At 46.8% G+C, this 144,179-nt stretch overlaps 1 long non-coding RNA gene across 3 annotated transcripts; it reads right to left on the reverse strand.

Moving 5' to 3' along the window:
- Positions 1-27,419: 27,419 nt before the first annotated feature.
- Positions 27,420-118,561, reverse strand: LOC146860111 (uncharacterized). Of its 3 annotated transcripts, none has more exons than XR_014979095.1 (6): positions 118,450-118,561; positions 118,230-118,336; positions 118,084-118,145; positions 104,028-104,212; positions 57,998-58,292; positions 27,420-28,557 (listed from the first exon to the last, which is right to left on the reverse strand). It is a non-coding gene; the product is annotated as an uncharacterized LOC146860111 (long non-coding RNA). The 3 variants fall into 3 exon arrangements; XR_014979096.1 differs by lacking the exon at positions 27,420-28,557 and adding an exon at positions 49,776-50,357; XR_014979097.1 differs by lacking the exon at positions 118,084-118,145.
- Positions 118,562-144,179: the final 25,618 nt, after the last annotated feature.

The raw sequence follows: 144,179 nt of genomic DNA on the forward strand, positions 1-144,179 counted from the left end.
TCAGGAGTGAACAATGACATCGCCAATGCTTTGTCTCGTTCACAGTGGGGGAGATTATGTGGGCTAGCCAAGGACGTGGACTGGACCCCGACCAGCATGCCGCAGCATTTGTGGTACGTAGGCAACACAGGATGTTGCAGCTGGTTCTAGGTTCGCTGGCGCAATCAACGAAGGTGGCATACTCGGCGGCATGGGCAGAGTTTTTAGGCTCGGAAGGAAAGCGGCGGTCTTCACTGGCGAGTCGGCAGGTAGATGTAATACAGTTTATCCTGTTTGATAGAAAAGGGGCTCACGAGGGTGACGATAGCGGGTAAATTAGCAGGGATCGTGTTCATGGGAAAACTTTTGTGGGGTTACGCGCCGTCGGCGGGGGAAATAGGGACGCACATGTTGGAAGGGTGGGCCTGAGAGCGTGGGCAGGTGGACCGGGCCAGGAATCCCCTGTCATGGGACCTTCTGGAGAGGGTGTTGCAGACTTTGCCAAGGGAATGCAGGGATGACTCGGAGCTTTGCCTGTTTTCCACGTTGATGTCGTGGATGTTTTTCGGGGCTTTTCGGGTTTCAGAGTTGTTGGGTTCCAAATGGCGGAAGGGTTTGTTATGGACCCAGGTTTCCCTCCAGGGGAACAGGGTCTGCCTGTGGCTGAGGAAATCGAAAACAGATCAGAGGGGCGGAGGTCAATGGGTTATCTTTACAGGCAGCCGATTCAGGCTTGACCTGCCCGTACAGGTGGGGGATGAGATGGAGGTCTTTAGCCTCAGACATGCAGTGTTTAGTTTCCAGGCATTCGGATGGATGGGTGGCAAAGGGGACCCAGCTCCTGGCGGTATTGCGGAAGGGTTTAGCCCAGCTGGGGATGGATGGAAAATGTTTTGGGACTCATTCTTTCAGGATTGGGGCGGCGTCAGAAGCAAACAATCGGGGTTGGGGGCGTGGGGACATTCTGAATTTGGGTAGGTGGTCCTCCGACTGTTACCAGCGTTATGTGCGCAGCGCTCCCGCCCCATTGTAGCACGGTTATGTGTTTTCCCTGTGTTCATTCATGTTTTTCTTTTCAGGTTCAGTGATGGGTCCCCTCACCAGGGAAATGCCCATTTGGATCGTGGGTCATACTTTCGTGAAGTAGGCTCAGGTCCAGGCCTGCACCAGCTATTTCGGGGAGTACCTGGGTTTTAACAAATAACTTTTCAATGTTTGTTGGAAAGGGGGAATGCTCTGGAAAGAACTCTTGCAAGTGTTGAATAGGATGTTGGTGGCTGGTAGTTGCCCCGACGTTTTGGTCATTCGCCTCGGCGAAAATGATATGGTGAGGGAGACAGGCTTGGCACTGATGAGGTGTATGAAACGCGATTTGGACGTGATCAAGCGGCAGTGGTCAGGGTGCGCAGTAGTGTGGACGGAATTTGTGCCGCGTAGAGTTTGGAGGGGTGCTGTCAATCCAGGGGCTGTGGACAAGGCAAGGAGAAAGGTTAATGCTGAGATGGTGTGTTTTTGCCGCCAGTTGGGTTTTGCCAGAATTCGACATAGAGACATTAGGTACGACACGCCGGAGTTTTTCAGGGGGAACGGGGTCAATTTGTCCAGGCTAGGCATGGACTTGTATTTGTTGGAGTTGAGGGAAGTACTGGCCAGAATATTGGGGGTGCTTAGAAGCTGAACTTGGGAATTTTCTGGACGGCCGTCAAGGGGTGGGGGTCTGGGTAGGGGTTAAGGGGGCAGGGGTTAGGGCTAGGGGGCAGGGAGGGCAGGAAAACAGGGAGGTGGTGTTTCTGCCTACTCTCCCGCCTTTTCCTGGGTGGCGGGGTTGTTTGGAAGTTGGCAAGTTTGGCTGGAGATTTGCAGTTTCTTGTTAAGTTTGGGGAGTTTGTGAACAGGAGCTGGGAAAGGGTAAACAGGCAGGAAGTTTACATTAGAGGTTCGTTAGTTACAGTTGCATAAAGGCAGGTAGGATTTTAGGTCATGGGAGGTTTGGATTTAGAAATGCTATATTGTAAGATTGTGTAATATTATTGTTATGGAAAGTTATTTATTGTATGTTGCAGGGTGGGGGTTTATGATGTGGGAATTGTAGGGGTGGGGGAACAAGGGGTCAGGTAGTTTATGTATAGAGAGGTTTTAGTTTTGTAAGGCAAAGTGCTAGTTTTAATAAAATTGTGATATGCACCTGTTTCAATAAAGCGGCCTTTTTCACACACAAAATGTGTGTTGTGTGGCTTGCACCCCCGTTTCCCTCCCAAGGAGGGTTTGGGGGGCAGTCGAGCACCGCGAGGTCTGGCCCCCGGCAGATTGGGAGGGGGTGGGGCCCGCCAAGGGCGGCCATTTTGTGGCCTTTGGGCTACATTGGGGGTTGCCCAATTGTAGCCCAAATATAGAAAGGAGCCCGATTTATTTAAGGGGTTTGCGCGCTTTCCCAGCCACCATTTTAGGTTTGGTGACCTGGTGGCTGGGAGCGCTGCATTGTTAGGTTTTTGTCCACGCCCTCCCTCCCTGGGCTTGGGTGTTTTTTGTGGGAGGCAGTCAGAGCAGATTTTTCACTGGAGGTGTTTTGTTGGAACAGGTTCATAAGGGGTTGATATATTGGAGACTTGTCGCTTGAACAGGTGCTGGCAAGGTTGTTTGGAAGTTGGCCATGTTTGGCTGGAGTTTTGTAGTTTCTTGTTAAGTTTGGGGAGTTTGTGAACAGGAGCAGGGAAAGGGTAAACAGGCAGGAAGTTTACATTAGAGGTTCGTTAGTTACAGTTGCATAAAGGCAGGTAGGATTTTAAAGCTACAACATTTTTGTATGTCACCCAAAATCAGCAGAATTACGGACAAATGGCATCCGTTAAAGATATTGTTACGGACAGAAGCCGAAAAGTACGGACTTTCCGTAAAATTTATGGACAGTTGGTCACCCTCGACTCTCTGAGAGGATATTTATGATCGGGAGGTGCTTTATTTACTCCGCTGTCTGGGGTAAGTCTGCTGAGGTGATTCATGGTTTCTGCGTCATGCAATAAAGCAATGTTGTGTGTAGTAATGAAGTCAGAGGAATGGGCGGGTGCACGCTGCAGTTTGAGACAGACTGGCAAAGAAGCGTGGAAGAGGGCATATTGACAGCCTCGCATTCTGAAACCCGCGTCACCCTGCGATTATATATATATGGCTTCATACCAATACCTGCGGGCTACGTAAAAAGGCACATTGGTAAACAAGAACAATTGGAGTGTCTGTAAACAAATACTAGACTCGAAAACAATAGAAGCAGCCAGAGAAAACCTGAAATTTACCTGTCATGCTTGCATATATATGCACCACCACACGCTGTGTGATGACACTTCTGGCGCAGGCTTTCTCGAGTTCAAACAACTTGCTGGGGGAGGTTCACTCACAACTCTGGCTCATTTATAGAAGTGTGAAGCAGTCGCGCAGTGCCTGCGTTTCTCAAAACCTTGTGGTCTCTTTGTAACTCCCTCAAAATATGTCGAGCCTGGCCAATCCATGTGCAGGATTTTTTTTGCAAATCTGTTTAAATTGTAGTACAGGAGTATATCGTACGGCATCATGTTTCACATACATTAAGTCAGAAACGTACACAGGCTGGTAAATCATGCCAACTGTCAAGAGGGGGGGGCCAACCTGGTGTCTGTTAGCGCGCCCACCGCCACCCTCCTGAGATCCAGTCCCTTCACCCTTAGCAGTTCCGATGCCATCGCTTGAGGAGGGGCCAACACCACCACCCATCAGCCATTGAGCCGTACAAGGAAACTAAGCTCGCCTACACAACTGAGGCATCAATAAAGTCAAAAAGGTTACATGCAATACAAAAGGGGAGAACCCATAACAAAGGCAGCGTTTACAGTGATGCGCATGGTGTGCTCCTACCCCCTGCCCGCCCCGACCCCCCCCTCAGAACTCCAGGAGCACCCCTCCAAGTCCCAATGGGCGCTAACATCCCCAAGCGTTCCCAGACGCCTCATCAATGGGCCAGTCATAATGGGGGCTATGCTATCTCGCCAGCGAGGCTGTCTACATTGCGCCGCCGCTTGCGCCATTGCCATCCTGCCTGGCCTCACCCGTGCAGCCTGTGGTACCCTCCCCCACCGAGCCATCCATGTGCAGTATTTTAATGGTAATTCCATGTTACGAACTTTCAGATGAGGTGGCCATTATCAGCACCGAGGAGTATGGGTCTGTCTAAAGTTTGTGAGTTTTTCTACAAGACCCCGGTGTGCCGTCAGGTGACGTTCTCACTGGTGGAACTTTGTGGGTAGTACCCGAGGGAGCGGGTCAAGGAACGCACCGCTCACACCTGCACTTTCAGATTTAAAGCAACACGGCACCTTTTAGTTGAGTGCTATTCGTTCAGATCTCTCCCTCTCCTGCAAAGCTCGTCCCTCCTTACGTGCACCTCTGGTGGTGCTTCCATTAACAGGGGGTGATACTACACAGACTGCTGTGATATCTAAGTGGCCCGCCCTATAAATAAGAGGGCTCGACTTCGGTGCTTCTTCCTGGGAGCCTCTGTTCTCTCTGCACTGAGCTGCACAGGAAGTTTCTCGCCTGTCAGGAGGAATCGGCGCATTGTGCTGGGTGTGACCCCTCTTGGATAAGTGGGATTTAGAGAACATCGCCCGCTCCGCCATGAAGAAGAAGCAGAAGAGATTCCTGCAGATGAAATTTTTGTTTATGGTGGCTTTAGTTTTCTTGACAAACATCGGCCTGTGGTCGCTGTACAAGGATAAGCAGCTGGTGAAGTCAGTGGAACCCGGGGAGCAGGTAAGTCTCAGTGATGCTGCTCCTATAAATGATGAGAGGTGGTGGGTGAAAACTCGAGAACAGCCTGATATCTTTCAAATGGTCCTCGGGAGTTTCTTAGAGCGTGCTGAGGTATTCAGCGGCGAGGGCAGGTTACTTCCTGCAGCTGCGCATCTTGCCCTCACCAAAATGGAAGCTCTTCATTTAGCGTGATTTCAGTGTTTACAGTGGTATTCATTTACTATTAAAATGTAGTATTCATTTTGTATGCATGAAGACTAAGTAGTATGCCCACAAGCCGAAATATGCAAATGAGGGAATACTAGTTCTACTCACCTACCCCTCAAATACATGATGAACACTTCAATTGATTGCTAAAAGAAGACTAGTAGTATTCTAGAAGAATAGTATTTGAAGCTTAGTAGTATTCTGTTAGGGTTTATTTGCAGCTCCTATGCTATTTTCAAGAGCAAAATGAAGGCTAGTCTCAATGATTGTGACCACTGTTTGAAGACTAGTGGTATTCTTTGTGAGCAATATCTGAATACTAACGCCAATAATTGTGAAGACTCAAGTAAGACTAGTAGAATATAAAGTGAATGTTAATTGAACACTAGTCACATTCCCTACGATTAATTTATAGTAATGTGATTGATTTGATTGCTTGCAGAGGGTTTCTCTTATTGATGCCTTACGGGCCCCCTCAGTGGTGGGGGTTATTGTGGAGTACACACAGGACTTTGCTTTTGGAAAGTATCCTTTTAACACTTCAATAGATAAAAAAAAAGAAGAAATACACCAAGGTTAACTAGTTCAATATATAAAATACATCCAAACATACCTCTGAAACCTTCTCTTCATTGAAGCCTCTATCCTTTGAATGCTTTCTTTGACCAATTCCTTTGCTGTGTGCCAATTCCGGTTTGTTGAATACCATAGATATGACTCTCCCTCTCTGTCTCCCTCTCTCTGTCTCCCTTTCTCTGTCTACCCCAGACTCCCTCTGTCTGTCTGTCTCCCTCCGTCTCCCTCCCTCTGTCTGTCTCCCTCCCTCTGTCTGTCTTCTTCCCTCCGTCTGTCTCCCTCCCTCCATCTGTCTCCCTCCCTCCGTCTATCTTCTTCCTTCCGTCTGTCTCCCTCCCTCTGTCTGTCTCCCTCCCTCTGTCTGTCTTCTTCCCTCCGTCTGTCTCCCTCCCTCCGTCTGTCTCCCTCCCTCCGTCTGTCTTCTTCCCTCCGTCTGTCTCCCTCCCTCCGTCTGTCGCCCTCCCTCCGTCTGTCGCCCTCCCTCTGTCTGTCGTCCTCCCTCCGTCTGTCGCCCTCCCTCCGTCTGTCGCCCTCCCTCCGTCTGTTGCCCTCCCTCCGTCTGTCTTCTTCCCTCCGTCTGTCTCCTTCCCTCCATCTGTCTCCTTCCCTCTGTCTGTCTCCTTCCCTCTGTCTGTCTCCCTCCCTCCGTCTGTCTCCCTCCCTCCGTCTGTCTCCCTCCCTCCGACTGTCTCCCTCCCTCCGTCTGTCACCCTCCCTCCGTCTGTCGCCCTCCCTCCGTCTGTCGCCCTCCCTCCGTCTGTCGCCCTCTGTCTCCCTTTTCCTCCCTCTCTCTCTCTCCCTCTCTCGCCCTCTCTCTCCTCCTCCCTCTGTCTCCCCCTCCCGCTGTCTCCCCATCCTGCTGTCTCCCCCTCCCGCTGTCTCCCCCTCCTGCTGTCTCCCCCTCCCGCTGTCTCCCCCTCCCGCTGTCTCTCTCTCCCGCTGTCTCCCCCTCCCGCTGTCTCCCTCTCTCGCTGTCTCCCTCCGTTTCCCTCCCTCCCCCTCCCTCCGTCTCCCTCTGTCTGTCTCCCTCCCTCCGTCTCCTTCCCTCCCTCTGTCTCCCTGCCTCCCTCCCTCTGTCTATCTGTCTGTCTCCCTCCGTCTGTCTGTCTGTCTCTCTCCGTCTGTCTGTCTCCCTCCGTCTGTCTGTCTCCCTCCCTCCGTCTGTCTGTCTGTCTGTCTGTCTCCCTCCGTCTGTCTATCTCCCTCCGTCTGTCTGTCTCCCTCCGTCTGTCTGTCTCCCTCCCTCCGTCTGTCTGTCTCCCTCCCTCCGTCTGTCTGTCTCCTCCCCTCTGCCAGTCAGTTTCCCTCCCTCCCTCAGTCAGTCTCCCTCCCTCAGTCAGTCTACCTCCCTCTGTCAGTCATCCACCCTCCCTCTGTCAGTCACCCTCCCTCTGTCACCCTCCCTCCCTCTGTCAGTCTGTCACCCTCCCTCCCTCTGTCAGTCTGTCACCCTCCCTCCCCCAGTCTGTCACCCACCCTCCCTCCCCCAGTCTGTCACCCACCCTCCCTCAGTCAGTCTGTCACCCACCCTCCCTCAGTCAGTCTGTCACCGACCCTCCGTCTGTCACCCGCCATCTGTCACCCTCCGTCTGTCACCCTCCGTCTGTCACCCTCCGTCTGTCACCCTCCGTCTGTCACCCTCCGTCTGCAATTCATTGAGCACTTTTGGCCAGCTGTCATGTTGTATTTCTTTTTTGAGGAAGGAAATAATTTAATGTATCAAATAGTTTTCATTATTGATATTTTCACACTCTGGTTCAGTTTTATTTTGAATTTCTCCATATTCTTTTTTTACACTTTCATTTTAGTTTGTAAAATATTATATTAAAAACATAGCAAAGGTGGGCACTCCAGCATAAAGTTAAAATGTTTAAAGCAGCCCTTAATTTCCGAGTCGTGAATTTGCTTCCAAATTGAGAATTACAGTTGACTTCACATGGCATAGGTGTTTTCAGGGGCGAATATCGCTGTGCCACATCTGCAGAATATTTTGCCTTGGAAAATGCCAAAAATAAGTGAATGAAAAGTTGAACTTGTGTGATGTTATTCCCCATTCCGTCAAACATTTCTAATGGTCTTTTGGTAATTATGCGTTCTGGTTTTACCAATACTCACCTCTGTCTGTATTTCCAAATGTAAAATTGCGCACTGGATTACCAATGAATTAATTTGTATAGAGGGCCGAACTGTTTCTCACAAAATAGAATATTGGAATGTTGAGAGCTTTATTAAGACATCCGTCGCTACAAACATTGGCATAGCCCTGTTGCTCTCAACTTTCCAATGTTGAAATCTACACCCTCTGACTAACTGTTTCCCCTGTCTCTCCCCAGCCTATGTGGGCTAAGCAAGGGAAAGAGAGAGGCAGAGGTTCTGGACAAGGGCACACAGTGAGTCATCTGTCATCCAGTAGTTCAGTGTCACAGGAGCTGTGGAAGGAGAGGCGGGGTCCTAGTATTGCTTTTGGCAGCACGGTGACTTTCCACATCTGAGACTAGAGTCTGATTTACCACTTATGAGTGTTTTGCTTTTGCTACTTTGTCGGTTAGTCAGAAATGCCACGTTTATTGGAATGTGGGTGTATTAAGGTTTGCGGCCAGAAGACTTTGCCAGTTCTAGGGTGACTGAGATGCCTATTGCCCAATGAGCAGTATTTCACAGCAGTGGGTGCTGATGAGTACTATAATTGTTGACTACAGTGGGCACTTGATTCATGCTGGGCGAGCGACTGGAGGTCAGACCAATATCATGTTTGATGCTAGTGTGTGACATGCCATGTGCTGTCATGAGTGTGATAATGGCCGGCTTTGTGGCATATTTGTTCAGTGTTGAATATGTGTGAAGAGTCCTATTTTGTTGTTTTGGAAGTTTGTTTATGTTATTTCTTAGTGTTTATTATTGTTGTGAGCCACGCCCTAAGTGCAATGTGCATTTCTGCGATGCTACATAACATAACATGTGTATTTGTAAAGAGCATATTCACCCAAGGGTATCTTGGCGCTGAATAACAGATGTTTATTGTTACCAAACTCAATGGTACTCATTTTATCAAACTCAGTGGGATGAAAGTCTGAGTGGACCCATTGGGATTTGAACCAGTGACCATGAGGTTGAACACAGGCCCCTACAGTGGACACATTAGCCCACTAAGCTACCAGACTAACGTTTTCTGTTAGAAAAGTGTGTTAATCGCCACATGCGCTGTAGCATCCTTTACTGTTGGTGGCAGGTTTTGGGGTTTTCTTGGCTGGTTATAGACACCTTCACAGCATAAGCGTGTCCAGATGGGTAGCTGTGCATGTGTGTCTTTACACCAAAATAGCTTTATCATAGAAGGCCCAGCAAATCAGCTTGTTTCATGAGCAGGACCTCTGCAGCCTTCTAAAACCATAGACATGTTCTACCATCGTAGATTTACTCCAAATGCATGAAAAAACTAACTGAACTGAAATTGTGACTTACAGCACGCACATAAAATTTAAATGCAGCGAGACTGCCAAGTGGTGTACACTCAGCCTTAACACTCTAGCCCGCCATTCTCCTCAGCTCCTGAATCTCTCTCGGTGCTGCTGATGAAGAGACTTTGGGAAACCGGGCTATGAAGCTACATTATATTGTGTTTTAAAATGTTAAACCGGAAGTGTTACTTGTTGAAGTTTTGAATGCCTTCTCTTATCTCTTTTTGTGAGATGTCAAGCGAGGGTGGCATTTAATTTTTTATATCTGTTTTTTCTATAAGAAATATCTATATTTTCTTCATTTCTGACATTTGATTATAAAACTGTCTTAAAAGTGAGTCTTTTTCCTATACACTTCTAGATTGTCACACATTTATCTCAAGTAGTACTGTGACTATGCTTGAGCCTGTTTTGAAGAACATTTTGATGCCTTTCACAATGCAGGAAAAACATCCTGAAACTGTGTCTGAGAGCGCCAGCAAGCAGTTGTCTGAAAATCACTGTGGGATAAAAGCAGATTACAATAATACCTCGGAACTCTTTAGTTGGGCGTGGAAAAACCGAAGGGAATGATTTGCCTTCGAAGAGTTGTTGTGTGCTATTAGGGAAAACAAAGCAAACGGGAGACTCATTCACTACCCTACATTATGTCAAACCCTTTCACCAACTATGTGCCCTTCGTTGCCAAAAAGAGGAAGTAGAAGACGGGGGCTTTCCTGTACTGCAAAGTCCGGAATCATCACTTGTCAGCCAAAAACCTTTTTTCCAAACAAGCCGGGCGTGGTAAAGGCGGGAAAAGACACCGTCATATTCTGTGGGGAGAAAAGTCCGCCGAATGCGGCTAAATAGGTTATATTTAATCCTGGAGCGTACAGCTGGAACTAAGAAGGGCTGAACTGCGCTTACCGGTATTTGAAGATCGGTTCCTGTTAGTTCTGTATTCCGCCAAGCCCTGAATGCTGTGACAGAACGATCCGCGGTAGAGCACAACTCAACATCCGGGCGTTGAAAGTAAACTCGGGAGTGAGTCACGTGAATGCACCATTCATGGAGTTAGAAAACATACGACGGTACACGCATACCAGGCAGGAATTTGCCTAATGTAAAATGCGGTAATTCAAAATGTACCGGAAGAAAGACAAAGAAACTATGCGCAATATGTAAAAAATGAAATAAAATAAAATAAAACCAGTCAAATTTGCAACAAGTGTGAATAAAAACGAAATCAAAAGAAATGACCAAAATAGAAATAGAATTAGAATAGAATAGAGCCATATTCAAGTGTATAGAAAGCACAGTCTTCATCATGGCAAATGACCACAGACTTGGTAGTGGGGAACATTAAAAGTCTTATCAAACTTATCAACAATTTAACTAAAATTGATTTATCATAAACCAAATCTAATGGTACATGTATACAAATGTGCCCAACACTTGTGGGCCCATGTGTTTAAAAAAGCATCAGTACATAAATGTATACACCTTATCTATAATGTATCAACACTACCCTAAACCCTAAAACACTACACTACACAAACACCACAACACTACCCTAAACCTAAAACACTACCCCCAGCACGACCCCCCAACCCCCAGTCCGGTCCCCACACTCAAACACTACCCTGCACGACCCCCCAGCACTACCCTAAACCCTAAAACACTACCCTACACTACACAAACACCACAACACTACCCAAAACCCAAAAACACTACCCCCAGCACGACCCCCCTGACCCCCAGTCCGGTCCCACACTCAAACACTACCCTGCACGACCCCCATCACTACCCTAAACCCTAAAACACTACCCCCAGAATGACCCTTCCCCAACCCCCAGTCCAATCCCTACACTCAAACTACCCTGCACGACCCCCCAGCACTACCCTAAACCCTAAAACACTACCCTACCCTACACAAACACCACAACACTACCCTAAACCCTAAAACACTACCCCAGCACTACCCTAAAACACTACCCTACACTGCATAAACACCTCAACACTACCCTAAACCCTAAACTACTACCCCCAGCACATCCCCCCGACCCCCAGTCCGGTCCCTACACTCAAACACTACCCTGCACGACCCCCAGCACTACCCTAAACCCTAAAACACTACCCTATACTACACAAACACCACAACACTACCATAAACCCTAAAACACTTCCCCCAGCACGACCCTTCCCCGACCCCCAGTCCGGTCCCTACACTCAAACTACCCTGCACGACCCCCCAGCACTATCCTAACCCATAAAACACTACCCTACATTACACAAACACTACAACACTACCATAAACCTTAAAACACTACCCCCAGCACGACCCCCCCGACCTCCAGTCCGGTCCCTACACTCAAACACTACCCTGCACAACCCCCCAGCACTACCCTAAACCCTAAAACACTACCCTACACTACCGTACACTACACAAACACCACAACACTACCCTAAACCCTAAAACACTACCCCCAGCATGACCCCACGACCCCCAGTCCGGTCCCTACACTCAAACACTACCCTGCACGATCCCCCAGCACTGCCCTACACCCTAAAACACTACCCTACACTACACAAACACCACAACACTACCCTAAACCCTAAAACATTACCCTCAGCACGACCCTCCCCCGACCCACAGTCCGGTCCCTAAACTCAAACACTACCCTGCACGACCCCCCAGCACTACCCTAAACCCTAAAACACTACCCTACACTACACAAACACCACAACACTACCCTAAACCCTAAAACACAACCCCCAGCACGACCCCGACCCCCGATCTGGTCCCTACACTCAAACGCTGCCCTGCACGACCCCCCAGCACTACCCAAACCCTAAAACACTACCCTACTCTACACAAACACCACAACACTACCCTAAACCCTAAAACACTACCCCCAGCACGACCCTCCCCAGACCTCCAGTCCGGTCCCCACACTCAAACACTACACTGTATGACCCCCGAGCACTACCCTAAAACCTAAAACACTACCCTACACTTCACAAACACCACAACACTACCCTAAGCCCTAAAACACTACCCCCAGCACAACCTTCCCCCGACCCCCAGTCCGGTCCATACACTCAATCACTACCCTGCACGATCCCCCAGCACTACCCTAAACCCTAAAACACTACCCTACACTACACAAACACCACAAAACTACCCTAAACCCTAAAACACAACCCCCAGCACGACCCCGACCCCCGATCTGGTCCCTACACTCAAACACTACCCTGCACGACCCCCCAGCACTACCCTAAACCCTAAAACACTACCCTACTCTACACAAACACCACAACACTACCCTAAACCCTAAAACACTACCCCCAGCACGACCCTCCCCAGACCTCCAGTCCGGTCCCCACACTCAAACACTACACTGTACGACCCCCGAGCACTACCCTAAAACCTAAAACACTACCCTACACTACACAAACACCACAACACTACCCTAAGCCCTAAAACACTACCCCCAGCACGACCTTCCCCCGACCCCCAGTCCGGTCCCTACACTCAATCACTACCCTGCACGATCCCCCAGCACTACCCTAAACCCTAAAACACTACTCTACACTACACAAACACCACAACCCTACCCTAAACCCTAAAACACTACCCTACTCTACACAAACACCACAACACTACCCTAAACCCTAAAACACTACCCCCAGCACGACCCTCCCCAGACCTCCAGTCCGGTCCCCACACTCAAACACTACACTGTACGACCCCCGAGCACTACCCTAAAACCTAAAACACTACCCTACACTACACAAACACCACAACACTACCCTAAGCCCTAAAACACTACCCCCAGCACGACCTTCCCCCGACCCCCAGTCCGGTCCCTACACTCAATCACTACCCTGCACGACCCCCCAGCACTACCCTAAACCCTAAAACACTACCCTACTCTACACAAACACCACAACACTACCCTAAACCCTAAAACACTACCCCCAGCACGACCCTCCCCAGACCTCCAGTCCGGTCCCCACACTCAAACACTACACTGTACGACCCCCGAGCACTACCCTAAAACCTAAAACACTACCCTACACTACACAAACACCACAACACTACCCTAAGCCCTAAAACACTACCCCCAGCACGACCTTTCCCCGACCCCCAGTCCGGTCCCTACACTCAATCACTACCCTGCACGATCCCCCAGCACTACCCTAAACCCTAAAACACTACTCTACACTACACAAACACCACAACCCTACCCTAAACCCTAAAACACTACCCTACACTACACAAACACCACACAATATGGCACCGATCTACCATTCAGCATGCAGCTTGAATAGAATGTTAATAGTAGTCTGGGTAAAGTCCAGTAGTATTCAAATTGTTTGTATTCACTAAATGTTCTGCATTGTAAATGAAGACTATGCGACTACAAATAAGTATTTGCTTACTATTCTGTTAGTGTTCAAGAAGTACCACTCACATATCAGTAGTCTTCATGCACTAGCCTTCCCAAAATGAACACTATTGAATACTAAAATTGGCATAAAATAGTCTTCGAATGCTATAAAAAGACAGGTTAACCACTAAATGTAGTATTCAACTACCTGTATCCCATCGACTTCCTGCATGCACGTGCCGAGGTATTCAGCTGTGATGGAAGTTTACTTCCTTCAGCAGTGCATCTTGGTACCTATGCCCCATCAGCTACCACCTGCATGCATGCTCACAGCTCTATCATATGCATGGGCGTGTAGAAAGAAGAACACATGCGGGGTTCTGGGTATAATGTTGTGGGATAAGCGCACCCCTTGTAGGAATAAGACATGTTTACACCAGGCAATCAGTAGCAGCAGCACAATGACGATTGGGAACTTTCTCTGTGCGGAGAGTGAACTCCAGATTTGAACCCGGAGTTCCATATCATAAAAACATTAAATTAACCACTTGCACGTCTACGAATGACAAAGAAACGCACTCTTTACCATCCAGGGCAAAAAAACACAAGTGTGCGCGCACCTCGCGCAATTTGGGGGTGGGGGGGTGCGGCCGAGAGCAGGCAGCGTTTCCCTTGTGGGAGCAAGCGCGATAATTGCTTACCACATGGTGCCGCTCGCTCCCGCAAGGAAATCGCCATACGTGCACGCGTTTCCATTCAAAGCAATGCAATGCGTGCACGTTTTTGCCTCAAAAAGGGAATCGACGGCTAAAGGTCTTTTTCCTATGTAGGCAAGACCTAAAAAGCAAGTACAAGACAGAAACTACAAGGGTTATGATAAGAGGTAGGGTGGTGGAACAGAGAGGTATGTGGTGGACTCAAGACTAGGCAGCAGTGAGCTCCCTCAAAAAACATTGCACGCTTGGACTTATTCTTTTGCTGGTTAAAATTTGTTTGCAAAGGAGCACATGATCAGCAACTGTTTCCAGAGCTGTGCCAACACCTAATTATTAGCAATCTGTTTGACCCCAGACAGCTTGCTAAGTAGGCAAACATCCTTGGCTCAGCCCTAAGAAGGTACCTAGGAGAGGATTCAGGTTCCCCCGTAGAGTGAAGGAGACCTCAAGGAAGACACAGAAAAGTCCCAGACCAAGGTGAGGGAAAGGGTCCCCATTCTCCTTTTACGAAACAGGGAGGAGGTTCTGGTGGGCTGTAGCCCAGGACTTCCCATTTCAAACTCAATTGCTCTGAGGGTTGCCAGTTAAAGCACAAGCAAGGGGCTCAGTCTGGCCTAAGAAACCATCCACTTGTGGCTCCTCTACAGGGGTGGCTAATGTGGCCTCACGGTTAAGTAGAACATGCCCTAATCTCCCTTAGTTGGCAGATAGACTCAGAGGGTGAGCTGGTGATCCCTGAGGGGGGAGTCAACACTTCCACTAGGTGAAAGTGAAGGAGATATGTGTCACTGCTCTGTGAGACACCAAGCCAGCCAGACCATGGTAGTGGAAAGACTGGTTTCCTCAGAACAGTACATCAGCCAGGAGTGTAGGATAACACAGGGGACAGGACATTGTCCTCCCCATGGCTCTGGAGTATGGTGGGGAGGTGACCTAGAGGAGGGTCATAGTTAGTCCCCAGATGCCCATCGACTGCATGTTGGGAAGTGATTTATCACCAGTGTCAGGTGATCTGGGAGGGGTGGCCATCCAGGAAACCATGTAATCTCAGTTATCAGGAGTTAACACTCCCAAGCAGTGGGTACATAGGCCCAGGTGGAGGGCCAGGGATAGCAAAGGCACATCCCTACCTCCTGTTCAGCCTCAGGATACAGACCCTGGGCTGAGTGGCCAGTCTCAGGCTACCACCCCAGGGCTGGTGGGAAAGAGAGTGGAAGAAATGTTCCTAACACTTGGGGCTGTTGCCTCCCGCTCTGATAAACCTCAAAAGTCAGAGAACCTTGGCTAGCCTAGGCCCTGGATTTTGAAACTGATGGTTGTTAGTGGCCTCTGTTTGTTGCTGTCCTTCTGGGCAGATTTTTTGTAGGGTTGGGGACAGAGGTCTGATTCAAGGAGTGGAATAGGCCACATTACTTTTTTGGCCACGGTGGTACTGTCTGCCTGCTAGGAAGGATCTATGAGCAAGATAAGTTTCTGTGTTTCACAGATGGGTTCCACAGATGAGGAGGACGTTTCCCCATGGGTCAGTCAACTGGCTCTGGAGAGTGCAGAAAGAGAGGTCCAAATGAGTTCAGAAGGGCAAAAAACTAGCCAGTGCCTCTGCATTAGAGGGCCATTGTCTATGTTCCTAGCGCCTTAGCAGGGTAGCCCATCAAGCTCTCACCTGGCTTTTGACTGGAACATTCTCATGTTAAACTCCCCTAAGGTCCTTAAAGGTCTTGTAGGTCCTCTCTGCAGGGTCACCCTTAAACTATTTGTTTTGCTTCACGCTCCTATTTTAAGTTTGTTTTGTTGACCTTAGGACGCTGTGCACTTTACCACTGTCAACCAGTGTTAACATGCTTGTGCTCACTCCCTAAAAAATTGTGAAATTGGCTTATACCTGATTGTGATATTTAATTTACTTATAAGTCCCTTGTAAAGTGGGACCATATACCCAAGGTTTGTAAATTAAATGCTACTAGTGGGCTTGCAGCACGTATTGTGCCACCCACACAAGTAGCCACCCTGTAAAACATGTCTCAGGCCTGTCATTTCAGCCTGCTAGCAGCTAGAAACTGCCAACTGGACTTGGCAAAATGCCTCCTCTGCCAAGCCTAAAACTCCCTTTTTAATACATAAGGACTCCATAATGAAGGCCATAAACAGCCCATGGGGCAGGCTGCATTGCAATTTGAAGTTGGATATGTACGTTTTATATGTCCTGGTAGTGAAAAAGTCCTACATTAATTTTTCATTACTGTGGAGCCTACCTCTCCCATAGGATAGCTTGGGCTACTTTATGACATTTAGTACATGATAACGTTTGATTGGGAGCAGGTAGGAAGGTCATGTTTGGTGTCTGAGGAAGTGTAATTTAAAATCCTCGTTAATGAGAAAGTAGGATTGTAGTTCACAATTCTAAAAATGCCACTTATTGAAAGTTGCAAAAAGAACAATTGTTGGACGAATGCTGAACAATGTCAAACATTCACTCCAGATCTGGGCCTAAATCTATTGTTTTTATGCTCACCATGCCGTTCCAGTTTGAACCCAGCCATATGCAAATCAGTCTTGACCCTGCTTCCCATGGAAACAGTCCAGCCCGAACTGCCAGTCCGGGTCCACTCTGGACCTGAAACAAGCATCCTGGGACTGGTTTGTAGTATTATTCCTAATCAGCCAGGCTAGCTTGACTCCAGTGGCATGGTGAGCATGGGACCCACGTGTGGGCATGCCCGTTCTACTCGGAGTGACAAATTCAAAAAGAAAAATTGATGGACGGAATGCTGAACAATATCAAACATTCACCCGAGTACAGAGATCTGGGCCTAAATCCAGTGTTTCTTTGCTAGACATGCCATTCCAGTTTGGACCCAGGCATATGCAAATCAGTCTATTCCCTGCTTGCCATGGAAACAGTCCAACCCAAACTGCTAGTCTAGGTCCTCCTTGGACCAGAAACATGCATCTTGGGACCGGTTTTGGGGTATCACCCCTCATCATCTTTTTGCCCACTATAAGAAAGTTTCCATTTATGTGCCCTAATCACTTGGTGCCTGCAGCATGTTCCTAGGTCACATGACAAGCAGTAGTTGGCCTTTGTGTATTCCTTACAGACAGTTTGACAATAGAGGGTCTGGGCGTTGGCAGGATGGGCTATCTTTGACTTGATGTGAGCGGAGCTGTCCCCTACCAAACTTGTACTTCAATGGCAGTGGCACAGCTCACACACAAAGGATTTCATACTAGTCTATTGTGCCCCAAGACCAACTGGGACCAGGTAACTGATGCAGGAAATTTCGACACCACTGTAGGGGGAAACTCTAGAAAATTCTCCCACTTAAAAGTCAGCACCAGGTATAAAAAGGGGACACTCAGACCCACTCTTCAGATCCATTTTGGACCTGTGGATGGCTCAGAAGAAGAACTGCTCTGCTGCAAAAAGGACGGCTCTGCTGACATGCTTCTCTCCTACCCTGCTGCCTGAGTAAGAAGAACTTGCACCTTGAACCCAGGTCCACCAGAGTAACTCCAACTGCTACCTGGCTGGGATGATGATCAGGGATAGAAAAGGCTCCAACCATCTTGAACCCTGCACCTGAATTCTGCCTGTTGTCAGCCCTTACTTCCTCAAGTAGTGCCTCCCTAGCCCTGGACCCTTGGATGGGTGGATAAAGGTGCTCTGCCAGCCCAGCTATGGTCTCCATCAAAGCCAATGTGAAGCAATGTTAAGTGACGCGAAGCCCGGCAAAGCTGAGCAATACAAAGGCCCACAAAGCATCACTGCACAGCTACCAGCTTCATCGTAACCTACGTAGATTGATGAATGTCCTGCAAATCTTCGCCACACAGCCACACAGAGCGACGTAAATTCCTACTACACTCTCACCGCACAGCTTTATTGGAACCGATGCCGGATGACGAAAAGCCTGCGCTGTGCTGACCGAACACTAAGGACATATGGTACAACCATCAGTGAGCCAACCTCCGTATGGTGCCCAGCCAGCACCCCATCGGATTCAGCCTAAACTTGTGACTTTGTCCCATTCCAGTATGACCATATAACTGTAGTTGACGATTTGCGCCTTCTGGTGCTACTTTTATCTAAACCTTAAAAATTGCATAGTTCGGGGGGGGGGGAGGAGCCTAGCGCTTGACCAAGATGGCCGCGTGAGCTTAGAGCTCCCGAGACCCTCGCGCCCTCCGTCGACTATCCTGTCTCTAATCCTGACGGTATGCATGGCACCGTGTTGCTGAGTTGTCAGGGAGGCGATTGATACTATCCGCGGTCGGATCGCCCATCGGGAACCGGACTTACGACGGGCGAAAGATTGCGGCCTAACTCCCGGAGATGCCAGGGGCTAGAGTTGGCAGGATGCCCGACTCCTAGTTGATCAACAACGGCCTGGTGAGGTGTGAACTGTCGGACGGAGGCCCTCGCTCTTTCACTTTCGGTTTCGTTCCCTTTGTCTGCCCGGACACTGTAGAGCTCTGGGTGGCTTTATAACCCCAAGGACGCTCGGCGGGCTACTCTGGCAGCACAAGGCGGATCTGCTCACTCCTTATTCCTCTCTTTGAGAGGGAGCGGTCTTCACTGCATTGGACTGCCTGGAGTCCATTATGTCGGGCAAAGCAGAAGGGGATCGGTTGAAGACTAAGTCCACCAGGCGGGGAACGTATTCCCAAGTCAACAGTATGGACCGCTACGCCCTCCTGAAAACATCGCCGAGTGGACCGAGCCAGGCGCCGGATGCCCAGAAGGAGGACTCGCCTGGGACACCGGAGCTATCCCTGCAGGATGTCATGGGCGCGCTTGACGGGATGCAGACCTCGATGGGGAGGCAATTCGAGGCCCTGGCGCATAAGGTGGATGCCATCCTGGTGGATGTCAATTTGATCCGCTCGGACCTGGGCAAGACAAACGAACGAGTTAAGAACCTGGACCACAAGACCACGGGCCTCGCTGATGATGTCGCGGATTTGCAGAACGAGGTCCGGAAGCTGAGGGCCGAGAGTGACCTCGCCGCCCGCCGGCTGGAGGACTTCGAGAGCCGGTCCAGGCGCAATAACGTGCGCGTCATCGGGGTCCCGGAGTCCTCGGATGAGGCTTCGACGGACCTGCTTGTGGAAGATTTGGTCCTCAATCATCTTAAGCCTAAGGGCCTTGGAAAGTTTTTTGCGGTGGAAAGGGCCCATAGGGTGCCGGGCGGGCGGCCCAAGGCGGGTGCCCCGCCGCGGCCGATTGTCGCCCGGCTCTTTCACTTTCGAGATCGGGACGCTATCCTGCAAGCTTCGAGGGTGACGGGCCCAGTCCCCTTCCAGAACGCGTCGGTGAATTTTTATCCGGACTTCACCCAGCATGTGCAGAGACAGAGACAGAGCTTCCTGGGGGTGAAGCGGAGACTACGGGAACTGGACCTGAAGTATGCCATGCTTTTCCCCGCCAGACTACGGGTGGTGCATGAAGATCGGACATTCTTTTTTGACTCTCCTGTTATGGCCGACGAATGGCTGGACGCTTTGCCCCGGCGACGGATCGGGGACGACACAGCCGAGCATGGAGACAGTGGCCGGAATGGACAGGGCTGATATCTCAAAGCCGACCTGACTTGATTTAACCATACTTGAAGATTTGAACAGAGTGCAGTAACTGTGGAGGGTTGCGGGAGGACGAGGGGTGCTCTTTTCCTCCCTTAGGGTACTTTTTGTAGATTTTTGTTTTTGTAGGGCGACAGGCACACTGCAAGTTGGGGGGGCTTTTTAAGCTGCAGCAGGGGTGCAGGGTGGGGGGAGTTTTTGGGATTTTGAGTTTGTTGTTGGGGGGTTTATTTCTGCAAGGCATGATGATTATCCTTAGGGTTGTTCCATGGTGGCGCCTCGGGTGTGGGGTGGGCCTCTTTCCGTTTGAGGATGGGGGGTAGAGGCTTAAGTGTTATAAGCTGGAATGTTAATGGTTTGGGGGATCGCATCAAGAGGGGGATTGTGTTGCAATTTTTGAAACGCTGTCCTGCTGCAGGAGACGCACCTCATAGGCAATACGTGCTATGCCCTGAATAGGAAGGGGTATAAATTCATTGCACACTCGGGATTCTCTTCTGGGTCCAGGGGTGTGGGCATCCTCGTTAGAGCATCGCTGCCTTTTGAGGTGGACTCCACCATTGTTGACGATAGGGGGAGGTTTGTGGCGGTGGCGGGGCGGTGGGAAGGAAGGACTTTGGTTTTGGTTTCAGTTTATGTCCCGCCGGCCCTGCAGGCCTCCACATTTGCTGAACTGGGCAGGGCTTTGCTGACTCTCCCGGGGGGAATGCTGGTAGTGGGGGGGGATTTCAACGCTGTGGGTTCCGGACTGTTGGATAGATACCCGCCCAGGGACACAGGGGGGGCTCAGAAATGGCTTCCAGACTTCCTGGATACATTTGGTCTGATAGATTGCTGGAGGCTCCGGCACCCCACACAGAGTCAATACACGTTTCACTCCGGGGCGCATGGTAGCCTCTCCAGGATTGACTACCTGCTCACTCTGGCCGCACATGCCTCGTTGATATCCGAGGCGAGGCACATGGCACGCGGTATCTCTGATCACTCGCCAGTGTGGATCCGGCTGGAACTAGGTCGGGAGGGAGGAGGGAGGGTGGCCCCCATCAACCCATGGTATTTCCGAGACCCCAAGAACCGCAGCGCCCTGGTAAAGAAGGTAGATAATTACTTTAAGGACAATCTGGGAACCGTGGACTCGGCGGTGTCGCTGTGGGAAGCTTTTAAGACCGTGCTTCGGGGGGAAGCCCTTTCCCTTGTGGTGGCTGCCAAGAATCGGAGGGATGGCGAGGTGCGGCAGGTGGAGGAGGAGATTGCGGCCCTTGAGGGGGATATGGAGGAGGAGGTTACAGAGTCCTCATTGCATGAGCTTTGCCTGAAGCAGGCGGAGTATAGGGACCTGGTGACGAACGCCGCTAAGACCCTCAGCAGGGAACAACAGGGCCGCCTGTATGACGTTGGGGATAAGGCAGGGAAACTCCTGGCATGGCTGGACAGGAAAGAACGGGTCAATAGAGTGGTGCCAGAGTTGATTGGAGAGGGGGGAGAGGCAATCGTGGAACCTGAGGGGATTGTGAAGTGCTTCGCGGAATATTTTCATAGGGTTTATTCCTCTGTGTCGGACAGGCCGCCCGAGGACTCGTCTGATCTCCTCCGAGATATCGAGTTGCCCTGCCTCTCTGACATAGATAGGGACGATTTGGATGGTGACATCACGGTTGACGAGGTGGCGGGGGCGATTCGCGCATTGAACTCGGGTAAGGCCTCTGGACCGAATGGACTGCCGATCGACCTGTACAAACTGTTCCCGGATAGGGTCGCCCCTCATCTGCGCGCCATGTTTTTGGAGGCGCGGGGGGATGGGATCCTTCTGTTGGACCAGCGGCTGGCGTCGATCGTGGTCATACATAAAGAGGGTAAACCCCGAGATAGATGCTCCTCCTATCGGCCCATTTCACTCCTCAACGCTGAGCCGAAAATTCTGGCCAAACTCCTGGCTACCCGTTTGATAAGGGTACTTGGCGATTTGGTCCACCCGGATCAATCTGGCTTTATCCCGCACCGAAATACAGCATTGAACCTTAGGCGTCTTCATGGCGTCATCGCCAGGGCGGGCACGCTGCGTGAACCGGCTGTTGTGGCATCTCTTGATGCCACGATGGCCTTTGACACGGTGGAGTGGGCATATTTATGGGCCGTGCTGGCCAAGTTTGGTTTCGGTCGCGGTTTTGTGAGTTGGGTTCGGTTGCTGTACGAGGGGCCACTAGCGAATGTGGTGGTGAATGGACGGGCATCTACTCCGTTTCAGCTTGGTAGGGGTACCCGGCAGGGCTGCCCCCTGTCGCCTCTGTTGTTCGCCCTCGCCCTTGAACCGTTGGCTGCGTGGATACGTTGGCACCCGGATATACGGGGCCTTCGGTGGTCGTCTGATCATGAGGACCGTATTTCGCTCTATGCCGATGATATCCTGCTGTATCTTGCCTCACCTAAGAAGTCACTTATAGTGGTCTGTGACGTACTCACATCGTTCGGTAGGAACTCGGGGCTTGTGATTAATTGGGGCAAATCGTACTTGTACGTTCTTAGTGGCGAGGTCCCACCGATCCCTAGAACATGTTCGATACAGGTTGCCCAGCAGGGTTTTGTGTATTTGGGGATTTTTATATCCTTGGATCCTGCTGTGCGCTATGAGAGGAATCTGTTCCCCCCCTTGGCACGCTTGAGGCGAGATGTGGAAGGTTGGCGGAGGCTGCCGCTCTCCCTCGTTGGGCGTGCGGCCCTGTTTAAAATGATGTCTCTTCCCCGCTTCCTCTACGCTCTCCAGAACACCCTGGACTGGGTACCGGCCAAATACTTTCGGGAGGTCGAAGGCCTCCAAAGGACGTTGCTGTGGGATGGGCGGCCGCGAATAGCTACTTCAAAGTTGACGCTCCCATGGTACGATGGGGGCATCGCGCTCCCAGACATCCGACGGTACTATTGGGCCACGCAGCTGAGCGCGATCAACCATGGGTTTTATGGCCCTGCCCTCAGCCCTGGGTATGCCATGGATAGGTGGCTGCTGCGCGGCGGCAACTACTACAGGGCGTTGTATTCGCGGTCCTTGGACTCGTCCCTCACGGGGCCCACAGGTGTGGCGGTGCGCGTATGGAAGATGGCGACTGACTCGTTGGGCTGGAAGGATAGGCTAACCCTCGCTACCCCATTGTTTGAATCGGAAAGATTGGGAAGACTCTGGCACACGAAGGGCTTTGATAAGTGGGATCTGATAGGTATATCCAAGGTGGGAGATGTACTGCATAAGGGGAGGGTGAAGTCTTTCGAGGAGTTGCAGACTGAGTTTGAGCTAGGGCCCTCAGAGTATTTCAGGTATATCCAGCTGCGTCACGCCCTCCGATCAGTCCTTGTTGAGGGTGAGAAGGTGCCGGAGTCCTCTCCCCTTGAGGACCGAGTCCTTGATGGTCATATGCCCGAGAGCACGATCTCGCTCATATATAAGAAGTTGATAAACGTCCGGGCAGACTTGCTATTGGGGCTGAGAGAACAGTGGACCAGGGATGATCTTGAGTTGGATAATGAGGACTGGCAGTCAGCGGTTTCTTCGCCTAAGGAGGTTGCGATCCCGTCGCGTCTGAGGCTGGTGCAGCTTAAAATACTGCACCGGGTGTATGTGACGGGGCCAAGGCTGGTTCGCATGGGATTCTCGGAGGACGGCCTGTGCAGAAGGGGATGTGGTATGGTGGGCACTTTCCTGCACATCATTTGGGAATGTGGTGTCATTGTGGAGTTCTGGAGGAGAGTCCATGCAGTTATGGGGGAGGTGACGGGCATTGTGGTACAGCCGGAGGCGCGGTGCTGCCTCCTGAACGTCTGGGGGCCCACTGACCTCGATGAGGCGCAGACCCAATGGGTGACTCTGGGTAACATGGTAGCAAAAAGGGATATCGCGCGGCTATGGGGCTCCTCGGGACCCCCTACACTGACCGCGTGGAAGGAAAACATGGATTGGAGCATGTTTAGGGAGAAGACGGTCTACTGCTCTAGAGGGCGCCCCCGGAAGTGGCATGCCATCTGGGGGCGGTGGAACCAATACAGGGGGGGAATATGTCTTGCCCCGGACCTGGAACCTCCCGAGGAACAGCTTTCCCCCTGACCTACTCTCCGGCACAGCTTGGTTTTAGTAACTGTTCTGGGCCTCTGCTGTTCCCCTTCTTCCTCCGTACACAGTCTTGTACTTAGTAGACGAGTGGGGTCCGGTCTCCCCTGGGGGCCTCCGCCATGGGCTCACAATGTCCTTGCCTTGCTGGGGTTTGTTGTTAGTTTTTTCAGTGTTTATTTAAAATTGAACCTTTTGCATTATTCTTTGAACTGCGTTGGGGACACATCACTGTATCTAACTTGTAATGCTGCCGAACCTTCGGGCTGTCGGCTGAATAGCTGTGTCCTGAATTTTGAAATAAAGGTTTTCCAAAAAAAATAAAAAATAAAAAAATAAAAAAAATTGCATAGTTCCAATTCTACTAATTGGATTTTTATCATTTTGGTCTCAAATAATTTATTACATTTTCCTTTTTTTTTTTTTTAATTGTTGTGGTATTTTTCTTGTGTTGTGTTCAATATATTACTGTTTAAATGCTGGAAAAATACTTGAAACTTTGCCTATAGGCAACGCCTGACTGCTTTTGTGCCAACCTACCAGAAAGTTAAGCACAGGTTAATTTAGTGACTTTTTTGTGGTACACCCTGACAAGGATTGTGCCTTTTGCTTGAGTAGAGTTTCACCCCCCCTCGATCAACAACAAAGTTTCTTATTATATATCTATACACACAAGGGTCTGAAAGGGATATGTGAATGTGAGGGGTATTGGTGAGTCTAGTACCTGCCCTCTTGTTGGTGGTGGTGTTAGTCATATTTTCTGGCCATACTGGAGTGTGGTGGTGGTGTTATTGGCCGTGGTTTTCTTGATGGTGGTATTAGTCATATTGTTATGGTCTTGGTGGAGTGTGAAGGTGGTAGTATTGGCATCGATGTTGGTATTGGTAATGGATTATTGGTTTTGATCATATTGGTAGTAGTATTAGTCAAATTGTTGTGGGCTTTGTGTAATTTGGTGGTGGTATATTTGGCATTGGTGGTGGGATTGATGGAAGTACTGCAGGTGGTATTGTAATTGCATTTATATACCTCTGACAAACCATTGAAACACTAGTAACTTGGTACTTCGGAACCTATGGTTAGTGGTTAAAATGAAGTGGTTAGTTGGTTATTATGTTAGTATTGTGCTCTCCATAAAATATTTCCATGCATTTACTTCAGTTTCTTTTGGGGTAAATTTAATAAATATGAGTAAGATTACATCATTAATAGGGGACTTCTGACATCGTGACTTATTGGTAGGATGGATATTATTGCAAATAGCAATTTACAAAAGCTTTCCCGAAGTACTTTTTTCATATTTTTATTAAATCTTTTTATTGAAGATATCAAAGACAAATGATAAGACCACACATCCCCCCACTTCTCAGAGTCATAGGCCTGTTACCTATTTATCACAAGCAGATATCGCAATAGGTTTTCATACCTTGTCTGTGGAATCCTCCACCACCACTCACCCTAAGTCTCACATCTACCAAATCTAGATTCCTCCTTTACTTAACCAAAACTAAAACACCTTGAAAACAAATCCCTTGTCCCCAACAGGGATACCGAAGACAAAAAACACAGGAAAACAAATATATGTCACCTATCACATCAAACTTCAGACGTACAGGGATAGCGAAGATGAAAAACATAGGAAAACACATCAAATATAATTCACATATCACATTTTGCTTTAGACAGGCAGGTACCACACAGTTCACCATCTGGCTGTTCTCGACTGTCCTTTCCTAAGGACCAAAACACCTTCTGCTCACTCATTCTGGCACATAGTCTTTGTATGTTTGTGACGGCGCTGGGTTGATTCTCAAAAAGTATCTCTGGGGTCCTCCCCTTTGCACTAGAGGTGTCACAGTCTCAGCCTCGATTTCCATCATGTCACAGTGACTGGGGTCCTCTTGGGGTGTTGGGCTTGCGAAACTATCTTCATCCTCTTCTTTTTCTGAATACACTGCCTCGCTCCCCTCCTTTGGGCTTATGTCATCCCCTTCCTGAGGATGTTCTTCTGTTAGAAAACACTTGATTTGTGATATATTCCTTGAGACACTGCCTCTTGCTTGTTGAGCTGTCTCCCTGGCTCCCTTTACCACAGTTTCTGTCCACGGTTGGGGCTCGAAAGGGAGCTGGAATTTTCATCCAGGGTGTGGGTATTTGGTTAGGACTTTGTCCCCTGACTCATACAATCTGTGTCAGGGTCACTGCCTTCTACTGGCATAGTCATTACGGGGTTGCTCCTGGCTGAATAACTGTTGCTGTGGCTCATGACTCTGAACCGACTATCAATAATGGGGAATAGTGTCTGTGACTGTTCATCCCCCGCTGGTAGTGAAGTGTGGTGTAGCTCTGTACTCTCACCAAAACACGTATATTGCATTCTCTATGCCTTTGTTTCTGCCTCTGCTATGCGTATCACTTTCTTTAGGGTATTCACAAACTGTTCTGCCTCCACATTGTCTTGGGGCCACCATAGTATGATGCGTCAGTGTTGCCTGTTACTGGACTGGAGGTACTCCTCTGATCCAGTGCTGTTGAATGGGGGTCCATTATCTGTCCGGATTTCGCCTATCAGTATATGCGCCACCATGATCTTCTGATCTTTGGAATAAAATCCCCCGCAGATGTGGATGGTATCAGATTGGCTTTCAGATATTTGCCATTAGGGAGGCTGCCAAAGTTGGCAGTGACTTTTTGCCACAGTATAATTGGACCTTCCTAAGTGAGCACTGGGGCTAGTGGTTCTGAGAGTCTGGTTGCTTGGTACTCAGTACACTTCTGCACCATTGTCTTGAGAGGATATCGGCCAGGTTGTGTACGCCCAGTCTGTACTCGGCACTGAAGTTATACTCTTGGAACTGCAAGATCCATTTCTTGATTCACAGTGGGGATTTAGAAGCAGATCCTTTAGTGAGAGGAATCAGTGGCTTATGGTTGGTGTAGACCATAAAAGGGTGCACATACAGGTACAAATGGAAATGGCAGCCTCCCCAGTCCACTACAGTGGCCTCTTTCTCCATCTGCAAGTACCTTTGTTCAGTCGGAGCTAGTATCACGGCTTGAGTATGCAACTGGGGCCTATTCTCCTACATCTTGGCATTGTGACAGAATGGCTCCTAACCCTTTGGCAATGGTATCTACCTCCAGTTCTGATGTTCTCTGGGGGCCCAAGAATGCAAGCGTGCTTTTCGCAGACAGCTATGATTTAGTTTTCTGGAACGCTATCTCTTTAGATTCACCCCAGACCCAGGGGTTTTGGCTCTTGGTGAGCTCTGGGAGCAGTGTAGTAAGGTCAGCGAGGGTCTGTATGAAATGGCTACAATAAGTGACCATCCCCAGAGATCTTTGGTCTCAGGACACTGACGTGGAGACTGAAGCCTCTCGTATGTCGCATACTTTTTCTGGGTCAGTAGCAACTCTGGGGCATATTATCAAGAAACAGCGTTAAAATTATCGCCGCTTTAGCGGCTGAAAACTGCCGCTAGATCGGCGATAATGGGCTTGATAATATGCCTGTGAGAATTCCCATAGAAGCCCATGTTCTGGTGTCAACATGGGCTTCTATTGGAATTCTCTGTGGCATATTATCAAGCCCATTATCGCCGCTTTAGCGGTGGTTTTCTGCCGCCAAAGCGGCGATAATTTTAACACCGTGCTTGATAATATGCCCCTCTGTTTTTTATGAATTGGTAGCCAAAGAAAATTATGTCTGCCCGGAAGAATTCACACGTCTCCTTGTAGAGAGTGAGACCATGATCCTGTACCAGAAAGGAGACTGACCGCAGCCTCGTCAGATGGTTCTCGATGGTATGGGCATGCACCAGGACAATGTATCTAACGTTCAGTACAGCAGGGAGTCTCAGGAGTATTACTTTTATGATATTCTGAAAAATGTCAGTGTGCTGGAGATAGCCAAACACAGTCTCTTGTACTGCCATAACCCCACGTACATTCACAAAGTAGTTATGTGGAGTGAGTCGGGGTGCAGGGGTATCTGGTGGTAACCCATTCGCAGGTCCATTTTAGAGAACCATTTTTAACTAGCTAGTTCCTCAATGATATAAACTATAGTAGGGGTCAAATGTCTATCTTGTTGCCCGGTTGGGTATCCTCATTTGGATACATATTCTTACAGCCTCAGGTTGTTTTATTTTTTAGCAACCACAATGGGGGAGACCAGGGGGTGGTACTGTGACTTTCTCAATAATTCTTGCCTCTTCAAGTTGTTTTAACTCCTGTTTGATTTTGTGCGCAGTTGGAATGCCATCGTTTGGTAATGGAGGGCAATGGGATGGATTGATTTGCCTATGTGAAGGCACACAGATTTGTTCTTTAGGGACCCAATTCCGTGAAACAGCAGGGAGAACTCTTGCAGCAACACATATATCTCTGCTGCATGGACAGAGAAGGCAAATTGGAAAAGACCCAGATCCTGCGCTGTTTGGCAGCTGAGAAGGAAACCCGTCCCTTCTTGTGTGACGTAGCCCTTAGCTCTTGTGTTGGAGTCACAATGGCTGAGGTTAGCATGAAAAACTCCTGATATTCGCAGATATATTGTGTTTCCAAATGCGTGGACCCTTATTCTTGTGGGGCGGAGAACTGGTGGTGTTGGCAGTGATTCTTCTTTTTCGGGTTGATGAACCCCCCCACATCTATGAGGGGCATTGCTGGGGCACACTGGAGTCAGAGCTGGCAGCTGGATGTGGCACCCGGGGTGCTCGGAGCCTGGTTTGACTTCATGATTAATGTGCACTGTTCCTTGGTCATCATCATTCATATCACTATCTTCTGAGACTTCTCTTTATTTAAAAAAAAAAAATTATTAGCCAATAAAATCGACATACATTTATATTTCGGTCATTAGAGCAGAAGACACAGCAAAATAATCTGAGAGGGATCAATGCACATTTTTCGTCCCCATGTACTTTCAACTTATTTCAGAGTTATACTCATGTCAGGAGCCAGACATTCAATACAATTATAGCCTTTTGTAGAGGGAAAGAAGAATAAAAAATAAAAATGAACAGAACATAGGAAACATTAGGATATAAATCAAGGCATATTGACATTTAAATTAAAGAATGTAGGAATTATTACAGATACTCGACTAACACCCCCCAGATCTTAACACCTAACCTACATTTCTGAGATCCCTTGAGAGATTGAGAGATTAGAGACTATGTTCTAGATTACATATAGAATAAAGTCTGCCCCTCCACATTTCAAAGGATGGTGGCTCTTTCTCCCTCCATAGTGATGCTATACATAATCTAGCCACTGCCACAGCTATGAATATAAAATATCTGAATTCATACATTCCCTGTGTGGCTAGTGATTCTTCCACCACTCCCAGCATCATCCCAGTAGGTGTAATCCCAATCCGCACCCCTGTCACCTCTGTCAAAAAGATCTCCATCTTATTTATAAATTGTCTTAGATCTAGGCACTCAAAAAACATATGAAGGCTATCAGCTTGGTCTGTTGCACAGCGCGTACATTTACCTTCATTTTGACCCCCCCACCGTGCAGTTTTGGCAGGCATGTAATACAGATCATACATGGTTTTATAATGTTGCCCCTTGAGACTGGAGGAAATCAAAAGCTTCTCAGACAATGCTATTGACTGTTGCAAGACATTCCCTGCCTGGTTTAATCTATTATTCCATTTTAATTTCTGTTTCTCTAGATCATCCCCTTGCAATTCAATAAGATTATAGTATAAGATACCAATCCTCCCATGCTTCCTAATTGTTTCCAACAAGTTACTTTTTATAGCCAGGTTAGGTACATCTACTTTCTTTTGTAAATAGTCCCGAATGTGTAAGTATTTAAAAAAAAATCGGTTTTAGGGAGGTCGAATTCAGATATTACCAAGGCGTATGTTTTGATGTCTGGAGAATCAATTGTCTCCCAAAGTCATTAATCCTTTCCGTCTCCATCTAGCCATAACATTATCAGAGAAGATAAGGGGAGGTAGTGCTAACGATGAGGTGGGTGTATAAAAATTAAACTTACCAAGCTTAAAATATTTCCGAACCTGTATCCATGTTTTATAAACAGCTTGGAGCACCTTAAAACGAGTTTTTTTTATAATAACTAGGCTCCAAATTTAAAAAGAAATTCCTCTCTGTTCTTGAGCCCAATAACATCTGAAAAATATTCGGAAATTCTTCCGCCTTTCCCTCTTTTTCTTTTCCAAGAGAATGCCCATTTGCTGCGACATATATACCCAATAATAAAACAAAAAGTTCGGAACGGCCCACCCCCTCGAGATCGAGGCAGGGTCATGTACCTCATTGCTCTCCTGGGTTTACCTGGCGCCCACAGGAAGCTACCACAGATAGGTTGTAATTTTTGAAGTTGCTTCACCGTAAGTTCCAAGGGGACACACCTAAAATAATACATCACTCTGGGCAGAATACCCATTTTTAAGACATTGCATCTCCCGACTATTGATAAATGTAGGCTTACCATTCTATCCAAGTCCTTTTTAATTTTCCGCACTAGCGGCTCCCAGTCTGATAATACCATTTTATCCAAACACGCATTAATGCGGATCCCCAAGTATGTGGCCTCCTCGGTGATCCTGGGATCGTTGCTACTAACTTGCTCAGTGCAAATTATTTGTGTTTTTGTTGTATTTAATTTAAATCCAGACCGTTCCCCAAATTCAGCTGCTAGTTGTTCAATCTATTTTACCGTTTGAAATGGGTCCGGCGAAATAACCGCAATATCGTCTGCGTATGCTAATGAAGTGTTCTCCAACCCGGGTCTCGCCATTACATTATTTAGCCTATGTTCCAATAGATTTCAAAGCGGATTAATATAAAGGGCAAATAATAAAGGGGAGCAAGAGCATCCCTGTCGGGGACCTCTTGATATAGTAACGAGATTAGACTCCAACCCCAGCGCGCATATTTTTGCCTTGGGTGAATTGTACATGGTCTGTAGAGCTTGTATAACACCTGATCTGAAGCCTTGCCATCGTTGACCATAAAAACTCCCAAGAGACACGGTCAAACGCTTTCTCCGCATCGAGTAGCACCACACCGCACGGGGCTTTGAGTGCATTGGCAGATCCAGTGTGGTGACTACTCGACTAATGTGATTGACCATGCCTCTCCCTGGAATAAAGCCATGCTGCAGAACAGAGACTATGGGAGTTAATACTCGAGAAAGTCTAGTTGCCAAAATTTTTGCGTATATCTTCCCATCGCAGTTTAGAAGCAAAGTGGGTCGGTACGAGCCCGGCAGCAAAGATGACTTGTCTTTTTTTAGGAAAATAACTATGCTCGCTTCATCCCATGACGCATGTCCTTTTTGAGCCTCTCGAAGAACCGCTAATATGTCTACTTGCAATTCAGTTATGAATTTCTTATCAAATTCAAGCTGGATCTTGTCAGGCCTGGCAGCTTTCCCTATTGCTAATGATCTAACCGCCTCTTCTAATTCTTCCAAGGTTAGCGGTTTTTCTAAATATAAACTATCTTCCGCACTTAGTATCTTCATATGAGGGTCTTTGACAAATTCTGTACTTGCGTGCTCTTTTGTATATAATCTATCATAAAAAATACGAAAAACTTCAAGAATCTCTGCCGATGTTTCAACCGTTTTTCTCTCTACTCCTGATTCTCTTAGCTAGGCACTTGCCTGTCATCTCCCCATACTCATAGCATTCTCTTCTAAATGTTTGATATTTACTAGCAATATCTTTAGCCCATTTCTCATTTATCTTCGCCTTATATCGTGCTATGTCAGTTTGTGCCTGAGAGCTATCTACCTTCTCTCTTAGGGTGTGTATTAATGAATATTCTGCCTGTTTAAGATTGTCGTAAAACCCCTGGATAAGTTGTCGCTGCTGTTTTTGATCATACAGTCCAAAGCTCAAAATTTCCTCTCTAAGTGTGGCTTTTAGCGCATCCCACATAATGCAGTTGTTCATTGAATTACGATTATTAACAAGAAATTCTTTTAACCATTGTCATATATGAGTGACAAACTGATAGTTTAACAATAATTTTCGATCAAAGGAGAAACACTCCCGGGTTCGGGCCACTCCTGTCATTTTAATCATTAATAATAGTGGGTAATGGTCCGAGGTGATTCTCGGGAAAACCTGTATTTGTGCTTCCGATAGAAATGTTTTAGTAACAAAAAAAATTATCGAGCCTTGCTATCTTCTGATATAGGCAGGAAAAATGAGTATATCCGGGATCAAAGTGATTTAATCTGGGCCAAGCATCCTCCAACCCATGCTCTTTTAAACTTTGCTGTAATGCCTTATAGACCTTAGGTTTCCGACTAGTATATTTTTCTCCAAAGGGGCCCTTAGTAATTTCTCCCAACGGAATGTTAAGATCCCCACAGAATATCAGAGGAGATGCCCATAAAGCCAATTCAATATTCAAGTATTTTAATATTTGAGCTTCATCATGATTGGATCCATATACCGAGCATATTGTAAACTTTTCACTAGCTACAGCACATTCAACAGTCACCCAAGGCCCATACTTATCCACTAGCTGTTTCCCAACCATTAGGTTGTTATTTTTTTTAGCCAAGATGGCCACCCCTCTCGTGTAGTCTCTTGCGACGTACAGGCCAATAGCTTATATCCTAGTTCTGTGAGTACCTCATATTTAGCCCAAGGGATATGGGTCTCCTGGAGACGTACCACGTCTGGAGACATGTTTTTAATTTCCTGCGTTACCCTTTGTCATTTAGTCCTTTCATTGAGGCCCCGAACATTAAACAAACATATTGACAACAAACTCAACATTTATTTTCTTTAAAAAATACACCACCCTCTCTCCCAACACACCAAATCATTTCTTCTCATTTGCATAGCCTCGTTTATTGGTTTTTTTAACCCCATTTTTGAACCCCTGTGCCCCTCCAGCAACCAGCCTCCCCCCTGCTAGCCCACCCTTCCCCACCCCTTGGTCTCTTCTGCCAGCAGAGACTCCCCCTGCCCACCCAACCATGGAGGCTGCAAGACCCAAGTCTTGGGTGATGGAGAACCCTGTCCCAGCACTGACCGCCCTCCCTCCCCCCGTAATTCCCACCGCGATGTGCTACTAAATCAAAACTCAAAAAATACTCAGCAATTTCTTTACAATGAAAAAGGAAGGAAAAGAAAAGTGAGATATAGGGCGTAGTCCAAAGCCTGTACTCATGCTAAGGCTTACACTATACATACTTATAGAGTTTTTCATTTTTTTGTTTTTTCCACATATTATAAGTGCATTCCAAAAAGTACATCATTAAGAATACCTTTCTAATGTAATTTCAGACTTCAAACTTCAGATTTACGGTACAATATTCTGGAGATACTCTTTGGCTTTTGCTACAGATGTGAAAAACCTAGTGCTATCCTTGTATATGACCTTAAGTTTGGAAGGGTTCAATAGAAATATTTGGGCACCTTTGACTTGAAAGGGGGAAATTAACTGTTGAAGCTGCCACCTCTTTTCCACTGTATGATGGCAATAATCAGGGCGCACAAAGAACTCAAACCCATCACCCCTTCTCTTCCTATCTGGTCTAGCCAGATCATACAGGGCCTGTCTAGATAGAAAGTTAGATAAAGCAATCAAGATAGCTCTAGGTTGAACAGGTTTGCTAGCCTCATAGTTTGTCTTTTGACGAAAAGGAAACCGGTGGGCCCGTTGCACCTCGATGTCCCAAGTCCATTGTGTCAGCTCCTGTAAGGATTCTGTAAGAAGCCCTACCATGAACTTCTGTGGATCGGACCCCTCTCTTCCTTCAGGAATTCGTAGAATTCTTGAGTTGTTTCGCCGGAGTCTGTTTTCCATGTCTTCGAGTTTCCAGGCCATGCCATTTCGCTGTGCTGTTAAGTCCTCTGCTACTGCCTTCTGGATGACCATCTGATCCTCAAGAGTAGAGATCCGATTCTCAGCCTCTACTATACGTTCAGCAAACTCAGAACAAGACTTGGCTACTCGTCGGAGTAAATTTTGCATCTTATCGGCACGCCTCCTGCGTTTTCTGACTCTCTGCCTGGGTTTCCTCTCTGTGTGACATTATTGTCTCGTAGATGACAGCTAAAGAGATTTTTTCCATGCCGCCCAATGAATTTTGTTGATCTCATACCCCCTCTGATGGCCCGGGTTGTATCTCATTTGTTAAGGATGCACCCCCGTCCTCCTTTCTGGGTATTACTGTTATTTTTTTTTTTCGTGTTGTGTCTAATCCAGGTGTCCTAGTCCTGTTCCCCGGGGTCACATCTTAATGTATACTACTAGTCTCACTCCATCCCCCACCAGGGGAGCTGAAGGTCCATCAGACAACTGTATAGATTTATCCCCCGAGTTAGAATGGTCAGAGAGTGAGAAAAAAGGTTCACCCATGTCCATTTCATGTAGATCATGGGATTTACTCTAATATAACTGTTTACTCATAGGTTGTACATCACAGGCTTTTTTGACCATCCCTGGATTGCCACCATCCATTCCTACCGCACTTATGCCATGTTCTCCCCCTTTCAAAATAGGGTTTACAGTACTTTCCCCTCCTGGCCTTTCATGAATTGTTGGGGTATAATTATCCCCCTGTCCTCCTTGCCTTTGTCCATTTACTACTGCCTGCTCATTGCAATCATAGAGCTCAGTGACCCCCTTGCTCACCTCATCCTGGTGAGGATCTACAGCTGGCTCCTTCATCATAGTCGTAGTCCCAGTCTCAGTCCCTTCTAAATTGTAATTCTTGCCTTTCACGCCAGTGAGAAAGATGGCAGGCATTACTTTTTTTCCTGGTCCTGTGGATTGAGTATTCCCAGGTTGTAGGTTACTTCCTGGGTCTACTGTAACTGCTCCCTGTCTTTGTTTCTTTTGGGCGCTTTCTGTCAGCTTCGGCATCGTCGCAGCGGCATCTCCACTGCGCTGCTTGGCTCCTCGGGTGCCTTTTTGGGGCATCTCCTCATCGGCAGCCCCACGCCAGCTCTCAAAGGCGACACACTGGGCTCCTTGTGATAGAGACCGCAGCAGACGCACAAGCGGGATCTGGGGACTGAGCAACGCCGAATACCGGTAACTGAGTATACTCCAGAGCATCAAGGATCTTCGATCGGGTATCTCTTTGTAATTTTACTCTCCCCCAAAGCTCAGCATACATCGCGCTACGGCTGCATCTCGACTCGCATTGATTCAGAGGAGGTTTATGGGGGGGTTGTAGGGAACGGGCAGCTACAGAAGTTCACTCTGCCACAGTAGCGGCCGCCATCTTGCCTCCCCGACATATCTTCTGAGACTTCTGGTGCTGCGTTGACTGCTCGCAACTGCTTCTGGCAAGGTTTCGCTGACTTCTGTCTTCAGCGGCACAAATTCACAAAATTATTTAGCTTGCCACATGCCATGAATCTCTTTCCAGCCGCTGGGCATTTCCATGGGTGTAGTTATGGACCTCCGCACCACTAACATGGATGTGCAGTTGCTGGTGTCTTGCTACGGCTGTGCTTGGGTTTTTGGGGCATCTTTACGGATTGCATTAACTGAAGCAAACCGTTGCAAGGCCGTTTCTCTGTTTGATGCCCTGGGCTTGGACAGCTCTTTCATTCAAACCACTGTAAGTATATCCTTCACTGGAATGTTGGGAGTTTGGAGGATCTGCTCTCGGAGCTTGGACAGTACACAGCCCTGTATGAATTGCACCCAGATCTTGTCGTCTTCATCAGGCAGGGTGCAGGTCCTGGCCAATTCTTTGCTGTGGACAAAGAAAACATCAATGGACTTCTCTGGATGTTGGCGTGCCTGGCAGAGGAGGAGCCGCTCGTAGTCAGGATTTATGAATGGTTCATAGTAGGCTGTAATGGAATTTTTGAGGGTGCCATATGTATTCGATGGTCCTGCCTCTGCGACACCCTTTGCGATCTTGTGGATCTCTTCTACAGCCAAAGTAAATGGAGAAATCTCTTCCTCTTATCAGAGAGGTCAAGGGCAACAGATTATTTCTCCAGCCACATAACCCAGTCTTTCCATTTGGCCACTTAGTGACTGCAAAATGCTCCATTGCCAGGTTGGATGCCATTTGGGCTGTGTAGCCGATGCACATGCGAATAATGGTGGAGGGCCTGATAGTGCCATCACTGGTGCCCAGGCATGGGTGCCCATGCAGGTGGGTGTCTTGGCTTGGTGGTACTTCATGTGCTGCATGCTGGCAAGGTCAGATGGTCATGTGGTGGATATGGCCTGGGTTTCGTAGCACATGTGCCCTTGCAAGCGGATGAGGCTGTGGTTGCTCTGAATGCCTGGACAAGAGCTAGCAAACCCCCCCCCCCCCTTCAGGCCTAGCTGCACATGTTAGTCGTTGCCACTGATCTGAATGTGGGGGCCGTCAGGAGGTGTGCTTTGACAGGCCGCCACCGTTGGAGGAGAGGCCTGTGAGGTGTTGCAGCCATTGTCTACCACCTCTTTGTCATATGGTATGGCTGGGCCATTGTTTTGTCGTGATGCGATGAGGCCGCTTGGGCGGGAAGAGGACAGGCCACATGAGAGTGAGTGCAGGCACCAGCACTTGCTCGAGTTGCAGAAAGCTGTCAGCCGGCTGGAACAAGCTGTTAACTCCAGATTTGCAGCCCTGTGGGCACCACTGCGGGCGTCGGTGGACCATGGAAATAGCGAATAGCGTCGAGCACAGGAGGAGTGTGGCCAGGCCACCTTGCCACCAGTGTAGAATTTGGCTTGGATGGCAGGTGTGCAAACAAGCCAAATTCACTCCGGTGTGCTGTTTTAACCTGCCCCATCTTTGGCCTGGGGAATTTTTATTAACATCTTCAGTCTGCGCGTCTGGCCAAACCATAGCCCTGATGTCTTAGGATGGGGTCATCCAATCCCCCCTGTTGATAGCACAGAAATGTAAGGGACAACTTATGTCTCCCAGCTCTACACGTCTGTCTACAAAGGTGTGTGCCAGACTGCAAGATGAGTGTTTGCGGTTCTGTGGCCTGGGCATGCTTTTGGTCCACTGTCTAACTATGCCTCCCTTTAGGGACTGGCTATAGTCAGGACCCAATTCTAGACTACATGCTGTACTGGTGGCACTGTGGATTCATGTAGCCCAGCATGCATATATATATGATATGGGGTTTCTAAACAGTGCTGAGAGGTTCTTGGCTTCACCTACGCAGACGACACCCAGCTCATCCTCTCCCTCACCAAAGACCCCGCCACCGCAAAACTCAACTCCCAGAAAGGAATGAAAGAAGTCGCAGCCTGGATGACCAACAGCTGCCTAAAACTCAACGCTGAGAAGACAAAAGTCCTCATCCTCTGACCCACCCCTTCAGCATGGGACAACACCTGGTGGCCCACAGCTCTCGGTAGCCCCCACACACCCTCAGGCCACACCAACAACCTCGGCATCATACTCGACTCATCGCTCGCCATGACCCGACAGATTAACACCATCACCTCTTGCTGCTTCAACACCCTCCACATCCACTGCAAGACCTTCAAATGGATCCCCCCCGAGTCAAGGAAGACAGTCACCCACGCACTCATCACCAGCAGACTGGACAATGACAACGTACTCTATGCCGGCATCAACAAATCCCTACTTCGCAAGCTCCAAACAATACAGAGCACCACGGCCAGACTCGTCTTCAGCGTCTCCCAGCATGAACACATCAGCCAGCACCTCCGGAGACTCCACTGGTTCCCCGTGGAGAAGAGAATCACCTACTGAATCCTCATGCACGCCTTCAAATGCCTACACAACAATGTACCCCAGTACCTCAACGACAGAATAAACTTCCATGTACCCAAAAGAAACCTGCGCTCGCACCTGCTGAAACCCCACGCATCCACAAAGCCAGAGCAGGCAGAAGATCGTTTGTTCACATCACAGCCAAGACCTGGAACGAGTTACCGGCAGACATCAGACGCGCCCCTGCTGCAGATCGGAGCTTATAAATTCCCCCTACTTCCACGGACAGAGTAATTCCACAGTCATACGCACATATACTCATCATACGCTAGGGCCCATCACACTAACATTCATTCTATTACTCTATCCACACTGAATATACGAGAGAACTCCTAAATCAATCTGCATCTAAACTGAGGTCAATGCAACCTAATTGATATGTCTCGAGTCATGATTTAAACAATAAGAACACATCTGAGATCCCAATAAATTGACAAAGAAATAACCACCCGACACTGTGATTCAAACAAAAGGTTATTTTTATCTAAATTAGTTCAAATGAAAGTCAATCAATAGCAAAACCATTATTCTCATAGTTACCTATTGTAGCTAAATGTCGTATTTAGGTCAGGACAGGTCTCTCAGTAAAGTCTCCCGAGTCGCTGTCCCCTCAATCAACGTCGATCCTCTCGAGCATAGGTTAGGGAAGAAGTGGCCTTAGACCCTCTCTAGTCTAACAATATTTATAGTAAAACTTACACATTAAAAGTTACAAACAAGCTCTAAACGTCCGTTGAGCCGTTGAGCAGAGCAAGCAGGAAAGGATGTTGACTCGCAACATTTAGAAAAACCTCCGCTCTCAAAAATCTCAAAAATAAAAACACGGAAGAAGGAAACACAAACTAAAAAATGTAACATCCATGAATGCTCTTCCTCGGAATCATAGTGAAGCCACCGCAAGTTTATCAAAGTTCATTGTGGCTTTTATTCTCTCCCAAGGATAACTGGTGACAACTGGCGTCAAGCCCAGAGCTGCCGTCCTCACGGAAACTTTTAATACAGACAGAGGCCGAGGTCAGGATTTCAACCATATTCAGCGAGGCCTCTCTTTGTATTTCATCTACTCAAATGCAGGCTGTAATTGTCAGCCATCTTTGACTAGGCCAGAATGGACAATCTTAATTAAAAGAAACACAAAACAACGTTACTACATCGTAATGATTATACAGTGTTAATTCCCACTAATACCCTTATGTGTATGTAATTATCTAGCCATCTGCGACATAAAGAAGCATTAAAGCGTATTATTTCAAAGCGCAAACACATAACAAATAGCACGTTAGCCACACATATTTTATTAATTTGCTCACCAACTTAGTTCACGTATTAATAAAGCAACACAAATGCATCCCCACGTGTAATTCTTTCATTAGTAAGGTTGATTAGTCAGAAACTTCAACAAAATTAAATCTAGTAATTAATTATTAGTAATTTTAATTATGACATATAAAAATATAAGCTGATGTTCGGGTTTTAACAGAAAACCCTGCTCCAGCAATCCCGCCTTTGGTGATATATATCACCACAAAAAACCAACCCAAAAAAAATAATTTTGTCCCCATTTTTAGAAGAAATTCAAATGTCTTTTTGTATAACATGTATAACATTACACACCAGACTCTCTTTCATCATCTCTTTTCGATTCCAGATACACACTCTCCCTAAATTCTTCTAATTCTATTTCTTGTGGGTCTCTCTTTGACCTCCTTTGTTTCCTTTCAGAATTTTCTCTTATTATTTTCATTTTCCCTCCCCTGTTTTTACAACACAAACACCCTAATCTAAGTATCAATAAAGCAACAATCACACATGTCAATGGAAACAATATCCTACCAAATATGGTACTACCTATCTTAGCAATAAAGTTCTTAACAGCAATCATCTTATTAGCCATTTTAGTCCAGATACTTTCAGCTTCCAGTGGTACTAATTCTTCATGCAAATCAGTAATATTTTTGATATAGATCTTTAGATCTTTGCTTTCGTCAGGAATGTAAGCGCAACAATGTTGAACCTTCAGCATTCCACAAACTCCACCCTCTTTGGCCAATAGAATATCAAGGGCAAGTCGATTTTGCATAGACATGGCGCGTAAGGCAACCATCTCCGTATTCACCAATAGAAACCCTCCAGCGGTGCTTGTCGATAAGCGATCCACCACTGTTGACAGCTTCCGAATTCCATATGCATTTAATGAAATTCCCACTGCTGGAATCAAAGCTCCAAAAATATCTCCCACAATTTCTGACCAAGTTTCTCTCTTAAAGCGTGTTAGTAAATTAATTTGTTCTACATCCTCTACCTTATCTATATGAAAAATCTTTGGAAAGACCAGGCCAACATAACATGTGCCATACCAATGGTCAGGCAACCTGTAATAAGCCTTATTCCCACAAATATAGTACACTCCCGGGAAAACTGGATCTTCTCCTCCCGTGAATCCCCATCCTGTTGCAATAAAGTATGTATCATGACACTCACTAGTCCCAACGAAATAACTATCATATTGGGATTTCCTTCTGGTAAGGCATAGTTTACCCTTCTGTGGTGCATCTAAAGCCAAAGTCGGACTGGCCCCATTTTTCAACTCCTTTCCCATCTCAATGTCCCACACTGTCTCACTCATCTTATATTCTCCTGCCTTTTCATGCATGCTCACTCTCCTTTTCTCTACCATATCCAGGAAAGCTTTTTCTTCTTCCTTCAAATTACAAGTTAAATTGTTTCTAAAAATATAATCTAATGTTAATTCTTCTGTCTCAATAAAAATCTCACCAAAAATGTTAACTTCTTTTGCAGGATTTAGTTTCTTATCCATAGGCAATTGCCCAAAAATATTATCTTTATTAGACATCTCATAATCTATTTTCCCTAGTAAATAAAAAACACTACTTAGCACACTACATGAAATCCCATACGTAGCTGGAAGATGATGATAAGTAACTCCCTCTGAAACGGATGCAGGCAATTGCATACAGACGTAGCAATCCCTTACTTCCATTGAATTTACGTATTCATACAACAATTTTGAAAAAACATTGCTAGAAAAATCATTAATCGATCTATCTTTATGTATGTAAATGTTACTAATTCTAGTTGACACTACTTTCTGTGAACTCTTCCCTATGTTAGTCATATTCTCAGTATGTATTCCAAAAGTGTCTATTGTAACCCTAAAAGTAACTAATAAAGCAAGTACACTCCATAATAGCATTAATAATCCTGTACAGCAGCAGCACATTCTACACCATCTTCTCAAGAAGGTACATCTACTTTGATTATTCTCTGTGTTAGCCATTTTACTACTTTGGCTGTGCCTTTTGACTTAGCCTCTACTACTCCACTACTTAATCTCTAGAATACTAGATTATTTTAATCTGCTAATTTTAGATTTCTTCTTTTGACTCTTCTGCAAGTGACTCCTTCAATTCACTCAATTTGGATTTTCATCACTTTTCACTTCTTCTTCAGTAACGTCAAATTGTATCAGATCTTCAATATCCTGAGCATCTGACTCTTCTCCAATGTCAGTCAAGATAACTTTCAGGACTCCAACAGTTTTCTCCTCCTCAACCACTTCTCGTAAGGTCCCCTCTGGATTTCCTTGACTTTCTGCCTCTTCTTCTTCAGACAGTGCCACATACGTCCATTCCGGTGACCTATACTTCTGGTTAGGCTTTCTGATTCTCTTGATCTCCTCTGGTTCTTTTGACTCCTTTTGTTTCTCAACCTTTGCTTGATTCTGACTCGACACCTCGTTCACCTGTTCAGCTTTTGATGAACTTGCTCGTGTCAGTCTGTACCTCAGCCTCTTTATCTTGTTAGGCCAAAGATCTCCTTTTACACTCCTTTTCGGTCTCACTTCTTTATTATTTCTTTCTCCGATTCAAGTTCTCTTTCTCAGAACTCGACCCTCTGATTTTCCATTCTCACTCTCATCTGATTCTGTCTCATTTGCCTCTTGTTCATCAACAATTCTCTTTTGCTCCACAAACTTCTTCTCCACCGATTGAGATTTCCCTACTACTGTCCCTCCTCGGGTCTCCGACACGCAATCTTCTTGCTGTCTACTTGTCCCTTCACCTAGCTTATCAGGAATGTTCCCTACACCTCCTCGGGGGTCTTCCGCAATCTGTCCCTCTCTATCTCCTTCTGACCCTACTTCTTCAGAAGTAATCTCAGGTGGATCCTCAATCTCCTCATCTGATTCAGGTGTAGTCTCTGTGGAATTGCTCTTTTCTTTCCTTTTTCCTCCTTTATTTTCTCCACTACTTGTTGGAACTTCAGGCACTCTAACAGAATCCGAACTCTCTTCTGAAGCTCTCAATGTTTCTCTTGAAGCTTCTCTTGGTAAGAAAAAAGAATCACCTGACTCTCTTTCCAACTCTTCCCCCCTTTCAGGATTCTTTTTTCTTCTCACTGTTTCAGTGTCTGGATCATCACTGGAATCTGATTCTTCAAAATACTCTTTCCCAGTCCCATCTTTTGGATTTGGAACTCTCAGAGTATGACTCACATGAACCCAGTTCTTCACACCAGCACACTTCACAGCAGTTGTCATAGTCAGAATGACTTGTCTTGGCCTTCCCCACCTCGGAACCAAGCAATTTCTTCTTCTGTGCACTTTTATCCTCACCCAGTCCCCTGGACTCAGATCATGGGCTTGCTTCTTTTCAAGTGTGGTGGCGTCTCCTCCAACCTGGTGAAACACAGAATGAACTACGTCAGCCAGGCCTTTACAGTAATCCAAAATCATGTCATCAGTTATTGTCATCAATTTGTTGACAGGCACGAATGCATGTCTCATTGCTCGTCCCATCAATATTTCATGTGGACTCAACCCTGTAGTTCGATTTGGAGTAGACCTAATAGTCATTAGCACTAGAGGCAAGACATCAGGCCATTTCATTCCAGTGGCTAAACACATCTTACCAATCCTGTTTTTGATTGTGCCGTTCATCTGTTCAACAACACCAGAAGCCTCTGGCCTATATGCACAATGTAGCTTCTGCTGTATGCTCAATGCTTCACAAATCAAACCCATGAGCTCATTGTAGAAGTGTCCCCCTCTGTCTGACTCAATTGTCACTGGGAACCCGTACCTAGGAATCAACTCTCTTAGCAGCAACTTTGCCACTGTTATCCCATCATTTCTCCTAGTCGGATAGGCTTCAACCCACCTTGAAAACAAACAGACTACCACTAGAACATACCTCAATCTATTGACCTGTGGCATTTCAATGAAATCTATTTGCATTCTGGTAAAAGGACCTCCTTCTCTGCCTATTGTTCCTAGGCTCACCACTGTTTTCTTTCCAGTATTGAACTGCTGACAAATCAAACATCTCTGACAGATGCTCTCTGCAATCAGCCTGAACTTTGTATTGTACCAGGTTTGTTTAAAGTACCTAATCATAGCGTCCCTCCCCAGATGTCCCTGGCCATGATACATTCTTGCCATTGTTGACAACATTGAGTTAGGCATAACTGGTCTTCCATCTCTATAGATCCAAACATGATCTTTCTCTCTTGGAGCACAACCTGCCTTGATCCAATCCCTCATTTCCTCATCTCCTGCTTCATCCTGCAACTGTTTCACCTCATCCCATGTTCCCAGGACATTAGTAAACATTACAGAACAAAAAGACATTTCCCTTTCTCGTCCCTTGTTAATCGAATGATCATTCTTTGCACAATACAGTGCTATGTCATTTGCAAAACGATTACCAAGAGTAACAAAATCATCTCCTTGTCCATGAGCAGCACATTTTACAACTGCTAGTTCTTTAGGCAGCTGTATCGCTTCAAGCAACTTTCCAATCACTTCAGCATTCTTTATAGGAGTCCCACTCGATGTCAAGAAACCTCTCTGAAGCCAAAGTTGGCCAAAATCATGAACCACTCCAAATCCATACTGACTATCAGTCATCACAGTCACTCTCAAATTCTTCCCAATCTTGCAAGCTTTCGTCAATGCCACCAATTCAGCCACTTGAGCAGACCTTACTCCTTTCAAAGACGAAGCTTCCATAACCTCTGAAACCTTGCACACCGCATATGCTGCACTCAGCACACACTCATCAGTTCTCAGACATGATCCATCCACAAACAACACATGATCACTCTCTGGCAGGGGCAGATCTTTTATGTCTGGTCTCGGTTTTGTACAGTCATCAAGCACATCCAAGCAATCATGATCAACATCATCTCTTACACTCACATTTTCAGCATCTGGCAAGAGTGTTGCTGGATTCACATTCACACATCTCTCAAGAGTCACATTTGATGCTCCCAGAATGATTTTCTCATATTTAGTCAGCCGACTATGTGACATATATTGAGTCCTGCTTCTTGTCAAACGAATTGCCACATCATGAGGTACGAATACCCGTACAGGATATCCCATTATTATACCCTCACTCTGTTCCAAGCTTCTGCATGTAGCAGCTACTGCTTTCAGGCAACCTGGCAAACCCACAGCTACTGGGTCAAGTGTTGATGAGAAGTACGCAATTGGTCTTCTCAGACGTCCATGTTTCTGTATCAACACTGAAAGTGCACAACCATTTCTCTCACTACAGAACAATTCAAACTCTTTCTCATAATCTGGCATTCCCAAAGCAGGAGCTTCACACATTCTGCTCTTCAATTCTTCAAATGCTGCCATTTGTTCTGCATTCAGTTCCAATGGGTCTTTCACTTCACTTTTGGTCAATTTAATCAGTGGCTTTGCTATCAGGGAGAAATTACTTATCCACTGACGACAATAACCCACCATTCCCAGAAACATTCTCACTTCTCTCTGGGTCATTGGGGCTCTCATTCCTCTGATAATTTTGATCCTGTCATTGGTCACTTTTCTCAGACCTTTTTCAATATTGTGTCCAAGATAATGTACTTCTTTCTTGCAAAACTGCAATTTGGCTGGAGATACATTTAACCCTCCATCTGCCAGATGATTCAGTAAAGCTATGGTATCTACTTCACAAGCTTCACGTGTCTTCGACGCCACAAGTAGGTCATCGATATACTGTACTAGTACTGAACTTTCAGGCATGATCAGACTTTCCAAAGACTTTTTTAACAACTGATTGAATATTGATGGACTCTCTGTATACCCCTGTGGGATACGGCATCATGCCAAAATACGCTGTCCAAACCGAAATGCAAAAATCGGCTGGCTGTCATGATGCAATGGAATTGAAAAGAAAGCATGACGCAAATCAATCACCGTATACCATTCAGCATCATGAGGAATCTGATACAGAATCACTGACGGATTTGGCACAATGGGACAACATGCTACCACAATTTTGTTAATCTTTCTCAAATCTTGTACAATCCTGAACTTCCCATTAGGTTTCTTCAGCCCCATTATCGGTGAATTACATGGGCTACTCAGTAACTCTCTCAAAACACCCTGTTGAATCATTTTGTCAATTATAGGGGTTATTCCCTCAATTATCTCTGGTGTCAATCTGTACTGTGGGATATTAGGGTAAGTGATTCCCTCTTTCACTGAAATCTTCACTGGATCTACATTATTCATCAATCCCACATCTTCTCCAGTAAAATCCCAAACCGCTGCTTTTACTGTATTCCTCAACTCTTGAGGCAAGTCATCTGGATTAAATACAGCATATGTCCCAACAATCTCACTTTCTCTATTATCTAGAGTCATCCTGTACAAGACATCCTCATCTGGTGTCTCAAAAGCTATTCCATCCGGAGTACAAAAAATTGTGCAATTCATTTTACACAATAAGTCCCTACCTAACAAGTTCACTGGACTACTGTCGCAGACCACAAATCTGTGCATATCTGAAAATTTCCCTATTCTTACCCTTACTGGTTCAGTAAATCGAGTCTTAATCTGTGTATTAGCTACACCAACCACTTGGATTGCTTCGTCCGAGAGAGGAAGATTTCTTATATCTGCTGACCTGACAGTTGATCTTGTCGCTCCTGTGTCTACCAAAAAAGTAACACTTTCCCCATTTATTTTCCCATCTACAAATGGTCCTGCCTGGTCTATTTCTAGAGTTGCACCAAGTATGCACTCTTTCTCCTCTCTTCGGCACCGTCAGTAGTCCCCTTCAGACTCACTCCCCTCATTCTTTAACCAGTACTGCTGTACCAGGTTAGTACGTCTCGGTTTGTTTACCTGCTCATCATTGTAGAATCCTGAGTCCTGGTTATATTTCTGGGACCCTCTATTCTGTGGCAAGGGCGGTTTTGGCTCTTGACTCTGCTGTCTGACAACCTTCTGCTGTTGCTGCTGATGATTACACCCCTCGTTCTGCACCTGTTGATTCAATGATTTATTCTCATTACTCACTAATGGTGGATTCGTACACTCGGATCTCCAATGCCCCAATTGTCCACAGTTGTGACATGGGAACTTCTTTTTGGCCTCCTCTAAATTCCCCTTTCCTTTTCCTGTACCATATCTGGGCCTATTTCCTGGATTATTTGCTTGTTCCACCATCTGTGCTTCCTGTCTTTCTGCAACTTTCACCTGTGCCCACATTGCTTTCTCTTTCAGCTTTCTTTGTTTTGCCTCCATCTCATCACTGAAGTACTTCGCATGTCTCAGGATTTCATCAATCTTTTTACTCTGCCAATCAACTGTGTGCTCTCGAATCCTTTCACTGATTTCAGGTCTCAAGCCATATACAAATCTGTATACAAAATGACTCAAATCCTTATCACCCAGGTGTTCATCTCCACTAAACTGTTTAAAAGCCAGTATCAGCCTTTCATAAAAAGCATGAACTGATTCTTTTGCTTCCTGATGTGTCCGATCTATCTTAACCCAGTCTGTTTCTTTAGGGGGTACCTTATTCTTCAGGAACACAATAACCTGCTCGTACTTCTTCATCACCTCCGGGTCTGGTGCTCCTGTTTTCTGATCTCTTGGATACTCCTTAGCAGGCCAATCTACAACTATTTTACACTCTGCCCACAAGTCTGCTGGAACAATTATATCAAACAGACTATTCAGGTCAATCCACAGCACTTTTGACAATTTCACAAACCTATCTACCTGCCTATACCACTCAACGGGCTTTTCTCTCAATCGAGGGAAATCATTCGTAAATGACAAAATATCCTGTCTAGTCCATGGGACATGTACATATCCTCCTCCAGGAATCTCTCTCATAGGATAGGCATCCACTGTTTTTTCCTTTTCTCTAACGGGAAATGCTGAGTAAGTCCTGTCCACTGAATCTTCCCTTTTCTTGTACCACCTATCCTTCCATTTTTCCACATCACCCCATTTTCGCAATAAGGAAATCATTTCTTTAATCTGCCCTGTTCTTCCAACATCATTTAGATTCTCAATGTCCTTTTCAGAAAAATCCACCCTGTAAGGCTTCTGCAAAGCTTTCACCTTATCCATATCAAATCCCATTTCACTCGCTATTCCTTTCAACCTGTCATGTGTACTTTTAGCCCTCCAGGTAATACTCTTGCACATGAATAACAACTCTCCATCATGATGATTTTTCAACATCTCTGTAGGAATTGTTCCTGCTATGAGTTCCTCCAGTTCTATACTCAACCTGGCTACATCCACTGCCTGTGAATCTTTATCCTTCTTTTGGAGAACTTTCAACCAATCATTCAAATCCTCAGCCGTTATTTCTGTAGATCTTTTCACTGTACTCACTCGTTCTGCCATCCTCTTTGGTTCCAAAATTGATCTTTCTAAACAACCAGTATTCAATCCTGAATTAGGCTGTACATCTGACCCTCCACCACATGTGTCATGTCTCGGCTGTCTCAAATTATTTTCTTCCATCCTCATTCCTGACTCTCCCGAAGAATTAACCAAACCACTTCCTACGTAGGGAACCGTCAAACCATTTTCACCCATTCTTTGCTTATCAAATAAAGGCATAACCGGACCTATGGTTACAGGCACTGTAACAGCCTCTAGATTATTGGTTAATTCTCTGATCTTTTCTGTCAACTCAGATGTTGTTCTTGCTAACTCTCTTGTTTTCTCATCCCTGATTGCACTCTCTCTCTCTCTCGCTCTCCCTCTCTCTCTCTTTCCGTGAAAGAGCTACCACTTTTCAAATCAGGTGTCGCAACTTCTGTTTTAATGATCTGCAAAGTATCTCTTATTGGAGTAGCAACTGGTGTTCTCACTTCTGGTTCTGGTCTATATGGAGGTGGTCTCTTGTAAATCATGTCATCCAAGACTTCATCCTCATAATCATTAGCCCCATACCTGCTCAATTCTGCATCAGGTACCTTTTCTACATTTTTCCTCCCTTCTGCTTCCTCAACAGTTCTCATAGGATATAATTCCTCTGACATACTAGCATCTCGCCATCTCCTCATTCGATCATGATGAGTTTCACGATCATATTTCCTCCCAAAAATATACCTATAATTGCCTCCACTCCTCTGCTTTTCTCGCTCATGCACCTCATCTTCCCATTCCACTAATGCCTCAAACTGTGTCGGCCTTGGTCTAGGCTCTAGACACATCATCTTTTCCCGTAAATTTCTCAACACGGCCAAATCAAATGAACCATGTTCCGGGAACGCTAAAACACCATCTTCTTTAGTGTACTTAGCCCAATTGTCTAACCAAATACAGGTATGATACCCATATTTCGCAACCATGAAGGATGCAGGAGTTCTTGTCGGAGGTAGCAGTTCGCCTTCCCTAGTTATTATGTCCTTATCCTTGTCGAACCATTTTTTAATTTTACCGAACAAGGATTTCTTTTTCTTTTCCTCCGTTTGGTAATACATTTTTGCGTTTACCACAACCCTCTAGTCCTTTTCCGCAACTGTACGATCTTTTGTCCAATAACAGCGCGACTCACACCAACGCACCAATCCTGGAGCGTCTACGTCACCCTGTACTCCTTCCAATCCCTGCGCGGCTCACACCAACGCACCAATCACAGCACAAGCACTGTTCTATTCCACTGCCCAATCACAGCGCGGTCTTGTCTGACGTCAGTAGTCGCTGCAGTCGCTTCTACTCTGTCTCCTGTCACTCGTCTACCCCTCCTTTACAAAGCCTTCTCAGTAGACTTCGTTTCAGATTCTACAAAATCTATTAGTTACAACATATAAACATCTCCATTATCTGCTCCGCTAACCACAGAATAGTAAAGGAAAGTCTTTCTCACAAGAATCCCGCTTCCCTCTAGAACAGCGCTTACCTCTGCTCTACCACGGAATTATTTCTTTCGTTGACACAGTAGCACATCCCTCTACTCTGCCCTTCTATCATGCATTCTATAACTGTTTCCTCTAGGAATGCTCCAATGAGTCTCACAATTAACTAAATGCTCATACATTCACGCACTTTCACACCAGAAAATGTAGCACATCCTCACAGAATCCTGCCTTTCCCGAGAACAGCAAACAGTCTGTCCTACTACAGAATTATAACACACGTTAACCAAGCAGCGCTTACCTCTGCCCAGTCCTTCAATCAAGCTCAGAGAATACCTATTACTTCTCCAGCGATAAGCTTTAACGGCAAACCTTACGGATCCCTGGGACTTAAGACCAGAGTTTCACAGATAACCTTCGCTACCATACACACTCCTCTTATACAGAAAATATGTCTCTAATAGTAACACACGGCGATGTCACTGATTCCAAACCCAGACAATGCGACGCGCAACTTCAATTGTCACACGCTCTTCCCTGCATACGTACAGGGCCAACAATCCCGTCTTTCCCGAGAGCAGCACTCACTTCCCTCTGCCCTACTACGGAACCGTCACCAGCTCCCTACGTTCCAGAAGCCGTACACACTACATAGAACTCAATACGACGACTTTAACATATACTGTTAGTACATATATCAACATCAATCAATAAACCAATAAATCCAAAAGCCTATGTACAAGCAATCTATCTGATCAAGACAATAATCAAAACCATCATACTGCTACCAGGAAACTGCTGCAGATCGGAGCTTATAAATTCCCCCTACTTCCACGGACAGAGTAATTCCACAGTCATACGCACATACACTCATCATACGCTAGGGCCCATCACACTAACATTCATTCTATTACTCTATCCACACTGAATATATGAGAGAACTCCTAAATCAATCTGCATCTAAACTGAGGTCAATGCAACCTAATTGATATGTCTCGAGTCATGATTTAAACAATAAGAACACATCTGAGATCCCAATAAATTGACAAAGAAATAACCACCCGACACTGTGATTCAAACAAAAGGTTAGTTTTATCTACATTAGTTCAAATGAAAGTCAATCAATAGCAAAATCATTATTCTCATAGTTACCTATTCTAGCTAAATGTCGTATTTAGGTCAGGACAGGTCTCTCAGTAAAGTCTCCTGAGTCGCCGTCCCCTCAATCAGCGTCAATCCTCTCGAGCATAGGTTCGGGAAGAAGTGGCCTTAGACCCTCTCTAGTCTAACAATATTTATAGTAAAACTTACACATTAAAAGTTACAAACAAGCTCTAAACGTCCGTTGAGCCGTTGAGCAGAGCAAGCAGGAAAGGATGTTGACTCGCAACATTTAGAAAAACCTCCGCTCTCGAAAATCTCAAAAATAAAAACACGGAAGAAGGAAACACAAACTAAAAAATGTAACATCCATGAATGCTCTTCCTCGGAATCATAGTGAAGCCACCGCAAGTTTATCAAAGTTCATTGTGGCTTTTATTCTCTCCCAAGGATAACTGGTGACAACTGGCGTCAAGCCCAGAGCTGCCGTCCTCACGGAAACTTTTAATACAGACAGAGGCCGAGGTCAGGATTTCAACCATATTCAGCGAGGCCTCTCTTCGTATTTCATCTACTCAAATGCAGGCTGTAATTGTCGGCCATCTTTGACTAGGCCAGAATGGACAATCTTAATTAAAATAAACAAAAAACAACGTTACTACATCGTAATGATTATACAGTGTTAATTCCCACTAATACCCTTATGTGTATGTAATTATCTAGCCATCTGCGACATAAAGAAGCATTAAAGCGTATTATTTCAAAGCGCAAACATATAACAAATAGCACTTTAGCCACACATATTTTATTAATTTGCTCACCAACTTAGTTCACGTATTAATAAAGCAACACAAATGCATCCCCACGTGTAATTCTTTCATTAGTAAGGTTGATTAGTCAGAAACTTCAACAAAATTAATATCTAGTAATTAATTATTAGTAATTTTAATTATGACATATAAAAATATAAGCTGATGTTCGGGTTTTAACAGAAAACCCTGCCCCAGCACCCCTTCCCTGAACACCTTCAGGAAGACTCTCAAAACCTGGCTCTCTGGCTGAACGGAGCCGCGTACCCCCCTCCTCAGCGCCTTGAGACCCTCACGGGTGAGTAGTGCGCTTATAATTCCCTGATTGATTAACGTGTTGCTTACAATAAAAACAATCCCTCTAAACTTCATAAAGACTGCAAACCAATTGCAGGAAGGACATCGGTTTATGTGGGTATCCCAGACAAAAATACCAAGGCTCCCCTCACCTTTAACTAAAGAACCCTGGGGCATATTATCAAGAAACGGCGTTAAAATTATCGCCGCTTTAGCAGCAGAAAACTGCAGCTAAATTAGTGACAATGGGCTTGATAATATGCCGCAGAGAATTCCCATAGAAGCCTATGTTCTGGTGTCAACATGGGCTTCTATGTGAATTCTCTGCAGCATATTATCAAGCCCATTATTGCCGCTTTAGCGGCAGATTTCTGTCTCTAAAGCGGCGATAATTTTAATGCAGTGCTTGATAATATGCCCCACTATCCCTTGCTAAGAAACAAACTGTGTAGTAAAGCTAAATTGGTATGGGTTGCACAATTTTTATTACACTATCTCATTTATTCTCTAGAGTCATTGCTGCCACACCTGAATGACTCTTAATTTTCTTAAGCAGTGAGTTAATTTGATGACACTGACTGATGGTTTGGTATATTCTCCACTTATGCGTTTTCATACTGTTAATTGCACAACACTGTCACAATGTAATACCAATGGCAAACAAATGTGTTGCTCCGGGCCAACAAGAAGTTTATTTTTCTTCTTCCAATGCATTCTCGGAAAGCAGTGGTTCAGACACTCTAGGTTGGACCAGGCCAATGCTCTTTATCTTGGGCTTCTGGAAGGCTTCATCGGCAGGTTGCAAGTGGTCCAGAACAGTGCAGCTTGCCTAATTGTGTAAACTTCCTTGGTGGGCTTGAGTTTCTGGTTTTCCTAGATCTCTCCACTGGCAACCAATTCAAAAGATGATTCTTTTTAAGTCTTTGGTTCTAGTTCATATGGCCCTTTTTCTTCTATCTCTTTGCAAGATTTGAGTTGTATCGCCTTGTCAGAACACTTCAGTCAGCCATGGCTGCCCGGGCAGTAGTGCCATGGGCTAGGCGGTCAAGAAAGGGGACCGCTCAATCTCTTTTCTTTGTCAGCTAAGGCTTGGAATCCGCTACCTCTGGAACCTCTGTCCCTTGGGTCCAAATTGTTATTCCAGAAATAGCTCAAGACATGGCTTTTCTCACTGTCCTAAAGCTGTGGCAGAGGATGATTGAACTTCATATTCTTTAGCACTGGTCACTCTTTGGAGTAACTGCTTGCTCTACAAAACACCTTCATTTATTCATTCATTCATTCATTCATTCATTCATTCATTCATTCATACCAATAAGTACCAAACAACAATCACATAAGATAACATAATAGTTGATCTCTGAAAGTTTGACTACAAATTCCAGCTCCGAATTGCACCAAGCAAAGCATCCAGATTTCCTCTGTGAGGATTGGGAGTTCCCCCTTATAAATTTTGATAACATGGTGCCAAACAGGGTGTGAGAAGCTGGCCTGGTATATGATGTACACTTATGTAAGTGGACACCCTGCATCAGTCCAGACAACCCTTATGGTGGTTTAAAAGGTCTTCGACAACCTTAGAAAGCTCTCTTAGTTGTAGCTGTGGACAGCAGCCTTCAGGCATAGTCCAGAAGAAGTGTAAAGCAGCTTGTTATACCAGAATGCAATCTGATAGTATAGATTAAGATGCCACCCTGCATGACTTTTCCTGTCCTTGTAAATACGGCCCCTTTAGACGCAGCACTTTGCGTGAAAGGGGTGTTCCATGGGTGTTGCTGTGGCTGTTCCCATGCAACACTCATGGATCCAGACACATTTCCAGATTTACGAGGAATCGTTAATCTGGAAATGTGTGTGAATGCTACAGCTCCCCAGGGGAGGTGTAGGGAGGTGCAACGAGGAGAAATGTTTTAATTTCTCCTCTTTTTTTCCTCTTTCAATGCGTGCTGCATTCTTCAGCACGCATTGAAAGTGGAAAATGCCTGTAGTGATTGTTTTTGTGCAGGAAGGCACCCCTTCCTGCACAAAAACAATCTCCCCATGACGCAGGCATCCTTGCACCATGGTGCAAGGGTGCCTCTCGCCAGCGCATGGCAGCTGTTTGTGCGCCAGCGCAAGGGAGAGCACAGGAATACGACATATCATTGTAAATATGTTGCATTCCTGTGCTCTGAGAGTGGCTCATTGCGGTGCAGCTTGCGGAATGCACTAAGTCACTTTCTCGTAAATCTGCCCCACAGTAAATTGCACGAAATACACAATGGAACCTAGAGGGGGGTCAAAACATATACTAAGAAAGTGGTATAAGAACCATGACTCAGCTGGGCTGTTACTGCGGGGGGAAACCCATTATATTTCCCTCTATGCAGATGATCTACTGCTTTTCCTGGCTGACGCGGAGGGGGCCTTACAGGGTGCCAAGGCGTTACTGAGGGACTTCGGACACTTGTCGGGCTTGAAGGTCAACTGGGGCAAGACTTGTGTATACCCTGTTACACAGTGGGAGGAGACCCCCCCCGCCCTCGGGGCTATCCGCTGTGAAGCTCGCTGTCTGCCGTACCTGGGAGTGCATATCTACAGCACCCAGCAAGATCTGTTGGAGGGGAATGTAGGGAGGGCGATTAGAGGTCTAGCGGGCAGTATTAGATTCTGGAGCACCCTGCCTCTTTCGGTAGCTGGGAGGGTAGCGCTACTAAAGATGGTGGCGCTCCCGCGACTGTTGTATTTTTTCCGTACGCTCCCTATTTGGGTGCCGGTGTCGTTCTTCCGCAGGCTCACAGCCATGACCACGGGCTTTATCTGGGGATCTGGCAGACGGCGGGTGGCGCTGGCCACACTACGACGGCCCAGAGCAGAGGGAGGGCTTGCTGTGCCTGACTTCGAGTGGTATTATTTGGCGGCCCAGCTGCATTGGCTAACGCAGGCGGTGGCAAGGGAGTTTAGAGGTCCCGAAGACCCGCAGGGCAGGGTGATCCCGCGGCATGTCCTTTCTTTTATTGTCTTCCAGCAGCGACTCGAGCTGTCGCAGCTGACGCTTGAGGAGTGAACGCTCCGGTTGTGTTGGAACCGCAGCTTGCGGAGGGTCGGCACTGTTCACCCCTACGCCCCGGAGATCCCATTGGGTATGTGCACGGCCCTCCCCCACGGCGGGGACTGGTCGGGGCTGGCTCAGTGGGAAGACCTAGGGATACAGATGGTGGGGGACCTGTACCTCAATGGAGCGCTCCAGCCATTCCAGGGACTGCAGGATTCCTTCGGGATCCCGAGGGGAGACTATCTACTCCACGCGGCCCTGGTGGCAGCCCTACAAAAGCACTGGAACACGGGACTCTCTGAACCGCAGACGGCTGCCGGCTGTCAGTATGTGGTCATGGCGGCGGGCACGGTCAAGGCCATTACATGCCTCTATCAGAGAATGGCGATGGAACACCTAGCCCCTTTGAGTGCGCTGAAGGATAAATGGAAATTGGACATCGGGAAGCCCATCCCGGACTTGACGTGGCCCAGGTTACAGAGATGGGCCTGGAAGAGCACACGTAATGCCAGGTTTCAATTGGTGCAGTACTTTGTCTTGCATAGGGCTTATTTGACGCCAGCTAAATTATTTCAATATTTTGGGGGTCCCGCTCCGCAGTGCCCTCACTGTGGGGAGGAGGGGGCCGACTTTAAGCACATGTTTTGGTCCTGTGGCGTCCTCAGCGGTTATTGGGGGGAGGTCATTGATTGCTTGACCCAAGTAACGGGGCGGGAATTGGGGGTGGAAATGGGAGTTTGGCTGCTGCTGTGGTTTCCCCACACACCGCGCACGAAAGTCACGAGCAAGTTTTGCGACCTAGGGCTGGTGGTGGCTAAAAGAGAAATTACCCTGCACTGGAAATCGAGAACTGGCCCCAGCTTTGAGAGGTGGAGAACTACCTTCACAAAATGGGCGGGTAGCGAGAGTACACTTAGGCTGCAGCTAGCGCTGCGGGGAAATGATGAAAAGGCATTAGCCATGGCACATGCATGGGAAGCGCTAGTGGTAGACCTCCGGGGGTGGGGCGCAGAAGCAGAGGAGGGTATCGAAGCACAGGAGCAGCATGCAGCAGCGTAGCGGTGGAGAGGCAGCTGACGGGTCACACGTGGGGGCGGGAGGGCTTCTCTTCTCCTTGCTGCTTGGTGCCTGATCATGGGGGTGGAGAGTGGCTCGCGGCCGCTCCCACGGCCAATCACGAGACAGACTTATCACGGTACCTGCGACTATGGCACACTGACATGCGGGTGGGGGGAGGGAGTATTTGTATTTGGGGAGTGTTGGGGGGCAGTGCGTTGGTAGTTGGAAGTGGTCTGCACTGTACTATGCAATGGAGTGTATTACTGGGAGAAGACCAATGATATGCTGGTCATTGCAGATGGCTATTGTACTTGAATTATGCAATAAAAATTGTTTTTGCAAAAAAAATAAGAACCATGACTCAGATCAAGACAAGTTCGAGAGGACGTAGAAGCACTGGGGACCCAAGGAACCACCCAAGGTGAATAAGTAGGGACCCCACTGAGAGCGTGTGCAGTGTGGGAACATGACAGTGTGCTCCGTACAACTCTACGTGTAATTCACAGTTGGATTTTTAAAGATTAGGGACCCTTCCCATTGGACCCCGAAGAAACCCTGCAGAAGACAGAAGGTTGGAGAGCCACCCCAACCGTGGATACCCTAGTACCCATGTTACCTACACCAGGGAAGTTGGGTGCAAACGTGTGAAGTGGTGTCAGAAACCGCAGTTGTTTCCAATGGAGGACTTCAGGAAAGTGCCGCTCATGGAAGAGGAGAAAGTGTCTGGTGGAATCCGAAGGTGGATTCTTGATGAGAGGTACCTGCATGCAGAGGGGACAGAGTCTATGTCACTCAGGAGTGACCAGGAGACTTGGAAGACGAAGGCCCTCCAATGTCGGGTGTTGCAGAATGAATGACGAGGACCTTGACTCTGCAGCTGTGAGGACCAGGCGACGCTGAGGAGGACCAGGAGCTGTGCACAAGCTGTCCCACGAAGGATGTCGAGTGCTGAGGGGTCGCTGTCTGACGGCAGCACCAACAAACCTTGGAAGAGGCAAGTAACGGAGGAATCAACGAAGGAGCAACGTCAGGACCAGCAAGGACCATGGGACTCACCAAAGGCAGGGGAGTCAGGGCAGGCCCCGAGCAATCAAGGGAGCCCAAAAGAAACAGGTGTGACCCTCAAGTAGACCTGCAGGCCGGAGGCACTGGAGTCGCGAGAAGACTGCAAGCAGCTCACAAAACGATGCTGGCCACGATGTACAAGATGCAGTGTGGCTGAAGATTCTGGTCACAGTAAGGTGCTCGAGGCGGGGGCTACTTGGAGCCCGAAGATCTTCTTGGAAGGAAGCCAACAAGTCTTTGCACTGCAAGTTGGATGCAGTTCACAGGGGTTCGGTTATTGCAACCCCCATGAGGGAAACTGGCCTCAAACTTGGTGAGAGGGCAGGGCAGGCCTCGGAATCTATGGAAAACCACCACCTGTGTTGCAGACCCAGAGAGTCCGGAGGAGCTCAGAATCTGCAGACTGGTCGACTTAGTTGCGGTGCCTGCGAATGCAGGGGAATGACTCCTTCACTCCAAGGGAGATTTCTTCCTGTGTCTTTGATGTTTCACAGGCCTTGGAAGGTTCCTGTATGATGCACAGGCACAGACGATGCAGCAGACTGGAAGGGAGACTAAGTCACAACCAAACGAAGTCCAGCGAACTCCAGAGCTCCCAGACAGTAAAAGTGGTGTCTGATCTGGTTCTTATCCCACGACAAATCTAGGGACCTACACCCAGGTAAGCCCTTAAGTATCCCAGGGAAAGGGTTGTGAAGATTCAGGGGACACTCCCAGGGAGGGTCTGGACAGAGGGGAGGTTACTCCCATGTCCTTTGCCCAGTTTCACACTAGAGCAGGAGCCAACGCCTCCCAAGACTGGTTTGAACTTGACTACGCAGGGGGACACCAAATGTGCCCCACATAAAGACTGAATGGCGCTGGCAAGCGCACCCACCCTGCCCCAATACACTAAATCCTGTCTGGGAGGTGGTCACACCTCCCTGTAACAGGATACCTATTGTTCTGCCTTCCCCTGCTCGACCCTGACTCCGCAGTAGGAGGGCAGAATCGTGTCTCTGGTCGGCAGCAACTATTTTGTGTTGTCCAGGTCTGGAAGACTGGTACCAGGGACATGGAGAGCCTAACGGAGGGCTCTTCCAGTGCATGGTATCATACCTCCCACACTGTTTAAGGTGTTGGAGTATGATTCGAACATGTTTGATACCAAACATGATATGATTAGTTGCAGCCAGTTTCGAGATGGTCATCGCGTAATTACACGGTGCCCGTCTATCTTGTATATGGCTGCTTCACTAACAACTTGGGAGAATGGACTCCGTAGGCTGGTGGGGTGTCCTGCTCATGCAGGGACACCCTCTCGCTTAGAACCAAGCACCATGCCTTCAGGATTGCAAAGGCCTGTTAGAGGGGTGACATATGTTTTAAGTGCAGTGACCCTAACTATAGTAAACCTATATCTTTAGTAAGTGGTGCTATCACCAGCTTGAACAGGCTGCAATGGCAGGCCTGTAGTTCCATTTTGAAGGCTCATGGGTGGCATAATAAATGCTTCGGCCCATGGGACGCCTCGGGGGTACCTATGCCCTGGGTTCCCTAGTAGCATATACTAGAGTCTTATCAGGGTACCCCCGTATCCAATCTGGGATGTAACTAAGTACTGACCACAACAATTTAGGGAGAAAGGGAGAAATCAGATAGACTGGGTCCTAATTAGCAGGATCCCAGTCAGACTAGTCAAAATACAGCTTAGCACAAGGCAAAAAGTGGGGGTGACCATAGAAGTAGATCTACTTTCCTACACAGGGCAAATCACACCACTATTTTCACATAAATCTCATAAAAAGCCATAGGTTTTGAAAGGGCGTTTTGTGAAATATTCCATTACTTTCACTGTCTTCCAAATAAGCCAGGCCATGATGATTCCCAGTCCCAGGCAATTTGTGAAAAAAGGTGGTAATAATAGAAGGTAAAAACAGTTTGACAATCTGATATTTGTAATTCTTAAAAGAAAAATGCAATTTTATTACATTTGTAGTAAAAGCTTCATAAACAAGGAGGTACCTGCTGGTCTCAAGCTCAAATCCCAGCAAGGTCAGCTCATTCTTCCATCCTTTCGAGGTTCGTAAACAAAGTACCATTACATTGGGTAACTGGAACACCTGTTAAATTTGGTGCTTAGAAGCTACAGTTTGTGGAGTGACTTTTTTTTAGAAAGTTTTATCCATCATCTTCTGGAATCTGGCCATCGGTGAAGGAAGCTGATATTGCTTCAATCTGAAATAATATATTTTTATTGGATAACGTATACTTCACCCGAATTGCTTTTAGGTGCACAATCTTGGGGTAGATAGGTGACCTGTGAAAAATGCAGAAAATAATTTGTCCAAGATCACAATATTTGTCCAGATTTTAACCTAGTTCTTCTTACTCCGAGGTTACAGTGTAGAAGCTTGATGTCAATACCACTACCATCCCAAGATATGCCCTCCTTAACCCTTACATGCTGAACATTTTGAAAGACACAAAAAGGGCTACAATAAGTGAATTGTATGTTTTTAAATGCTTTCCTCTTGATATCAAAGTTTTGTAATTCACAACAATTGTAAAATATGATATTTCAACATTGCTCAGCAATGTCTGTATGTTCTTGAAGTTAAGAGGAGCTATAACGTATTTGGTCAAACACACACATGCAGTAGTGTACACACAATTCTTAATTGTCCAATTAATTAAAATCATTACAATAAAACTACACAATTCATAAAACAGTAGTAGAGCACAATATTTTTCAAGTGCACTCAGTGTTTTCATTTTTTCTTGATGAGCATAATCTCTACAAGTGCAGATCAATCATGCAGTCATGGAAGTATGTCAGGCAGACCAGCCCTGCAAATCCTTCTGAGGGTTTCCTGGCTTGTATGATCTGTATCCTTGTTCACTATGTAGGGGGGAGTAGTTGTGTGTGTGTGTGTGCGTGCATGTGTGTGTGTGTAAAGAGACTGTCAAGAAATAAGGAAGGCTGGAGATGAGAAGACATACACAGAGTACAGCAGGGAAGAGATGAGGGCGATCTCATAGGAAACTAGACTGAAGAAAGGGATGAGACAAATGAGACAAGGCAGAGGCACATGAAGTTCTGAGGGAATACAGAATAAGAGGAGATGAGAGGGCTGTCACCCTAATCTGCCCTCAGCAAATTTTGCAAGCGAGATGACTTACCTTGAAGGGAAAATATATATATATTTTTTTCACTTCCATATACATATAAACTGTACAGTTACTCGAATTAAAATAGAATAGGGACGCGCCAAAGACAGAGTTCTGTAGACCGTAAAATGTACATAGTATCGTACAGTTTGGTCAGATTGTATTATAGAATGGACATTTGGTGCAAATTGTTTTTTCGAAGAAGACAGAACTGACACTCACTTCCCTACCTATGCTCTGACCACCCTTGCTACCCTCAGCTCCCACTAACCTTCTCTTCTCATCCCACTGTCTTAGGTTCTTCATCAAAGACCTGTAGAGACTTGTGATCCCCAGAACACCGCTGCATACTATGGAAGGGACTGGCTCTTTTGACTTTGTAGAGGTGATACACTATTACTGCATGCGTGTGCCCTGAACTGGCCAAAAAACAACATGCTAGCTCGGCACATTAGTACAGTAATAAAAAATAATAATAGCAGTTAATGTAGCTTTCTTCTGAATAAGGGCTAGCAAGCGCCTAGATGCTGGAGAGTTTGTGGAGAGTTAATGTGAGAGAACCCTGCAGTTCCAGGAGTTCAGCAGCCAAAGGGTGACCACTGGCCAACTAGTTATTTATTTATTTATTTATTACAGTTTGACATTGCACAAATTCAACCCAAGGACATTAGAGACCTTTACATGAGAATCAGATTATTTTACACGTTTCCAGGCAAAGGGCGATTAATAGCCTAACTTAGAGTTTGTCCGATGGGTACTCCATCACAAATGTGGCAGATATCCTGTCTCCTCCATCACAAGTGCATTAGGATATGATCCACTTGTAATAAGGGGGGGAGATGCTCTGTCCCGTTTATGATTGAGTAGCCATCCGCCAAACTCTAAATCAGACCCTGCCGAGGGTTTGATCTGAAGCCAGGACTCGAGCCTGCTTCCAAAGTCGGCAGCTGTGGTCTTTTGGCCACATTTCCTGCTTATAATGGCCAAAGAGAACAGAGATACGAGTCAAGGATAGGAAGCCTGCGCAACTATTCGAGGACAATTCATCCAGCAGTCTTTGCAGTGAATGTTACCTCTCTCCTGACTAATTCTGATTGATTGTAGCCCATGCTACGTTATCAGTGACGAGAAGCGGACGTGCAAAGGGACTCTTGCATCCAGGATCGGCGCTAAAAGCACTCTTCACAGGTGAGTGGTTGGATTGTTTGACACCATCAAGCACGTCCTCTCCATCCTTTATCTCCTCTTTGAAGGTGCTGATGGGGTTTCCTGTTAGTGGTGGGTGGGGCACTGTTAGAAATGGCGATTTCTGGTTGGCTAGGGCTTGCGCCAAAGCCAGACAGAAACCACCACTCTAGTCAGGGCTGGGGAGTTACACGCCAAAGATAACCCCTGCTCACCCCCTTGGTAGCTTGGCACGAGCAGTCAGGCTTATCCCTGAGGCGATGTGTAAAGCGTTTGCGCGCGCACCCAGCAACAACACCCAAGGCCCACCACAAAGGAAACTCCACACAAGGTATTCTATAAAAATAGCCTTTGTATTATACACAACACATTAGATAAAAACACACACTCTACAATGTGCCAACAGGCACGGGCAGAATTTACAAGGGATTATATGTACAGGGGACAGGGCCACATGGACCACTGTCAGGAATTAGCACTCTTAGAACATAACACAAATTACCAAGTGTACATGTAGAACATAACCAGTATCTACTGGCGCAATAATGACCTCAGCGTCATCACACTAGCATCAGGTATAAAACCTATCCTGCATCCATCACAGGGGCATAAACCACATTATGCAATTTCTCGCAAGTCTAACGCATTAGACCTAGCCACCTAAGTATACCTACACTAGGGGCGTACATAACACAGGGAAGTACATTCTCCCTACCATCAACCTAAACAAGGTAAAACAACCTCCTAGGCAGAAATCCTATCCAGAGGGATGAAATACAGGGAGCGCAAAATATACTATACACAGTACATTTCCTAACCCCAAAAGCATGAACACAGGGTGCGCAAAACATACTACACCGTACATTTCCTAGCACCAAAAGCATGAGCACAGGGTGCGCAAAACATACTACACCGTACATTTCCTAGCACCAAAAGCATGAACACAGGGTGCGCAAAACATACTACACCGTACATTTCCTAGCACCCAAATCATGTCAGAGTCCAGGTTGCGCCAGAACCTAAACGTAGCAGCTGCCCACTACTTGCTGGGCAGCTGGGGACAAAGCAGGGCCTAAACGCTGCAGCTGGCACTAAGTGCTGCGCAGCTGGGGAAGGCAAATAGCGGCAGGGGCTCTCATTAGCCCTTCAAAACAAACTGCGCCCATCCTTGGAGCCCTTTAGACTCTAGAAACAGCATGCCCCCATAGCCCTGGTCACCGAGGCTCAAAGACAATTATGCCCCATCGTTGGAGCCTCTCTGGGCTCTAAAAACAAGTAGGCCCGTTGGAGCCATGCCGGCTCGAGAAACAGTCGTGCCCACAAGGGGGCGGGGGGCCGCCTAAACACATCATGCCCACGTTGGAGCCACATAGGCTCTAGAGATAACCTGCGCCAATCAAAGAAAAAGAACTTGCCCCCGTAATCGTAGGAGCGAAGGGGCGCTCAAGCAAACATGCCTGCCTCGGTGGAGCGGCCCGCTGCCAGACGGGGCCGCTCTGACACTGCCTCCCCCCCCACCCGGACTCTCTCGCACTCACCGGCTGGGGGAGGCGGAGGCAGGAATCGGTCTCCGGGGACTCCGGAGCGGCGCCTCACATGCTGGGCTCTCTCCTCGCCCGGTCCCTCTGGTGGGACCGGGACTTCTCTGTACTGGCGGGGCTCTCTCACCTCATGAGAGCCCCGTCCCTGGATGCGCCGGCCTTCGCCCGGTCCCCCATCTCGGGACCGGGACTTCACTGGTGGAGCCTGCGAGGCTCCGGGGCAAATGGCGGCACTTCCTATTCCGTCCCGCGGCCCCGCCCACAACCAGGCGGGCCGCGGGCGGCAGCGGCAAACTTTGGCAGCACAGAGGGGTAGGCTCCCTCGGTTAGGACATCGTACAGCGGGGTGGGCACCCGCTTATTCAAATATCAAAATAGGCGGCCATGACGCGGGGTGGGCACCCGCTTAAAATTAACGCAAAGGCAGCGGGGTGGGCACCCGCGAGGCCAGCATTACGGGGGAATCCCTACGTCGGGATTCCCTCGGCGGAGATCGCAGCCCAGCGCTGCCAAGGCCCACATGTTCCTCCTTCCTGGGGGAAAAGATAGCGCTTTCCGGGCGCTTGGTCAATAAAGTCCTGGAGGCATAAAGAAATGGAGCAAAAAGCTCCCAGCAAAGAGGTCTTTGGAAAGTATGGGGCAATGGCAAAGAATGGTCCCAGAAGTCCTCCAGCGTCCATGGCATCCAGGGGCTGGGCAGGGCCCAGGGAGGCAAGCCTTCCCCTGGGCCCCAGCAGCAGCACGCCCCTGGTAGATTCAAGTGCAGAACAAGAACATTTTGTAAGGGGACACAGCCCCTTTTTATACACCAAATCCCTTTGTTCTGGGTTCAGGGTGAGGGGGAAAACCAGTCGCAGCTGGTTGGGGAGCACCCTTGATGTGCTCAGCCCCTCACTCTATTCACTGGCAGGGCTAGGGTCGTCAGTCGCACCACAGGGGGTGCAGCCAGCATTGTGTGGGGAAAACCCTGCCCTATTCAGGACCCAGGTGTACTCCTCCCCAGCCACCAGCATGCTAATCTCACACTCACCACTGGGGCAGACCCAACCAGACTCCTGGAGCCAGGCTCACCAGCCAGCTCCAGCCAATCACACGCCAGACACACTGCACACAGAAGTGCCCACTTCTAGAAGTGGCACTTCCACACTAGGTACATGCACGCCGCACACATCATCGCGCAGCATTCAATCCCACGAGTCCGTACATACCAAACTCGGGCCTGCACACCCCACGCATCAGGAACTACTAGGGACACATACATTCCCCATGCATTCCTATGGGAGGGCAGGCCTATCTCACCACATGCACTCAGAGCGCGCACGCACTTTACCCTGGGACACAGGGAAAGTGCGCAGAAAACAAAAATCACCACACCACGTCACCAATAAAAAGCAAAAAGTTCAGGGGTGAACCTGCCAGAAGGGCCAAGTCCAACACAACCCCCTTCCAGCCAAAACGCAGGGCAGACCAATCACCACCGTGATGGACTTCCCTGCTTGGGGCGATAGAACACGGATGCAGGCCCGCACTGCAGGGACACTCTCCGGTTCTACGCCATTCTCAATCAACATGGTTCCATCTGAAAAAAAACAACCGAAAAGAACTCAGGCCCAACTAGGCTACCCCACTGGTACTACCTAGTTTTCCACGGCCAGGACCAGGCCCTAGGCCACCCAGATACCACTGGTCCTTGCCAAACCCAGAGTGGGGGGTAGTAACCCCTGGCATACAAGCCATTCTCCACTCTCCCTCTCAGTGTAGTTCCCAACTACCACTGATCCTTCAACCTAGGGTCCGCACCCTCAGGCTGACCAGAGGTCACGGGCAAGAATGCCCCACCCTACCTCTACTTCTGGGGTTCCGCACCCTCCCAGGGAAGCACCCACCAGAACACAACTCTCCCACCAGTTCAGGACCTCTCTCCACCAACTGGTCTACCACCTGGGATCCAAGGGGTCAGAGGCGAGGACTCCCTCCCTCTGCACCCCCTTCCACTGTAGAGCAGGGTCTCTTCACCTAAGATGAGCCCCACCTGCCCTCAGGACTACAGCCGCCCTTACATCCAGATCCGGAAACACCGACTACTGGCTCCCCAACCGAGGGATGTACCCTTTGGTCAGATGCCTGGCGAACCAGGACTTAACGAGGGTGACCCATAACTAATGGGTCGTGGCGACAGTCTGCCTGGCGCTGATCTCACTACCTCCTGTCCATCTGACAGTGCGTGCAGACCCCCCAGGACAGAAGTGGCGACACCACGGTCACTCAGTGTCGACACAGCCCTCCCGGCTGGTCCCTGACCTACTGGTTCCCACTGGGGAATCCCTCCCCCTCTCACCCCTCCCTCTGGACTTCCGCACCCTCCCAACTGGAGCGGTACCGCCAGACACCAGGACTACTGGAGCTCTGATTACAGACGCTCCACGCCCTCTAGACACTGGGAGATCCTCCTCAAGTGACCTATTGGTACAGCCTAGGCCCCCGACCTGATGTTCCCTAAAGAAACCATCCAGGCCTGGACACTGGGTTTCGGGCACCTGGAGACACGCAGTCCCACCCACTCCTTCTCCGCAGTGACAGGCCGTGAGCCCCTACACCGAGACCTAGCTGGGCTACTCTGAACCTCTTCCACCACGCTGGGCTGGAAGACACCTCAGCCACTACTTTTGGAATCACTCCCCAATGCAAGTTCCCTATCCCAGAGAACTCACACCCAATCAACCAGCAAGCTCCTTATTTCAGAGAACTCACACCATTCATCCACACTCACACCCCCCAGACTAGTAAGACAGTTTCTACCGCCCCTGATTTCTCAACCTGACCACCACGTGACACAGGTACTATTACTCTGGGACTGGGAATGGGAATACATGCACTGGACACACATCTGCTGCCACCACTGGATCCCACCCTTACTGGTGAATCCAGAACACATTGCACTTAGGGGGATGATCTACCCTCCCGAGCTAGGGACACCTAACTCACAGTGCACAAGAAAGACATTTCCAAAGAAATGACATTTAAAAACAAACTTAGAACAATAATCCCTATACCATGTGATTTATCTAAATGCAGAGTTTTGTAGTGCGGCCAGTTGCCGCTGCGGTACAGCGCAAACGCAAGTCCAAATCCCACCGCTGATCACCAATGTTAGAAATGGCGATTTCTGGTTGGCTAGGGCTTGCGCCAAAGCCAGACAGAAACCACCACTCTAGTCAGGGCTGGGGAGTTACACGCCAAAGATAACCCCTGCTCACCCCCTTGGTAGCTTGGCACGAGCAGTCAGGCTTATCCCTGAGGCGATGTGTAAAGCGTTTGCGCGCGCACCCAGCAACAACACCCAAGGCCCACCACAAAGGAAACTCCACACAAGGTATTCTATAAAAATAGCCTTTGTATTATACACAACACATTAGATAAAAACACACACTCTACAATGTGCCAACAGGCACGGGCAGAATTTACAAGGGATTATATGTACAGGGGACAGGGCCACATGGACCACTGTCAGGAATTAGCACTCTTAGAACATAACACAAATTACCAAGTGTACATGTAGAACATAACCAGTATCTACTGGCGCAATAATGACCTCAGCGTCATCACACTAGCATCAGGTATAAAACCTATCCTGCATCCATCACAGGGGCATAAACCACATTATGCAATTTCTCGCAAGTCTAACGCATTAGACCTAGCCACCTAAGTATACCTACACTAGGGGCGTACATAACACAGGGAAGTACATTCTCCCTACCATCAACCTAAACAAGGTAAAACAACCTCCTAGGCAGAAATCCTATCCAGAGGGATGAAATACAGGGAGCGCAAAATATACTATACACAGTACATTTCCTAACCCCAAAAGCATGAACACAGGTTGCGCAAAACATACTACACCGTACATTTCCTAGCACCAAAAGCATGAACACAGGGTGCGCAAAACATACTACACCGTACATTTCCTAGCACCAAAAGCATGAACACAGGGTGCGCAAAACATACTACACCGTACATTTCCTAGCACCCAAATCACATCAGAGTCCAGGTTGCGCCAGAACCTAAACGTAGCAGCTGCCCACTACTTGCTGGGCAGCTGGGGACAAAGCAGGGCCTAAACGCTGCAGCTGGCACTAAGTGCTGCGCAGCTGGGGAAGGCAAATAGCGGCAGGGGCTCTCATTAGCCCTTCAAAACAAACTGCGCCCATCCTTGGAGCCCTTTAGACTCTAGAAACAGCATGCCCCCATAGCGCTGGAGCCACCGAGGCTCAAAGACAATTATGCCCCATTGTTGGAGCCTCTCTGGGCTCTAAAAACAAGTAGGCCCATTGGAGCCATGCCGGCTCGAGAAACAGTCGTGCCCACAAGGGGGCGGGGGGCCGCCTAAACACATCATGCCCACGTTGGAGCCACATAGGCTCTAGAGATAACCTGCGCCAATCAAAGAAAAAGAACTTGCCCCCGTAATCGTAGGAGCGAAGGGGCGCTCAAGCAAACATGCCTGCCTCGGTGGAGCGGCCCGCTGCCAGACGGGGCCGCTCTGACACTGCCTCCCCCCCCACCCGGACTCTCTCGCACTCACCGGCTGGGGGAGGCGGAGGCAGGAATCGGTCTCCGGGGACTCCGGAGCGGCGCCTCACATGCTGGGCTCTCTCCTCGCCCGGTCCCTCTGGTGGGACCGGGACTTCTCTGTACTGGCGGGGCTCTCTCACCTCATGAGAGCCCCGTCCCTGGATGCGCCGGCCTTCGCCCGGTCCCCCATCTCGGGACCGGGACTTCACTGGTGGAGCCTGCGAGGCTCCGGGGCAAATGGCGGCACTTCCTATTCCGTCCCGCGGCCCCGCCCACAACCAGGCGGGCCGCGGGCGGCAGCGGCAAACTTTGGCAGCACAGAGGGGTAGGCTCCCTCGGTTAGGACATCGTACAGCGGGGTGGGCACCCGCTTATTCAAATATCAAAATAGGCGGCCATGACGCGGGGTGGGCACCCGCTTAAAATTAACGCAAAGGCAGCGGGGTGGGCACCCGCGAGGCCAGCATTACGGGGGAATCCCTACGTCGGGATTCCCTCGGCGGAGATCGCAGCCCAGCGCTGCCAAGGCCCACATGTTCCTCCTTCCTGGGGGAAAAGATAGCGCTTTCCGGGCGCTAGGTCAATAAAGTCCTGGAGGCATAAAGAAATGGAGCAAAAAGCTCCCAGCAAAGAGGTCTTTGGAAAGTATGGGGCAATGGCAAAGAATGGTCCCAGAAGTCCTCCAGCGTCCATGGCATCCAGGGGCTGGGCAGGGCCCAGGGAGGCAAGCCTTCCCCTGGGCCCCAGCAGCAGCACGCCCCTGGTAGATTCAAGTGCAGAACAAGAACATTTTGTAAGGGGACACAGCCCCTTTTTATACACCAAATCCCTTTGTTCTGGGTTCAGGGTGAGGGGGAAAACCAGTCGCAGCTGGTTGGGGAGCACCCTTGATGTGCTCAGCCCCTCACTCTATTCACTGGCAGGGCTAGGGTCGTCAGTCGCACCACAGGGGGTGCAGCCAGCATTGTGTGGGGAAAACCCTGCCCTATTCAGGACCCAGGTGTACTCCTCCCCAGCCACCAGCATGCTAATCTCACACTCACCACTGGGGCAGACCCAACCAGACTCCTGGAGCCAGGCTCACCAGCCAGCTCCAGCCAATCACACGCCAGACACACTGCACACAGAAGTGCCCACTTCTAGAAGTGGCACTTCCACACTAGGTACATGCACGCCGCACACATCATCGCGCAGCATTCAATCCCACGAGTCCGTACATACCAAACTCGGGCCTGCACACCCCACGCATCAGGAACTACTAGGGACACATACATTCCCCATGCATTCCTATGGGAGGGCAGGCCTATCTCACCACATGCACTCAGAGCGCGCACGCACTTTACCCTGGGACACAGGGAAAGTGCGCAGAAACCAAAAATCACCACACCACGTCACCAATAAAAAGCAAAAAGTTCAGGGGTGAACCTGCCAGAAGGGCCAAGTCCAACACAACCCCCTTCCAGCCAAAACGCAGGGCAGACCAATCACCACCGTGATGGACTTCCCTGCTTGGGGCGATAGAACACGGATGCAGGCCCGCACTGCAGGGACACTCTCCGGTTCTACGCCATTCTCAATCAACATGGTTCCATCTGAAAAAAAACAACCGAAAAGAACTCAGGCCCAACTAGGCTACCCCACTGGTACTACCTAGTTTTCCACGGCCAGGACCAGGCCCTAGGCCACCCAGATACCACTGGTCCTTGCCAAACCCAGAGTGGGGGGTAGTAACCCCTGGCATACAAGCCATTCTCCACTCTCCCTCTCAGTGTAGTTCCCAACTACCACTGATCCTTCAACCTAGGGTCCGCACCCTCAGGCTGACCAGAGGTCACGGGCAAGAATGCCCCACCCTACCTCTACTTCTGGGGTTCCGCACCCTCCCAGGGAAGCACCCACCAGAACACAACTCTCCCACCAGTTCAGGACCTCTCTCCACCAACTGGTCTACCACCTGGGATCCAAGGGGTCAGAGGCGAGGACTCCCTCCCTCTGCACCCCCTTCCACTGTAGAGCAGGGTCTCTTCACCTAAGATGAGCCCCACCTGCCCTCAGGACTACAGCCGCCCTTACATCCAGATCCGGAAACACCGACTACTGGCTCCCCAACCGAGGGATGTACCCTTTGGTCAGATGCCTGGCGAACCAGGACTTAACGAGGGTGACCCATAACTAATGGGTCGTGTGACAGTCTGCCTGGCGCTGATCTCACTACCTCCTGTCCATCTGACAGTGCGTGCAGACCCCCCAGGACAGAAGTGGCGACACCACGGTCACTCAGTGTCGACACAGCCCTCCCGGCTGGTCCCTGACCTACTGGTTCCCACTGGGGAATCCCTCCCCCTCTCACCCCTCCCTCTGGACTTCCGCACCCTCCCAACTGGAGCGGTACCGCCAGACACCAGGACTACTGGAGCTCTGATTACAGACGCTCCACGCCCTCTAGACACTGGGAGATCCTCCTCAAGTGACCTATTGGTACAGCCTAGGCCCCCGACCTGATGTTCCCTAAAGAAACCATCCAGGCCCGGACACTGGGTTTCGGGCACCTGGAGACACGCAGTCCCACCCACTCCTTCTCCGCAGAGACAGGCCGTGAGCCCCTACACCGAGACCTAGCTGGGCTACTCTGAACCTCTTCCACCACGCTGGGCTGGAAGACACCTCAGCCACTACTTTTGGAATCACTCCCCAATGCAAGTTCCCTATCCCAGAGAACTCACACCCAATCAACCAGCAAGCTCCTTATTTCAGAGAACTCACATCATTCATCCACACTCACACCCCCCAGACTAGTAAGACAGTTTCTACCGCCCCTGATTTCTCAACCTGACCACCACGTGACACAGGTACTATTACTCTGGGACTGGGAATGGGAATACATGCACTGGACACACATCTGCTGCCACCACTGGATCCCACCCTTACTGGTGAATCCAGAACACATTGCACTTAGGGGGTTGATCTACCCTCCCGAGCTAGGGACACCTAACTCACAGTGCACAAGAAAGACATTTCCAAAGAAATGACATTTAAAAACAAACTTAGAACAATAATCCCTATACCATGTGATTTATCTAAATGCAGAGTTTTGTAGTGCGGCCAGTTGCCGCTGCGGTACAGCGCAAACGCAAGTCCAAATCCCACCGCTGATCACCAATGTTAGAAATGGCGATTTCTGGTTGGCTAGGGCTTGCGGCAAAGCCAGACAGAAACCACCACTCTAGTCAGGGCTGGGGAGTTACACGCCAAAGATAACCCCTGCTCACCCCCTTGGTAGCTTGGCACGAGCAGTCAGGCTTATCCCTGAGGCGATGTGTAAAGCGTTTGCGCGCGCACCCAGCAACAACACCCAAGGCCCACCACAAAGGAAACTCCACACAAGGTATTCTATAAAAATAGCCTTTGTATTATACACAACACATTAGATAAAAACACACACTCTACAATGTGCCAACAGGCACGGGCAGAATTTACAAGGGATTATATGTACAGGGGACAGGGCCACATGGACCACTGTCAGGAATTAGCACTCTTAGAACATAACACAAATTACCAAGTGTACATGTAGAACATAACCAGTATCTACTGGCGCAATAATGACCTCAGCTTCATCACACTAGCATCAGGTATAAAACCTATCCTGCATCCATCACAGGGGCATAAACCACATTATGCAATTTCTCGCAGGTCTAACGCATTAGACCTAGCCACCTAAGTATACCTACACTAGGGGCGTACATAACACAGGGAAGTACATTCTCCCTACCATCAACCTAAACAAGGTAAAACAACCTCCTAGGCAGAAATCCTATCCAGAGGGATGAAATACAGGGAGCGCAAAATATACTATACACAGTACATTTCCTAACCCCAAAAGCATGAACACAGGTTGCGCAAAACATACTACACCGTACATTTCCTAGCACCAAAAGCATGAACACAGGGTGCGCAAAACATACTACACCGTACATTTCCTAGCACCAAAAGCATGAAAACAGGGTGCGCAAAACATACTACACCGTACATTTCCTAGCACCCAAATCACATCAGAGTCCAGGTTGCGCCAGAACCTAAACGTAGCAGCTGCCCACTACTTGCTGGGCAGCTGGGGACAAAGCAGGGCCTAAATGCTGCAGCTGGCACTAAGTGCTGCGCAGCTGGGGAAGGCAAATAGCGGCAGGGGCTCTCATTAGCCCTTCAAAACAAACTGCGCCCATCCTTGGAGCCCTTTAGACTCTAGAAACAGCATGCCCCCATAGCGCTGGAGCCACCGAGGCTCAAAGACAATTATGCCCCATTGTTGGAGCCTCTCTGGGCTCTAAAAACAAGTAGGCCCGTTGGAGCCATGCCGGCTCGAGAAACAGTCGTGCCCACAAGGGGGCGGGGGGCCGCCTAAACACATCATGCCCACGTTGGAGCCACATAGGCTCTAGAGATAACCTGCGCCAATCAAAGAAAAAGAACTTGCCCCCGTAATCGTAGGAGCGAAGGGGCGCTCAAGCAAACATGCCTGCCTCGGTGGAGCGGCCCGCTGCCAGACGGGGCCGCTCTGACACTGCCTCCCCCCCCACCCGGACTCTCTCGCACTCACCGGCTGGGGGAGGCGGAGGCAGGAATCGGTCTCCGGGGACTCCGGAGCGGCGCCTCACATGCTGGGCTCTCTCCTCGCCCGGTCCCTCTGGTGGGACCGGGACTTCTCTGTACTGGCGGGGCTCTCTCACCTCATGAGAGCCCCGTCCCTGGATGCGCCGGCCTTCGCCCGGTCCCCCATCTCGGGACCGGGACTTCACTGGTGGAGCCTGCGAGGCTCCGGGGCAAATGGCGGCACTTCCTATTCCGTCCCGCGGCCCCGCCCACAACCAGGCGGGCCGCGGGCGGCAGCGGCAAACTTTGGCAGCACAGAGGGGTAGGCTCCCTCGGTTAGGACATCGTACAGCGGGGTGGGCACCCGCTTATTCAAATATCAAAATAGGCGGCCATGACGCGGGGTGGGCACCCACTTAAAATTAACGCAAAGGCAGCGGGGTGGGCACCCGCGAGGCCAGCATTACGGGGGAATCCCTACGTCGGGATTCCCTCGGCGGAGATCGCAGCCCAGCGCTGCCAAGGCCCACATGTTCCTCCTTCCTGGGGGAAAAGATAGCGCTTTCCAGGCGCTAGGTCAATAAAGTCCTGGAGGCATAAAGAAATGGAGCAAAAAGCTCCCAGCAAAGAGGTCTTTGGAAAGTATGGGGCGATGGCAAAGAATGGTCCCAGAAGTCCTCCAGCGTCCATGGCATCCAGGGGCTGGGCAGGGCCCAGGGAGGCAAGCCTTCCCCTGGGCCCCAGCAGCAGCACGCCCCTGGTAGATTCAAGTGCAGAACAAGAACATTTTGTAAGGGGACACAGCCCCTTTTTATACACCAAATCCCTTTGTTCTGGGTTCAGGGTGAGGGGGAAAACCAGTCGCAGCTGGTTGGGGAGCACCCTTGATGTGCTCAGCCCCTCACTCTATTCACTGGCAGGGCTAGGGTCGTCAGTCGCACCACAGGGGGTGCAGCCAGCATTGTGTGGGGAAAACCCTGCCCTATTCAGGACCCAGGTGTACTCCTCCCCAGCCAGCAGCATGCTAATCTCACACTCACCACTGGGGCAGACCCAACCAGACTCCTGGAGCCAGGCTCACCAGCCAGCTCCAGCCAATCACACGCCAGACACACTGCACACAGAAGTGCCCACTTCTAGAAGTGGCACTTCCACACTAGGTACATGCACGCCGCACACATCATCGCGCAGCATTCAATCCCACGAGTCCGTACATACCAAACTCGGGCCTGCACACCCCACGCATCAGGAACTACTAGGGACACATACATTCCCCATGCATTCCTATGGGAGGGCAGGCCTATCTCACCACATGCACTCAGAGCGCGCACGCACTTTACCCTGGGACACAGGGAAAGTGCGCAGAAACCAAAAATCACCACACCACGTAACCAATAAAAAGCAAAAAGTTCAGGGGTGAACCTGCCAGAAGGGCCAAGTCCAACAGGCACCGTTCAATTGTGCTTTTCCTTCAGCATGACATGGGTTTGTACCTGGTTAGGGCATCTCTGGTTCTCTTAGTAGTTCGGCACTTACAAATGCCCTTGCATTATTGCCTCCTCTGTGCACATCTGTAAGAGGTCCTTCCGCGTCAAAACATTGGGCAAAAGAATAATTCCTGTCTAAAAGGAAGAACAGTTTTGGGCGATCCTTTTACCGTGACAACTTGCCAAGATGAGCCTACATATATATCTATTTTTGTGAGTTGAACTTAGTGAAGGTAAGGTATGTGGGTGGAAAGGTTTTATTTTTCTCCCAGTCTCTCCTATGATCTTATACGCCAAGGCAGAAATAGTGAAAGGCAGGAAAATAATGGCAAGCAAAGAACAGAGGGGTTAAGATAATCGAAACTTTCAATTAAACAAAACATGATTGTAGGAAACTGGCTCTCTAAAATAGTGTACTCAAAAGAAGTACTAAAGTAAAGAGAGTCCAGAGAATCCCCAAATGGTACACAGAGGTAAAACCAGATAATACGAATGCACGTTTTGTGGTAGTGTGGAGGAGAAGTTCGGGAGCGTTCCGGATTGGGCAGGAGCGGAGTGCTAAGGGTCTTGGAAACTGGTGCGCAAAGATGAAGGGGGCCACTTGAAAATACACTGCACAGATGGACTTACAGGTAAGTCCGGTGGGTGTTCTTGGCAGAAGAAGGTCACAAGGGTCTATGGACCATGGGACCAGAGCTGGTCAGTCAGTGCTGGGGCCGGTGAGGCAAGGTGCAGAGCGAACAGGTCAGCCAGGCGTCAGGTGTCTGACCTGTCAGGAGCGGGCAACTTGAAAAAGAGATTTTGGGACAGCCGGAACACTCAGGAAGTGTGTCTTGGATTTCTCGATGTCCCATGATGGGTGTGTGCTTTTGGTGATTCTTCTTGTTTTTACCATTTGGGGTCCAGGACCCTGGGTATCGGTATGCCGCAGCGCCAGTAGGTACTGGTGCCTCCAAACTTGGTGGAGAGGCCACCTCTGGAGCTGTTGTACCTCTTTTTGCTTCAGTTCTGTATCATTTGGGGAGAGGAGTTGGCCTAACAGCTAGGGCGGTCGACCTTGAATCTAGGGAACCAGGTTCGAGTCTCAGCAAGGGCGCGCAACATCCTGTGATTCTGGACAAATCGCTTAATCTCCCCATGCCTAACAAAAATGAATGTGTCCTCATGTAACGCAACTGGTGCTCGTGTAAAGCAATTTGATACCCGGTACCCTCGGGTCAAGTTCGCACTATATAAAACTCTATAAAAAACAAATGTCATCAGGAAGCAGCAAGTTGACACACCGGACATCACGGGATTGGTGCCTGCAGTGTGCAGGGAAGTGATACCTTCGCTCCAAGTGAGCATCTAAGTGATTTATCGAAGGTTGTAGGTGCTCCGGGGTTCTTGGAATCCTTGCAGGTTCATGACATCTCGGCAGGCAGCAATTGTCTAGTCCTTGGAGCACCTGGCATGATTTGGCGCCTTTTTCTTCTGAAGCAGGGCTTCATTTCTCGTGCAGCAGGTCCTCTTTGTCCTGGTCTTCTTTTATCCGATGAATCTGAGGTTTAGGCTACCTAAATACTGAATTTGGGGGTGTTACAAGAGGAGACAGGTAGAAGCCAATAGGCTACTTACCTTTAGGGTGTGTACAACCTCTAGTGACCACTTCCTGGGGGAAGAGGCACTACCCTAGTCCTGATTGGAGGTTTTATCACCATCTCAAGATACTGGAATTTCAGGAGAGGGGTTCACCTCGCCTGCCCTGCCCTTGAGGTGGTTCAGGCTGAGGGGAGACAATCCTCCTCATCTAACCAATTTTCCGACCATTCTTCTTGCCAAAAGTGAAGCAGGAAAGGGAGCTTGGCCTCCTCCACTATCTGGAGGTTCCTGGGTTAGATTTCAAAGGCACCATTGCCTTTGAAGCCTCCCACCTGGGAAGGCCAACCTGCCCTGGAGATGTGAAACACCCCCATCCAGAGTATGTATTGTTTCTGTCCTCTGAGAGCACTGGCTGCCAACCCTCAGGTCAGAAACATGTCCGTGGTGGCAGACTGGTGAAAACCGGCCAGAGGCCCTACTGGTGTTTGGTTAGGTTTCAGGGGACCCTCTAGCATCAGTGACGATTTATTAAAACAAGATGTTTAGTACCAAACATCTTAGAAATCAGTGGAGCCATCATGGAGCTAGAAAACTCATATCGACAAGTATCTAGCTCATGCACTCTTTATCACTTCCCTGTTCACTTACAACATCACAGAATGCATTGGACATTGTAGGGACATATCTACTCATGCTGATATGCCCACACATAGGATATAGTGCACCCTGTCTTAGGGGTAAAGGCCTGCAGTTGGGGTCACTTACCTATATCGTATGGAGTGTAATAGTTGCATGGCACCCAGGGCTGGGTGCCATGCCAACTCTTCGGCTTTTCATGCACCAAGACACGCAGCCTGCAATGGCAGAGTGCATACTCATAGCCATGGTGAGGGAACCCTGGAGAGGCACAACCAGTGCTGCAGCCCCAGAAGACCCTCTTCATTATCCATGCCCTAGGTACCAGGGGTACCGCTTACTAGGGACTTATAGGAGCAGATGAAGGTGTGCCAAGCATGGTACAGTGTTTTGGGTACGAGATCTGTCACTAGGAACCTGGTTAGCAGGGATTCAATGCACTTACATTTCGAAATTACATCAGGCAAAAAGAGGCACTTTCCTACAAAGGTATCACGTAGTAGGATTTAAAACTGGATAATCCTGAAATTGTAGCAATGATGTGTTTGTTGGCAAAAAACATACTTGTCACTCAGATTAATTAGAATACATTGTTCTGTGACAGAGCACCTGTTTTTGGCATTTCCAGTTAATTCCTTACCCGGGAGCCCTTATCTGAGCCTAATGAGAGTTCTTGATGCTTAATTTTCTGTTTGACAACTGGTAGACTTCCTTTTTGGTGGTATCAGAAGAAGAACCTTTATGTCTTGAGATTGGACTTTCCATGACCTATAATACTGGATCTGTAGTGGAGAAATGCTTTTTACTATGTTTGTACCTTTCACCATCTTCTTGTACATCCTACCTGATCGTTTTCCATACTTCGACCTTCTTTCACAGAATTGTCATCAAAATGTATGGTCTCTACCTAGATGGACTACTGCAATGAAGTCTGTGTGGGGCTAACTGAGAAGGCAATTTCTAGACTCTAAAGGTCCCAGGTTGATGCTTTCAGGCCTCTGTTTTTCTTGTTCCGGTTTGTTTGTATTACCTTGACCTCAAATTTGTTGAAGTGGCTACCTGTGGAACAGTCCATCCAGTTTAAAGCTATGTTAACCACCCGCATCCCTTCTGTGCCACTGGTAAGCCTCGTATTTCTCACAAGCTGATGCACTATGTTTGTAGCTGGCTTTAACAATCGGGCAAACAACATTAGTTGGAGTTCCCTAATTGGCTCAAGAGCCCTTCAGTGTCCTTTCAGGCTGCAGAGGTCTGGAGATCATGGTAAGATTTACCCATGAGGCAGTGGTGTAATGTAAAATGATGCCCCCCCCCCCCCTGCAGAATGTGAAATGGTCACCCAGTGTCTCTCAAATGTTATTAATATTCATTAGCCTGGGGCAGAATGGGGCCCCTCGAAGGATCTGGGGACCACTGAAGGATTGAAGGCCCACCCTGCGCCGCAGGGGCTCCAGTGGCCAACGTTAGGCCACTGTCGTGAGCCAAATTCTCCGAGTGAACGCGTGTTCTACAAAATTAATACAATAACACCACAGTACCCTTTCCTACGTCTCTCTTGTGCTCATTGTTATCTCTGAAGAAATTAGTGATATTTTTAACTGGTCAAGACATGTGGCCATAGCCACAGTTTAGGTGAAACAAAGGACATAGCTGCAAAGGGCTTATTTGCAAGCCTATTATGCCACCTCTTAGTCACTTTTTTTTGACGCATCAGCGGCGCAGTGTGCATGCCCATTTACAAGGCCATGTAAAGTCACCCTGTGTAACTTGTCATGGCCTTGTAAATATGGGCCCCTTTCATGCATTACCCGGCGTGAAAGGGGCTTTCCATGGGTGTCGTTGTGGGTGTTCCCACGCAACATCCATGGAACTTTACAAATTCCCAGATTTATAAAGTGCTGTAATCCTGGGAATGCGTCAGAATCCTAACCCTCCCTAGGGGAGATGTAGTACTCCAGCAACGAGGAGAAATACTTTAATTTCTCCTCGTTTTTTGCCCTTTCTATGTGTGATACATTTTGCAGCACACATAAAAGCAGCAAAATGCCATTAATGATTGTTGTTGTGCAGGAAGGTGTCCTTTCCTGTCAACAACAATCATCATTGCACCATGGCGCTGCGCCGGGGAGAAGGACAGGTATGCGCTGCATCTTGTAGATACGGCGCTTCCTGCAGTTTTATTTTACCGCACAGCAACGCAGCAGGAAGGCTTGCTGCAATGCTTTGCGTCAAAATATAGTGAATGAGGCTCAAAATGCTTTACTATTAACCCCTTCCCCGCTCATGACGGAACCGCTCCGTCATGAGCCACGGTTGGCGTGTGCTCATGACGGAACGTTTCCGTCATGACACGACCGTTGGCGGCCGCTCCGCCCACACGGCGCTGTTTCCCCGCCTGTGCGGGGGGACAACGCAACTGGGCGGAGTCATGACGGAACCGTTCCGTCATGAGCACAGCTCAACTGTGGCTCATGACGGAGCGGCTCCGTCATGAGCACCGGGCCACCGCGCTGCCCCCCCGCACCCCCCGGCGCCGCGGCGGAATTCCCGCCGCGGCGAAGGGGTTAACATAGTGTGATGACTTGTCATGACGTCTTCACAGATAAAACAGATAATCTTATTTGTTTTTTTTTTAAACAAGTTTACCTGTGGAGGGCTATACAGTAAAAACAACTTAAAAGGACCACTGGCAAGCGTTGTGAGAAAGAAGAAACATTCAGTCATAGCGGGAAGAAAGAGAGGCTTCCTTGGGAGTGGACTGTGCTAAGTAATCTACATAACCCAGGGGACCAGCAAGTCATTCAAACACAGAGAGGGTTTGTAGGGAAAATACTGTATTAATGGTGTTTATCAGTCTACTCTATCTGATGTGTCTCCAAAGAAAGCTTTTCATTTTCAATTAAAAGTCTGCAATTGGTGCATTTTAGTCATGTATAGTAACTGTCTACACACGTTTTTCTGTAACCTTGAGAAGTCTGTGGGCCAAAATAATACCAAAAAAACCTCTAAATGTTCCAAAAGGCTTACTTGCCAGATTGAACATTGATTAAGATGGAAATGCCCTATAAAGACAACATAGACTCTCTGAACAGCAAAAGAAATCCTGTATGTCTACCTTCTCACTTATAGGACAGCTGCAACAGTGACACCCTACCATAAGAGCAGGGGCCGCTCCTCCGCAAAGGAGAAGCGCCCACCCCCCCGCTAAAAGAGTAAAAATAAAATGAGAATAAAAGCATTTTATTTTTGCCTGTCTACCAGTTCATGATGCGAGTCTTCAGTGGGCGGGGCCAACAATCCTGTTTGACAGGCATAGAGGGGAGAGGAATGGTGAGCACGTTTGCCGACCAGACACACCTGGGCACTTAAGTTTTCTCCAACCCAGCTGTGTTGCACAATCAGGTTGGAAAAACAGTTCAGGCTCCCAGGCACTGTCCGAGAGGCAAATAAAGCCGCTCAGACCAATCCTGAGAGAAGCGCAGGGATTTTGCGTCTAGGAGCCTGCGTAGCCGGAGTCCAGAATCGGAGGAAAGAAGCAAGGCAGCGGCCGTCGGAGTGGCAGGTAAGTGTCATTTTAAACTTTACTAATAGTGCCTTTAGTTTTACTTGTATTATCCCCTGCCCCGCCCACCACTTATGCAGCCGTCACTGCATAAGAGACAATTTTACACTGATTGCATTCATGCTGATAGCACTTCTCGGTTTAGCGGTTATCACAAATCCACAACTAGGTAGTCTTGCTAATACGTTGGTGATGACCATTCGAGGTCACAAGACACCTCTGAGCACCAGAAAAATATAGGCCGAATGGCAAACCAAAATACAAGAGTTTAACACAAAATAACACCAAAGTTGTAGTGTTCCCCCTGCCTCTAAGCATATCAATCCATCAGTAAGACACACATTGAATAGGCCTGTGGATGAGGCACCAAATTCCTAAAAGCACCACACTGATCTTCTTTAACCTAGCCCTAGATCCCAGAATAATACATTTGTTGCAAAGGATTTAAAGGCTATTTTAACACACTCACTCAACCCTGCCTTCACTTCACTCAAAGATCTCCACTTACAAGCGTATCGAACCCACCCGTTCAGTGACCTGGTGAAGGTCCAACGATGAATATATATGTATATATATATATATATATATATATATATATATATATATATATATATATATATATATTCTTCTTTTTTTTTTTTACCTACCGGCGGTCACCAGTAGGTAGTTAGGACCTCGTTTCTATTCAAAAAGCGTTTTTTCTTTTGCCAATATCTTTAGCACCGGTTGACGAATCTTCGCAAAATTTTCAAAACTAATGGGGCTCTCCGGTCAGCTCCTGTCTTGAAAGTTTCAGGGTGCTTCGTCAAGTGGGGGACGAGAAGAAAGGGGGTCCCAAATCGCATTTTCCCCATGTTTATTTCCATAGGAAATTTTAGACACGGCCAAAGCCCGAACTGCTGAAATGAATTACACCAAATTTGGCAATAATAATAATAATAATCCACATTTGTAAAGCGTGAACAATCACCCATAAGGGTCTCTAGGCGCTGGGGGCCGTCGGGAAGATTAAGCAAGCTATTGCCCAGAGTCACATGGTGCTGGGCTAATCTGCTGCTAGTGCCGGAGATGGAACCGTGATCCCCAGATTCCGGAGTCAGTCGCCCTGGCCGCGGTGCCACACCTCTTCCCCCTGGTAGCCCATGGTTCATAAAGAGACCTTTTCTTTAAATTGTGTAAATCCGTTTAGTAGTTGTTGGTAAATTTTAAAAAGAAACATATCGATATCTGAGCACCGAGGAGGGTTCGCGAACCCTCCCAGGCACAAGCTTCACTCTAATTGGCTGCCAACACTGCAAACCAGGAAGTGTTGGCAGCCACCTTGTGACTCGGTAGAACCGAGTCACAAGAAAACAGTGAAATATAGGTTAAAAACAAGAAGAGTGGCAGGGTAGAAACACCCTAACCCCCCCTAGGCCTGCTCAGGGGGCCCTAGAAGGACCCCCAGGCCAAATAAGAAGAATTTTTTTTATGGCCCCCCATCCCCCGGGGCCGGCCTTTGCGTGTTTTAAAAAAAAATATATATTACTGGGGCGGGGGGCCAAGTGGCTCCCCTCCCTGGCCACTTCTGTCCCATGGGACCCCATCCCCCAGGGCCTGGCCTCTAGTTGGGGACTGTGGGGTGAGCCCCAATGCCCCCATGGTCCCTGTCGGCTCCCCGCATCCTGCGGGAGCTGGCATTGCTTTTCCACATGGGGAGCTGCTGACATGCAGCTCCCCGTGTGGAAAAGCAATCTGGTTTGGATTTTGATAGAGAGAGCAGGTTTCCTGCTCTCTCTTCCAAAATCCAAACCAGTGTTTGCTATGACAGGGCGGGAGCCGCACAGCTCCTGCCCTGCCATAGCAAACAGCAGTGTCCCGGGGGTGTGCACCCCAGGACACTGCAGGAGCCGGTCCTGGGGAGTGACGGTCCCCAGGGCCATCACAGACTCCAGGAGGGGGCCGCGCGACCCTCCCTCCCAACCAATGCACAGGGAAGGTGCTCCCCGGGGCGTGTGGGGGGGGCTTGAGCCCCCCCACACAGGTATATTTTAAAATAATAAATGAAAGCCCCAGGGGTGGCCTTGAAGGCACCCCAAACATTAAAAAAACAAGCCCGGGGGTGGCGGTCCCCGGGGCTGTGGGGGGCGTGTGCCCACTGCAAATATTTTATGAAAGCCCCAGGTGTGGCGGTCCCTGGGGCTGTGGGGGCCCCCCTGGGCCCCCGCAATTTAATTTCAGCATGCCGCAGGACCTGGCCCACCCGGGGGCTTAATTAATTAATTTTCTTGGCTGGATTCGCGCACCCAGCGCAAATTCGGGCGATTTTTCTTTTTTTTTTAATGGTTTTTTGGGCCCTGGGGGTCCTTGTGGGACCCCCTGAGCAGGCCTAGGGGGTCAGGGTGTTTCTACTCTTCCCCCTTTTCTTGTTTTTTTGCGTTTCTTTTTCTGTTTTCTTGTGCCTCAATTACCAAGGAACAAGATGGCTGCCAACACTTCCTGGTTTGGAGTGTTGACAGCCAATTCCAATTAGAATAAAGCTCATGATCGGGAGGGTGCGCGGATCCACTGCGCCTCTAAATATCGAAACTTTTATTTTTGGATTTTCTCAGCAACTACTGAACGGATTTACACCATTCAAAAAAAGGTATCTTTCTGAACCAAGGGCTACCTTATTGCCAAATTTGGTATAATTCCGTTCAGCAGTTTCGGCTGTAATCGTGTCTAAAGTTTCCTATGGGAATTAACATGGAGAAAACACGTTTTGGGACCCCCCTTTTTTCTCAGCCCCCGCTTGCCGAAACACCCCAAAACTTTCAAGATAGGAGCTGACCGGAACGGGCCATAAGTTTGAAACTTTCGCGAAGATTCGTCAACCGGCGCCAAAGTTATTTGGAAAACAAAAAATGCTTTTCCTATGGAAATTAGGTCCTAACTATAACAACCTACTGGGAACCGCCAGTAGGTAATATATATATTAGATAGATAGATAGATAGATAGATAGATAGATAGATAGATAGATAGATAGATAGATAGATAGATTAGTTTTATTTTTCACACCATATCAGGAAAAGTTTACTGTCTGAGAAAGTGTGAAGCAGGCACCGATTCACCTGGGTGCATTATGCTCACTTGTCTCGGGTACAGGCAAGATAGACACTGTCACAAATAACTGGGTCTCCCCTCTTCTTGTGATCTCTAACAATAAATAGAGCCTGGATTGAACATTTCCTGACCTTGACTTATGTCCTTTGCGTACAACTTAAACCTGCATGTCATACTTTTTAAATACACACACCCTGCCCTATGGGCCTTTAGGGCCTCTTGTATGTGTGACTTCTATGTATTAAAAGAATGCTTTAGACCTGGCAAAAGGTTCATTTTGCCAGGTCGAAACAGGTCGAAATAGCACATTTCATATTGAACTACAGGCTGCAATGGCAAGCCTGAGACATGTTTTAGAGTGCTACGTTAGTGAGTAGCACAATGAGTGCTGCAGGCTGACTGGTAGCATTTAATTCACAGGCCCTAGGTACATGTAGTACCATTTTCTAGGGACTTACAAGTAAATTTAATGTGCCAATCAGGTGTGAGTTAATATTACCAAGGGTAGAAGCACCTCAGCATTGGATAGCAGTAGTAAAGTGCACAGAGTACTAAAGCCAACAAAAACAAATAAAGCAACACAGGATGGGTGAATGCAAAATGTTTAGGGGAATATCGCACCAAGGATGTCAGGTCTAACAAGGGGGATATCTCAGAGGCACAGTCTACATACTTCAGCAAACATGAACACAAACTCAATTTGTAATTATGTTAAATTAGCATTTATAAATGGGAGACCTCATGATATGGAAATTTGGGATGGAAATGACTCCTGCATAATATACAGACATATTTGCCCTGAGTGCTCAATTGCATGGGAAACTAGTATCCTGATGCTTATTTGGCCCTGGCATCATGCTACACTAGTGTGAGTGAACAGACCGAGGCCTTTGTAATGTAATGTAATGTAATTACACCGAGGCCTTTCTATTGGTAATGCAAATTCCAGAACCTGTGCTGTGACCTGGAGTGAATTACAATGAGTGACCTCATAATAGGCATTGGGCTACTGTTTTTGCTCTGGCAGAATTACATAAAGTGATGATGGTAGTCTACCATCATTTCTGAATCAATAGTGTAACCAGATCTTTTCCTCTGTGCAGGGAGAGGCAAGTCTACTGGCTCTTCTAATGTAAAGTTCAGCTGTTATGTTAAACTTAGACTGACACTGACATCTTGTGTGCTTTTTGAATGCTAGGATGTTCAGTGAGTATGTAGCACATTTGGGAGTAGGACTCTGTGCATTGTGTGATTCTGAATACAGAGGTCAGTGGTAACCATTTTTGAATCCCCTGCTTTAGCTTAGCACAATATGGAGGGTCAGGACTGCTTCACCAGTAGTGGAAGCGAGTTGCATGAATTCCTGTAGCTGAAGGGTGGAGATTCCACACACTGAAGTGAAGGAGGATGGAGACAAGGCTACTGTTAGGAATTCAATGAGGTTCCTGTTGGTAAAGGATTCCTGAATAGTTCTTCCTGAGCACTGCCATTTGTTTGATGGTAGAGGTGAGGGGTGGAACTATACTTTCTGTTGTTTCCAGCTGAGGACAGTTCCAGCCAGGTTCTTTCTCTGATTACTGCTTCTGGAACACAGATGTCAGGTTGATGAGACATGGTCATTGACTCAGTTAGCAAAGGAGCTTCTACATAATCTGGAAAGTAACAAGGAGAACTTTGTGTGCACCAAAGTATGTTCTTAGATCACATTGAATCTGGTAGAAAGGTTGTGCAATGGCAACTGTCCCACTTTATTTAAACACTCTTTTAGGAATACCTCCAAGTTGTATAGCAAATCAGTAAAGGAACACAACAGAATCTAATAGGGGTGCAAATAAAATATATCTCCACCTTGAACATGCACAGCTAATTAAGCAACTGACATGGGCTTATGCGAAAGCTGTAAGGAAAACCAAAAGCAATCATATGACTGAAAATGGTCCAAATTAAATGTAACAATAGCTTTAAAAGATTCAAAGAATTCTTGGTACTACACCAACCAAATAGAACAAAGCCAGACTATAGAATTGGGTAAAAACCTTCAGCTAAATTATTGAGAAAATGATTCTACATTGCTGTATCTTACTATGGAAGAGGGATTTAAAATAATTCAAATTGAAAGAAACGCTGACATAAGGCCTTGAGGTTTAGTGGAAATGCTTGAAAGGACCATTAAAAACGGTAGGTCAGGTAGAGCACCTGGACCGAATGGCCGCCAGCTAGCACTAATTAATTAAGAGATTTCTTTTGTTTGCAATGTTTCAGCTCATTGTTTGATAGTAGCCTTACGACAGCAATGATCACCAATTTCACTGGCCCCTGTCTAGAGGCTATTTTTTAAATAACCCATGTAGATTCCAGCTATTAGTTACTGCTATAAGGCGTACTTTTACAAGTTATGACCCTGTTTACATTTGGTTCAATATAAGGTATCCTGGCTAAAATTGAAAAAGCACGGGCTCACGGGCCGTAGGGGGGCGAAACATGTGTTGGCTGTGCCTCAAAACAACATTGTCTAGTAATACTAATAAGCACAGAAGACTCCAAATAAAACTTGGAGAAACAACGAGTTCTCAACCTCATTTTTACTAGTTCTAGGGTGACGCCAGTAACTGAATATGGACATGATTGAACCTTTATAAATACCAGTACTTGTCCAGGTATCTCCTCCACTACTGAATAAATGAGTAAGGGGCTTTCCATTTCCAAGGACAAGTGACACCAGATTTATCCTAATTTGCCAACAGCGGGACAATCAACTGAACCTATTACCCCTATTAGCCTTCTGTTGACAGGGTGAACAGTTTTGCTGATATCAGGAGGACAGTGAGTGATTTTAAAAAGTGCTTGCATGCTAGCAATCGGAAGAAGAAGGAGAAACTAGTAAGAAATTTCAAGGCAGCATTGCAGACCAGAGGTGGTAGACGAGCGTTCCAGGAGGAGTTAAATCCCTGGCACCTTACCCTCCATATGCAGAGTGGGGCTATGATTTACAGTACTTCTCACTCTATCGAGAAGATTAGATCACATCACATAACACTGGTCCTGATGAAATGCCAAAAAACCGCTTCACGGCTACTTGAGGCATGAAACCTGTTGACCCATTGCAAATACCATAGCCTAATAGCTGGCCTATGAGTGACCAATTCCCCGCTTACTTGCAGGGACTAGGACCATTATATCATGAGTTTCCTTCACTTTCTATTAAGCTCAACATCATTAGGGGGCATATGTATCAAACGATTTTTTACTCGCAAACGCTGCGATTCGCAAAATAACAGCGTTTGCGATTAAAAAATCGGTAATCGGGATGTATGAGCCAAATCCCATCGCAAAATTAAGGAATTGCTAATTTAGAGATTTCTTAATTTTGCGTAAGCATTTAAGAAATTGCAAATTACGATTTCTTAAATGATATGTAAGTAGCACCCAAGATGTGCAAATTATCCTTAAGAAATCGCAAATTACCACCAACTTCCAGTTGGTGGTAATTTGCGATTTCCTTTCAAAATGCACTTTTTTGATTTTTACAAAGTGCCACGTGGCGCTCATACATGCCCTTAGGGCATGTATGTGCGCCATATGCACACACATGCTCATTTCAGGGGTGCATCAGGGTGTCATCATGACACCCTTGCACCTTTGAAATTATTCTCAAATTGCGATTGGCAAATTGCGAATCGCTATTTGAGAATTACTTCCCATTCATTCCTATGGGTCTCCTGGCCCATAGAAATGAATGGGCAGGTATTCCTTAATTGCGATTTCGCAATTTGCTAATCGCAATTAAAGAATTTTAAGAAATCGCAAAAGTTTTGCAATTTTTTAAATACATCACGTTTTGCAATTCTCAAATAGCGATTCTTTAAAAATCGCTATTTGAGAATCGCAAATGGTGATGTTGATACATATGCCCCTCAGTGCTTAAATAGTTTGGCTGCAAGCAGGATCCATTACATCACTTCCCTTTGTCCATAACATCAACACCTGGGTGGAAGCATCACACTTCCAGCCGATGCGTCATTTTTTTTATGCTACCAGTTAATGCTTCAAATTAACGCAAGGCCTGACAAGTGACCATGTGGTTATTTGCACGCGTCAACTGGGAAGCGTCATTTTATGCTGACGCAATAGCTGTAAAAACCATGCTTCAGGCACATGCATCTTTTTGTTTTTACGCAATAGGGTAAATGCGTGTATTTGGGTGAACTAGGATGTGCTATACATAATGTACAGGGATTGCAGTGTTGGGTGTGAATAGTGGATTTGACCTGTTTACTGTCTTTCCATGTGTTTACTATGTGTGTTGAGAGTGGACATATGTGTGAATTTATGTTGTTAATGGATCACTCTATGCATAGTGTCCAAACACTCTGGTAGCACAAGGACACCCATTACAAGAGGTACCACGTGTGATAAGTTAGTCTTAGCAACCATTGACATTGCATTCTCTTCCCCAGGGATGTGACAAACTAGCACTTCCATGGGGTCAGCGCATCCACATCTATGACAGCGCAGCCTACTGCCAACCAGAGCTGTGCCCCACAGTAGCCGGATCTTGTGGCTTAGTGGATTAATACGTCCACTCTAGGAGCCTGTGTTTGACCTCATGATCGCAGATTCAAATCCCGGCAGGTCCACTCAGCCTTTCATCCTTCTGAGGTCGATACAATAAGTACCATTGAGTTGGGTAACAATAAACCTTGTTATTCAGTGCCTAGTTCCCCTTGGGTGAACATGCGCTGAACAAATACACATGGTATGTTATGGCGGCAACAGGCTGTGGGGAAAATTGGGAGGGTTACATCTTCCCTTACAGGCAAGTGTAGCGATTGAAGGAACCCATCTGGAAGGGGATGTCTGAAAGGTGAGATTAATCAAAAATGGACGGACCCAATGGTGTTGGTACGATCACTGGCAAGCAGTGCTTGGGAACCCACTAGGTGAGTAAAAGGCCCCTCACACACCAACCTAGTTGGTGTCATGCTTCATCATAGGGGCCCCAACCGGGTGGCCGAGCGCCTCCCGGTTGTGCTTCAACGCCTGACTACAGCGGAGCTGGTGTGGTGTGGTAATGTGATGTTGTGAAAAATTAAAAATACCTCTGAGAATCCTTGCCGGGGGAAATTTATTGGTGGCGGCTCAGGATATATTAAAATTAAAAATATGTGGAGCAACTATGAAAGAGATTTAATTTCGTAGTTGGCTATGTGCTTGGTCTACATGTTTCAGCCCACTTTAGAATGTGCGGGGCTTTCTTCAGGACCAGGAAGTGCAGTGAGTGGCAAAACAGGGCCACGTGAATAGTGAAAAAATAAAAAGGGTAATTTACCTACACACTCTCTAAGGTGTGTGGAAGCGATATCAGCTCAGTGGCAGACACCGCAGCGAAAAACACTATGGCTGAGTATTGATCGCTGATCAGGAAGGGGAGGAGTGCGCTCCTCCTGACACAGATTTTGGTCAGAGAGCAGCACCCGCTAGGCACCTACTGTGGTCTCCCGGCTCCTGGATGTATGAAAGGTGCCATATGATTGTTAGAGTATAGGCCATTCATATTCCAGGGCCATACCTCACACAAAAGTGAAAGTGTCATCATTGGTGACCAACATGACTCTCACTCATGCTTATGGTGCTATCCTAGATCACTATGCATGCCTTGGCATGACCTCGTACATATTGCTGACAGTAAGGCTGCGTAAATCATACCATAACTATACTCTGCATCAAGGTGGTGTTGCTTGTGCATAGCAGTGGGTGTTCACATGAATGCTGTTGCACTGGCAAAGGATAGTATGTAGCATCCGTATGTGTGATATGAGATCACCGAATGGATTTCATATGTGGATTCATTTATTAATGTAGCATATGTAGACAGTAGGTTTGGGACTGTGTTCCCAAGCACATACTATGAGGAACACTTCACAGTCAGCATACTACGAGTGGACTCTACTATCATCCATAAGTATGCAGCCATACAAATGGCTAGCTGTAGGAGAGACATACGCAGTCATAGCACACGATCTACTTTACAACACCATGTTAATTGTGATTGGCAATAGAGGACCGTTATGCTTTAAGGGACACAGTCCTGCACAAAAGCAAACAATCTATGCAATTTCCTCCTTCTATGTGTCCTGTGGAATGCAGGACACATAGTGATTGGACATAACAAAGAGACATGTGAAAATGTATCCTCATTTCACCTTCCCTTGAGAGGCACACTATTTGCACACAGTCCCAGGGTCCCTGAACATTGAAAGAGTGGAAATGTGTGAGATATTTATTGTTGTTGCATGGGAAAGGTACACATCCTTAACATGGGGTGAATGAATGCTGCACTTTGCTGTGACTTGCCTTACTGTATAACTATGAGGCCATGCAATGGAATGCAGACAGGGTTTGCATTGCCTCATTGATATAAGTTGTAGCGCTACTCCACCAGAGCATCATGGCCAGTTGTGCTCCATCAGCGCAGTTCACTTGTACATGTGACCCACAGTGGCATAGGCGGACATGTGTGACTTGCCAGATTGTGTTGCACATATGCCATGTAGCATAGTGCAAGTATGTAGGCCCACACCAACTATGTATGCTCTGTGTTATTCAGCCCCAGAATAATATGTCAACATATTCCAATATCATTGACTGTCATTGTGGTCTGTCTTGTGCTTGAGAATGACTTACTAACCAGTAGGCCATTCCCATAAAACCCATTCTGGAAGTGCTCATTGATGGTGGAATGCCAGAAGATGAATGAGTCATGAGCACTGCCTGGGTACTTTGCGAGTACATTGATGAAGAGGCCCAGATGGTCTACAATTGCCTGCAGGCTCATCGAATAGGTGTGCCTCTTATTGCGGTACAGGTGTGATGTAGCCGCTGGAGTGTCATGCATTTCCCCAGCATATGTGAAAATCCTGCAATGGCATAAAACAAAGCCTTGCTTGTTTTCCTGTTGTTGCTGCATTGTGTTGGGAAAGAAGAGGTCCTGGGGTGTGAGGCTTAAGATGGCATCCAAGATGGAGGGGAGAAATTTAGAGAAGAATGCCTGGGGTACTCCTGCCACTTGGTTGTGGTGGGTTGATAAGTCACAGATGCCAGCATGTGGAGTGCAGCCAGTAGCTTGGCCTGCAGAGGGAGGTTGGTGCAGTGCTGCGATGTTGACTGCAGCCTTGGTGCAATCTGATGCACAAGGTGGACAATGGACTCCCTCCAATTGCCTCCTGCTCTCTGAGGTCAGTGAGGTTGATACTCTGGTGGTATGTCAGCTCCCTTCTCCTGGGCTTCCTCTCTGGTGATGGTGACGGTGGTGGTGGTGGTGATGGTGCTGTTGGTGGTGGACTGCTTGGTGCTTCAAGCTGCAGTAGGAGTAGGTCCATAGTGCTATAGAGCTTGCCAGAGTGGTTTGGGTTTATTCTGCTTTCACCAAAGGGCTTGTGTAATTTTTACGCCTGCTTTTCTGGAGCTTTAAAACTTTGCAGCTATCGAGACTCTGCGCCAGTTTTTCCTAAGTAGAGTGTTTCCTAAAAATCTTGTTAATACAGCTGCATCAGTTTTACAAGGCTTTTTCAGGAGAAACGCCTGTCTTGCATATTATTAGCGATAAATGACGCAACAGGATCTGGTGCTAAAAAAAGTAGGCGCTGGAAGTGAAAAAGTGACGCTAAACCCTTCTAGCGTCATTTTGTAAATATGACACCGAAAAAAAGTGCTGCAGTGTCAAAAAAAATACTCTACAACGACGCTGGCTCCTTGTAAATATGCCCTTAGTTGGATAATCTCTTTTCTCTGCTCCCCATCACAGTGATTCCTAGCCTCTCATAGGAGGGTCTATGCTATATTAATTTATGCTCAATGGTAAGTAATTTTTGCCCTCCCTTTGTTCATATTAGACTGTATGCTTTGAAAGGGGAGATTTATACGTAATTGTTTTCTATGCTCACTTTCATTTTCTTGTTCTGTATCAAGTTATTTTATCATGTGACAAATAATAAATAAATAAAGGCTGCAAAGAAGGAGAGATTAAAGTAGAGATGAACAACTTTTGTCAGTTTTGCTACGTTTATGAGAACTGCTGAAAATAGATAGGGACTTGTCATAGCGGCAAAATTAAACATGTAAATGTACTTATAGAGCACACTGTCACCAGACGGCCACCTTGCGGTGTCGCCTTTTGCGGTTTCCTGGCGCTGATACTCATACCGCTGTGGAACCCCTCCTGGCTTTCCCTGTGAAGTGTCCACTCTTGGGCACCCCCAGGGTGAAGCCAGGCATCCTTAGCACTGTTGGGGCCGGTGTGGAGGCTAAGCAAGCTATTGCCCAGAGTTGCAGCGTGGGGCCTGTGATTAGAATAGGCACAAGTTGAGAATAGACAGGTCCGAGGAAATTGAGCCTGAGCCCTGCCGAGGCGGGGATTGAACCTTGGTCCCTGGCCAGAACTCTGCTTCAGGGTCTGCTGCTCTAACCATTGAGCCACACTCATCCACTAAGTCTTTTGTACAAGATAGGGTCAAAACTGTGCAGAATTATATTTTAATTAATGGGAAATTGTATTATGGAAGCTGATTCTTTGGAAACTGGTTTATTGTTTTGTGGCATTATATGGAGCTTAATACTCATCCACATTGAAGATAAAACGTTTTTGGGGGGTTACATAAGGCTAAGGAGAATGGTTTGTGGCTCAATACACATCCACAGTGAAGATAAAGAGTTTGAGAATGTATCAATTGTACAGAGCATTCATATGACTTGACCTACTCTCTATTTTATCATCTGTAGGATTGTGTGAAGGGTATGAATGATCATTTTAATGAGGATCAAATTTGTATTTCCCTTTGGAGAATCAAATCTAGGTGATTGTTTGTTAACTCCAAATCAAGGTGATGATTTATTCAATGATGCTCGTATTAAAATTATGATGGTTTTAATTAACTATAAAACAAAGATTAATTGATTTGATTTGTCAGGCAGGTGCACAGGTGTCACTATTCATTGTACATGCTTTAGATACTCCTGCTTGGAATCAACCCCATTGCCACCTGCCCATGCTGTTTCTCAGGAGCAGCCTGAAAATAACATTTGTAAAAGAATCATCCCAAACAGGTTCTGCATTCTTAGACAGTGGATCTACATTATTTGTCTGAAACAATGTGTATAATAGTGGGATCCAAATCACCACACTTAATTCCAGTCCCAGGTCCTTTTTGCCCAAAGAAGGGACTGCTCCACAGTGTACTCGAAGAACAGCTGTGCAGCCAGGGCTGCTGTACAACCAGGATCACCAAAGATCAGGGTACCTCACCTGAGGACTGTGTTTTCTGCTAAAGGAGCGGCCAAACTCCCTGATGTGCCTAGAAGCTTACCAGACTGCCTGTTGAGAGAGGAAAGGAACATGCCTGGCCCTGCAAGAGTAGAAATCAACTGTGTTCCTGGTGTGTGGAACATCTAGGAAAAGACATCTATGCAAAAGGGTGAAGTCAAGACCAACCCGTGCCATGATGACCCCCTCCCCTCCTTCCTGGTCTCTCTGTGTGTTTCAAGGACGAGCCACATTAAGACTGTTACAGAGCACGTACCACCATGATGCCCAGCTATTTGCAGAGAGCTAGAAAGGCTGGTGTTGCCGCTACTGACATAAGGAAGAGTAAAGATGCATTGCCACCAGAACGGTAAGCACAGATTTGCCCAGATTGCACAACTTATGGAAGTTCCTCACCACAGGTGATTTGGCCTGGGGGCTGCAAATGCTAAATCTGAACGCCCCTTTCTGCAACAAGTTTGGAATGCCACCACTGCCAAAGATGTGGGATGCTGCACAGATCTGCCTCGCCGATTGTCTCCAGCCAATATTGTCCAGAGACAAAGCAATTGTCGTCGCCCCCACAGGAGTGACCCACAGTTGTGTGGAGGGAGTAGGAACAGCATCTGCTGCACTGTTGCAGCTGCACTGATAACCAAAGAGGTAAAAGATATTGAACTAAGTTGTATTTGACCTGTGAGAGAATTCAATGATATCTGCACTTGTGCCTGATCTATGGTTAAACTGCAACATGTTGGGGATGACTGTTGACATACAATCCTGACTCTAGTGTGGGGAAAGGACACCAGCAATAAGGGGTGTAGCATAGCTGCTATCGTTACAGATTGCTATGTGTGACATTTTAATAATTTCTGTGTAATTATGAGTGACATTTCAACGACTATGAGTGACACTTTCTCGCAAGCAAAATCAAGCAATGAAGATGAGGGAATCATATAAATATCATAAATTACACCCATTTGAGCATAGCTGCTAATGTTTCAGATTGCTTATGTGTGACATTTTCATTTTCATGGAGAGTCATTCAAAGACTAAATGTGTGACACTTATAGTGGCACTTTCTTGCGACCAAAATCATGCAATAAAGTCCATGGAAACAGACAAATATCAAATATCACACTCATTTGAGCAACAAGAAAGTTGAACTCTACAGCAGGTGCTTTTACAGCTATTATTAAATTTCTAAATAATCAGCTTTCTCCACCCCAACCGCAGCTCCAGTTAGCAGCTGAACCACATGTAACAAAAAGATCTCTGTGACAAAAGCAGCAACCCACTGAGTTATCCACATGCAATACAATTCTGTGATATCCTGGTAGACTTTCTTTTCAGGAGGGATATTAACCCTGTAGGCTACTTAATGGTGAGAGTGAAAACTGCCAGTAGACAAAACTCTGACCTCTTTACTGTGGGAACAATAATCACCTGACTTCTCTCTGACATAGCAAGTCTCACTGTGCAGGGAAAATAAAGGCTGCTGCTACATAGTGCCACTTTCAAGCAAGGATATTAAACCGTTTGCACTAATAAATCAGAAAAGCAGCTAGTTTAGACAAAACTCCCACCTAAGATGGTCCTGCATTTACAGCACAGACAGACAACTTTAGTGTGCTCATGGTGCTATGCCGTGCTGAATCCCCCTCCCCATTCTCGAGACAAACATTTTATTTGTCAGCATGGACAGTGGGTTATTAAATTAACACGAGACTTACCCGAGTCTCTTTATAGTCAGAAAGCTCCACTGAAAGGAGCTCCTGCTGTGGTACAGCGAAGAACGCTAGCCTCTTCTTCAGAGTCAGAGGGCGATCTGTGCGCCACTTACTCAGCCTATGCCACCTGCTCTCACTGTGAGACTCACACCAGCATAGTGAGTGATGGAGTCCAGGGTACAAGAACACAGCAACAGCACATGTCGAAGTCAGGAGGAAGTGAGCAGGTGGTTGATTCTCGAACACAGGCTTTCTCCTTTAACTCTGGGCCATGCATCAGGGTAATTCCTGGGTGCCTTGGGGCCTGGCTGGCAGGCAGGCAGGCAATTCATCATCCTATCACAGTGTGCACTGACTGGACACGCCTCCCCTAACTATCAGTGTGTCCACGTGGGAGCTGACCGTGTTAGAAGCTGCTTCCGATGCACACCCGTTCACTCCGCTAACAACACCCAGGTCCGGAGGCTCTCGGCAGCTCCCAGCAGTTGAGTTCCTAGCAGTTCAGCAACAGACCTCTGGCAACCCGCCAGCAGCCCGCTACCTGCAACCCACTACTGCTGCTTGCGGTTTAAGGTCCTAGACCGCCGGCAGACCAGTAAGGAACCAGGAGTGAGGCGGGTGAGAAGCGGTGCGAGGAGTGTTGAGGGAGGGGAATCGAGATGTGGTGTCTTGCTCAGTCCAGCCCAGAGACCTGCAGACCCAGCAACCCCAGCGTGGACCCCAGCCCCACTCCTGACCCACGTGAGGAGGCGGGCAAGCCAGTGAGTCTGCAGGCTGAACAGCTGGGGGGGCTCCTGTGATCCTTTCTTCTAGGGGGCCGGCCGGCGAGCAAAGAACTTAGGTAAATTGAGACTGATTAAATAGAGCTTATCGGCGAGTGCAGCTGCTATCAGTCTGTGGGGCGCGAAGGGAGGCCCCAGGAGCGCTGCGGAGACAGCCAGGTTAGTCCCGGGTGAAGCCTGTGGCAGCCTTAGGGACCCCACTCGCCATCACCATCCCTGGTTTGTTGGGTCATTGCTCTGTGACTTGCCTCGAGGCCATTAGGCAACTTTAGGCAACTGTTTAGCTTTTGGCATAGCCCAATAGCATAAGAGTGCTAGAGAAATAATACCAGGACCCAAAAAGGGGCCACGGGAGAACCTCTCCGGCAACAACACAGACAGCCAGCTGGCAGCCATAAGGAAGGATAAAGGAATCCAGAAATGTACCGCCATGGCCATTTGCCAGATTATCTCCCTATTGCCCACCTTCCTCTATAATACTCAGCAGGAGGAGGAGGCGAAGGTAATCTGAAACAGGGAAGACCGGGGGGAGCATCAGCACCACATGAGGCAGAAACATCGCTGGTATTGAACTGTTGATCTGTTGCCAGAATTTAAGCCCCGTGCAAGAAAGAAGAGAAAAGTAAAAGTAGAAAAAGCAAAGAAGGGGTGCAAAATGGGAGCAGGACGTAGTAACCCCACAGTTCCAGTTCCTCGGACTAAGGCCGCAGTGGACGACAGCATCAACTAACATAACCTCCCTTGCCGACAGGGAAGGTCTGAGGCCATCGAGAGTACTTGGGAGGTACAATAAACACACCTCTTGCAAGGCAGAAAAGGAAGTGTGGCCGATATAGGCATTAGTATTCGCATCCTGAACCAGGAGGCAAGACCTGGGAAAAGAACGCCTCTCAGATCAGCACGCACATGGGACCCCAGTGTAAAGCACAGGAGAACTGAAGTGAGGGAAAGGAAAAGGAAGAAAAGAGATATGAAAGTACACAGAATGCGCTTAGGCTGAAGCAGAGGCGAACTCCCGCTGGTGCAGCAGAAAAGAAAGGGCCACGGTTCAAAGCAGAAGATGAAACTCAATCTTCATTTAAATCTCAATTACAGTGAAGAGTCTCAGACAGAAGTCCCCAGCCCCCACGCTAACACCATTGCAGAATAATATGTTCGCAACATGGCCCAGAATTCCGAAAATCCCATCCAAATTCATTTTTAGGTCTCGCCTGAGCCAGCGCTTTAGCGCTGCCCTCGCGAGAGCTTTTGTAAACGGGGGATTTGAAAGTGCAAACTAGTGCTTTCAGGCCGCCAACTACAGTGCATGTGCGCCGGGCGCCCGCACCATTTGGCAGCCTGCGTGATCATTTCGTGGCCGCTTTGATGTACTCAGTGAGCCGCGCTGCCACTGAGAACGTCAAAGCGGCCGCGAAAGTGCACACCATTTGCCACCCCCACTTCCTGCTTCCTGTACTGCAGTAGGCATAGTACATTTATTATTTTGTTTCCCATTTACCAGTTTTATTTTCTTAACAAATGATTATCATTTATTTATATTGATTTTTTTTATTAATCACAGGGAGAAAGGGAGACTCAAACCGTCTCGTAGCCCGCATCAATGCTGTACGGACCCAAGATGATGCCGGTGAATGCTGACCTCTGCTTCAGCATTATGATTGTTGTTGGGGGTCTGCATAGCTTGGGTTACCAGTTTCTTGTGTTTAAGATGTTCCTAAGCGGTGCGCTGCAGTCGTGTGTATTCACTAGTAACTGCATTACTCGGCTTGTTTAAAGGGGTTGTAGTCCCAGACTAAAACGTTCACTGAGGTGACAAAGCTGCTGACTTGCAGAAGTTGGACGGGGTTTGCCCTAAGAGACCTGTGTTAGAGCAGCGTCATACTGAAAGAGCTCTTCGAGCATCCATTGCTTACAGCCCGTAGTAAATTTCAGAACACTTGCAAACTTCTCTGTTTGTCTGAAGGTTTAAGACACTGGAATACCCTGGCCAAATTGTTGGACCCTACTTTCGTATCAAATTCTCGATGCAATCAGAAATTACATTTTGCTTCTTTCATCCAGTAGGTGGCGAAGTGTCGAGTTGAGTTTTTTCATTATTTTACCTTCCATAAGTGTAAATTTTATTATGTACACAAACATTTACGTTTTTGTTGTTGTTGATTTTTTTATCCTCTAAAATAATGGGACCTCCATTACCCCCCTTAAGCCACCCCTCTCCCCCCCGCACCCACCATATCAGTGGTGGAATTAGATGTAAAATATATTTATACAAAAACGAAGTAGGCTGGAAATATAGTCCTAACATTTTCCAAGTGTTTTTTCACAGCTTCCTTGTTTTCAATGGTAAATTAAGGCGAGAATAGAAAACAATGAATCAGTGTATAAAGTAGTTTCTCTGGTTGTAGAGACTTTCTGCAGGTCTGAGCACTCCACTTATTCAGTGAAGGGGCTGGCACTCAAGATAAAGCACGTTATTTCTACCCATACAATGAATCTGCTGCACTGAAAAGCGCACGAAGAATAAACTGCAGCGCAGGAACCAAGCTGTACTATTGGTGTACATGTGCAATGCACATGTTTGCTAGCCACATTAATCAATTGTGTTAAGGCTACATATACAAGCATAATTTGCCAATATCATATATCCTTGTGCACAACCCTGTGTGCACAGCACTTTTTTCAGTTTTCTTCCAAGGCACCATGCTTTCAGAGCTCCCCAGCACAGAGTGGTTCCTTGGCTCCCCTGCACCGCACCATGCGTATTCAGCCTCCCCCTCACCTCCCCCATCAACAAGCATTGGCATAGCCAATAGGTCTCGCTTTTGGGACCTTATAAGTATTTAGTTATGCAGCACAATATCCTTGGTGCAATAACATCAACTATTGCATAGCTAAAAACTTATAAGGTCCCAAATGCGAGACCTAATGGCTATGCCAATGCTTGTTATTAAAGATGAAGGCGCAGCTCTGTACCCTACAAGGGAGGAGGTAAACTGAGTTTCTCCCACACTGCAACCCCCCCTTAACGCCCAGTCCAGTGGGATCAACCAGGCGTTTCACAATTTAGGGTGAAAAGGGCCTTAGCATGCAAAGTACCCCACTTGTACAATCCGAACAGCAAATCGAGAGACAGCTAAAAACACAAGACAGAAACTCAAAACCAATTGATACTGTAACACAAGCGGAGGAGGCCCAGCTGACTGACTGGTGCATATTTCTAACAAATTTCAGTGGGCACAACTCTATCGCTGACATACAGCGAGATTACCCATCAATAACACAACAACACACTTCGCCTGAAAAAGGACACCTTACCTCAAAAGTGGGAACTCCTAAAGACATCGGAAAAGGGAACTCGGTAAACCAAGCTCAAGAACAGGGCATACCACCTAGCCTGTCACATACAATGACCACTGAGATCCCAGACAAAAATGACTCGGTATTTATCAACAAACTCAAGCCCCAGCTGACCCCTCAAATTTTGATCATCACCCCCCATCTAAACATTGGGACATGGGGGCAACTGCTTAAAACATTAGATTCCACTGCTAAAGCACTTCAATACCAATCAAATAAGTTTGACATTCAAATATGTCTACTTTAAATATTAGCCAGGTACATCACAACCATAGACTTGAGTTTCGGAAGGCTCAACACAACCATAAGAAGCCTACTGCAAGAAGCTCAAAAGCCACAAATGTATTCAGGCTTCCACTTCCTCTCGACTAATGAAAACAACAAAGACTGAATGTGCTCCATACTTATGTCAAAACTGACTGCACTACCCTCAATAGTAGGCGATCTACTACAGGATGTCGAAATGACCAGGCCAGGCCCAGAATAGAAATCCCACCAATACAACAAAACCTAGGGCCTTGCACACCACGGGCATTCAAACATATTCAGCGTCAAATTGCTTTGATCAACCAAAAAACCACACCCTTGGAGAAATTTTATTTCCCGGAAAAATATCGTGGTTGTAAATGCAGAGATTCACCAGGCACCTGAAAACATGGAAACCCACAAACACTAACAGCAACGACCTCACGAGGCAAGAAGAAAAGAACACCTCGGATCTGAAAACAGTATTCAAATTCCCTGCCATCCCGGACACCAAGCACCCACATCCACCAGTTCAACTATCTAAATGAAACAAGCAGCGGCTTAAGAAACAGAACAAAAAACAAACCAAATTGCTGCGAGAAACAAGACAGGCAACGACAATAGATACTTGCTTTTGCATAATTCAACAGAAAACACTTACAAGGCAAAACTCAAATTCACCCCCAGCGATCACAGAGCTCAGTGCCACCACTGAGACTGGTAAAAGGTAAAATCACCCGAGGAACAACTAACCTGATGTGGAGCCCAACAAATATTTCGCCTAACAAATCGGCCCAGAAAGATTGACAACTGTGAAAATAGAACAAGCAACAAGCTTCAGCCTGGGCACAGGCTGGGTGATGCTCCAAAGAAAGCATGGGGACGACCGTTCACAGCAAGGCCCAGACCGCCCCCCTAGGTTGCAAGCGACCAAGTAGCAGTGAAAGATGAAAAATTATCTGCACACAGGAAATAAAAAGTAACAACAGAAAGCCTCAGGCCGCAATCATCGAACTAAATCAAAAGGAGACCACTCCAAGTATAACCACAACAACTAATAATGAAAGATAACCCCTGGCACTTCTCAACACGTGTTTGAACAAGACGCTCAGGCACGGACAACAATATGGCGCCCTAACTATGTTTCACAAGGAAAGGAAGATACCCTGAATCAAGGCAATATAACACAAGCATTGGCATAGCCAATAGGTCTCGCCTTTGTGACCTTATAAGTGTTTAGTCATGCAACGCTTAATGTTGTTTCACCAAGAATATTGTGCTGCATAACTAAATACTTATAAGGTCCCAAAAGCGAAACCTATTGGCTATGCCAATGCTTGTTATGCCTTTATGCTTGTATTTGTATCTGTGTGATATAAGGAATAAGTCTCTAACTTTCTAGTATAGGGCGTGATATTTAGTGGTTTTAAGAGGTGAGCCTACAGAAGCAAAATAGTTTGTTTTGGCAGGTGAGGGCGACTTCGTGGGCAAGTGAGCCCACTGACGTCTATGGGAGGAATTTCGTCAATCTGGAAAAGGGAAAACGTTACTGTGTGGCAAACGCTGAGGGAGCGGCCCATGAGAATTGACAGCGAGACGGGAAACATCTAGAAAGTGTGACGACAACATTGAAAGTAGGCAAGAGGAAAGAAGCGAAAGGATAGGCAGTGACAGAGATAAAAGAGAAGATGCAGTGACAGACATGGGAGACGTTACATTGAGAAATGAGTCACGTCCACTGCAAGGATTATTCTTATCAGCAAACGCCTGATGAGAGCAGTGTGATGGCTAGACCTGGATGCCTGCATGTCTATTCACTTATTTAGGGAACATTTATTGCTTACTCAACACACAACGTCATCCCAAAGAATGTCTATGGTTTTGTGGGGTATGGAAGCATTTCTAGGGATCTCAGCACGCCCCTTGGGCTACAGAAGTGGGGTCTGACATGTAAGGTGTAAGTGTAAGTGGTCGTAGCGTTGTGTGCAACGAACGGTGCAAGGGTGGGCACAACAGCACGTGGACACTGGAGTCTTGCATCCACTGGCAAAACTATTCTCCAGGTCTTGCTTGATATTGGGCATCATCTACTGCTGATTCCATAAGGCAACTGCCTCATCTATCCTTATGGGAGCAATATCCCAGCGTGCATTGTCACTTGGCTGTGTAGAGTGGTATGAAATAGAACTCTTGGATGGAGTCAGTGACGTGGAACAGACACACACACACAGGCACACACAAGCACACACACACATACACACAGGCGCACACGCACAAGCACACACAGGCACACACACAAGCACACACTCGGATACACACACAAGCACACACAAGCAGACACAGGAACACACACAAGCACGCACATGGATACACATACAAGACCATTCACAAACACAGGCACACACAAGCGTACCTACAGACACACACACACAGGTGCACACACACACTGGGGTGGGGTAGTGAGCAAAAGAACGATGGATTTAACCCATGTCTCTTGACTGGGGTGATTCTTTGATTCATTCAGCATTCTGTCCATCATTTGTTACCGCAGCAGATTCCTACACATGGCATAGCAGTGTGCTCTCATGCTGGTGTGTTTGCAGGTGGTGGTGGTGGACAGGATCCGAACAGCAACAGAACTACTGCTAAACCCATCCCTAAGCAGTGCCTATTGGACATAGTGTTGCGTCCCAAAACAGGAATGATGCAGTATACGTTCCCCCAGTTAGCACTTCTTCTAGCGATGCAACAAATTGCAATGGGATGGGCTGGGTTTAAGGGGCCAGCATTGTATACCGCAGACTGGGCGTTGGCCGAGGAGACCCATATTAGGCTCTTACTGAAAAATGACGAAGGTGCCTGAAGACTTAGAGTAGACTCAAATTGGAAAGCAGGGGCTGCAGGGGAAAAAGGGGGGACAAATAGATCTACCGAATAAGGGGCATGTGACTTGAACTGAACTATGGCTATGATGTAGTGGGGTGAGCAATGGCAGGGATTAGATGGAATGGAGGAACATGCTGGGAAGACTAACCAAGATAAAGCAAGCAAGCTGAAGCGGTTTGAAAAGACATGTTGCAGAGGCTTTATTGTTTGGTGTACATGCATGTATGTTACTATACAAAATCTGAAATAAAGAATATTTTTTTTTTGAATGGATGTTATCACAGCCGACTGACATAAGTGTTGTTTGCATAAAAATGATACACTCTAGTGGGCCTGCTTCAGGACCCGTAACCACTGAATGTTACCACAGATGACTGTAATCAGTGCAGCCCACATAACCATACAGCTCATCAGGCCTGATATAGCGCCCATACCAGACCAGTACCTCTGTGCTATATTCTTAGTAAATCTAACATCAATCCACCTCAGCCAGCTTTTCAATACTTGCAGAGCAGAGGATCTAACTGCCACCGTCAGCAGAGAAAGTGGATTCAAAAATGTAAAGAATCTATAAACATAATAATACGGAACTTCCAGAGTAATTATGTCTGCTAGATAACTACAATCATAATTTGTGGTCCATCTCTCATACTTTCTCCCCCTCCAACACCCCGCTAAACGCTGAATAGAGTCAATTCCCACGTAGAATCGCAACAAATACAACACAATACCAAAACACTTCCCACATAGGATCACAACACTCTTCAAATAAAAAACTCCCCGCAGAGCAGCTTGCCATGCATCCAAGAGGGTTTACAATGCGCAACATGTCCCAGGAGATTAAGCTAAACAGTGGAAAACGCATTGTTTTCTTTCCAGAGAAATACCAATGTTATCATTCTAAAAAGGCATACAACTTGTGATTCTGTTAAATCAGCAAAGTCTTTTAGAAAGAAATGCATACCAAAACAAAGCAAGCCTGTGGTCCCTTTTTTCATGGAATATTGCAGCCTATTAGCAAGTGTAGGCCGATGCGAAGGAGGGAGCACAAAGTTTAATGTAGCTCATCCCTGCCCACCAGTTCACCATGACAGGCTATACAAATAAAACCAGAAGCATAGCTCCCATTCGTTCCACAGGTTCTGGGGCCCCGGGGGCCAGAGGCCTGAGGGGCCCACTGACCCCTGATTATTGCTGTTTTTCAGTGGGGCATGTCCTTCCTTGCGCTATGGTCCATGAACACTGGATACACCACTGTGTAAAACACCCGACTCCGGACAGGAAGGAAAAGCTGGGATTTTAAGCACTGAAAGTAAAGCGCTATTTTGCTGTAAGCCTCGCATGGTGATTGCACCATATCCGATGCTTTGGCATGTAAGAATGTCTTATATTGAAACCGTCTCTGTTTGCCAGCAGGTTCAGAGGGGTACGCAGGGCTCCTGCTCGGCAAGAGAGCGTCAGAGGAAAGCTAGGTCGAGACATTTCCAACTGCTTTACCAACATTCTCGCAGCAGCCTCGGATTACACACTGTACTACAAGAGGGAAAACCAGCGCGCGCCTCGCTCCTCACTTACTGAAAACCGTGACATGAAGAAACGGTTCACAACATCTCTTTCCTTCTTTCATTTAGTTGCTTCCCTGTGAAATGGATCCAAAAAAGAACCAGCGCTGAAAGTAAAAAATAAAAAAAACGAGCTGGGAGAGGAGGAGGCAGCAGGGGGAGGGGAGAAAGGAGGGGGCCTGCGGCTGTTTCCCTTGTGGGAGCGAGCAAGAACCATATGTTAAAGCTCGCTCCCGCAAGAGAATAGCCAAACGTGCACGCGTTGCATTCAAAGCAATGCAATGCGCGCATGTTTTTGTCAGAAAAACTGAATCGATTGCAAAAGGTCTTTTTGCCTATGCAGCACATGTGTGCTGTGTAGGCGAGACCTAACAACTATTGGCTGCACACTCAAAGCTCTGCAATCTGGAGTCCAAAGACATTGCATTGATTCACTTTGTCCCGTCGGACAACTTAATTAACAAAGAAGCGGCAGCAGTAACATGGACCTCCTGTGCAGCAGTGCATGCCATCTGCAAAAATCAAAATATACTTGAAGAATGGGGAATTCTGATCTTGCGTCCAAAAAAAGTCCGCTATCCAGCAGTCAGGGCAATCACTGACTTTAAAATCCCAATGGGCAGGGAGGAAGATTGAAAGGCCCCCCATTGTGTGGCCCTTTGTGTGTACTCTGGTTGCTGGGGAATAGAAACCACAGTATCCTACTATGATTGTCTCCTTCTCTCACCATGATTCCTGGATGCACAGAATATCAAGCGAGGTTAAAAAGATCATTGTTTCTGGGTCGGTTAATAGGTTTTTGAGGCCTGCAACAATCCAAGAGACTACAGATATTGTTGAGTTCTTTGTCTCATTGAATAAGAAGGGTCATTTGCTTAAAACGCAAGCAAATCCCTACTTGCTCGCTCAGGTTGAATCCCTGCGCAGCCAGTACAAAAAAGAAATCTGGAAGCCAAATGAGACCATGAGGAACTGCTCCAAACCGCACTGTTTACGGCATGTAGGTACAAGAATGCAAGACGTTTCTGGATGATTATAAATAGTCTGAGCAGTGGCTCATCCTCCCTTGCTACAAATGGGAACAACGTCACCGCAGAAAAATGGAAAAAGCACGTTACCACTTTATACAAAGCTACATCTATAAAGACCAATGAAGTGCCAGCCATAAACAAACAAAATCCTTCAAAGCTGTCGTCAATACCAAGTGTGGCCACAAACCATCAATATACAGTAACCTTTGATGCTAGGAGAATAGCAACAGCAATTCGAAACAGTAGAGGAGATAGTGCACCAGGCCCCAACAGCATCCCAGCGTCAGTTTACAAACATGACATCGACTTTTGGTCGGGCATACTGAAAATGTACTCCAGAGATGCACAGTGCCAGCATCCTGGCAAGGCTCAATTCTTCATCCTTTTTACAAAAAGGCCCCACCTCGCTCCCAGACAGTTACAGCTATACAGCACTACTGGACATTGGGGCAAAATATTTTGCCTCTTTACTACTGAAGGATTTACAAGATTGGGCAACGAAAAAACAACCTGTTTTCCCTCAACTAAACTGGGTTTAGAACACAGGCAGGCACCATACATAAGCTGATAGCCATAAGGATACTAGTTACCAGACAATTACAGAAAAAAGAGGAGCTGTACTGCTGTTTTATAGACTATAGTAAAGCCTTTGACCGAGCCAGCCGCCGCTTACTGTGGCCCAAACTTACAGCCTGGAAAATCCCAGAGCCATTACTACAAGGCATCAGTTTGCTCTACTCCAAAACATGGGCCAGAGTAAAACTAGGACGACACACCGCGGTTTTAGAAAAAATCAGCGTGGAACAAGGGGGCAAACAGAGGTGCGTATTAGCACTCACCCTTTTTAGCTTGTACATGAGCGATTTGGTTCCTGCATTAAACCAAGTAAACAGTCATGCTACTAAACTAGCTAACCAACACATCTCTTCCATGCTTAACGTGGATGACGTCGTCCTGCTCAGCCAAACGCTGGTAGGGCTTCAAAGACTGCTAGATGCATTAGATATGCATGAGATGAAAATTAACTACGAAAAAAACAATATTATCTTCGGCCGGAAAAAAACCCAGCAGCATTGGTATCTTGACAACCATCGCCTGACCAGCGTGAACAAATACAAATATTTGGGCTGCTGGTTAGACAACAAAGGAGGTCACTTACTGGATCTGAACTAATTAAAATCAAAACTTGCTATGTTGCAATATGCCTTTCGAAATATTGTCAAGAGCACCAACCAGCTCTCTTTGAGGCACTGCTGAAAATAGTCTCTGCCAAATAAGCGGCCCCAACATTGCCATATGGGTCAGAGGCTTACCCAGGGAAACGGGGAGCCTTCTTAAACAGGGCACAGATCGCAGTGTTCAGGTCTCTATTTCAATTACGAGGTAATACCCAGCAAGCTCAGATCAGGGTGGAATTTGCATTACAGGGCCAGCTGTTTTGCCAAGCAAGGATCATTGAAAAACCTTATCTGTCTCAAAGTTGCGTGTCCCTACCGCGCAAACCACTCAAATGCCTGGTCACATGCCCTCTCTGAAGCATTGGTGCAAACAGGCTCAATGGAGCTGTGGAATTTAAAATTATCACACTTTCACTTTAAAACTGGCACTGCCCTGAATAGAAAATCTAAAATGACATCTCTCAAATCTGACCAAAGAGCATTTGCCAAAAGAGGACATGGTCCTTAGAAGTTACGATAGAAAAGGCCCACAAAAATACATCAACAAACTATTCTCCTCCTATTATAAAATGAAATACCTGCAGCATCGAATGGGATCTTTTTCATCTTTAGATCTGTCGCCACCATGGGCGGTTAAACTGGAGTTTGAAAACATGTCAAACGTGTGGTCTATTTCAGGAGTCAATATCTCACTTGCTCCACATATGTCGTATACTCCTTATACTCCTGGAAGACTGCAGAAGATTGCTCCGGCATCTGTGGACTAAAGAGGGGACACGGACATTACTATCTGCTGTTACCTTCCTACTGAAAAACGATTAGCTGCAGGTAATTACCAAACTGGTAAAATTCTTGGGGGCATATTATCAAGGACGGCGTTAATAATTATCGCCGCTTTAGCGGCAGAAAACTGCCGCTAAAGCTTCGATAATGGGCTTGGTAATATGCGACAGAGAATTCCAATAGAAGTCCATGTTCTGGTGTGCACATGGGCTTCTATTTGAATTCTCCAGGGCATATTATCAAGCCCATTATCGAGTTTTCTGCCGCTTAACCGGCGATAATTTTAACGCCGTCCTTGATAATATGCCCCTTGGAGAGTATCGATACGCAATTAACAATCAACCCAATAGCCCAAAATGAAGAAGGGGAGGTACCTTGAATCCCAATAGCCTCAAAGACTTCCTTCAAATAGATATTTAGTGTTGCTTCTTAAAGTACTGTTTTTTACCCAAGCTGACTGGACAGTAATAGCAAGCTATGCATGGCAAAATTTTAACTAAAGATTATTTTATCAAGTTATTCGTTGTTTGGTGAAGTGCATTTTAAATTTTCAACTGTACCACCATTGAGGAAGCATGCTGATAATCTATGGGTTATCTGTCAAATGACGACTTTTTTTAAAATTGTGACATCGTCTATCATTTTAATTCTATTTGGCACTAACGCACTTTGGAAGACTTCATTGTCTAAATAAAGTATTTTGTATTGTATCATATTGGGACCTGATGCAACCCGGGGAACAGTAACAGAAAGCAGGTTTGGCGGCGCTTGTTTAAAGTGCTTCTTTGGCATAATAAAGAAAGCCTTCTATAGCCATTTGGATAGGAAGGTAGGTGCCTCTCCCAGAGTGGAGTTAGAGACGAGCAGCAAGCTTGTCTTCGAGCCCATTGTCCGGGCAATGATCCTCCCGTAGAGAGAAAGTGCGGGAAGTGTGTGAATGCGCCGCCCTTGCCCCTGATAACATTTCTATGATGAAAGCAATATGCTGTAGTGACTTTCCACTACCTGGAAGTGCTGCACTTTGCAAATCACATGACCGCAGTATAAAATTTCAATTTACCAGAGGAGCGATTTTAACCCCGTGATAAGGATCTGTGCCTGCGACTTTATTCTAACTGTAGCCGCCCGCTGACTAGTCGTGCTGCAGCGTCATGAACGTGATGTCATTAATCATTCTGCTGCGCGTCTGGTGAATTTCTGTTACATTGTAGCAGCTTAAAGCTGCAGACTCTCCCCCAAGCCTTGCCCGAAGTAGCATGCACGGCACGCTGCCACTACAGACGAGACAAGCTTCAGTTTCAATAGTCAGTAAGATGCATCATGATTACATAGGCCGCTGACGAGTCGCTATTATGCGTGACTTTGCATATCAGTGCGGTGAGCGGACCACGACACTGAAATGCATTAGTCTAACGCCTGATTCATGGTACTTGGCAGGGCTGGGTAGTGACTTATTGTTAAGTGTAAATTGGATTACAACCCTCTATTGCATACTTATTGAACTAAGTTGTATTGAGTTCTATTCACATTAGTTATAAGCTCTTGTTCGCCACCCTAACTCCTTGAGATGCATCGGACCATTCTTCCTCGCTACCTTTAGAGTCAAGTGCAGGATTGTACTTAGCCAAATCTTCAGAGCCATAGCAGGGCGGACCTCAGGACACCGAAACCACCAACGTTGGGGCCCAGAAGCCACTGTTTGCCTATGGGCCAAAACTGGGTCTGACAGGAAAACTGCACTATTGACAGGTCTTACTGTGGCAGAGATCATGGTCAGGTATCTATAGTAGATTAAATGAAAGGATCAAGATAAAATGGAAACTTATATTAGTAATCTCTAGAATAGAGGACGGGGAGCATGTCCTTATGTCAAAGATAATGACCCTGACACAGACATTAGTTAACTTTTTGTGATGTGGTTGGATCTAACCACTAACTTACTTAGGGGCATATCAACAAGGGCTTTATCTCTGCTTTTTTGGCTGTAAAAGCCAAAAAAGGAGAGATAAAACTAGCGCCCTATCAACAACAGGGTGCTAACATGCAAATTCGCATGTTAGCACCCTTTTACTCTACGCTTCCCCTTGCATCTCTAATGAGATGCAAAGGGGGCGTTCCAGAGTAAAATAATAGGAGAAATGTCGCTAAGCGACATTTCTCCTATTATCAAGAATGTCGCTAACCCTGTTAGAGACAAAAAAAGCAGCGCTAACCACGGTTAATGCTGCTTTTTTACGTCTGGTATTTTTCTGACTTAGCCATGATATCCTATGGAAGGAGGATATCATGGCTAAGTTTGCCTGTCCCTATCAACAAGCTAACGTGAGATTATCGCTGGGTTTCCAGCGATAATCTCACGTTAGCCTGTTAGCGTGAGGATTTTTATCGCTATTGAGATAAGCGTTGCTAATAGCACGCTAGCTCAGCGATAAAAATTCACGCTAGCCGGCGATAATTATCCTAGCGCTAAGTGCGCTTAGAGATAATTATCGCCGGTTGTTGTTGATATGCCCCTTATTTACTTACTTACTTAATCACATGATGACCTTCAGGTGTCTCTCTGAATGATGTTCTGTTTAAAGAAATTCAAGATTTCAATGCATTATCCCGCATGCTGTTTATCCTTCCTATACACATACAGGGAAGACAACTGCTCTTGGGACCACTGCTTATACATTGGTATCAGATCAGTTTTACAATCTTTCGAAGTGCTGGCCATGGTGCATTGTCTATTCTTTCTATCGCTGTTGAAAGTTACTCAGTTGAGCAAATTATAATTTACAATTTAATTTTCCCTTTGTGCCTGTGGGAATACTTTTTTTTTTTTTTTACAATTTATTCTTATCGGTTTCACTTTTTATAGTCTGTTCTATATAACTGCTTAGAATGGAATTTAATTTTTCTTAATGCACTGAATTTTGGATTGCATTAGCTTAAATTATCTTAAAGGGAACAGACAAGAGAAGAGAGAGAGAGAGATGACACAGGGATAAAATACGGAAGGAAACAGGTGGAGAGGAGCTGAGAGGCAGCAGTGACAAATAAGTGAGATGGAAGGAGATGGAAGGAATGAAAGATGAGAGGGAGAGATATGTAGCAATGAGAGGAGAAGAGATGGCAAAAATAGATATGATACATGGAAAAGATAAAAGGGTAGAGATGGGAAGTGTTGGAACTGTCACTTTGTGGTTGGCTGAGGCGATGCACTAGCCAGGCAGAACCTACCACTCCCATCAGGGGTAGGTGATAACACTCCCTGTATAACCAGCGCTCACCCTTGGGTAACTTGGCACTGAGCATTCAGGCTTATCACAGATGAAATGTGTAAAGCATTGGCACAGAACTCTCACACAATACATACACTGAGTGTCACAAAACAAGACTTAACACTTGCATTATGTAAATAAAGTTTGTATTCAACACACATTAATTAACACAACATAAACATCATGTATTTATGGGTATAAATCACATTGGGAAATATCACCGACAGTATTAGGCCCAACCATGTTAAAATGACATCAATAGTATGCAAAACCAAAGGGGATGATGGACGGAGTGTTGAATAATAATCCACATTTGTAAAGTGCAAACAATCACCCGTAAGGGTCTCTAGGCGCTGGGAGCCGTCAGGAAGATTAAGCAAGCTATTGCCCAGAGTCACATGGTGCTGGGCTAATCTGCTGCCGGCGCCAGGGATCGAACCATGATCCCCAGATTCCGGAGTCAGTCGCCCTGGCTGCGGCGCCACACACACATTGCAAGCACTCACCCACAGTCAACTGATCTGGGTTTAATCCATTATCATTCTTTAGCTCACTCTGCCACCCCAGTTCAGACATGGCCATATGCAAATCAGTCAGACCCTATGCCTCATGGGAACAGTCTTGCCCGAACTGCCAAGCCATGTCTTCCTTGGACCCAAAACAAGCATCCTGGGACCGGTTGCTGGCTAATCAGCCGTCATCAGCCAGGCTAGCTTGAATCCAGTGGCAATGTGAGCAAGGGACACATGTCTGGGCATACCCTGCCAACTTAGGGCGAACAAAGCAAAACCAAAGGGGATGATGGACGGAGTGTTGAACATTGCAAGCACTCACCCCCAGTTAACTGATCTGTGTTTAATCCATCATCATTCTTTAGCTCACTCCGCCACCCCAGCTCAGACATGGCCATATGCAAATCAGTCTGACCCCGTGCCTCATGGGAACAGTACAGCCCGAACTGCCAAGCCATGTCTTCCCTGGACCGGAAACAAGCATCCTGGGACCGGTTTCTGGCTAATCAGCCGTCATCAGCCAGGTTAGGTTGAATCCAGTGGCAAAGTGAGCAATGGACCCACATCTAGGCATACCCTGCTAACTTAGGGCAAATCAGTCTGACCCTGTGCCTCATGGGAGGGCCTGGCTTGGCAGTTCCAGCTGGAATGTTCCCAAGAGGCACAGGGTCAAGACTGATTTGCACATGGCTGGGTTCAAACTGGAATGGCATGGTGAGCAAAAAAACGATGTATTTAGGCCCAGATCTCTGTACTGGGGTGAATGTATGACATTGTTCTGCATTCTGTCCATTAACTGTTGTTTTTGCATTTGTCACCCCGAGTGAGACGGGTATGCCCAGACGTGGGTCCCGTGCTCTCCATGCCACTGGAATCAAGCTATCCTGGCTGAAGAGGGGTGAAACCCCGAAACCGGTCCTTGGATGCTTGTTTCTAGTCCAGGGAGGACCTGGCTTGGCAGTTTGGGCTGGACTGTTCCCATGACACACAGGGTCAAGACTGATTTGCATATGTCTGGGTTCAAACTGGAATGGCATGGTGAGCAAAAAAACGATGGATGTAGGCCCAAATCTCTGTCCCGGGGTGAATGTATGACATTGTTCTGAGTTCTGTCCATCAACTGTTGTTTTTGCATTTTTTTATCAATAGTATGCACACTTGGGAAAGAGCCTACTTTACCCCCAGCAACCCTATGCGGTGTGAAACGTTGTCAGAATTAGACCCACCCTAGCAATTTTTACAGTTCAATTCCACAATGTTATAGGGTGCATCCCAAATCACAACAATATCAAAAATGTGCGCACACACATATTTCGAGCACTTTTAAATAACTTCGTGGGCCAAGGCTGCACAATGTCAAACGTAGTATTCTTTTGGCAAAGAATCAACATGTAAAGCAACACCGCTGTGCAGTGTAATTCATAACAGGAGGTTCTCATGCAATCACTACCACACACTCTCAGCACCTCTGCACAGTGCAACAGATATCAGGCATGTGTGTATGGAGCACCCTCGCACCCACTCACACCGTAATGCAGTGCAACTGATATCCGACAGGTCAGTTGATAGTACAAATGCAGACCCCATGGCCCAAGCCCTCCTCCACCTTACAGCTAACCCTGACTACCCTACGCCCACGGTTGGAGATTTAAAAAAACTCCATCCATTACTAGGCCGATTGCAGTCAGAGTCACACTAAGTCAGGGTCTCAGGGAAGAAGGTGGGGGTAGGTAGCAGGATTAATTAGATGGAAGTCGACAAATGGGGGTTTACCACCACTCTGGAAGTTCACCCATGGTATGCAGAGCTGAAGATGGCTGAAGGCAATAGTCATTCAATCAAAGGGTCCCACAATTGGCCTTCCAGCACCAGCCCAGTTCTGCAAAGCACGGGGTTCACACAGTCTTTTGATCCACTTCCGAATGCTCTTGGAAGCGTTCCTCAGCCTAGTCAATTACTCTCATTACCCAGGCCTGACCCGAGCAATGCTATCTGGCAACACAAAATCCTCAGGCCGGTTGAGGAGAGGGCAGTTGATTTGCCAACTGAAGGCACAAAAGGAACAATTGATGTATGGGGGATAAAGCAGAGGAGCCTCTCGGATGAAGAAGGCACCCCATCAGACATATGTTGATCAATGTAGCGCCCAGACAATCTGGGCATAATAGAACACACATCCACTCCTACACACCATCCCTGAAATGAGGCACAACGTCTGGTGTGCATTGATACGAGATGCACCAGACAGTTCTGGTCACACACAACAAAGAGTTGTAAATTCTGTACCTCCCTGGAAATAAGGCACAACGTCCGGTGCATGCTGATGCAGGTGCACCAAACAAAACTGGTCACACAAAACAAAGAGTTGCCAATTCGTATCTCTCTGGAAATGAGGCACCACGTCTTGTGCGCGTTGATACGGGTGGCACCAGACAATACCGGTTCCACACAACAAAGAGTTGCCAATTTCCAACCTTCCTGGAAATGAAACACAACATCTGGTGCACGTTGATATGGGTTGCATCAGAAAATTCTGGTCACACACACACAGGAGCAAATTCAGCAGTGCCGCATAAGGTAGAATGAGGCACTCTACGGGTATGCCCTCCCTCTGAGAATCGTAACCTGTGAATCAGACACTGCATAAAATGAGCATGCGGTCAGCGTGTCGCATCAGAGAGAAGCAGCACAATCCACAAAGCAGGACACGTGAGGTCTTGCAACCGGTGAATCTGTTCACCACCAAAAAGATGCTTATACGTGTTCAGGCCCCCATGATGAAAGACCCACACTCCTTAGATGCGAGCAATACTTTTGGGGCTCCACAGAAGTTAATCCAGTCTCCAGGCACAGTACTTAGTTCCACGCTCAAGCTGCGCTACCCATCCGGATTCAGTGGACGATGTGGGAACTTAAGAGGACACCACTTTCCAGATGTCACACGTAGACATTGTGGGTCGCTCGCAGGAGGTATTTGATGTCCCTGAAACCTCCACAAGAGAACAGAGGGGAAAGCCAACCAGCCAGTGGAGAGCACACTTCAGAGAGCCACACAGCACCAGGTAGTCAGCCCATGCCAGCCAGTATTCAGGAAGGGTGAACGGTCCCTTCCAACTGCAGTAATCCTCCTTGCGCACAACATATTGATCTAGCAGTGTGCACCACGGATTTCCAGGATGTCTGGTCCCACGTTCCTAATAGTGTTTCTCTACCCTGCTGAAATCAGGCACCAGAAGGTATACTATAGTGTGCCTTTTAAGTTGGGGATGGTTCAGAGGATTTCCTTTGAACCATATGTCTCTCTTAAATTTCAGTCCTGTCTGCCACGAGGCTGTGAAAAGCAGATCTTAATCTTTAGTGGAGCCATGATCTGGCTTCCCAGGGCCTAAGTGTCAAAACCTCTCCATCTAATCTATCCAGCCAGGCCCTTAAATGGCAGAGGTCTGTCATTCCAGTTGCATGCCCAATGTTTATAGCTGTCACTGGGGAATGCACAGATGTGCTGCCCCAGCCAGAGTGTGGATTGCAGTCAAGCTAAAAGGCACACAAAGAGTTTTAGCACAGACAAATGCCCACTTCTAGAACTGGCATTTCTAAGCTATTAATGACAATTCCACCTTTACCACAGGAGAGGGTTTGTCATAGTAAATCCAGTGATAGGAAACATTTTTATGCTGCTCCACTGTAAGCAACTATCGCAGCTTGGAGTCATTTCAACCATTCCCCCATGTTAACCTATGGAAAGAGCAAAGCTCATAGGTAGCGAAAACACACATGGGTTTTCTTCACTACCTGGGCAGGGAATACACGTGTACCTGGCCTGCCTTTCACCTACCACTTGCTACACCCCTCAAGACTTATACTAGGGGTGCTCTATGGGTAGTGAAAGGTCCCCTCAGGATTGGCCAGTGCTTTAGAAAGGCCAACCTGAGCATAAGTGAAATTGCGAATACACAGGCATGCAATGGCAGGCTTGGCATGTGTTTAAAGGCTTCATAGGTGCAAGTGCTTAAACACAGGCCTGCAATGGCAGGCTTGAGACATGTTCAAAAACATCAGGTAAGCACCACTTTCTAATGTGTAATGCGCACACTTCCACACTGCATCCACAGTGAGAAAGTGCCCAGAGCCCTGAGGCCACTAAAATAGAATCAGCAAAACCCCGGAGTTGTCCCATGGGAAGAAGAGACCTCCTAGTTAGGGATAACTCACATAGGTGTTCTTCACTACCTGGGCATGGAACACCTCTGTGTATCTGCCCTGCCTTTCACCCACCACTTGCTCTGCCCCTCAGGATTGACCCTTGGGGTACTTTAGTGTTAGTGGAAGGCCCACTCAGGGTTGGCTAACGAGTTAGGAATGGCAAAATGAACATAAGTGCAACTGTGCCCCCATAGGCCTGCAATGGTAGGCTTGGTACATGTTTAAAAGGCTGTTCTGGTGGGTGGCACAATCAGTGCTGCATCCCACTATTAGCCAGTGCAGTACCTCCCCTGGGTATGTTGCGTTCCTTTTTGCGGGGCACTTACAGGTGCAACACCTGAACTAATCAAGTAAGCACCACTTCCTAGCATGTGTAGGAAGGGCACATGTACTTTCGCACTGCCTTACAGTGGAAAAATGCACAAAGTCCAAAGGCCACAAAAAGAAGATTAGCAAAAATCTGGATAAAAAAAGGAAAACATTTTAGGGAATTCCCCTATAAAGGGCCATGTCAACAGGAAGAATATGTGAAAGGAGAGAAAAAGAGTGCAGGCAGGAAAGAGATGAGAGATAGGAGGAGTGGAGAGAAGACATGCAAAAGATGCGAGCACAGAGGCTTGAGTTTGCAAGCCATAAAATAGGTGGGAAAAGAGAAGAGACTGGAGAAGGATGTTTGGGGATCAAGATCAGAGAGGGCAGAGCCATAGGAGGCGAAGAGAGAGGAAAGAGACAAGGCAATACAAGATAGGAAATACATTTTAAAGTACAGATAGGAAATACATTTGAAAGTACAAGTGATGATAATTTTCTTTGGGTTCAGTGCCTACATGTAAGATATTTATACAGGGTAAACACAAGAGAGGAAAGAGATAGGGGGGGAGATGAGACAGCAAAGAGACAGGAGAACACAAAAGAGTGAAGAACCTGAAGGATATACAAGATGTAAGAGACAAAAGGAAATGAGATGAGAGAAGAAAGAGAAATGGGACTAGAGAGAAGAAAGATGTTGGAGGATATGAGACCGGAAAAAGACAGCAGGAGATGAAAGAAGAAAGACACAGGGAACAAGACCAGAAATGGAAGAGATAGCAGAAAAACCTAGTGAGATGAGAGAGGAAAGGTATAAAACAAAAGACGAAAGACAAGAAAGCAATCAATCAATCATCGCATTTATATAGCGCGCTACTCACCCGGAGGGTCTCAAGGCGCTGGGGGGGGTACGCTACTGCTCGAACAGCCAGGTCTTGAGTTGCTTCCTGAAGGTGAGGTGGTCCTGGGTCAGGCGGAGGTGGGTGGGGAGGGAGTTCCATGTCTTGGTGGCGAGGTAGGAGAAGGACCGTCCCCCTGTGCTGGCTCTTCGGATGCGGGGGACGGCGGCGAGGGCGTGGCTGGTCGATCGAAGCCGGCGTTTGGGAGCGTAGAAGTTGAGGCGGCTGTTGAGGTATCCTGGGCCTTGGTTGTGTAGGGCTTTGTGTGTGTGGGTGAGGAGACGGAAGGTGATTCTCTTGCTGACCGGGAGCCAGTGCATGTCTCTCAGGTGTCCGGAGATGTGGCTGCGACGGGGGATGTCCAGGATGAGTCGCGCTGAGGCGTTCTGGGTCCGCTGGAGTCTCTTTTGGAGTTTGGCGGTGGTTCCGGCGTAGAGGGAGTTGCCGTAGTCCAGACGGCTGGTGACGAGGGCCTGGGTGACCGTCTTCCTGGTCTCGGTGGGGATCCACCGGAAGATCTTACGTAGCATGCGCAGTATGTTGAAGCACGACGAGGAGACGACGTTGACTTGTCTGGTCATGGAGAGGGAGGAGTCCAGGATGAAGCCCAGGTTGCGTGCGTGGTCTGTTGGTTTGGGTGTGCTGCCTAGGGCGGGGGGCCACCAGGAGTCGTCCCACGCGGCGGGTGAGGATCCCAGGATGAGGACTTCCGTCTTGTCTGAGTTCAGTTTCAGGCGGCTGTTCTTCATCCATTCGGCTACCTCTTTCATCCCTTCGTGAAGGTTGGCTCTGGCGGTGGCGGGGTCGTTGGTGAGGGAGAGGATCAGCTGGGTGTCGTCGGCGTAGGAGATGATGTTGAGGTTGTGCTGGCGTGCGATGTCTGCGAGGGGGTTCATGTAGACGTTGAAGAGGGTTGGACTGAGCGAGGAGCCTTGAGGGACGCCGCAGATGACTTCGGTGGCTTCAGATCTGAACGGAGGGAGACGGACTCTCTGCGTCCTTCTGGCGAGGAAGGAGATGATCCACTCCAGTGCCTTCTCCTGGACTCCGATATTGCTGAGGCGTTGTTCTAGGGTACGGTGGCAGACAGTGTCGAAGGCCGCGGAGAGGTCGAGGAGGATGAGGGCCGCTGTTTCTCCGTTGTCGAGTAGCGCTCGGATGTCATCGGTGGCTGCGATCAGGGCGGTCTTGGTGCTGTGGTTGGCTCGGAAGCCAGACTGCGAGGGGCCGAGGGATCCGTTCGTTTCGAGGAAGGCGGCCAGTTGCTTGTTGATGGTCTTCTCGATGACTTTTGCTGGAAACGGGAGCAGCGAGATGGGGCGGTAGTTCTTGAGGTCGGTTGGGTCGGCCAATGGCTTCTTGAGTAGGGCGCTGAGTTCGGCGTGCTTCCAGCTCTCCGGGAAGGTGGCGGTGTCGAAGGAGGTGTTGATGATGTCCCGCAGGTAGGGTGCGATGACAGCGTCGGCCTTGTTGAAGACGTGGTGAGGGCAGGGGTCGGTCGGAGTGGATGGAATTCATCGTGCGGACGGTGTCTTCGGTGCTGATCTGACTCCAGGCGCGGAGGGTGGTGGTGGGGGGGCGGTGGTTCGGTCGTGGAGTTCGTCGGTAGAGAGCTGAAGCTGTTGTGTATGTCCGCGATCTTGTTGTGGAAGTAGGAGGCGAGGGAGTTGCAGAGGTCTTGCGAAAGGGTGATGTCGTTGTTTCCGGCATTGGGGTTGGAGAGCTCTTTGACGATGTTGAAGAGTTCCTTGCTGTTGTGTGCGTTGTTGTCCAGTCGTTCCTTGAATGCAGTTTTCTTGGTGGCGTGGATGAGTTGGTGGTGTTTTCGGGTGGCGAGCTTGAGGGCAGTCATGTTGTCCGGTGTTGGGTCTCTGCGCCAGGTTCTCTCGAGGGCTCGGCAGTTCTTCTTGGAGCTCTTGAGTTCGTCGGTGAACCATGGGGCTTTCTTGCTACCGGGTCTGCTGGGCGGGGTCCTCAGGGGGGCGAGCTCGTCTGCGCAGTCGCTGATCCACTTCGTGAGGTTGGTGGCCGCCTGGCTAGGGTTCGTTGTGATGGTGGGAGGGTTCATGTTCAGGGAGGTCGTGAGCTCGTCGGCTGTGATCTTGTTCCAGCTCCTGCGTGCAACCTGTTGCTGGTGGTGGTGGATCGTGGTCCTACCGAAGCTGAAGTGGACGCAGCTGTGGTCCGTCCAATGGAGTCCGGTGGCGTGGCTGAAGGCGATGTCCTTGCTGGATGAGAAGACGGGGTCGAGTGTGTGTCCGGCGTAGTGGGTGGGGGTGGTCACCAGTTGCTTGAGTCCCAGGTTGGCGAGGTTGTCCAGCAGGGTGGTGGTGTTGCGGTCGTTGTTGTTCTCCAGGTGGAAGTTGAGGTCCCCTAGGAGGATGTAGTCAGCGGAGCATAGGGCGTGCGGGCTGATGAAGTCGGCGATGTCTTCGCAGAATTGTGTGCGGGGTCCCGGGGGTCTGTAGATGAGGGTGCCTCTGAGGGTGGTCTTGGGGTTGATGTGGACCTGGAAGTGAAGGTGTTCGGCGGTTGTCAGGGTGTCGTCGGTGTTGGTCGTGATGCGGATCGTGTTCCTGTGGACGATGGCGATGCCTCCTCCGGTGTGGTTGATGCGGTCCTTTCGGATGATCTTGTAGCCGTCTGGGATGGCGATGGCGATGTCGGGCGCTGAAGAGGCGTTCATCCAGGTTTCCGTGAGGAAGGCGACGTCTGGTGACGTTGTGTCGAGCAGGTTCCAGAGCTCGACGGCGTGTCTGTGGACGGAGCGGGTGTTGAGCAGGATGCACTTCAGGTGGCTGCTGCTGTTGCTCGTCTTGGTCTTGGTTGGTGCAGGTGGAGTGCAGGTGAACTTGCAGGAGTTGCAGCAGAAGGGTCCTTGGGTGCATCTCGGGGTGGCTCGGTAGCAACCCGTGATTCTTCCGGCGTTGAGTGCGTAGAGATCGGTGGCGTCGTAAGTCCGGCGGGTGGGCTGGGGTCTGCGGGGGCCAGGGGTCCTGGCACTGGGCGCGGTCCAGGCGCGGACGGGCGCAGACGGGCTTACCTTTGGCGCACCTTCGGCACTCAGTCGGTGCTCCCGCTGCGCGCGTCCGCTGCGCGGTCGCTGAGGGGGCGACATAAGAAGGGAGCCGGGAGGGCGGGTCAGCTGGGAGGTGGGGTCGCGTCCACTAATGGACTGGCGAGGGGGCGGGGCCGCAGGCAGGAAGCGGCGGGAAAACGGTATCGGGTTGAGCGGGCGGCCCTGCGGCGGCTGGGGCGCCGCTCTCGGCGTCGGTGAAGAACTAGCACAGCAAGGGGCCCTGGAGCAGGATCGCGGAGGAGCGAGGGGGCAACCAGGCCAGAGGCGCAGAGAAGCTTAGAAAGGGAATTGTAAGACTTTCCTCTTACAGTGGTGTAACAGTGCAGTTGAGACCAAATGATTGATTGTTTGAGAGACTTCTGCAGTCTGTGCCAGACGAAGGGTACACATAGTGAACTCTGTCTACCCATCATGCACCTACAACGATAGGCCTTCCTGAAGTTGAGAAGTAGACTATTTTCAGCAACAACAGGGAAGGAGAAATATATGGAATAAACCAACTCCTGCCAAACATTATAAGGATATTCCAAGTAATTGATGAGCTCCATGACGATAAAGCAGAATGAGGTCGAAGGCCAAGTTCCTTTATAAGGTTATTGATCTCTGAGATCACTTGTAATTTATAGTACCTCTCATACAGGAGCTGTACTTCTGTAATGCATTTATTCACCATCAACCACAAGCATGAGGCTCCCTCGCCTGCTCATGCTTTACTGTCGCCCACAGCCCTTCAGAATCCCACCACACCAAGATTCCAAAAAGCACTATGGCAATCCCACTAAGCATGATGGCCAGCCATCAAGTAATGATACAAGGCAGTGTAAGCAGAGCACTCCTAGTTTTCTAATTTACCCCTAGGTTTAATCTGAATGATATAGGTGCTGCAGCGTAATGCCCGCTGTCTATCAGGCATATAACAACTAGATACAGTGATTCAATCAACTAATGATTGACGCTGCGCACTGTGCTGATTGTAACTTAGTTACTAACAATTAGTCTCAATTCACAAAAATTTACAAAAGATTATAAGTCAAAGAACATCCAACACAATTACTCGTTTGAACATATATTTTCGACATATATGTGAACAACAACTTCAAAAAATAACATTGTTAATGTGTCAACATTTTTACAGAGAATGGTAGACTGCCATATACAATATAATGTTTAAACATGCCACATAATGTTTCATGAGATCACAACGAAATGCTTGTGATGAGCCCAATGCATTTCGGGACTTGGTGGTCCCTTCGTCAGGGGCGTTCTGTGAAAGAAATATATATTGTTATACTCAGTGCAACGCATTATTACCCTATTTACACAAGAAGGATACATGGTGGCATATTACTTAATTCACATAGTACACAAAATGCAACCGTGGATCAGTTTTTCTGTTCAAAAAAACCACGAGTCTTACCAAAGGAATACCATCACCCAATAGTGCAAGTATAAAAAATAAACATGGCCAGTGGCTCCCGAGTGAAACATCTAATGAGATACAGAAATAAAGTAATGAAAGAAATACTAAGTCGTTACTCCAGGCATGCGACAAATCTGCTGAATGAATAATAATGCGGGCTCACCTCAAATGTTATGTGGGTGTGGCCTTAATGAAAATAGAACGATGTAAGCAGGTTGACTGATGCTGAAAACCAAAAGGTGACTCCATCAAAACGAGTGCTTGAATTCACTCTGACACTTGTAAATAGTGTAAAACAACATAACTTACCCACCAAGACGGGCGATAATATCAATACTAAAAAGAGTGATATGGGGTCTGAATATTTTTAATGGCGTCTAAACCAGACGAGAATACTTCGTCTTCATGGAGACGTGCTGCAAACATAATGATAAAAAATGAGAAATAATGTCTATTAGCTACCGCTTCTTTGGCTAGGTATAAAAAACTGTGGCATGAGTTATAATTAGATGCGAAGGATTCTACTTACTATAGAGACGCGACGGGGTGCAACCAGCTATAACAAATGATGTCCTCTCTTCGCGGCGAAAGTTTTTCAACTAACGAAAACCGCGCCAAATTTAAACCCATGACAATAACTGAGTCAATGAAGAGCTCATGGTCATAGAAAGGGGACTATCCAGTAGCGCCATGATGTGTAACGATGCAATGTGTTTTGCTTGCCAAGAGCAAGGTGTAATAAATTGCTCTAAGTGTCCTGATAAAGACATTCATTTAAACGATATGTATGTAAACTAACATTCAAAGAAATGAATGACAATGAAATGTAATATCAAAATATGTCCGCACGTCTAAGTGATTCAATGTATCAACAATGATTGTATCTACCGAGCGTTCGTAATAGTAAAAAAACTTCACATGTAGCCAAGTAAAAAAGAGAGGTAGTGACGTATTGTCCATGTAACAGACAAAATGAAATGAACTAAAAATGATGTGGGCGAGAGCGTTCACTTTAACCAGAAATACATAAGATAATGCAGAGTGGACTGGATTTATGAGAAAAGCAGCCGGAAACATCAATGCACAACGAACAGATAATCCTTATCAGTGAATCATCAACACCGCAGTCAATTGTGGCCACTTAAAGTATATCAATAAAGTTATAAAACAAAAATACAAAGTATAAACAACACAATAAAGTAAAAGAGTTAAAAAGAAAGGAGAGGAGAGCCAGAACGAACATCTGAATGGTTAGAAAAATGTAAGTGAATGTTAATTAAAAGAATATTAGTTAAAAAAATTAAAAAGACTTAGGGCCTCATGTAGGTAAATAAATTTTACCGGTTCTTAAATACCGAGCCGTACCGAATCGGTAAATTAGAATCGGTAAGTTATATGTAGGTAAAAATTCGGTAACAGTTACCGATTCGGTAACATTCGGTAAATACGAATCGGAATTCACCGATTCGGTAAATACCGAGGTGATAATTACCGAATCGGAAAATACCGAGGTGGTATCTACCGATTCGGAAAATACCGAGGTGGTATCTACCGAATCGGAAAATACCGAATCGGTATGTACGGATTCGGTAAATAACATCACATGACTTGACGAAACAGCTAATCCTGTGCAACGACAGCCCACCCAACCAGGAACTGCCCACACCCAGGCAGGTGTACACAATTAGCCGACGTGGCCACACCCAGGCAGGTGTACATAATTAGCCGACCCTGGAGAGGCTTGGAGTGCAGAGGAGAGGCAGGGAGCAGTTGCATGTGCGAGCGGGAAACGAACAGCATGTCCAGCCAGAGAACACAGAAAGACGGAGGGGAAAGGAGGAGGAAGCTCAAATTCAGCCCCAAGGAACTCCAGGTGCTGGTGGAGGAGGTGGTGAAGCAGCACCAGAAGCTGTTTGGGAGGCAATCCCTGCAAGTGCCTGAGGCCGAAAAGCGCAACATATGGCTGGCCATCCAGGCGCAGGTCAATGCTGTGGGAGTGACCCACAGGGACATTGAGGTCCTCAAAAAGCGCTGGTATGACCTGAGGATTGTGACCAAGAGGAAGATGGGCGACATCCAGAAGGAGGCCAGCCAGACCGGAGGTGGAACCAACAGGGCACCTGCCCTCACCGAACTGGAGGAGCTGGTGGCGGCCACAATCGAGCAAGAGAGCGTCGTGGGTCTTGGGGACGCCGACAGCTCTGCCAGAGCCGCAACACACCAAGGTAAGACGAAAGCACAGCAATGTAGCCTCCCCTACCCCTATCCCACATCCCCCATTGTGAAACGAGAATCACACTGCAGTCCACACGTGTCAGTGCAGACAGGCAATGCATTCCGGGAGATGTAGTCAGGGCAACACTAACCATGACGTAAATGTCACAGGGCAACAAGGCATGTCACACACTCGAGGCACAAGGAGACAGAGGACAGATTGGAATGTGAAATGATTTATTGTGACGCTTGCAATGCAGCCCTTCGGGGACACTGAGCCAATGTTGTTTTTCTGTCCACAGATGTGACATCATGCAGTACAGGGCATGCTGCAGGGGAGACGGCACACCGGCCACAAAAATCACCTCTAGCCAGCACGAGTTCAGACCAGGGAGCAGGCCCACTGGCAGCCGCACCACCAACACAGCCAGCCTCGCCGCACACAGAGCCAGCATCACCTCACCGAGAGCCAGCATCACCACAACCACAGCCAGCATCGCCACTCATGTTCGAATCACCGGCCACATCTCCGCTTGCAGGTGTGAGAATGAGGAGGCGTCCAGCAGCCAGGCTACGAGCCTTCGACACCTCGTCAGACGACAGCATGGGCCCAGAAGACCGCACCGGGCACCAGGAAGGGAGCCATCCCACTGTGCCCCACACCTCACAGGCAGCACAGACGGGAGCAAGAGGGCGCCACAGGTCGCGTGTCCAGAGTCCACCAGCACCCACTGACGGCCATGGTGTCTTCTTGGGGCTCGAGGGCCAAATGTTGAAGCAACAGCGCCTGCAATCAAAGGCAGTTATGTCAGTCCAGAGGCACATGCGGGTGATGAAGACAAGCTTAGTCAACATGGACACAAACATTGGCGGCATGGCTGCGGGCATTCGGGACATGTCCCAGTCAATCCAGCAGTTGTGCAGCAAATTAGATGCTGACATCGAAGCACGGCGCCGGGAACGCCAGAGAAGGGACACTACCAGCAGGGCACTCAACCGTCTGGCAACTGCGACTTCCCTACTTTGCCGGCGCTCTGTGACGATGCAGGAGGGCCTAACACAGTGCTGCAGCGACCTGTCTCGGGGGATGGTGCAGGTGACAAGTGCACTAGGGGTGCTATTGACTAGTCAGGCGTCGACAACTGCTGCAGGGGATGCTGCGGAGAGCATCGACACCAGCAGCAGCATCACACCCCCCGTCCCCGAAGCACGCAGGAGCAGCAGGCGGCTTGGGGTTGGCTCTAGTGAGGATGCACAGGCCGTGCAATCCACCACTGCAGCGCGTATGCGCAAACATTGATGTGGCCCTGCTTAGCCACTTCCCATTGGGTGACGTAACCCTGGACATACTCCTTGTATAGATGGTATATTGCCAGATTGGCCTGTTCATGTGTTCATGGCGTGGTGCCACATTAAACTACGTCATGACTTCTCACAACTCGCTGTGTCCCCTCACTTACTCAGAAATAGTTGCATGTGATCTCTGCCCGTCTCTCTCTCCCATCGATTGCAGTTGGCACTCTAGCTGCGCTGCCCTCTGGCTGGCCTGACTCATCCTCGTTGTCCTCAAAATATGTTAGTTCCACATCTGTACCTTTTTTCGTGGCAAGGTTGTGCAGCATTGCACAAGTGGCAATAATCTTGCAGCAGGTGATGGGTTTGTACTGGCGTGCGCCTCCGCTCTTGTGGAGGCAGCGGAACCTGCTCTTCAGTAGTCCAAACGTGCGCTCCACCACATTGCGTGTTGTTTTGTGGGCCACGTTGTATCGTCTCTCACTCTGGGTTGCTGGGTGTAGGTAGGGAGTGAGGATGAATGAACGGCATGCATATGCACTGTCGCCTGGATGAGTAAAAGGGAACCATCAGTTACATGCCTCTATACACTCTGATTTGCAGGTTGCAAGGGGCGTCACTGTTACTTACCCAGCAGGTATCCCTCTCCGAATTCGCCGGCACTCAGTCGTGTGTAGATCCCACTATTCTGGAAGATGTAAGAGTCGTGGGTGCTCCCAGGAAACTTTGCAACAATATCTGTGATGATGTTCCCTGCATCACAGATCACCTGCACATTGATGGAGTGGGTGGACTTCCTGTTCCTGTAGATGTGCTCTGTATCAGCTGGTGGACAGATTGGGATGTGTGTACCATCAATACAGCCGATGACATGGGGGAACTGTGCCATGTGATAAAAGTCTGTTTTTGTTTTCTGCAGTGCAGCCTGTGTGTTTGGGAAGCTGATGTAGTGGTGCATTCTCTGCATCATGGCATCCAGGAACTTCCTGAAGAAACGGGACAGGCAACTCTGGGATACACCACCCACCGCAGCTATCACCACCTGATAACTGCCGGATGCCAGTAGATGTAGGCTGCAGAGCACCTGCACATGTGGTGGTATGGCGTGCGCCCTTCTTGTTGGCTGGTCCAGGAGTGGGTGCAGGTCCCTTATCAGGTCCATGATGGTTTCGGGGTGTAGCCTGTACCTCTCATGTATCTCTGCATCAGTCAGCTGTAATAGTGTGATGCGCTGTCTGTAGATTTGTTCCTCCCGTCGCCACACCCTCAGTCCTGCTGCCTGTAGACGTAGGCGCCTTGCAATGACGTACATGGCGGCCATGTTGTCCACGCTGTTGCATTTTGGGATTGCTTATGTGCATTGTTGATGGTTACCACCTGCTTTCAATCCGTGTTAATTACCGACTCTTATTTACCGATTTTCCTGGATTTCTTAATTACCGACTGCTCCTACATGTCATTTTAAATTTTTACCACTTCATATTTACCACTTCATATTTACCGATTCGTTAATTATGTATTCGGTAACTATGAATCGGTATTTTAGAATTCGGTAACTATGAATCGGTATTTACCGCCTCATATTTACCGAAAAGTGGTTTTTGGACTCCTACATCTCACTTGTCTGAATACCGGTCGGTAACGGCATATTTACCGAAAATCGGCCGTTACCGACCGGTATTTCGCTACCTACATGAGGCCCTTAATGTGGTAAATGATAAAAGCAAACAAAAAGTGGTTAAAACAATCCACGGGTTTATAGAGAGATCAGTCACAGGAGTAATGAGAAATAACGTTCATGCAAATTGCAATGACATTTCTATGGCAAAGACAAATCATGATAATGCAAGAATTTCTACGCTTGAATCAAAAAGTTACAAAAATCTATGAAAGATGTGGTTATAGAAAACATGAAAGGTCTAAACGATCATTGAGACCACTGGGGGCCAGTGTCTGAAGTCTCTGAATCCAAAAGAGCTCTCTACGTAAGAGTACTTTTGCGATGTCCACACCAGGTTTCACATCCATGGATTCTATGATTTGAAAACGTAGTTGAGAAATCAAGTGTTTAGCTTCCAGCCAATGCATGGCTAGACTTGAGGTGCTGTGCTTATTCCTGATTCTGGATTTATGCTCAGTAATCCGTGTTTTTATTTTCCTTTCAGTCTTACCTACATAGGCCTTGCCACAAGGGCATTTTATGCAATAAATGACATGAGTTGTGTTACAGTCGCTGTTGTGTTGCAAAGGGATGTTTAAGCAAGACATAGGATGAGTTAAAGTGTTCCCAGTGATGACATTATTGCAATGAATGCATGAATGACATTTACGGGTGCCATGATAGATAGTGGATTTGTCCGTGATTTTAGAAAATTTCAATAAGTTCCGCAGATTTTTGCCTCTTTTGTATGCAAATATCGGTTTTTCAAGATACAGTTGTTGGAAATCCTGTTCTTGTTGTAATAATTCCCACCGTGTTAGGATGATGTTCTTGATTTTGGAAGAGGATGTTGAAAAGTTACTGACGAATACCAATCTGGTTGGAGAAATCTTAGGTTTCTGTTTGAATAAATCTGTCCTCGGGATGGACATAGCTCGTGTGAGACATGTTTGTAGTACCTCTTCAGGGTATCCTCTTACAGAAAATTTCTCAACAGTTGTTTGGAGTTGGAGAGTACTGTTGTCAGGGTCAGAACAAATTCGGCGTATTCTAGTGAATTGTGACATTGGCAAATTGTTAATAAGATGACGTGGATGGAAACTTGTGAAGGATAATAGACTATTGCGATCGGTAGGTTTGTGGAAAACAGTAGTGTGAAATTGGTTCGTTGATGTTTTGGTGACTTGTACATCCAGATAATGAATGGAATCCTGATGAATGTTATAGGTCAGCTGAATGTGGGTATGTTGGCTATTAAGTGTCTCTATCATGGAGATAAAAGACTGTTTTGAGTCGCCCCAAATTAAAAAGATGTCATCTATGAAGCGACAGTAGAGACGTATTTTTGACCACCACTCTGGGTTGGAAATGATGTGTTCCAATTCGTATTGAGCCATATAGATGTTTGCATAGGCTGGTGCTCCTGAAAAGCCCATTGAAGTACCATTCAGTTGGGCATAAAATTTGTCATGATATTGAAAATAGCTGTTATGTAAACAGAACTTTAGAAGTTGCAAAATCAAGACCTTCTCAATGTTCACGTCTTCCATTTGAAATAATGCCCATTCTACCGCTTCAAGGCCAGCCGCATGAGGAATGGAGGTGTAAAGCGCTGTGACATCAATGGTGCATAAATATATGGAGTCCAAAGGTCCGATTATGGTTTGTTGGAGTAGTTGTAAAAAATGAGTGGTATCCTTGATGTAGGTTTGCCAAGCTTGTACAAACTTCTGAAGAAAATAATCCAAAAATTTGCCGATAGGGTCAAAAATAGATTTACAACCAGAGACTATTGGGCGGAACGGAGGGTCTTGAGGATCCTTATGTATTTTAGGGGTCATGTACAAATAGGGCCGTTGTGGGTTAGTAGACAGTAGAAAAAGACGTGTATTGTTGTCAATCCATGTTTGTTCAAGAGCATCATTGAGAATAGACTTGAGTAACTCCAAAAGCTGAGTTGTGGGATCACTTGCCAGTTGTAAATAAGTGTTGGTATCAGAAATATGTGTCAAGACTTTGGAATTGTAATATTCTGTATCCATCAACACTATTGCCCCACCTTTATCTGCCGGCTGAATTATGATCGACGGATTCTGTGATAGTTTGGACAAAATTAAACGTTCATGTTTAGACAAGTTGTTGTGATGTTTTGGTTTGTAATTAAGTTTTTCCAAATCTTTGTTAACCAATGTCTCAAAACTATCCAAAGTTTTATGAGTTATTGGTGGCATAAAGGTACTCTTAGGTTTGAATGGATGATGCGTGGAGATCTCATCCTGTGTAGTGTCAATTTCAACTTCATTGAAAAAGTGTTTCAGACGAATGATGCGCATGAATCTATAGAATTCACCTTGTGTTTGCAAATGGTTAGTATGTGTCGTTGGAACAAACGAAAGGCCACGTCCCAAAAGAGATTTTTCTTGGTGGGAAAGATTGTATGATGATATATTAATAACTAAGTCACCGTTTTGCTGCTTCGCAGCGCTTTGCCGCTGCTTTCCTTTCCCTCTCCTGGTTTTTCTTGGGGGATAGATTTGGACATCTCTTTTGTAGACGGTGGACGTCCCTGGTCCGCTGCCTGTGACAAAAAAGTAGATGTAGACGATGTTGAAGCTGTAGACGTTATACCGGTTGATGCTTGATCCCCTGATGTAGTGGAACCCGACGGGCGAGCTGAATGTAATGTAGATGCCGGTGTGCGGCTAGTAGTGGTCTCTTTCTCTGACGCTAAACTTTCATCTGAAGTTGTGGGAGTCTTCTTGGTGTCAAATCTCTTGCGAGTGTATATCTCTGCCCACGTATAAACCTCATTAAGTTTATAGTCAATAGTATCGCGTCTATACTTGCGTAGTTTGCCTTCTTGAAGTTCCCTCTCATATCCATCTAATTTCTGGTTGAGAATCTCCAGATGTAGTCTCCAAGAATCCGCTTCCATACGAAACTCTAATTCTGTTTTCAAGGAGGTGATTTCATCTTCTAAGTCTTTAATCGTTTTGACAGTTCTTCAATTATTAAGAGAATGAGATCCAGTGAGCACTTATTAAGGATTGAATACCACTTCTCCATAAAGCCTGTGTTCAGATGGAAACGAAACACATTGCATCGTTACACATCATGGCGCTACTGGATAGTCCCCTTTCTATGACCATGAGCTCTTCATTGACTCAGTTATTGTCATGGGTTTAAATTTGGCGTGGTTTTCGTTAGTTGAAAAACTTTCGCCGCGAAGAGAGGACATCATTTGTTATAGCTGGTTGCACCCCGTCGCGTCTCTATAGTAAGTAGAATCCTTCGCATCTAATTATAACTCATGCCACAGTTTTTTATACCTAGCCAAAGAAGCGGTAGCTAATAGACATTATTTCTCATTTTTTATCATTATGTTTGCAGCACGTCTCCATGAAGACGAAGTATTCTCGTCTGGTTTAGACGCCATTAAAAATATTCAGACGCCATATCACTCTTTTTAGTATTGATATTATCGCCCGTCTTGGTGGGTAAGTTATGTTGTTTTACACTATTTACAAGTGTCAGAGTGAATTCAAGCACTCGTTTTGATGGAGTCACCTTTTGGTTTTCAGCATCAGTCAACCTGCTTACATCGTTCTATTTTCATTAAGGCCACACCCACATAACATTTGAGGTGAGCCCGCATTATTATTCATTCAGCAGATTTGTCGCATGCCTGGAGTAACGACTTAGTATTTCTTTCATTACTTTATTTCTGTATCTCATTAGATGTTTCACTCGGGAGCCACTGGCCATGTTTATTTTTTACTTGCACTATTGGGTGATGGTATTCCTTTGGTAAGACTCGTGGTTTTTTTGAACAGAAAAACTGATCCACGGTTGCATTTTGTGTACTATGTGAATTAAGTAATATGCCACCATGTATCCTTCTTGTGTAAATAGGGTAATAATGCGTTGCACTGAGTATAACAATATATATTTCTTTCACAGAACGCCCCTGACGAAGGGACCACCAAGTCCCGAAATGCATTGGGCTCATCACAAGCATTTCGTTGTGATCTCATGAAACATTATGTGGCATGTTTAAACATTATATTGTATATGGCAGTCTACCATTCTCTGTAAAAATGTTGACACATTAACAATGTTATTTTTTGAAGTTGTTGTTCACATATATGTCGAAAATATATGTTCAAACGAGTAATTGTGTTGGATGTTCTTTGACTTATAATCTTTTGTAAATTTTTGTGAATTGAGACTAATTGTTAGTAACTAAGTTACAATCAGCACAGTGCGCAGCGTCAATCATTAGTTGATTGAATCACTGTATCTAGTTGTTATATGCCTGATAGACAGCGGGCATTACGCTGCAGCACCTATATCATTCAGATTAAACCTAGGGGTAAATTAGAAAACTAGGAGTGCTCTGCTTACACTGCCTTGTATCATTATTTTTCTGTCTCAGCAGTAGCACCCAACAGTTCAATATGTCTTTTGATGCAATCACGAGTATAACGGATAATAGAGCCAACACTAAAGCATATACCTCAGATGAGGCTTCACAAATCTATTCACTCATACAAGAAGTGAAGATTACGGATTCACATGGTGGCTCAATTACACAACAATTACGTCAACTGGAATTCATTACCAGGAGACAGCTTAACCAGAGACTTCATGCTTCTACGCTTGTTCAATACCACAAAGCAAAGAGAATTCCACGTGGATTACGCTTGGCCATTAAACCGATGTTATTTCGTTTCCATCTGAACACAGGCTTTATGGAGAAGTGGTATTCAATCCTTAATAAGTGCTCACTGGATCTCATTCTCTTAATAATTGAAGAACTGTCAAAAACGATTAAAGACTTAGAAGATGAAATCACCTCCTTGAAAACAGAATTAGAGTTTCGTATGGAAGCGGATTCTTGGAGACTACATCTGGAGATTCTCAACCAGAAATTAGATGGATATGAGAGGGAACTTCAAGAAGGCAAACTACGCAAGTATAGACGTGATACTATTGACTATAAACTTAATGAGGTTTATACGTGGGCAGAGATATACACTCGCAAGAGATTTGACACCAAGAAGACTCCCACAACTTCAGATGAAAGTTTAGCGTCAGAGAAAGAGACCACTACTAGCCGCACACCGGCATCTACATTACATTCAGCTCGCCCGTCGGGTTCCACTACATCAGGGGATCAAGCATCAACCGGTATAACGTCTACAGCTTCAACATCGTCTACATCTACTTTTTTGTCACAGGCAGCGGACCAGGGACGTCCACCGTCTACAAAAGAGATGTCCAAATCTATCCCCCAAGAAAAACCAGGAGAGGGAAAGGAAAGCAGCGGCAAAGCGCTGCGAAGCGGCAAAACGGTGACTTAGTTATTAATATATCATCATACAATCTTTCCCACCAAGAAAAATCTCTTTTGGGACGTGGCCTTTCGTTTGTTCCAACGACACATACTAACCATTTGCAAACACAAGGTGAATTCTATAGATTCATGCGCATCATTCGTCTGAAACACTTTTTCAATGAAGTTGAAATTGACACTACACAGGATGAGATCTCCACGCATCATCCATTCAAACCTAAGAGTACCTTTATGCCACCAATAACTCATAAAACTTTGGATAGTTTTGAGACATTGGTTAACAAAGATTTGGAAAAACTTAATTACAAACCAAAACATCACAACAACTTGTCTAAACATGAACGTTTAATTTTGTCCAAACTATCACAGAATCCGTCGATCATAATTCAGCCGGCAGATAAAGGTGGGGCAATAGTGTTGATGGATACAGAATATTACAATTCCAAAGTCTTGACACATATTTCTGATACCAACACTTATTTACAACTGGCAAGTGATCCCACAACTCAGCTTTTGGAGTTACTCAAGTCTATTCTCAATGATGCTCTTGAACAAACATGGATTGACAACAATACACGTCTTTTTCTACTGTCTACTAACCCACAACGGCCCTATTTGTACATGATCCCTAAAATACATAAGGATCCTCAAGACCCTCCGTTCCGCCCAATAGTCTCTGGTTGTAAATCTATTTTTGACCCTATCGGCAAATTTTTGGATTATTTTCTTCAGAAGTTTGTACAAGCTTGGCAAACCTACATCAAGGATACCACTCATTTTTTACAACTACTCCAACAAACCATAATCGGACCTTTGGACTCCATATATTTATGCACCATTGATGTCACAGCGCTTTACACCTCCATTCCTCATGCGGCTGGCCTTGAAGCGGTAGAATGGGCATTATTTCAAATGGAAGACGTGAACATTGAGAAGGTCTTGATTTTGCAACTTCTAAAGTTCTGTTTACATAACAGCTATTTTCAATATCATGACAAATTTTATGCCCAACTGAATGGTACTTCAATGGGCTTTTCAGGAGCACCAGCCTATGCAAACATCTATATGGCTCAATACGAATTGGAACACATCATTTCCAACCCAGAGTGGTGGTCAAAAATACGTCTCTACTGTCGCTTCATAGATGACATCTTTTTAATTTGGGGCGACTCAAAACAGTCTTTTATCTCCATGATAGAGACACTTAATAGCCAACATACCCACATTCAGCTGACCTATAACATTCATCAGGATTCCATTCATTATCTGGATGTACAAGTCACCAAAACATCAACGAACCAATTTCACACTACTGTTTTCCACAAACCTACCGATCGCAATAGTCTATTATCCTTCACAAGTTTCCATCCACGTCATCTTATTAACAATTTGCCAATGTCACAATTCACTAGAATACGCCTAATTTGTTCTGACCCTGACAACAGTACTCTCCAACTCCAAACAACTGTTGAGAAATTTTCTGTAAGAGGATACCCTGAAGAGGTACTACAAACATGTCTCACACGAGCTATGTCCATCCCGAGGACAGATTTATTCAAACAGAAACCTAAGATTTCTCCAACCAGATTGGTATTCGTCAGTAACTTTTCAACATCCTCTTCCAAAATCAAGAACATCATCCTAACACGGTGGGAATTATTACAACAAGAACAGGATTTCCAACAACTGTATCTTGAAAAACCGATATTTGCATACAAAAGAGGCAAAAATCTGCGGAACTTATTGAAATTTTCTAAAATCACGGACAAATCCACTATCTATCATGGCACCCGTAAATGTCATTCATGCATTCATTGCAATAATGTCATCACTGGGAACACTTTAACTCATCCTATGTCTGGCTTAAACATCCCTTTGCAACACAACAGCGACTGTAACACAACTCATGTCATTTATTGCATAAAATGCCCTTGTGGCAAGGCCTATGTAGGTAAGACTGAAAGGAAAATAAAAACACGGATTACTGAGCATAAATCCAGAATCAGGAATAAGCACAGCACCTCAAGTCTAGCCATGCATTGGCTGGAAGCTAAACACTTGATTTCTCAACTACGTTTTCAAATCATAGAATCCATGGATGTGAAACCTGGTGTGGACATCGCAAAAGTACTCTTACGTAGAGAGCTCTTTTGGATTCAGAGACTTCAGACACTGGCCCCCAGTGGTCTCAATGATCGTTTAGACCTTTCATGTTTTCTATAACCACATCTTTCATAGATTTTTGTAACTTTTTGATTCAAGCGTAGAAATTCTTGCATTATCATGATTTGTCTTTGCCATAGAAATGTCATTGCAATTTGCATGAACGTTATTTCTCATTACTCCTGTGACTGATCTCTCTATAAACCCGTGGATTGTTTTAACCACTTTTTGTTTGCTTTTATCATTTACCACATTAAGTCTTTTTAATTTTTTTAACTAATATTCTTTTAATTAACATTCACTTACATTTTTCTAACCATTCAGATGTTCGTTCTGGCTCTCCTCTCCTTTCTTTTTAACTCTTTTACTTTATTGTGTTGTTTATACTTTGTATTTTTGTTTTATAACTTTATTGATATACTTTAAGTGGCCACAATTGACTGCGGTGTTGATGATTCACTGATAAGGATTATCTGTTCGTTGTGCATTGATGTTTCCGGCTGCTTTTCTCATAAATCCAGTCCACTCTGCATTATCTTATGTATTTCTGGTTAAAGTGAACGCTCTCGCCCACATCATTTTTAGTTCATTTCATTTTGTCTGTTACATGGACAATACGTCACTACCTCTCTTTTTTACTTGGCTACATGTGAAGTTTTTTTACTATTACGAACGCTCGGTAGATACAATCATTGTTGATACATTGAATCACTTAGACGTGCGGACATATTTTGATATTACATTTCATTGTCATTCATTTCTTTGAATGTTAGTTTACATACATATCGTTTAAATGAATGTCTTTATCAGGACACTTAGAGCAATTTATTACACCTTGCTCTTGGCAAGCAAAACACATTGCATCGTTACACATCATGGCGCTACTGGATAGTCCCCTTTCTATGACCATGAGCTCTTCATTGACTCAGTTATTGTCATGGGTTTAAATTTGGCGCGGTTTTCGTTAGTTGAAAAACTTTCGCCGCGAAGAGAGGACATCATTTGTTATAGCTGGTTGCACCCAGTCGCGTCTCTATAGTAAGTAGAATCCTTCGCATCTAATTATAACTCATGCCACAGTTTTTTATACCTAGCCAAAGAAGCGGTAGCTAATAGACATTATTTCTCATTTTTTATCATTATGTTTGCAGCACGTCTCCATGAAGACGAAGTATTCTCGTCTGGTTTAGACGCCATTAAAAATATTCAGACGCCATATCACTCTTTTTAGTATTGATATTATCGCCCGTCTTGGTGGGTAAGTTATGTTGTTTTACACTATTTACAAGTGTCAGAGTGAATTCAAGCACTCGTTTTGATGGAGTCACCTTTTGGTTTTCAGCATCAGTCAACCTGCTTACATCGTTCTATTTTCATTAAGGCCACACCCACATAACATTTGAGGTGAGCCCGCATTATTATTCATTCAGCAGATTTGTCGCATGCCTGGAGTAACGACTTAGTATTTCTTTCATTACTTTATTTCTGTATCTCATTAGATGTTTCACTCGGGAGCCACTGGCCATGTTTATTTTTTACTTGCACTATTGGGTGATGGTATTCCTTTGGTAAGACTCGTGGTTTTTTTGAACAGAAAAACTGATCCACGGTTGCATTTTGTGTACTATGTGAATTAAGTAATATGCCACCATGTATCCTTCTTGTGTAAATAGGGTAATAATGCGTTGCACTGAGTATAACAATATATATTTCTTTCACAGAACGCCCCTGACGAAGGGACCACCAAGTCCCGAAATGCATTGGGCTCATCACAAGCATTTCGTTGTGATCTCATGAAACATTATGTGGCATGTTTAAACATTATATTGTATATGGCAGTCTACCATTCTCTGTAAAAATGTTGACACATTAACAATGTTATTTTTTGAAGTTGTTGTTCACATATATGTCGAAAATATATGTTCAAACGAGTAATTGTGTTGGATGTTCTTTGACTTATAATCTTTTGTAAATTTTTGTGAATTGAGACTAATTGTTAGTAACTAAGTTACAATCAGCACAGTGCGCAGCGTCAATCATTAGTTGATTGAATCACTGTATCCAGCCATCAAGTAATACATATTTCCTTTCTTCACTATAAACAATCATAGCATTAAACTACATTGGAAGAATTAAACTACACAAATCATAATACAAATAATACATAACAATCGATTTCATACTATAAACTAAACAAAACTATATGATCCAAAGAATCCTCCTTAAACTAAATAACCTAATATTAATCAACATCAAATGTACTACTGTAAATCTCTTTATAATGAACACATTTCATTACATAATCAGAGAACTTAACCAGCATGCGATGTTGTCTGCTCGGTTGTTTGATTGTACTCCAACCACCTTCAGCACCCACTCCCTCTTGTCTAATGTCTTTTTCTCCTTTTACACATCCTTCCATAACTTCTCCTCCCCATTTAATCTCTGCATCCTCCATCATCATGAATCCACCATTTCACCATTGCCTTCCCATTTCCTGCTGCATTGATTGCCCCTCTAGCAATACAATGCCATTGTTATTTTGTTAAATCTTTGCCCATTCCTCAAAACAATACGCCAAGCAGGAACTTCTTGCACTTCCATGGGATTGGAAAACTACTTTGCTCCATCTCCTCTTCTTCCAAATGTATTCTTCATGGAACCCCACTTCTATTTTCCCTTTACTCGCACCTACTCTGTCTTCTTTCAATGTTCCTCTCTTCCTCAACCATTGACTTCGCTTCTCTTCCTCTCATTCTGTTGAAAGGTGTCTCTGTGGTATCGAACATCCACACCAAATTCTCCACCACCCTTATTACATTCTTTCCACCACTCACCAACATCTGTATAGTTCCCTTGACCATGCGATTCACCCACTCTACAATACCAATTCCTTGTGGAATATACAATGAACTGCGTACATGTTTTATTCCGTGTTTTTTCAAAGAACGTTGCATAACAATGGATGCAAGTTGTGTCCCATTGTCCGTTACCAATATTCCAGGATACCCTTCTCTAATGAACATATGTTCCAATATTCTAACAGCATTTTCTGTTGTATATTCAACATGAATTCTCCATTATCCACCTTGATAAAATATCCACCATGACCATTTTAAACATTCCACACTCGCACAAATAATTAATGGAGCCTATAAAATCCAAATCTACTTTCATCCACATACTACTTGTCTCACTCAGTCACCCTTGTGCTTCCAGTCCCACCGTCAAACTTTTCTCACTCTCTCTACACAACATGCACTCTTCAATCCAGTCCTTTACTTCACTATCCATTTGGGCCACCAAGATTTCTCCTTTAAATGTCTTTGACTGTCCGAGATGGCAATAATGCACTAGCGTGATCAACTTTTTTCTTACCCCTTCCGGAGGCACATATTTCTCCCCTCTCAATACCAAGGCATCAGTCTCCTCACCACTCAGCTATTCCTATACCTTAACATAACCTCTCAAAGCAGGTTTTACATCTCTCTCTTGCCTCTACCCCTCTCGGATACTCCTCACCAAATCCTTAGAAAATTCCATCCTTTTGTGCAGCTGCTTCCCACTACTCAAGCACGATTGACTCAAATTCTCCTTCCAACTTGTTCTCCACATTTGCTATCACAAAGACCATCTCTTTCTCCATCCTACTCTCATCTGCAACACTCAATGGCAACCTGGATAAAAAATCTGCCTGCACGTTTTTCCATCCGGTCAAATACTCTAGTTCATATCGATACTCTTGCAATCTTCATGCAAACCGTGCCAACTCAATCAAAATGGTATCCGCTCCTCCCAGTCTCAATACCCTAACAGCTTATGATCAGTCCCCAATGTAAGATACAATCCTCATAAATATGTGCATATATGTTCAACACTCCATGCGGCTGCCTAGACCTCTCTTTCAATTACTGATTAGTTTGGTTCCGTGTGACTACGAGACCTTGATGCAAAAGTCACAGATTTGTCCACTCCACCCTTTATCTGTGATAAAACCACACTAATCCAGTGAGAACTGGCATCAACGGTCAAAAACCTTTTATTCTTTGGTTCAAACGGGGTTAACATTTCTACATAGGCTATCTCATTTTTTTTTTTTTACAAATGCACGCTCATGTTTCTCATGTTTCTCTTGCTACTCAAATTACAACCCTTTTATCATTAACTCACTTAAAACCTCGTTTTTTTCCACAAAATTATCCACAAATTTCGCATAGTATTCCATTAACCCCATGAATCAATGCAGTTGATCTTTCCCTTTAGGGGTAGGAGCTGCTTGCATGGATTTCACTAAGTCTTCCTTGGGCTTAACACCATGTTCATAAATGGTATATCCTAAATACTCTATTTCTTTAATTAAGAACTGACATATTTTCCCTTACGCAGTGTCAATCCAGCTTCACTCAAGACTTTCAAAACTTTAACCAAAGCGTTGTTGTGATTGTCTTCTGAGCCTCCACTATTAAAAGATCATCCAGAAAGAAACGAACATTAGTGACAACGTCAAGCAATTTGGAGATCATATGTTGAAAAACACTTGAGACCGATGCCAGCCCAAAAGAAGGGCCATATGTAGGAAGCCAAATACCGGTCGGTAACGGCCGATTTTCGGTAAATATCCCGTTACCGACCGGTATTTAGGCTTTTGCTATGTAGGGGGCATATTTCAGGATTTGGTAATTTACCGAATCGGTAAAATTACCGATTCGGTAAAATTACCGATTCGGTAAATACCGAATCCTGATATGATATGTATGGGGAGTGTCTCGTCGGTGTGTGGATTCGTTATTTACCACCAACTAAAAGTTGATGGTAAATGACGAATACCTGTAAAAAAGCATTATTGTGCTATTTGAAATGTGCAATGTGGCAGACATACATGCCCTTAGGGCATGTATGTGCGCCACATGTGCACACATGCACGAATCAGGGGAGCAACAGGGTGTCAATGTGACACCCTGCCACCCATGAAAATGCCTCCCTTATTACCGATTCGGTATTTACCGTATCGGTAATGGCAACTGGCTTCCCATTCATTCCTATGGGCCTCCAGGCCCATAGGAATGAATGGGAAGCCAGTTGCCATTACCGATTCGGTAAATACCGATTCTTAAATACCGATATTTACCGAATCGGTAATAATTTACCTACATTACATTTACCGATTCATAAATACCGAATCAGTAAAATTCGGTATTTAAGAATCGGTAAATGTAATTTACCTACATATGGCCCGAAGTCTCTTAAATTGAAATACTCCCTCCGTGGTAATAAATGCTGTGTAGCCTTTGGACTTGGGATGTAGTTTGATTTAGTGGTAGGTTGACTTTAACTGCAGTCTAGTGAAGCATTTCACATTGTTCAGCATTAACACCATTTCCAAAATATTTGGAAGAGGAAAGCTATCCATCAAGATACATTGATATAAAGACCTTAATTCCATGCAGGATCTCAATCTACCATCTCCTTTTTAAGTCTCGCCTGAGCCAGCGCATGCGTTGAACTGAGAGACATTTAGTAAGTGGTTTTTCAAAGTGCTACCACATGCTTTTGCTGGCCTCAAGCGTGTGGTTACGGGCGCGTGCACGTGCGCAGCTGCCATCTGGCTTTCCTCAGTCATGGGTCATTAAGTGTATCTCTCGCGGGAACCCTCACAGCCTGCGATCGCGATCACTTTCACTTTCGCGGCCGCGTCACTTTAATTTTGTTTTGTTTGCCTTGTTTTTATTTAGGTGCCTTTGTGGGCTTTCCCTCAGTTCATGCATCAGCATGGCTCCCACTTCACAGATGACGCGCTTCATGCTTTGGAGGCATTTACATTTTGTAAACTGTAGCGACTACAATACTTGTTTTCCTTTCAATAATTGTATAGATACGTGCAATTACCTAATTTCCAGTTGTTTAGTGCTTGAGCCCTGTCCCGCTTAGTTTTGTTTCTCAACCCCCACACTGCTTTCTTTTGTTGCTCAACCCCTGGGTCTGCTTTGTTTGTTTAATTAGCCCTCTGTCGTTTATTACTTGCCCCGGGGCACTCTCCCTTCCATCCCTCCAGGAAGGCACAAGATACTGCTGAAACATGCGATTACGTAGTTTCTAGTTGTTTATTTCTTGAGCCCTGTCCCTCTTTGTTTTTTATTTCTCATTTTGCAGTTGTAGGCACACTCTCTAGCCTCATGGTAACTGCATATAGCCATGGAGGACTAAACACAGAGAACGTTGCCCAAGCAAACCAAGGCTAGGTAAACAAATACTTCGGTCTTTAAAAAATGTTGTCTCCTACTCCATTTGTCATGGTCACACAAGTAGATAACTTATTTTTTGAATTACCTAATGCGGATTCCCGCCACACTCTTCCTTAGCTTCCCAGGCAGGAAGTATAGTCTCGCTTCATACCCCGGCTCGTGCCTGTATTTCTATGGTCCAGTTTCCTACATGAAGGATCAGCAGGCTTTCCCCGCCCCCTCGACTATTTTGTGTAAAATCTAAATGTAGTGCAAACCAACGCATCTAATGCTTAAAGTCTCCATTTCAAAAACCTTAACTTTGTGATGGTTTTAATCGCTTCTCAATTGAAAATTCGAATGTGTTAATTTAAATAATTGTATTTTTTTGTTAATTTGTTGTAATATTCCAGAATATGGATTCAATATGAAAACTATGCAGTAGGTCTGTGCAAGAAGGTGCTGTGACCTCTCATACCCCTCCTGTAAACCACCGTAATCCAGGCTTGGCATTTTATGCATCCACGCTTGTTTTTTAATGGTGTATTTTATATTTGGCCACTTTGGGAGTCTGTGTGCCTTTAATACTTATTGCCACAACACTGTTAATCATCTCTATGGGCCTTATCTTACATAGTTTAAATTTAGGGCAGGTTCCTTTCTTAAACCTGCCCGTAATTCTTTTCCCTCTGCCTGTATACCACACAATGTGGGGTTACAGATATGGTCTTAACATTACATACTCTATTTCACAGGGCTGTAAGCCAACGCCATAACTCTAACATGGTTCTCTAGCTTCTTGCTCCGCAGCTCTGGTTATTACGCCACATCCTTGTGCTTTAGGGAAATTGCTAGTGCCATATTGTGTGCCTATGCTCCCATTTATAGTATGTTATACATTATTAACAAGCATTGGCATAGCCAATAGGTCTCGCCTTTGGGACCTTATAAGTGTTTAGCCATGCAACAGTTGTTGTTGCACCAAGGATATTGTGCTGCATAACTAAATACTTATAAGGTCCCAAAGGTGAGACCTATTGGCTATGCCAATGCTTGTTTGTAATTGCCACTGGAGAAAGTCACTCTGAAGCTTCCACTGTTTCAATGATACCCTCTCTTTGCATTTCTTCCAACATTTATTTACTTCCCCACGTACCACAAAAGGAATTCTCCTGACCCCATGTCTAACAGGTTTTGCGCCCTCTTTTGGTCTTATCTCATATACATAACCCTTCAACATGCGTATCTTATCCTTGAATACATGTGAACATTTCTCCAATATTACTTTCAGTCCCTCATGGTTTTGTACAGCCAATACCTGTTCATTTGACCTGGGGTCTAAAATAATATATAAATCATATTGCTGTACCCAGCCTAATATTGCAGGGCCACCTCGTGAAACAAGAACTTTCCCTACGATCCTCCTTCCCTTGAATTTAAAATCCAACTTCATACATCCTACTATGTGTATGCTCTCTCCACTATACCCTTTGGGTTGGATATCACTCTGTTGCAGTTTTGTACTGAGCCATTTTGCCTCAAGTACTTCTCTAGGAACAATGGTGTACATTGATCCTAGACCGACGCTTAAGTCTATTTGTACCCCATTCACTGTACATTTGGTCTTGGTCTATGCATTCTCACTCCTTCTTTGTCCTCAATGTAAAGTAATATATACTGAGTGCTCTCATCCTCCTAAACACATTCCACCTATTCCTAGTTACATTCGTACACACTCTTGCTAGGTGACGCTTCCTCCCACACTTCCGACAATCTTTGTCATGTATGAAACAACCTTTAAAGTCTGAGCATGCCCCATACTTCCACATCTGTAGCACCCTCTAAATCCTGTTTTACATCAGCTATTCAACTTCTCCTTTGCCTTCTTCCACTCCCTGTTTTCATTTGATATTTCCCTTTGTAGAACCTTCTTTTGTATTCATCACATTAATTCCTTCTTCCTGTTTAGTTTCCAACTGTTGCATTTCCTTCATACACATATCTGACTCCTCCACAATTTTTGCAATCGCAACTGTCTCCTAGAACTTTGGATTTCTCGCAGCCCACAACCTATCTTGCATTCTCTTATTTTTGCATTGCACCATTAATTGCTATCTGATCATCTGATTAGTCATTGTACCAAAATCACACTTAATAGCTAACTCTCTCTACCTTGATACCAATTGATCTACTGGTTCATGTGCCTTTTGTGGTTGAGTATAAAATGTATGCTGTTGCTAAACTATGTTCACTTGTTTCACATAGTATTACTTTAATCTCCTCTTTGCTTCAATATAAGTATTTTCCATTGCCTCCCCACCTGCACCCATTACTTCTGGCAAAAATGTAAAAACATGCTGTCGCTCCTTACCTAATACATAGAGCAACAACGTTATTTTTTCTAGATGTTGAGTATCTTAGTCCTTCTATAGACCCTAAATCATTTTTTTTAAATTCCAAATCACACACTTCCCATTCTATTGAAGGTGACACTGCTTGAGGTAAAAACATTGGAGGAGGAGCTACTGTCTGATTGCTAGCCATGGCCCTCTTTAAATGTACACAAATCATACAATATTACCCTGTAATGAAGTATCCTTATGAGTCCCTCTTCAGTGTTTACTTTCTATATTACATCCATTGATCCTTTGTATGAGTTTTTAACACAAAACTCCCCATTCCATAGAAAAAATCATCCATCTGGTGCTCAGTATAATCTCTCTTTTATATCTGCACACATGCTGCTCTTCCTTAGTCCTTCCTTAGTGTTTAGTACACAAACTCCTCTTTCACGAGCTATAAAACTGCACCTCCATTCACCAATAGATCTCCCTTCATCGTTCTGCCTCGAAGGAACCTGACTCCTCTGCTCCACATAAGTGTTTGATACACTGCCACCTTCATGCTGTAAATGGTATGCCTGCTAGAAACACTGTTGAGCTGTGTTGGTGGTGTCGTGCTCTCAGGCAAAGCTGACTGGAAAGCTGGATCACGCGCTGAGAGACCTCATTGCCTGTCAAGCTGTCTTTCACAGATGAGATAGCCCACAGCACGCGCTGCTCTAGCTGTCTCAGCCTGAACATGCCTCACAAACGATGTTCATGATACCGTTATTCCTATATCCACCCGATGGGGGTGTTCACATTTGGAAAATTGCATAGTCTTAATGACATGTGGCCTGGTGCTGAGCTCAAGGCAGTGCTTTGAAATCAATAACAGTACTTACATGCCGCTATTAGAGAGCGCAGACAGCACGGCCGATACCATGTCACTGGTTATTTCTCTTGGCGCAACATGCTCCCAGCTGTGGTGACCTGGAGCAGGGCACCCGTGTAGGACTCTTGTCGCAATGGACCACGTGGACACAAGGTAGTGGGCTTAACCAGAAAGACCCCGAGCGGTCTTCCGTAACTTTATTTATACCCTCGAGGCGAGCCCGCCTCGAGGGGTGGGGGATGCGTGTATAGAGTTTTACATTGTAGTGGAGAGGCCAAGTGGCTCTCTCCATCCCTCCAACATTTTAGACAATGTCAATCATTAAAGTTCTCTCTTAAGGCGAGGAGCACATAAAGTCTCTGAGTCTCTGGCTTGGAACGGGATTACCTCGCAACCGGGAGCCTGCTCCTCTGCTGGAACCACCTCTGTCCTCCAGGCTCCGGGAAACGGACTCTTCTCCTTGAGCTCGATTTTCATGGTGGCAGCCTGCAGTTTGCTCCGGTTCGCCTTGTTGTCCGCCTTCACTTCGCCTCGGGGATCCCCCCTCCGGGGTGACCGACCAGTCTGGAAATCGTCGTCCTCCATCCCTGCTTCTTCGCTGTCCTGTTCTGCAGCTGGTTCCCCGTCAATCTTTTTGAAGTATGACGCATTCCTCGTCACTCTCACATCGCCTCGTCTAGCCGTGACCATTGTTCCTTTTGTTGCCAGCACAGTCCACACCTCTGGTTCGAAGGGTGTACGGAATTTCCAGCCAAGGTGCCGATCTTTGACTACCACCCAGTCTCCAGCCACTAAGTGGTGTTCTTGGGCTCTGCGGTATTCGCTGGCTTTGTTGTTCGTCTTCTTCCGTCGCTCTTGCACCGCTTCATCGTCATGTGCCGGTGGACTCCAGGACGGATCGGTCGGTATCCCGTCCCGCGGGGCTTCTTTGAACAGGAGATGGGCCGGTGCACATTTCGTCGTGCACCGGCACTCGATATGCGTCGAGGAACTTGGTTAAGGCTATCTCCGCATCTTGTCCTTGTTCCACTGCAATGCACAGGGCTCTGTTCAGGGTGCGCATCAGCCTCTCTACGTCCCCATTCGCCTGCGGCCACAGAGGGGTTATCCGCCGGTGTTTGATCGCTCGCCTCGCCAGGTATTCTCTGAACTCTTGGCCGTGGAAGGGCGGCCCATTGTCTGATCGGATCACCTTAGGGTTCCCTAGCAAAGCGAAAGTCCTTTCCAGAGCCATCCGTATGTGTTGGAACGACGTGGACTCCACCACTTCTACCACCGGGAATTTTGTGTAGGCATCCACGAGTACTAGCATCTGTCTTCCGTCCGGAAAGCTGCCGAAGTCCACACTCACGTTGGCCCATGGGTGATGACATGGCTCTTCGGTAATGACCGGTGCCGCTGGTGGGTCACCTCCTGTGATCGTGCATGCCCGGCACCGCCGCACCAGCTCTTCCACCTTTGTGTCCATGGCTGGAAACCAGACCTTGTTCCTGAGACGCGCCTTGGTCTTTGCCATGCCCTGATGACCTTCGTGCGCCAGTTGCAGGAAACGTCCTTGCAATGCTGGTGGGACAACCAGAAGATGACCTCTTAGGACTGCGCCACACTCCCCAATGCTCAGCTCGTGACGAACTTGCCACAGCTGCTGCTGCGCGTGCTTCTCTTCTTCTGTGAGTGCCTGGTTACCCTCCAGAAACCTCTTCTAGTCGTGGGAGGCCAGGGCTTTCTTGACTTTGATCAGGGGCTCGTCACTGTCTGTGGATTGGCCAACTTCTTCCAGGGTCACCGCATCAGGGCAAGCATCACGGCCTATCATCTGTATGTAGGCATCTGAATATTTCACGTCCGCGGGGACAAACGCCGGGGGGAGGTCCTCCGGGTGCCGGGATAAGTAGTCCGCCGGATTGTGTGCCCCCGGGCGGAAGAGCACTGTGAACCTGTATTGTTGCAGCTGTACTGCCCACCGTTCAATGCGGGGAGGTGCGAGCCGGGTGGTGCCTCCAAACAGTGGGACCAAAGGCTTATGGTCCGTGATGACGTTGAAGTCCTGTCCAAATAAATACAAGTGAAAGTGTTGGCATGCCCACTTTATCGCTAAGGCCTCTCTTTCAATTTGTGCGTACCTCGTCTCTGTATCGGAGAGCGCCCGGCTGGCATAGGCAACCGGTTTCCATGTGCCTCTCTCGTGTTCCTGTAACAGTACGGCTCCCAGGCCCACCGGACTTGCGTCCACAACAAGTTCAGTGGGCCTTCCGGGGCGGAAGTACGCCATGACAGTTTTATCTTGCAGAGCCGCCTTGATCCTTACGAACGCTGCGTTGGCCTCCATCGTTCACATCCAGGGCTGGTCACTGCGCATGAGGACGTGAAGGGGTTCAGACAGGGCGGCCAGGTTAGGGATGAACCTCCCACAGCACGTTGCCATCCCGAGGAAGCTCCTCACTTCGGTGGGGGACTTGGGGATACTTGCCGACCGTAGGGCAAGCGACTTCTTCGGATCCACCTTAAGATCTTCTCTCGTGAACGTGTAGCCAAAGAAGTCGATTGACTCTTGGTAGAATACACATTTTTCTTTGTGTAGCGTAAGGCCGTGGTCTTTGAGCCGTTGGAGTGTCGCTCTCAACTGGGCATGGTGATCTTCTAGTGTACATGAAAAGACTAGGATATCGTCGCTTAGATTGATTACCCCTGCCAGGCCTGACAGGGTTTCCTTGATGGCGTTCTGAAATACCTTCGCCGCCGAAGATACTCCGAAACTGAGTCGCTTATACCTTCTGAGGCCCACATTTGTAGCGAAAGTTGTGATGTACCTGCTGTTCGGTTCTAGCTCCAACTGGTGGTATCCCGCGTTGAGATCCAGTTTCAAGAACCATTTGGCGCCATTAAGGTCCGCCACGATGTCATCCATGGTTGGTGTTACATGGCGCTCTCTCTTGACAGCAGCGTTGGGGAGCCTCATATCAACGCACAGTCGAATCGCTCCCGGTTGTTTTGGCTTAGGAGCGACCACAAGCGGGGACACCCAGGGCGTGGGACTGGTGACTTTCTCGATGACGTCCAGCGCTTCGAGCTTCACCAACTCCGCTTCGACCTGGGGCCTCAGGTTGTATGGTACCCGTCGGTGTCGCAAGGCTATCGGTTTGACTGTGGGATCTATGTGGAGGCGAAACTGTTTTCCTTTCAGCTTTCCCAATCCTGTGAAGAGTTCGGGGAACTCCCTCATAATGTCCTCGGCATGTGCTTCATGGACTTCATTTGTGAAAAACACAAGCCCCAAAACTTCAGCTGTGTGGCAGCTCAGGAGGGTGCCTTTCCTGCCTTCCGTCACATGGAATCTGGCCGTGGTGTTGAGAGGACCGCTGATGACAGTTGTCTCGAAGGTGCCTCTCAAGGGGAGGGGGTCAATGCCTCCATATGCGTATATTCTCGCTTTGGTTGGTAGCAGTGGGGGTCGGTGCGCCAGTGCCTCGAACTGCTGGGAGTCCATGACGTTCACCATTGCCCCGGTGTCTATGAGCGTCCGGAGGTCGGTACCAAGCACTCTAACTGAGCACATGGGCGGCGGCCTGCGCCGGCTCCCTGACTGACCCACAAACAAAACATAGTAAATCTCATCATCCTCTTCTTCCAGGTGAAGATTCGGGTGGTGCGTTGCTCCTTGTCCTGCTTCGTCCGAGTCAGCTACCGACAGTTGCCGGACTCTTTGGGTGAACCCTCTCAGTCTCCTCGGGGCAAACCGTGATTGGCCACTGCGGCACACCTTGGCATAATGGTTCAATTTCCCGCAGTGGGAGCACTCTCGCCCTTTCGCTCCGCAAGTGGCCGTTGGAGGATGATCTTCTCCGCAGTTTCCGCAGGGCCCTCCAGGTGGCGGTCTCGACCTGACCGGTGCAGGAGCCGGTCGCCTGCGGATCACGTTGACACGCTCCTCTTTGATCTGAGGAGGCCGCGTGGTGCTTTGTGCCGGGGCCGGTTTGTGGAGGGCTGCGGCCATCTCTTCAGCCCTGACGTTCGAGAGTTCATGTGACCTGGCTAGCACCAGGATCTGGTCCAGGATGATCCCTGGCTGACGTAGTATCAACTTCCTGAGCAGTATTGACTTGCATTCCAGTATGATCTGGCTTCTTATCTCCTCC

This window comes from Triturus cristatus, chromosome 3_1, assembly GCF_964204655.1.
Source record: "Triturus cristatus chromosome 3_1, aTriCri1.1, whole genome shotgun sequence".
In the NCBI taxonomy this organism is placed as follows: Eukaryota; Metazoa; Chordata; class Amphibia; order Caudata; family Salamandridae; genus Triturus; species Triturus cristatus.